This window comes from Mytilus trossulus, chromosome 14 (genome assembly GCF_036588685.1).
Source record: "Mytilus trossulus isolate FHL-02 chromosome 14, PNRI_Mtr1.1.1.hap1, whole genome shotgun sequence".
NCBI classification, from domain to species: domain Eukaryota; kingdom Metazoa; phylum Mollusca; class Bivalvia; order Mytilida; family Mytilidae; genus Mytilus; species Mytilus trossulus.
In genome coordinates, this window is record NC_086386.1 from 19,400,791 (window position 1) to 19,544,969 (window position 144,179).

Genomic DNA, 144,179 nt, shown 5'->3' on the forward strand with positions numbered 1-144,179 from the left:
TAACACTTTTTTTATTAGTATGCTGATGGAATGAATGATGTCAGAATCAATCAAAGGCTTGCAGAATATTTTGAATACTTCTGGTTATATTGAGAAAATAGGTTTGTAAGTTTAGACTCTTCGTCAACTTGAGACCACGGGATAGCAGTTCATAGAACAGACAGTTTGTCTCAGAAATTGTTTTCCCTATATATCTTAATATAACATGTTATATTAAGGTATATAAAGGGGGAAATCTGAGACAAGTGTCTATGGTTTCTAGACAGTTAAGAGTCTCCTCCCCTCAGTTAATATAAAAGAAGAAGGTGTGGTTTGATTGCCAATGAGACAACTATCCACAAAAGACCAAAATGACACAAACATTTACAACTATAGGTCACTGTACGGCCTTCAACAACGAGCAAAGCCCATACCGCGCAGTCAGCTATAAAAGGCCCCAATAAGATAATGCGGTATGGGCTTTGCTCATTGTTGAAGGCCGTACGGTGACCTATAGTTGTTAATGTTTGAGTCATTTTGGTCTTTTGTGGATAGTTGTTTCATTGGCAATCATACCACATCTTCTTTTTTATACAATATTCCCAACTTTTTGGAATTTTGGATCCTCAATGCTCTTCAACTTCGTACTCGTTTTGCTTTATAACTATTTTACATGAGCGTCACTAATGAGTCTTCTGTAGACGAAACGAACGTCTGGCGTACTAAATTATAATCCTGGTATCTTTGGTAATATAAAAAAGAAGATGTGGTATGATTGCCAATGAGACAACTATACAAAAAAGACCAAAATGACACAAACATTAACAACTATAGGTCACCGTACGGCCTTCAACAACGAGCAAAGCCCATACCACACAGTCAGCTATAAAAGGCCCCAATAAGACAATGCGGTATGGGCTTTGCTCATTGTTGAAGGCCGTACGGTGACCTATAGTTGTTAATGTTTGAGTCATTTTGGTCTTTTGTGGATAGTTGTTTCATTGGCAATCATACCACATCTTCTTTTTTATACAATATTCCCAACTTTTTGGAATTTTGGATCCTCAATGCTCTTCAACTTCGTCCTCGTTTGGCTTTATAACTATTTTGACATGAGCGTCACTAATGAGTCTTATGTAGACGAAACGAGCGTCTGGCGTACTAAATTATAATCCTGGTATCTTTGGTAAAATAAAAAAAAGAAGATGTAGTATGATTGCCAATGAGACAACTATCCAAAAAAGATCAAAATGACACAAACATTAACAGCTATAGGTAACCGTTCAGTCAGCCTTAAAAGGTCGTCATAGCAATCGATGATTTCACTATTTTACAAACTGCAGTTGTTTTTTTTTAAACTGATTAACGTTGACGAAAATGTGTTTACTGTTCATCAAAATCAGCTTGCAAAACCCGCTAACAAACACTATGCTTTATGTTTAATTTCTTCCATTAAAGTTTTTGCAAAAAGAAGCTCCACTGTTAAAGAATCTTTTGAACACTTAATTAAGGTTCTATAAATGCATGCTTAACTTGATTGATAGCAATAGAATTTTTCAGCATGATTTCAGTGGATGAGTAAGCGACAGTGTTACATTAGTTTCGACAAAGACTGAATATGTAGCATATACTTTTATAATAAGGGGTTGCCAAAATGAAATTACATTCCGAATTAAAATATAAAAAAATGCAAGAACCATAAGCAAGAAAAAATAAGCAAAGATACTAAGGAGAAGCTTACAATGTCATTTATCGAAGAAGAGCGCTTCGCTCTACAAAATACTAATCAGCGATGTTCGAATAATAAAAGTTAAAGCCTATATGAAGTACGAGGTCAAAGAGTACTAACGGCCAAAAATTCCCAAACGTTTGGTCAGAGACATATAATACAATTATTATATGTCTCTGGTTTGATCAAACAATGTTTGATTCCTGGGATGTAAAATTCTTAGTATTCGAACAATTCAAAGTTTTGTTAACATTAAAATCATTATTATAAAAAAAATGAACGATATTTCATATCAACACAGCAGAATTGGATACCTTTATCAGCAGTGGCGTCGACCCAATGGATGTGAAAAGAAGGTCACCAAATATACTTATTATTTTGTACGCCATTCAGAAGCGCGTTTCATTAGAACATAATTAGAGGAGTGTGTTGCAAATAGTGTTAATTTTAATATTATATATCCACAAGATGTACAAGCAAACGCGCATTGTCCTTAAACAGATGTAATACCCATTACATATATATATATATATACATTCATTTGTTATGTAGAAAATGCCTTAGAAGGTTTTCTGCGAGTAAAGATAAAACAACCTGTTCCAAATTAAAATTGTAGCCAACTATAAAGCCTTTTCCATGAATTAATATAATGCACTAAATAAATAAGCTAGCAACCCTACAGTAATAGGCAAAATGACTTTTCCGTCTTCAAATAATCCCTATGTCACCCCGTCTCTGCCTTCACTAGACAAGAGTGCACACGCTGAAATGTCTCGCGTTCTTTACTTATCATAGATATTATGTTGATAGACCAAATAAAAAGCTTTATTACAACTGTCACATAAACTCAACATTAACCAATAAAACAAAACATTGATCAATGAACCATGAAAATGAGGTTAAGGACAGATGAACCATGCCAGACTGACATGTACAGCTAACAATTCTTCAATACAACAAATATAGTTGACTTATTGCTTCAGAAAAACAGACCAAAACACAAGAACCTAACACTGAGCAATAAGCCGTGAAACTGAGGTCAAGGTCAAATAAAATCTGTGTAACAGACATATAGATCATAAAATATTTCCATACACCAAATATAGTTGACCTAATGAATAAAGAATTAGAAAAATAGACCAAAACTCAAAAACTTAACGTTGATCTCTGAACCATGACAATGAGGTCACGGTCAGATGACAGCTGTCAGCTAGAGATGTACACCTTACAATCATTCCACATACCAAATATAGTAGACCTATTGCATATAGTATAAGAAAAACAGACCAAAACACAAAAACTTAACTATAACCACTGAACCATGAAAATGAGGTCACGGTCAGATGACACCTGTCTGCTAGACATGTACACCTTACAATCATTCCACATACCAAATATAGTAGACCTATTGCATATAGTATAAGAAAAACAGACCAAAACACAAAAACTTAACTATAACCACTGAAACATGAAAATGAGGTCAAGGTCAGATGACACCTGCCAGTTGGACATGTACTCCTTACAGTCCTTCCATACACCAAATATAGAAGACGTATTGCTTATAGTATCTGAGTTATGGACTTGACCACCAAAACTTAACCTTGTTCACTGATCCGTGAAATGAGGTCGAGGTTAAGTGAAAACTGTCTGACGGGCACGAGGACCTTGCAAGGTACGCACATACCAAATATAGTTATCCAATTACTTATAATAAGAGAGAATTTAACATTACAAAAAATCTTAACCTTTTTTATAAGTAGTCACTGAACCATGAAAATGAGGTCAAGGACATTGGACATGTGACTGACCGAAAGTTCGTAACATGAGGCATCTATATACAAAGTATGAAACATCCAGGTCTTCTACCTTCTAAAATATAAAGCTTTTAAGAAGTTAGCTAACGCCGCCAGGTCACTATCCCTATCTTGAGCTTAACTTTTTTTCAAGTAGTAACTGAACCATGAAAATGAGGTCAAGGACATTGGCCATGTGACTGACGGAAACTTCGTAACATGAGTCATATATAAACAAAGTATGAAGCATTTAAGTCTTCCACCTACAAAAATATAAAGCTTTAAAGAAGAGAGCTAACACCGCCGCAGCCCCCGCCGCCGTAGCCGCCGCCGGATAACTATCCCTATGTCGAGCTTTCTGCAACTAAAGTCGCAGGCTCGACAATAAAAACTATCAGGCTTATTTATGCAAAAAGCAATAAACCATATACTAGTATATGCGGATCCAGGGGGCATAACCCCGTTTTTCGTTGGAAAATAATGATTATATACTATAGGGAATCACCGTTGAGCATGACAGGAGCGGGTCCCCCTTAGGTCAGACGGCAGCGCCCCCTTTTTATGAAAAGTTCTGGAACCGCTACTGTAAACGGAAAACAAATATGTATACATACAACCCATCTTGCTATACAGCTGTGAGATATGGGGTGCCTTTAATCCTATGTCGTCTAAATATAGAAATGGAATTTTTTCATTTGACCATATTTATTCTAAACTACCTGCTGAAAAACTTCATACTAAATTCTGTAAATTTATTCTTGGAGCTACAAAAAAAAGTACCAATTTTGCAGTATTAACTGAGTTGGGAAGACTACCAATATATTTTAACATGATTAAAGCAATAACTAAATACTATTACAGATTAGAAAAGTCAGACACTTACTTTCCATTGTTATATAATGCATTTATAGAATCAAAGAAATTGTATGAGTCAAAGAAACCATCATGGTATATGTCATCTGAAAAACTTCTTTCACTGATTAATAATTATCAAATATCCTCAGACATGGCTAAACCAATTGACAACAGAAAACTAAGAATTGCCATGTTAAAAGATTGGGAAAAGAATCTCAAAACTCACTCAGAAGGAAAACTTTGCACATATTTTACGTTTAAAGCAAATTTTGGCTGTGAAAAATATCTTGATATTGTTAAAAAATTTGAAGATAGACGGAGTCTAACAAGATTTCGCATATCTGCTCACCATTTACTTATAGAGCAGGCCCGTAGCCAGGAATTTCCAAAGGGGGGTTCGTTTGACTCACAAACTCGACTTTAACAGTCACAATTCGAACAGAACATCGACTTTAACAGTGCTTATTTGTTTTCAAGGGGGGGTTCGTCCGAACCCCCCGAACCCCCCCTGGCTACGGGTATGTAGAGAGAGGTAGATATAGTAATACTCCCCGACACAATAGAATATGTAAGAGATGTTGTAGTAATGAGGTCGAAGATGAAACACATTTTCTTTTTAACTGTGATAGTTTATCAGATCAAAGGAAAGACATGATAACAATGATAAATAATTCCTGCAAGAATTTTCAATATCTTGACCCTAAACAAAAACTGATATGGTTAATGAATAATGAAGATGAGAATTTATTATCAGAATTATGCATGTTCATTAAGAAATATGAAAAGTTTTAATGGGATTTATTTCCCTCTACTACTTGTAATTTGAACTTTATATTTTCTCCATAGTGAGTTCTAGAGCACCGTCCCTTGATGAATATTGTCCAGTAGCAATGTTAACCCTTGCTATTGTGCATTAGTCATGAGGAGAATCACTATTGGAGTAATCTCATGTATCTGTAGCTAGTTCTGAAGGATCCCCCCTTGGTGACCTTTGCATTGTTGTGATGAAGTCCCTCACTACTGTGCACTGGTCATGAGGAGAACTACTGCAGATTGAGATACTATATTCCCGGTTCTATTTTTGCTATTTTTTAGTTTCCGTATTTTAAAATAAACTTAATATCATCATATCCTTTTAATATTAAATCGGCCTCATTGCACTCAATGTCTCTTACTATAATTATATCCTACATTGCTCATATTATCAATTTATTATTTGTGTATTACTTATTGTGTATTTCACTAATGTTTATATAATCATTGTATTATGATGTTTTTGTATCTTGCCTGACAAGGGCCCATGATTGGAAAAATAAAATAATGTCTAATGTCTAATGTCTAATGTCATACACAACAAACAACAACCACTAAAATACTTAGCAACCTGACTTGGGACTGGCACATACCGAATGTAGAGGGGTTAACAAGTCAACTTTCTAGGATTATGACATCAACGATAAAGATTAATTAGCGAGTTTGGTATTACTAGTACCATAGGCATACAATTTGTAGGGTGCCTCTAATGCAGTAGGGTCTACATTCCAGAGCAGCTAAGATCATCCCCCAATGTTTGATTGATACATGCTGCTTCGTTTTTAGAATTTGTGTTGTGTATTTATAGACGGTTTTACTTTTTTGTCGTTATTTTTTTGTCACGACTTTGTCGGCTTCTCGTCGACATGTGATCTTTGAATGGCCACTTTGTATATGTTTCCACCTTTTTCCTCCTCTAAGTCATGATAGGGTAATTTTTTCTATACGCAAAAAATAATCTAACTTTCTAATTTATTTTGAAACGTTTTATATGTTTCAAGAATATTATTCTCTCTTCCGTTCAAATATGTTGAGGCTAGAAAAGATAAGACAAACTTTAGAAATTTTAAAAAGGAGATGACCTTTATTTGAATATTATTTGATGAAATTGCTGTTAAACATGTATAAAACCTCCACCAGCCATCCTGTGTGCGGCATCTGCTTATACTGGTCCCTTTTTTCTAATTGATACTCAAATTTGTTCATCCTCTCCACCATCGAAACAAATTAAGGGGAACCATCTAATTTTGAGATTTTTGGTCTGTGAAAAAAGGCAGCTTTAAAAAGAGGTAGTAGCCGGGCTATTTTACCGGCTTTGGTGAAATAGCTTATATATATAGCCTCTTAATTCCTTTGTAAAGAGCTCCATAAACCTCTGCTTAAACTCTTCGCATATGAATCAAACATAAAGTTTATTTCACGTTTTCATTCTGACAATGTCCAATGTCTTACGGATCATTTCCAATGCTGATGAACAATTTTTTTATTTTTTTTTATTAAATTAGACAGACAAATAGCATCGCTATTTTGCTGGAGCCTGTAAAATAACTCTGAAGAGGCTAATATGCCAAAAATAGTAAAAGGCGTTGAAAACATAATTGCAATTGACAGCGTCTTATCTACAATTACAACGGCACTGCTTACGATGAGACTATGCGCTAACATTTATTATTTGCACATTTGGCGATTTGTGTCACATCATATATACTGGTTGGCGTTTATACTCTCCTCGACCGGAAAAATATACTGATTCTTCGGCGTTTTAAAATGGTAAAGAAAAAAAGATCGCCGATAAATGTTATTGGGTCCTACTATGAACTACAGACACTTTTCATCGAACCATATGCATGGGCCATTTTTGCAAGTCATATATATAGAGAATACGATATAACAAATCGAATGCCAGCAACAATGCCAGCAACAATAAAGTCACGGCAGTGTTGTATTTGCGCCAAAAATAAAAAAAAAATGTTTTCTATTGCGTGAGAACTCCTTGTTTCTCCACAAAAAAAATATCTCATTAAACAGAGGGACAATATTTCAGAAGGGGGGGGGGGGGTATGATTTTTATTATCCTGTAACGTTGTTATTTTTTCGCGAATGCTTATTTTCATTTTTTGGACACATGCCTGTCTTTGCCAAAGATTTACTTAAAAAAAGAGGGGGTGGTTTTCTGTGTCATAAATTGTTGTTTAGGGAGCTACCAATTAGTTTTTATGGGGGGAAAGGATCCATATCTCTGTACGTCCTGCCTTTTTAATTTTTTACTTTATTCGGTCCTGCCTATTTTTTTCAAATTTCATCCTAGCCACCCCCCCCCCCCCCCCATAAAAATCAATTGGTAGCTCCCTTAGCGCACAGCGCAAGCATTTTTATTTAGTTTTTCAACGCTATCAATAAAACACTTTTTTTCATAAATCTAACACTATGAGGTGTGGAATATATCTTTTTTTAATCTGTTTGACCAATTTTTTTTTTATCAACTTGCCGCATGGGGATCAGAATATTTTTTATTTAAAAAAAAATACTTTCCCCCTTAAAAAGATAAATGTTCGTTCCCTTAGTACCTAGCCAGAAAATTCATATTCAAAATTAGATGCAGATCCAGGATTTGACTTGAAAGGGGGAACCCGGCGGGGCCCCCAAAACTAAGCAACGTTTATGTAGTGGGACATCTAAAAAGTTTAGATACCATAGCTCCTTTAGTGGGACCGGGCCCTCTACCCGGGTCCTACTAAAATGCGCCCGGGTGAAGAAAAAGCCCCCGGGGAAAAGAAAAAGCGCCAGGGGAAGAACAAATAGCGCCTGGGGGAAAAGAAAATGCGCCCGGGGAAAATGTATAGATATTTTATTAACCAGAGACAACTTTGTGTCGATAAAATAGGTTATGAACATTGATTTACATTGATTTTTTTAAAAATTTTAGACAATTAATTTGCAAATTCAGATAATAGACATTCATAATAAAGCACTATTAAAACAAGTATGATTTTTTCAAAGTTTACAATAATATATGAATACTATTTCAAAAGACAGATAATAATAGATCACAGTTTATGCGGAAGATTTATAAAATGTGAAACTTCAAAAGACATGTTTTTCAAAAACAATATTAAAATGAAAAATGTAAAAAAAAAACCTTAAATTTCACAGATAAATATTTATCTAATCAAAATTAAAAGAGTTACACATAATAAATCAGCAAATAAAGCAGTACTATACATGTACAGTAGTTAAATGAAGGGAGTAAAAAGCAGGAGTTTGGTTTAATTCAAAACTATGCATTAAATTCCTGATAAGCATATATATAGACATTAAAACAGTCAAAGTTTTAGTTTTAAATTATAAAAAGATATAAACAACACTTTCGATGTAGCATCGTACATATCCCAATTTATATTAAGGACAACACAAGCAATGATTTTTTTTAAGAAAAAAAATATTGTTATAAAATATTATTATTTTAATCCCACGGGCGCTAATTTTCCTTCCCCGGGCGCTTTTTAGTAGGACCGCTCTACCCACCAAAATCCGACACTAAAATTCCTTCTGCCCCATATCCGAGCTAATTATGACTTGCAATCCCCTTTTCAAAAAAAAAATCCCTCTCACAAGAGATTAGCTGTCTAATTCGACACTGGTGTAAATTAATTTATCACAGATCATAACTTTGAAACTCGAATTTCAAATTTCAAACATTTATATATTAATTTCGGGTAAGAAAAACAAGGGTGCTGAACAGTTTTCTGATCCCTATACATATTGATTTGACCCAGATTCTCGCCTGAAAACATCAAAAGAAATCATTCGCGAGAAATCGTGGGAAGTAATCATCGGTCCTTTGATGTGTGCCACGTGACCTTGTCAGTTTCCCCATGCGGAGTTCATCAATTTCGTGCACTTTTAGCCGAATCAGCTGATGAAGAGTGTGCGACAGGGACACACTCATAAGGTGCACACGCGTTGTCGCGAAAACAATTATTATTATGCATTATTATGTGAACAGTCCAGGAAAGAGTAACCAAAGATCACAAAAACTTTCAAGCATGGACAGTTATTTGTCCACAGTTGGCCTGTGGAGAAAACCTATTGCCCGTGATGGGTTTTGTTTGTTTCGAGCAACTTCTGAACAGGTGAGTTTACAAATGTAGTTTCTGTTGCAGAAACTGCACTTATGAAAATATTTTTTAAATTGCTATAATTTATATGATGTTTATGAATTATTATGTCTTTAATCTGCATTTTTACAGCAAGATATTTCTGTAATATGAAACGGAAAATGTAAATAATAAATCCGCTGTTTGTTATTTGTTCATTTCGCCGTTGCATTTTGTAAGATTTCATATTTATATTGTTGTTTAGCTCCTGGTATAAAGAATTCATACAGCAATAGTCTTGACATCAAGAGAGACCATAATACGTGTATCAAGAATTTATTCTATACTATGCGACCCATTCATTCCAGTGTTACTTTTTATTCCTTATTATCTGATGTCGGGAAAGACTTTTAGATAATTGTTGATATTAGGAATTCAATTATTGTTAAACAAAAAAAGTTCTCTTTTTTTTAAGATGAAAGCAATGATTTTTCGACATCAGAAAAATCATCTACAGTACATAGTTTCTTGATATTAGAAATGAGATTAATAGAAATCCGTTTTATGATATGAAATGATTGTGACTTTCTAGGATTAAAAATATTTTTTCATGTTTTCTGATATCAACAGATCAATAATTTGAATTTTAGATGTATGTATTATAAGTAGATATATAATTGTAGGAAAAGCAGTTTTTGATATAAAAAGTAAAATTTGAAATGAAGGCAGGACTTTGAGTAAAAAATAAAAAGTCATGTCAAAACTGTTCATCCTTGCCCGCCCTCTTCACCCCCAATAAAATCAAATGATAGCACACTGAGTTAAAGTTGTGGAAATATATTTTCAGGTATACATGACGCAAGCTCATTATGAAAAGCTATACAATCTATCCAAAGAGTTTTTCTACAGACTTGAAGGAATAGACCAGGATTATGTAAGTTTACATGCATGCAATAGAATTTTAATTTTGATTTTATACAATAACAGATTTATAGATTTTGATTTACATTTTCTATAACATTTTAATTTCTATTGGACACAGCTTCTATGCAATTGCATTTTTTAAAAAGAAGTTTGACAAAAATTTATTTTGATCTTGAGCAGCTTAACCTTTCATTTATTTCCTCAACAAGTTGCAATAAAACCTGATTAAAATGTTCAGCTGATTTTTACAGAGTTATCTCCCTGTAGTGTTATGTACATGTATCATCTTAATCCGAATAATGTCGGTCGTTATATTCTACTGATCTCCGTCTAATCTCTGATTGCTACATTAGCCTCGATAGGCTAGAGAGCGCAGAATTATTCGAGTTAGTATCATCTTGGAGTTCATCCTGAAATAAAATGATTCTGAGTATTCTCCCTTTATAAACCAAAGTCATTAGTCTTTCACTTGTTAAACATACATACAAAGATAAGAAAACAATTATCATATACATCTTTCCATTTCCATAAAAAGTCTTGCAAATATGTTTTATTTTTGCGTTAGAATGAGCACAATTCAATAAAAAAATTCAGACTGATCAATTGTAGGCTTTTTTTACAATGAATGGAATACTCTCAGATTATTTTTCTGACCCTATAGTGTAGATAAATGTGTGATTAAATATTTTAATTTGTTTTACTTATTACAGGTATGGACAGAATCCGATGCTATGTTTTCTTTGTCTGTTATATGCAGGTAATTATCAAAAGCCCTTACAGGAACCCCTTTAAAAAATCATCCTTCTCTTGATGTCATGAAGAAAAATATCTGTATTGTCTTTCTCTTGTTGATATGAAGGGAAAAAATCCAGATTGTCTGCAAGACGTGATTTATGCACATTATGTCCCAATTAAACTAAGATTATGACAACTAGAGGTGATTTTGGAATATGATTGGGAAATTTTTAACCACCTTTTGAAATGATCAGCATTTGACCTTGAGTTGGGCCTCGCAATGCTAGGAACAAAAACTTGCAGACAGAGTTTATAGTTGTTCAGCGAGTCACTTGCTGTTCTAAAGTTATGCCCCTTTAAAACATGAAGAATGCAAATTATTTTATTTTTATGCACCATTTATGGGCATTATGTTTTCTGGTCTGTGTGTCCGTTTGTTAGTTTGTTGTCTGTTTGTCCCTCTTCAGGTTGAAGTATTTGGTCGAGGTAGTTTTTGATGCAGTTGGGGCCAATCAATTTGAAACTTAGTATACATGTTCCCTATGATGTGATCTCGGAGATTTTGTCACATTTTCACAGTCCACTGAACATAGAAAATGATAGTGCAGATGGGGCATCCGAGTACTTGGGACACATTCTTGTTGCACTTTAAATTAAGAAAGCCTGATTTTGAATTTATCAAACTCAAATACAACAGAACTTGTCAGAAGATTATTTCATTTGACAATGTTTGAATAAAAAATATGGAAAAAAACACGCAGCACAAACAGATATGTATCATAATGATAAATCTAATTGGTCAGATTGCAACTTTTTTTTCTCTTGAAACAATGAAGTCAAATTAAATCCCTCAAACTTGTTGGAATGAAGATGGCAAAATATTGTACAGTATACAATGTAGATCCATATTAATTAATATTATTTCCATTATTCTATTTCAGACATAATTTTTTAGTATATGAAGTACCTGGATGTCCACCATATTTAGCTATAGATAATTGTTTTTCAGAAAATGTAAGTTATGATAATTATTTTGAGAATTTTTTGGCATGATTTCTATAAACTATAAACTTCTAGCATTTATAACTGGTCTAAATCTAAATCTGTGTGTCCATTTCTCAAAAGGACATCAATAAGGTCTTCAAAAGATATGATTGGCTTTAATTGCCTTGTTCATCATATAGGCAGTCTACTTCGTCTTATAGCGATGATATTAAGGTGGTACCTAACACTACAGGGAGATAACTCTGTAAAGTCAGCTAAACGTTTTAACTACGTTGTGTTGTAATAGGAATATTAAGCTTCTCAATGATCAAAATTGGTGTTTGTCAAAATGCTTTAAAACCAGTGTAATTTTTCTGACAAAACGGTTGGTTCAAAATTTTAGAATTTTTTATATTTTTGTTAAAGGGTCAAAGTAAACACTTTGACAAAATTTTATGAAAATTAAACGAGCCAAACTAATTTTAGTGCAAGTGTTGGGTACCACCTTAAGAAGTAAGTTATACAAGTTTACAATAAATATAGATGCAGGAAATTTGGTGTGAGTGCCAATGCGACCACTCTCCATTCAAATAACAATTTATTAAAGTATTCATAAACATGCTATTAAATGTGACTAAAAAAAAATCCAAAATGAAAAATAAAAATCCATTTTGATTAACATATGGTTTACATTTCACAATTGATAATCAGACGTCGTGCAAGCAGTTTCAATTGATGCAAATAGTTTTTTTTTTTTAATTTTTTTTCTTCAGGTTATGCTATGTAGAATAGATGCCACACACCTTGAAAGTGTTTTTCCAAAATCCTATGTAAAAGAATTAGCTCTATGTCAGTGTAAGTTGATTTAAAAATTAAGATACTTCTTTAAAGAGACATAAGTAACATGATAAAAACAAACATTGTTAAATCATTTATATTTCAAGTGAAATGGTGAAATAGTAATTAGCTTTTAGCAGACAATTTGGTTCAATTTTGTCAAAACAGCACACGTGAAAGTGAATTATTCACTTGCTAGTGAATATTTGACCTCATTGAATTGGTATTCCTGTGACATACAATTTAACCTCTTAGCTAGAGATGTGATGAATATGTATTCAGCTATTAAAAGAAAACAAATTTCAATCTTGAAAATAAAACAAGGTTAACTGAATTGATCCACAAAAATCAGTCTTATCTAAAACCTACAATATGCAGTGTTCTTCAGCTTTCTATACTGTGCAGGGTCTTTTGGAGTATTATCTCACAATCTCTTCTCTGAAAGGCATGTAAAACTATAAGTTAAAAATGCTGAAAAGTACAGAATTTGTCATTAATTATTCTGTTTTCATCAATACATCATAATATCAATATTGATCCTAGATTAACCATGCATTGGGGCCTAGGAAAATGATTTAGGGAGCTACCATTTGATTTTTATGGGAAGGCTAGGATGAAATTTGAAAAAAATAGGCAGGACAGGAGTTTTGAGTAAAAACAAGGCAGGATGAGACACTTGCAAAAAAAAAGTCAGGACGACAATTTAGTTAAAAAAAAAGTCGGGATAAACTAAAAAAAAAAAAGCAAACTAATATTCCCTAGCCCTGTGATTTTTGTTGTAGCAGGACAGTAATATCTGATGGAGAATTATTGAATTGTGAAAACACACTTAAAATTAGACAACAAAAAATAAAAACAGAACACTACAAAATTATATGGTATGACTTTTTCCATATATGATCTTGCTTATTAGCTTTCACTAAAGTTACTGGTGAACTTTTGTGGTTCATCTGGCAAGGTACAACATTTTTTGTAATCCATACATTTCAATCCTTTTTTAGCTGCATTTATCTGATTATATGTTCATAATTAAATGAGATTACATTTTATTCCCTTTTAGTTGCATTTACCTGATTTCATGTCCATAAAATTTCTCTAAAATTTCTAACAGTAAAAAACTTGTACAAGTGATTATCTCTCCTGGGCAAGTTGTTAAACAAGTTCATTTATATACCCAGAGGCATATAAATATGGAACCTTGACACACATGGAGGCTGTTCATCTTTATATGCCATTTGGTTATTTTTGTTTTTGAGTTGCAGTTTTCACAGGCAGAAAAAGAGGGGGAGACACCCCCCCCCCTCTTATTTGGGGAAAAAAATTGGTTGGTTGGATACTTTATCTGCATGACTAGGGCCGATGGTTGGTTAATTAGAATAAATTCTAATATCTGTGTCTATAGGGAATCACTGAAGCATGACTAGAGCTGGTCCCCTCTAAGGCAGTTAGTGGACCCTCACTTATGAAAAATTCTGGATCTGCCACTAGTCTTGAAAACATACTGCACCTCACCTTGATATTTTCATACACAAATTTAATGATAGTAAAATTTACTACAATTGATTACTGACCTAGTTTTTATGTAATAATTTTGTGATTTTATTTCCTGTTAAATAATTACACATTATGACATAGTTTTGTTTTATCTTTGATCTTAATGACATTGTTAATTAAATAATGACATTAATTATAATATTAAAAATATAATCCTGGGAAAATTTGTTCTCATTCACAATTCTCACAGTTGCTTTACTAGGGATGGGCATATTACCAGAACTTTCAGGAATTTAAAGGTCAATGTCACAGCAGTCTGATAGGCAAAGTTAGTTTTCTCATTATCTTTTAAATCATCCAGGTCATCAATACTGAAGTAAGTTTTGTTCTTGTCTCTTGGTAAAAAGGAAAAAAAAATGAAAAATTTGATTTTTTTTGACAAAAATGTTTTTACCTCTACAAGTCTTGTTCAAATTAGTGTGAGGTCAAGGTTTTGGACTTTTCTTTTCTAGGAGAGGTCAATAATTTTTTAAATTACAAAAGTCCATGACCTACCTTTATTGTCTACAATGATGTCTGTATTATACAGGACCATTGATTTCATACAGAGGGCCTTTTGCTAATAACTTTTAAGATGGACCTGGACCTTTAATTATTTAAAGCAAATTTGAGCCCCTGCATGGATGGGGTCTGATGGGGGTCCTTTAATTTTGTATTTTTCAGCCATTCATCTCTTATTTATAAATTTTGTCTGTTTTTTCACATTCTTTAAAAATGATGGCCATGTTTCTCTATTCTTTCATAATATTTAAGCACCCATTATTCCTGACATTTTTTGCCCATCATCTCTTCTAAAAATCAAATCCAGTGGTTCATGTGTTAACTAATATATATCCTTTTGGTTGAAATATATATAAGTGTTAATGTTCCCAACATATTTTGCCTTGGGTTTTATTTGTAAAGGAATGAACATGTTTCTGTGATGAGGAATACAATCTGCATGTTTTTCCATGAAAAGCCAAATGGGTCAAAATTTCAACACTTCAGTTATTTATTAAGTCCATAACATTGTTACTCAAATAAATTAAAACCAGATGCTCTGCAGGGCACAGCTTGATAGGACTACAGAAGGTCGAACCCTGAAAATTTGGAAAGTATGGACACAACCCTCATGAAAACAAAATTCTGAATTTGAGTTGAACTTTGCTGAATAGGTTCTGAAGCATACCTGAATACATGCTGAACTAATTTTTAGGGTCTGAAAAACTGCTGAACCACTTTTTTCACATTCTGAAGAAATACTGAAATCTTACTGGAATATTCAGACATGCTGAAAAAGTACTGTTTCATTTTCTGAAAAGTTCAGACTGTGCTGAAAAATTCAGACAATGCTGAACTGAAGCTGAAAATATTCTGAACTGTTCAGTGATTGCTGAACTCCTCAGACAAATTTACTGAATTATTCAAATATTGCTGAAAATGTACTGTTTCAGGATCTGAACATTTCAGGCATAGCTGAATAGTTCAGAATGTCCTTAAATGTTCAGAATTGATTCTGAAAACATTCTGAACAGTTAAATGATTGCTGAACTCCTCAGACAAACATCTGAAAATATGCTGATATTTTATTGAAATCTTCAAACAGGACTGAACTGTTCAGAAGTAACAAAAAAAATGTACTGAACAAATAAGACAGAGACTGAACTATTCAGAAGCAAATCTGAAAAATGTTGATTTTTTTTAAAACACATCAAACTGTACCAAACTGTGCAGAACAGCCCTGACACCTTTTTGAATATTGAAAATAACCCTGACACCTTTTTGAATATTGAAAATAACCCTGACACATGCTTGGGATTAAGACTTTATCGAGCTTTACTCCTAAAACAATGATGAACAGTGCATGCATGTATATGATAATGCTGTTTTCATACAAAATGTTTAAAAGTCTATTTATTTGATTACTACATAAACGGATTGTCTGGCAAACGAAATGAATTTTGTTTGAATACTGCAGTTAAATTAAAATACTTAAAATTTGCACTGTTGTAACAGATAACAACAGAAACTATTTTGTTTACTCTAAATAACATTATCAAATCAAAATCATGACACATTTTTATCACATTGATTCATCAGTCCTTTTCATAAAAGTTCGGGAATATTCCTCCAATAAACATGTGCTCAGACTCCATCAAAACAATTTTCTGGTTGATCTTTTCTAATCTCACAAGTCGTATGCCATCTTGCCTGAAATGATTGAAAGATAAAAGATACCTATATTACGGCTGTATTTTCAAAATCAGGGAAACAAGAAGAAATAAAAATGAGTCTGCCTATGAAAAAAAATGTACGAATTCATGTTGTCTGCTTTATTTTCAAATCAATGATGTTAGTAGAGTTTTGCCATGTGATTTGTTATCTAATTTGTTTTGTCTAGTTAAAGTGACCTAAGCTTAACAGTGTGCTCATTCAGGATTATGATGGTTGTTTAAAGATTTTTTGTGCTTTCAATTGTTAAGTTTCTTTGTTTGCTTAGTCTTTTGAATGTTTCCAACATCATTAAAATAAACATACTGTGTCAAAGCTTTGCTTAAAAGATCTAGCAACACAAAGTTCTACTTTCTGTTTAAAAAAATGTTGGTTATCATCTGGTTTAATAGTACACTTGAAAAATTTCAAAGCAATAAAAATAATCACAAAATCTTAACTATTGTGAGTTGCAATATTTAAAAACAAGTTATCTATTTTTAGACAACCGGTCAATTTAATCCATACATCTATGCAAAATATGCTGCAACCACTAATGATATATTTCATCAAAATAGAAATACCTTTCTTTCTCGAATATTAGAAGCCCATAGGTCTTTAAATTGGTTGTAAGATCAGCTACCAAATTCATGTCCTTCTTCACATAGCCTTTTACAAAGGCATATGCGGAACTTTCATCTATCTCAGGATCAACTACTTCTGCAAAGAAGAGAACTTCTCCATAGCAAATTTCTCCATGTTGAGCATACGATACTGTGTAGCTGTTTCTTTGTCTTACTTTACTATATTTCTGGCTATGGATCATGTGTCCCCTTACTAACGCTCTCTTAAACAATTTTATATTTCCATGATGAAATGGAAAAACAAAATTAAGTGCAGAAAACAACGATTCCTACGATGCGGTTTCTGTATCCTCACCTACTCCAACAAGATAAACACCTGGTTGTGTTTCTGTTAATAGTTTACTGAAAAGTTAAAATGTCAAAATATTATCAGGATATCAATATAGGATTAAACACCTTTTTAAAGGAATTTTTTGGTGTATTTGCATATTAGGGAATACCTTGATGATATGATTGGTCTAGAGGACTTCCGGTAGTTAATCTTGACGTTGGTTATTTTTCAATAGACGACTTTGACTGAACTTCTTTTTGTAACCAATGTAAACAAGATGGTGGCGATAACAACAATGAAAATTTATTTCACTGCACTTTATGCCATAGAGGTTAGGAGTGTGGAAAAATATATTCCTCATCTCCAATTTTAAAGAATTATAAGGATTAAATGCATTTTTGAATGAATTTATTTGTGTATAAACTGGACCAAGTCATTTACAAACATATCATAAAATGTTACATTCAAGCTTGATACAGCTCTGAATTTGGATTGTGGTTTAATAGTTGACACACATTAAGGCCAGGATTTTTTAATTTGTTGGTTTACGGATCCGCCGACCCGATTTTGTCGATTTTATTCTCGCCGACCCAACAAATGCATTATCCCTGAAAAATAATTAAAATATCCTTTTTTTATGAAATGAAATGCATTAATCACTAACAGAAGTGATGACACTTTCTGTTGTGAAAAAATGAAACTTCCAGTTTACGTTTCTAAAAATAGACAAATCAATTATTAATGACCTTGAAATGTCGTTTGCGCAAATAATTTTGCGGAACGAAACCTGTGTTTAAAACCAATTACACAATAGGTTCGTTTCCTTTATTTGTTACCAGTCCGTAAGATGCATGTTCTCATAGAAATAGACTTGTCCAAATGTGGACAGGTGGAAGTTCAAGACATCAAGTTAAAGTACTGAATTTTAACAAATCATTTGATATTTTCTTGTTTCATAGATAATAAAAAAATATCGTCCATTTGGATAAAAAAACAGGAATTCATGACAAAAGATTATTTAACCTGATATTCTCGTTTTTCCATTGGACGAGTCTATTACGTTTTTGACACGTGTGTTGAAACTTATTTTCGTACAACGTTTTTACTTTTTTCTTCTTTATCAGTTTTCGTGCTTATTATTTTTCACCAAGTTTTGATTAAAAGCTTAGTCAAAAAACTGACGTGAATCTGTTTTTCTTGTTTGTGAAATGACGATTTAATTTCGTCTTTGTCCGTGTACTACCCTTTTTTTACGGGAAATTATTAGACAATGTCATGCGATGTTTACAGCTGAGCAATAATATTTCATCAAACTAAAATTCAAGAACAATGACAAAATAGTATGACAAACATATTATTAGAAAGGTGAAATATATTTTTATTTTGCATATCAGTTTAATTTCTGTCTTGAAAGGTCTTTTTTTTTTCTTTTTTTTTCCGACCGACCGACCCGACTTTTTCATTGAGAAAATCCGTAAACCAACAAATTAAAAAACCGTGGCCTAAATAGGTTTCTGACACAAATGAATGTGGTCTAAGAATTTGATTTTTTATACGACCGCAAATTTTGAAAAAAATTTCGTCGTATATTGCTATCACGTTGGCGTCGTCGTCCGAATACTTTTAGTTTTCGCACTCTAACTTTAGTAAAAGTGAATAGAAATCTATGAAATTTTAACACAAGGTTTATGACTATAAAAGGAAGGCTGGTATTGATTTTGGGAGTTTTGGTCCCAATATTTTAGGAATTAGGGACCAAAAAGGGCCCAAATAAGCATTTTCTTGGTTTTCGCACTATAACTTTAGTTTAAGTTAATAGAAATCTATGAAATTTTGACACAAGGTTTATGACACCAGAAAGGTTGGGATTGATTTTGGGAGTTTTGGTTTCAACAGTTTAGGAATTAGGGGCCAAAAAAGGGCCCAAATAAGCATTATTCTTGGTTTTCGCACAATAACTTTAGTTAAAGTAAATAGAAATCAATGAAATTTAAACACAATGTTTATGACCACAAAAGGAAGGTTGGTATTGATTTTGGGAGTTTCGGTCCCAACAGTTTAGAAATTAGGGGCCAAAAAGGGACCCAAATAAGCATTTTTCTTGGTTTTCGCACCATAGCGTTAGTATAAGTAAATAGAAATCTATGAAATTTAAACACAAGGTTTATGACTATAAAAGGAAGGTTGGTATTGATTTGGGGAGTTTTGGTCCCAACAGTTAAGGAAAAAGGGGCCCAAAGGGTCCAAAATTAAACTTTGTTTGATTTCATCAAAATTGAATAATTGGGGTTCTTTAATATGCCGAATCTAATTGTGTATGTAGATTCTTAATTTTTGGTCCCGTTTTCAAATTGGTCTACATTAAGGTCCAAAGGGTCCAAAATTAAACTTCGTTTGATTTTGACAAAAATTGAAATCTTGGGGTTCTTTGATATGCTGAATCTTAAAATGTACTTAGATTTTTGATTATTGGCCCAGTTTTCAAGTTGGCCCAAATCGAGGTCCAAAATTAAACATTGTTTGATGTCATCAAAAATTGAATAATTGGGGTTCTTTGATATGCCAAATCTAACTGTGTATGTAGATTCTTAATTTTTGGTCCAGTTTTAAAATTGGTCTAAATTAAATTGCCAAGGGTCCAAAATTAAACTAAGTTTGATTTTAACAAAAATCTAATTCTTGGGCCTCTTTGATATGCTGAATCTAAACATGTACTTAGATTTTTGATTATGGGCCAAGTTTTCAAGTTGGTCCAAATCAGGATCTAAAATTATTATATTAAGTATTGTGCAATAGCAAGTCTTTTCAATTGCACAGTATTGTGCAATGGCAAGAAATATCTAATTTCACAATATTGTGAAATAGCAAATTTTTTTTTAATTAAGAGTTATCTTTCTTTGTCCAGTATAGTAAGCAAGAAATATCTGCAAGAATTTTTTTTAATTGGAGTTATCTTTCTTTGTCCAGAATCAACTTAAATCTTTGTTATATACAATATACAATGTATATTCACTTTTTACTACCAACTGATAAATTTAAATAATCTTTACCATTCAGTGATAACAAGCAGTTTTTTTACATCTTAATATTTTATGATGTATTTAAATGAGTAGTAATTGTTGCAAACTCCATTAGAATATTTTAATTGAAATTAGTTTTGGAATAAGGGAAAGGGGGATGTGATTAAAAAATTGGGTTCAATTTTTCTCATTTGAAATTTCATAAATAAAAGGAAAATTTCTTCAAACATTTTTTTGAGAGGATTAATATTCAACAGCATAGTGAATTGCTCTAAGAGAAAACAAAAATTTTAAGTTCATTTGAATACATTCATTCTGTGTCAGAAACCTATGCTGTGTCAACTATTTAATCACAATCCAAATTTAGAGCGGAATCCAGCTTGAATGTTGTGTCCATACTTGCCCCAACTGTTCAGGGTTCTGGTTTTAAATTGGACATATAACTTTTATGGTCAAATATCCAAAATCTAAATACATGGTTAGATTTAGCATATCAAAGAACCCCAAGAATTCAATTATTGATGAAATCAAATAAAGTTCAAATTTGAACCCTTTAGAACTCAATGTGGACCAATTTGATAAAGTGGCCCATTATTATTATAAGTATATAATTGACCAATGTAGACTTTATTTTCCTTTTGTAGTCATTAACCTTGTGTTTAATTTCCAAAGGTTTCTATATACCTATGCTAAATTTATTGTGTGAAAACCAAGAAAAATACTTGTGCCCCCTTTTTGGCCCCTAATTCCCAAGCTGTTGGGACCAAAAAAAACAAAACAATCCCAACCTTCCTTTTGTGGTTATAAACCTTGTGTTTAAATTTAATTGGTACCTTTTTACTTATACTATTACTAAAGTTATCCGAAAATCACCCTTCTTTGAGGACGACGTGATACAAATAAACAACCAAATTTAAAAAAAAAATTGCGATCATATAAAAATATGTATTAGTACGACAAAGTAAATAAACTTTTGCAACTCTACAACTATGAAGTTCAATGTTCCATACTTTCAACATGGTATATTTATGATATGTTTATTTGTAATTTGGACTTCTAAATGATGTAATATTGAGGCCTTTGGCTTGCCATGTAATATATGTACCTGTGAGGAATCTACATGTCCAGATTATTAGTATGCTTGCATGTGGTGCTTTTATAATTTTTGAAAGTATCTCTTGGAAATGATTGAATTCATAAAACTGAAATGTGAAGATATTTCATACAAAGGTAGGTTTTTTTGTTGAATTTAATTATTGTCATTAAGTTTCTGAAAAAGTATTTGGGTAAACAATTTTTTACATATTTGAGGGTAGGGGTCAGAGTTTACAGAAAGAGAATATGTAAAAGGTTAGAAAATAAAAAAAATATAAGAAAAATAACCAAAAGAACTAAAAGAAAGAAAAAGGAGAATATATCCAGCCATTTTAGAAGGGTGATTCCAAACATATGTCCCCATTTTAATGTATTGATCATCCAAAACGAAGGGGGGTTCCCACACCTCGAACCCCTGGATATGCTGCTGGAGAGTGATGAAGTATAAAGAATAGAGAATGTAAAGAATAGAGAATTATAGACTGATAACAAATAGAGAAAAATGGCATAATAAAAAAAAAAAAATAAAGAGTCAAAGGACCTCTCATCCAGACCCTCGGATATTCAGTTGTGGCCTTCTTGGTTGCTTCTCATTCATTCCTTGCAGTCTTGAACCAACAGAAAAGTATTATTAATATATCTACCTTTATATGTTCACGTTGCTTTTTTCACTTAAAAATATGTAAATGTTAATATATATTACAGCTATTGTCTATGATATATTATATCACGGTGTATACAACTTTGGTGAAGAAGAAATAAAAGAAGCCATACAAATAATAAGGGAACAAGAAGGAAAACAGAGGAAAAAGTCCTGTAGATACAGTGGAACTTCATGGTAATGTATTTTTAGCTCACCTGGGCCACAGGGCCATGTGAGCTATTTTCATCACTTGGCGTCTGTTGGCTCCGCATGTGGAGCAGGATCTGCTTACCCTTCCGGAGCACCTGAGATCACCCCTAGTTTTTGGTGGGGTTTGTGTTGTTTATTTTTTATTTTTCTATGTTATGTCATGTGTACTTTTGTTTTTCTGTTTGTCTTTTTCATTTTTAGCCATGGCGTTGTCAGTTTGTTTTAGATTTATGAGTTTGACTGTCCCTTTGGTATCTTTCGTCCCTTTTGTCTGTTGTCGTTTACTTTTTACATTTTGAACTTCTTCTAGAGAGCCACTGAATGGAATGGAACCAAATATGGCATGAATGTTCCTTATTATGTGTTGACAAGTGTTATTACTTTGTAGCCGAACTATTATCCAAGATGGCCGCAAGCAGGGGACTAAGTTTAACATAGGACCCTATAGGAAATGCATACTAATGTCTTCTTTTAGAGAACCACTCAATGGAATGAAACCAAACATGTCATAAATGGTCCTTGTGAGGTTCTGATGAAGTGTTGCTACTTTGTTGCTGATTTACTGTTCTAGATGGCCATCAGGATTAATTATTAAATGATAGGACCAATATTAAACCAAATTTGGCCTCAAACATTGTTTAAGTGAGGGCCCTCATGGGGTTTTTGATTATGTGATTACTTGGCCGTTTTTTTAATGATAATTTGATTATTAAGTCAAATATTTCATGATTATTTGATTACCTAGGACTGTATTTTTAGTGTATGATTATTTGATTACTAAAGATAAGCAAATATTTAATGATTATGTGATTATATTGGCAAAAAAATGGTGATTATGTGATTACTAGGACCCCCCCATGAGGGGCCTCTTAAGTATCTGTTATAATTTTTTCCTTTTTTTATATGATTTTAAAAACCCAAGTAGAGTTGGGTGAGCGACATAGGCTCTTGAGAGCCTCTAGTTTTACTACTAGGCAAAATTAAATCAAGTTTGGCTACTATGATTATTGTGTTATCTTGTTTAAAAATATTTGTGACGCTCCAGCCTTCTGAATACATGGCCGGCAAGCAGGGTGGAGTTCAGACTGATGCTCTTTCATGCTGGTTTTCACCAATATTTTACGTTTTTGGCTATTATCTTGTAAAACCAAGTGAAAAATGAGATCGACATTTCAAATGTTTAAAAAGCAAAAATAATCAGCAAGACAAGATAAATCTATCTTTAAAATTGTCTACAATGAGGTCCAAAGGCTAATAAAATAACCTTTGATTTTGTCCAAAAATGAATCTTAGTGTGCAATTAGATTTCTTTCTGTTAAAGTGAATTTCTGCAGAAAATCCAAGATGTGCAATATAGACAAAAAAAGGGGGGGGGGGGGATATTTTGCTTTTCAACCTTTCATTTGCATTTTAGAATACCTTTTAAAGATTTTACACGAATAGTTGTTGACATTTGAGCTGCATCGGATAGAAATCTTCCATATATACAAGTGTACATTTACATGAACCTGTATACAACTTTGGTTGATGTTAGGATCTTTCAACATGTTTGAATACGAAATAAAAAATCAACAGTTAGGCTATCCACAGTGCCCATATATTATACTAAAAAAATCTTCATTTTGTATATTTGAAATATTTGAAAAAATTTAGATATTTGAAAATGTTTCTCGTCATTCTCTTAACTTTAGATGCACTGTTTTTTTTACTCTTTTTTTAACTCTAGATCTTTACAGGTTATAAGGGAATAGATTGGAACTGCTTCTCAAAACGTAAAATTTCTTGAATTAAAAATTTATATTTTTTACTTCAGATATTTTTCTCAAGATTAAATCAATTCTCTTAACTTAAAACACAAGCTTGCAACATCTGGGATCTGTGGAGAAAATAAATTCAAAACCTGTTACCAAGAAAAAAGTATATGTAAAACTTAACATTAAAGTACAGTAAAATCTGTAGGCAGGTGTCTATTTATCATAATCATCATTTACAAAAATATTTCAAAAATAATTTTAGTTTTAAGGATTATAATGGTCAAATAATAAATCACTTGTAGGAAAGGATGAGATTTTGCTCTACCCTTTAAACCTAATCATGAACTTTTTAATTGAATAAATATGAAAAGTTCAGTTACTTCATGTTTTACAATTGTAAAAGGAGTTTGATCTAATTACGTCATTGTTTTGTAAGAGTATGTTTCTGAGTTCAGTGTGTAAAATACAGTTCTCAATTGACTTAATTTCTATGCTTCAATCAACAAACTTTTGTGCCAATATCAGGTATGCAAATGAATTCTTGCTTTTTTCAGAGTATATATTCAATTAAAATATTCCGGTCCCACCCTCTATGTTGAGTCGTCAGCAGTTTGAAAACTTTGTTATTTGTAATAGTTCACTTTTGGTCCTCTTTGTTCACCTTTTTTTTCCTTAGTTAAATCAATGATTTTTAATTTATATTGTTTTGAACAAGAAATCTTTTACTTCACTTGCAAAGATTAATTTCAGTGGTATATCAGAAACTTTCATAAGTTTTGGGGGGGGGGGGGGGGGGCACAAACTGCCTTAGAGGGCCCTAGTGATTCCCTGTATGATATAATTAACAAACTATTTCCCACATAAGGGGGGTCATGTTTGTACCTGTCCCATGACTGAAATATTGTCAGTGGTTGTCTGAATTATATTTTTTGATGATGGTGTAAAATTTAGAAAAGATTCACAAGAATAAATAATATTTATATAGAAATACTCAAATAGGAATATTTTTCAATATGAGCAATATGCTGTTTTAACTTTTTTTAAAGTTAAAATAAGTTTTAACCTGATATACTTGTAATTATTAATCTAGTACATTTTGTATTTCTGTTATCAGAAATTAAACATTAAATTTTCCATATATTTTAATCCTACCCTGGCCTGTTGTACAAATTTATCACCAGTTGATTATAAAGGCGGTATAGTTATTACATCTAATCTGGTATCCTTAATTCCTTCTTCACCCTGCAATATATATCCGTATTTATTTTCACCAATAGACTGGAATGACAGTTTTCTTTATACTTTATAAAGTTTGATGTAAATTGAAGGGGTTTTATAGAAAAAAATGATGTGATTAAATATAGAAAGCTTTCCACTATATTATAATACTTATTTCAAGATAAAATTTTAAAATGGAAGTCTGAACTAAATGTAAGTACAAAATGCATATAGATTTCTTCATTTGATGTGTAATTATGATCAAATTAAAGATTTGTTGCATAGCTTGAAGAGCCAGTTATAAATATTTCATGCATTTTAAGGACTGCCTGTATAAAAAAAGTGTTTTGCACAATATGCAATTTAGGCATAGATTATATTTTGATTTATAAAAAAAAATTATGTTTGAGTTTGTAGAACTGATATAAATCTTTGACTTTATGAGCAATTTGACACCAATAGTGAATGTTACCAAGCAGTATTTGTAGAACATGAGGTTAAGGGTACTTTTTTGAGTTTTATCCATATAATACACATTGCCTTATTTTACATAAGTCTGGAATATTGTAAACTTGATGTAAATCCATGTTTGGTATTAAAATCATTACAACATAGAAATGGATAAAAATTATTATTGCATATTTTATGTTTGGACTTTGAAGTTTCTGTAAACAATAGTTAAATAATAAGTAATTTGAAATGACTTATACGATAATAACTATTATTTGGTGAGCAACAAAGATTTAATCATTTTTATGTTTTAATGTTCATCATTTGAAAAATCTTTTAGCTTACAATTGAAAATCTTTAAATGATAACTTCTCATTGATTTGTGTAACAGTTTGTCATCTTTTGTTTCGTGGTAGATAGTAAAGGATGTCCCACGCTCGTTGGCTATTGCAACAGACGTGTTTTCTCTTCATGGATCAATCGTTTAATGACGGAGATCTGTTGATGCAGTAAGTGAGAACTAACATCTTGTCTTTACTGATTTAGGATCTGTCTTTTCGTTGTAGCAGCAGTCCAGATTCCAGTGACAGTAGCTGCGGCAGTACCGGGGAACAATCGCCAGAAAAAGCCTGCGTACTTTATAATCGTCATTCTTCTCATTCTTCGGTAAGGAGTTTTACGAGTGGTAGACACAAGAACATGATTGTTTGATTTGTACAATATTGTAATAGGATTATAAATCAGTCGGTACATAATGTAAGTTAGGATTTAAATCAATTTAACAAATAGGATTACATGTAAAAGGCAAATAAGTTATATCAATATTGTCTAAAAAGATTATATATATTTTGTTGTACAAAAAAGAAAGAGAGAATAAAAATAAAATATCTAATATTAAAAAAACTGACAGCCAGAGTCCTATGTATTAAGTTTTATAGATAAAAAAGTTGTGAACTTAACTGAACTTAACTGCCAACTGTCATAGTTTTTAAATAGCATGTTGTTCATCTGTTTATGCAAAATACTTTCTGGATAATGATTTCAATATTTGTTAGACTGAATCATTTTCTTTTGGTAATGTGGAAAAATATTAAATATATTTTGTATGCATTGGACTAGTTTCTGAAGATATACGTGAAGAATAGACCATTAATCAAACACAATAGAGTATATTTATTGATGTTCTTCTTTTTGAAATTTCCTGCTGTGTCTTTAACAGTGAGGTTAAGAGTTCATCATGCCTTAAACGTCAGTACCCGGAAGGTTCTTATTTTGAACCTTGTCATTTGATAATACATGTATTGCAGTTCCTGAGAAAAACGTAAAACATCATTGTAAAACTGAAAATTTCTTATTGAAATCTGAAAGTTACCTGCTATCATAACAAACTGATTTGAAGTGCTGTACATTTAAATGTGAGATTATGTTATGTAATTGTAAATCAAAACCATTTCTGATTTGTCAGTATTATATAGTTCTTTTATTGTTCCTTTTAAGTTCATAAGATGATTTATTCTAATCAAAACAAATTTTCAATACGTCAATGACATTATAAACAGTTTGAAAGTTAAATTGAACTGAGAAAGTTTTATAAGTTGATATAAAAATAATGTAAGCTTCTCTATTAAGCTTTAGTTTCTACAGTATAAATTCTGACGTGCATACATTACTTGTATTTATTGGAACTTAAAAAGATATGGTTCATTATTTTTCGAATGTTGTGTAAAAGTTATAGTATAGCTGTAAAATTTCTGACAAGATTACATCACTATGTGAATTGGTGGATTATAAAAAGTTGTGGCTCATATTTTTCAAATGTTGGGTAAAAGTTTAAACTTATTTTATAAATTTGGACAATATAAAAAGAAGATGTGGTATGATTGCCAATGAGACAACTCTTCAAACGAGACCAAATGACAAAAAAAATAACCACTTGAGGTCACCATACTGCCTTCAACAATGCGCTAAGCCCATACCACATAAGCATACATTACTCTGGTGAAACTTGGAGTATTAAAAGTTGACTGGCTCTTATTTTTCAATTTTTGGGCAAAATTATAAGCTGTACTCTTATATAAATTCTGACTTGCATCAAGATACATAACTTGTGAACTATTAGAACTTAAAATTTGTAGTTGCTATTTTTTAAGCATTTTGTTGTTTTAAACTGTTGTGTATTAAGCTTATGATATCCTGGACCTTATACTATAGCTGATGATCCTGGATTATATTGTGGTTTCCTGAATACTACAAAACTTTAAGTGTAGCCCATTACTGTCAATTCAGAAATTATTAAAGTCATATGAAACGAGGGAGTTATGAAAAATAATGTTTGTCCAATTCTTGAACCAATGCATGTATACATCATAAACTTAGTCCTGTGCACGATTTTATTGTTATTTTCGCAAATTTATCATATAATCGTCAATTTTTTTTCTCTCGAATATGTCTGCTCATTAAATGCCGTGTTCTGAAGCCGAGTTTTACCGATTGTCACCTTATAGTAAACAAATCACAAAAAGCATGGGTATTGAGCATGTGTTTAACATGTATAATCAGATATTTGTTTATTTCAATGACAGCTCAATGCGTTTTGTGGTCACCGGATTTTTACGAGGAGGGTTTCGCTCGGGTTACTATGCATACGGAAAATATGTCGGCGAATTGCTTCCTGGAAGCAAGCAATTACAAATAAGTAAACTTCTTCTAAATGTGGACAAATTAAAGAATTTTCCTCAGAAAAAAGTATATGTACATAAGTTGTATAATGAAAACTATCCATTTAGTTATAAAAAACATAGGCATTTTTTTTTTTAATTTGAGGTTTCGTATGACTTTAAGTACACACAAATGAAAGTTAAATAATTGCTGCATACTAAACATTACTAAATATGCCAAATTAAAAAAAATATTTTATTTTTATGATACTTATCTCCTTGCAAATTGTGTAAAATTTCTTGGAAGTCTAAAATATTCCTTTACAATTCAACTAAATATTTTTATCGTAAGAATAATTTTTCACTTAAGATTTTTTGTGAAAAAGGGCTAGTGAAGTTTAAACTGAATTTAACTTGATACGAAGGAATGAAACAAGGCATGCAAAATAAAAAAAAAAATCATTCTTTAATACAACACTATTTACACATTTGGCAATTATGTATTTAGGTTGAACATATGTAAAATTGACACAAAGCTATTAATATTCATAATTTAATAGTATTGCAACCTTATAATGAAAATACAAGATAATCATTTAACTAGAAATCTGACATTGTCATAACTAAATTAAGATAGTTGAAATACAGATAGTTTCTAGTATTAGTTTAAATAATATATTGGTCTTTTTAGAAATAAGGTCATCATTAAAGATCTATATATTCCTTAGCACAGTTCTGGCTATTCATGTATTGTTGGGTTTTTATTCAAAGAACCATATTCTGGCCGTTTGTTGACATTCAAGTTAAATATAACAATTACATTTACGATTGTTCCTCTTGAATTTAATTTACTTAAAATAGATGTGACTTTGAAAAGAACCAATATGTTACATCTGTGTTCTCTTGTCTATGAGGAGAATCTTTATATTGCCTGGTATTTTAAGTCTGTTACCCTAAATAGTCATAACCTATGAACTGATATAACACTAAATATTTCTAACTTTTTTCTTGCAATATTAAAAATGATAAAGGTCAACATGTCAATATTACTAGAGTGATCATTCGGAAATAAATAGGAAATAAAATGGAAAAAAAAAAAAGATTTTGTATACAAAATCAATAATTTATTATCTTGAATCACAGTAGCTCAAAATGAAAGAATGGGGTCATTATCCGTAATGAATACATAAAGATTAATTGATTACAATATGGTTCATTATACAAACAAATAAAATAAGGGTATTAAATTGCACATGTAAAATAATCATAAATTGGTCGCGAGTTATTTCCCTTTGTGTGATGGCACATCTGTTGTTTGATAAACAGACATTGATTTAGTTAATATCATAAAGATAGTTTGTCAACATCAATGCATGTAGAGAGGTTTCTGCTGAAGATTTATTTGTTATCAATTTCCTTTATATTTAAATTTTTAAAGATTTATAACTTTTAATATAATATTTGGACTAATTTATAGTATATATTAACAGTATGTGCATGGAGGTGCACAATTAGCCGTTTTAGAAATTAAAAGGTTTATTGGTAAAATGAATAATCTTGACTTTTGGTGAACGAACAATTACTTTTTGGCTAATAGATATTAGGTCATATTGTTCCTAAACCAATCAAAATATTTTGGTATATGCCTCACCAACAATGCATTAGATTTTTAAATGGTGAATTAAAGCTTGCATTAATTTTTATGATTTTAATTGATTAGACAATATTTTTACGACAAAAACACATTTCATATAATGAAAGCTTCAAGTTGAGGGAATATTGAAGAATGGATTGTTATTTTCAAAGGAAAGATAATCTCTAAAAGCAAATTTCATTAGTTTTAAAATAAATTAAAAAAAATTGATGCAACTCTTCATATATTTCAGGAAGATACTGGTATCTTTATAATAAAGCCCCCTGTACCATTTAGAATAGCTAAAGCCTTAGATCCACTGATATACAGGAACACGGAACTTGATATTTGGGAAGAAGATAAAAGAGGTATGTTGTTCAGGCATATTGTTGACAACAGGTGCTTGATTTTAGGACTGTTCTAAAGGATATCACACAAAAATAAATGATATTCTGATGAATGATAACTACGAAATGAAATTTTAAAACTAAATATGTTGTATCGATGTAGGACTTTTAGATAAAAGATTTTTATCAAGATAGTAGCTTTCCAAAACAGAATTTGAAAAATGAGAAAATAGGGGGGCCTAAAACAGGCCTTATGGTTACCTTGTCCTTTGATCCCAAATCATTTAATGATATCTTGTGATTTTTTTTGCATTGTTTGGTTTGTTGAAAGTTAAGCCAAATAGTACAATCTTTAAAATAATCTTTAGATAACTGTGCAGCTGTTTATATATTGTGGCCATCATTTACTTCATATGGTAATCTTTTCAAAGTCAACTTATATTAACATAGTTGATATCTTATTCCAATATACCAGTACATGGAAACATTTTTTGTCTTGTAAACCAGTACTTAAACAGAGAAACTTTTTTATTAACTTGTAAAAAATGGATAAACGTATTTTTATGCCCCACCTACTATAGGGCATTATGTTTTCTGGTCTGTGGGTTCATTTGTTTGCTTGTCTGTCTGTCCGTCCCCATGTCCTGCTTCAGGTTAACTTATTTTTGGTCAAGATAGTTTTTAATGAAGTTAAAGTTTAATCAACTTGAAATTTAGTATACATGTTCCCTATGATAAGATTTTACTAATTAATATCCTAAATTAGATTTTTGACCCCAATTTTACCGTCCATTGAGCATAGAAAATGAAAGTGTGAGTGGGGCATCCATGTACTATGGACACAATCTGGTTGTATGGAATTCCGTGTGAAAGGATTCTATCAAATTTAATGAATTTTGATATATACCACATGTCAAAAATATTTGTCTTGTGTAATTTACTGCTACATCAATTCCCACTCACAATTTCCCTTAAATCGTTAGACGCACACAGATTCCACTAATTTACCCAGTAAATAACAATATATATCCACTCGAGACGAGACGGTCAGAACTTGACAAATTTTATAACTATAGAGAAAAGAATATATATTCATACACTTGGGTGACAGCTTTTACAATATGAAAAAGTGCAAATTTGAATTAAAAAAATCTTGTTGTTAGTCACACATGAATTAGTTTTCTCAATTTGATAATCAAATTGCATCTTTTCTGAATTATAATTTGCATAACAATTATTTGACTATTTGATACATTTCATTTTAAATTTTTTTCACATGGTTTGTTGCATGTGCCCCCCAACAGCGTAATAATGGCAAATTTCTGGTGTCATAAGGATAGTTGAACACCAGCAGTTTCAAATACTGTGGATTCATTGATGATTGCATTGACTAGAGAAAAGTTTAAAGTTGGTGGATATTTAATTTGCTGAATTCTGCATACAAACTTACAGAAAATTTGTTATTTGTCAAACATATAAATTTGTGGTTAACCTAGCTGTACCCATAAAATCCATGAAAATTGGCATCGCATGAATGATAATGAATCCTCAGTAGTTAATGGTGATTACAGCAGGGGAGCATTTTCATATTAAGGATTCTTCTTGAAAACATAAAGCAAAATTTATTTCTGAATTACAATTTTCCATATGGAGGAACACCAAAGCTTACAGCTATCAAGGTCATATGCATAAAAAGAATGTCTTCCCATCTGACATGATTCAAGGTGTATGAGTACAAGTTTAAACATACTGGGTTGTCTTCAGTTTCAAGTTTCATCACAACACCCTATCATGGATTAAACCAAAATATGTGTTATGATCATTCATGCTTGAGTATTGAGTGTCTGGTAACATAAATGAATTGAGGTTTATTGATAGTGAAATTTTTACCCATTAAGACATTTAAACTTAAATGCTGATTTAGATTTTTTTTTTATCTGCTAGTAAAATTAAATCGATTTTGTAACTTATTATTAAAATTAAATGTTAATAGTATTTGCTACTATTTGATAAATTTGCCCTGTTTCGGAACTGTAAAGTTGTTCAATTTTGCTGAATTTAAATATCACCATTCCTACGTATCTACCATTTACACCAAATAAATATTTTTTGCCTTTGTTTAGAGACCGGTACAACCTTTTTCTCTTAAGACTTTTAACATGAATTCAATCATTGCTGGACATTTCTAAATGTGGTCATTTTCCCCTTTTTCATTTTTTTGTGTGGGAGAACTGGGAATACAGCACCACTTTACATATATTTACCAGTTTCATGCAGTTTTCCATGTTATAAGAATCTTCCCTTTAATATGTGATTTGAAGCTTAGTTGATGAGCTCTTTATCCTATGGTCTTACATTTCAGAAGCAAGACACAAAGCCATTGTATACTGTCCTGGTGATAGGTGTATGGTAAGTACTTTACAACATCAGAGGTTTACAACATCAGAGGGAAATTAAGGGTGGGGGAGCAGGGAACCAGCCCCACTTTTGTGGAAAAAATAGGTTGTTTATACAAGGAATCACTGAAGCATGACTGGTCCAGGTCCATTCTTAGGCAGTCAGTTGGCCCCCTCATATGAAAATTTCTGGCTACAAAAAAATGAATCTTGAGGTTAAAAAATTATACTTTTAAAAATCTAGGAATAGGTGCTGCTAGGCCTTTGAACTTTTCCAGCAGCTTTAATGGTTGTCTGCACTGAGTTATCTCGGAGGGTTTAACAACCAATTTGTTCAATATTGTATGATGATCCTTCACCCATATTGTTAAAAATTGATAATAGACTTGTCACTGCAAATTGCTAAGTTTGATTGAAGTGGTAAAAGTAATGTTATGAATGGATCATTCATTGATGTTTTACTTAAGAATTGTTTTGTAGAGTGGATAAATATAGATATAGATAAGAGACACTCCCATTGCCACAGATGTTACTGATTTACACCATACTTGTCATGTACTAAGTTTAATCAAGTCATATTGGAAACTTAAGTACATGACAAGTATGAGAGTTCAAGAAGTCAAAAAATGACCTAAATGTTCATCATGTCACATTCCGTTTATTCCATCTTATTCAGGCCAATAGTCGGGTCAGGTCTCGGAGATAAGCTTTTAAAAAGTTGGTTTAAAAGAACCTTTAGGCTCCGTGTTAAAGACAGTTCTTTGACCTATCATGGTTTTTCTTTTACAAATTGTGACTAGGATGGACAGTTGTATCTCTTTAATATAAGGAGTGGCAATCTTCCTACATGGAACAGTTAATCATAACTTATGAAAAAAAAAATTGTTCTGTAGTTAAATTCACTGAACAGAAAATGCAGTATTTTCATCGCACTTTTTTATTTCAAATTTTAAACAATGTTGGTCTTCTGGATCCTAACTACATGTATGAAATTGTAAAAGGTTGTAGATTAAAAAAAAATTAGGTCAACCAAAACAATAAATTGTTAAAATGTCTGAATATGCATCTTTTATTTAGTGAAACAAGTATATGAGATCTAGATTTGCAACTTGAAACTTAAAATGTATAGCTTTATGTTCATTTTATGCATTTACAGTTACATGCTTTACAAAGAAGATATGTTTGACACTACTCATGAATGACTGCACATTTAAAATGAAATTTGAATTTCTATAAAATGTGTATCAAATTTTTAATGCTTAATGTATTTAATGAGAATTTACGAACTATGGTACTCTTTAATGCACCAAAAGATGACAAACATATTTATTAAAAAGAACAACAAGTTTTGAGTATTTCTCTCAATTTGAAAAGAAATGTATTTCCTTGGAAACCCTGTTTGGACTTGATGCACTAGATTTGTAGAATGGGTTATAGCAAATATGTATGAACTTAATACTGGTTGAACAGACAGAAAAATGTATGCTACATTTAAATTAACACCCCACACTATGATTGTAATAGATGATCTCTATTCTTAAATCCACCCAGTTTATATTAACCTAGCTAATGATTTCTTCCTCAAAGGCTGACCTCTGGCAAAATGAGACATAATAAAGACAGGTGATGTTCAGAATTTTTGCTAATTACAGAATTAAAAAACAACAGTAAATACTGTTTGAATGATAAATAGTCTCAACTTAAATTGATGTTGGGAAGTAAAATGTAAACATTTTAATTGACATAACAGTATATCCATATATATGGGGAAAAGATTGTTCAAATTGTATTAATTTTCCATTGGCCATAAAAAAAAAATCTTTCCATTTTGTTTTCCACAGACTTGGAAATATATACCAATCACCATTTGAAATGTGCTGTACAGCTGGGTCCAAATCAGGGGCAATTATGTCAATTCATCTCTATTTCTCATGTCAAAGGACAAACATTTTGAGTTAGCACGATATAAAATCACAAATCAGTTTTGACATATTTCTGCAAACAGAATAGTTTTACATTGCTGGGATAGGATATTCCATTTTGTTGAGTTCTGAAATAGGTCAACTATATATAGTATGTATGCCTGTGGTATAATAATAAGACGGAACATGTTTGTCTGGCAGGGTTCATCTCACCTTGACCTTGGTTCATGAGAATACATTGATGTTTGTGGTTGGTTCCAGAGTTATTTAATCCTGATCAGTAAAACAGGCAAGACACTTTAGCATGTGCACTCTTGTTTTATAATATAGACAGTAAATTGCTAATTATAAAACATATATTGTTTAATTTTTTGAAAATTATTATTCAGCAAATAAAAGGTGATTGAACATAAATTTTTATTTACTAGTAACCATTCATTTAAAACAAAATTATGTAAGCTTCCAAAAAATCCATTTTGTAATTCCCTCTACTGAAATGCGGCACAATACATTTTATGTAAATGCGAATCGTATAATTAACAGAACAAACTTGTGTTATTTTAAAAAAAAATTGCTATCAAAGTTTTTAAAAAGTGACTTATATTTTTGACTTGAAACATCGACAAACTGGAAAATTTTTCATTTATTTTACATTCAAGGCTATAAAATATAGAAATTTTAAATATTTATTGAAAAATTATTTATTAAATTCAACAGATGTCCCAAATGGGACAAATTTACAATCATTCTAAAAAATTTAATGGATTTATAAAACAAAGAAATTGCTGTCAAAAGTAAAAGTTATTACATTACACTTGAAACATCAACAAAAAGGTTTTCTATACATTCAAGGCTTTTGAAAAATTATAATTTTTTAAATATTTATAAAATTCAGCAGACGTCCCAAGGTCAGGACAATTTTACATTAATGGATTAATTATTTATTAAAGTTTATGAAACCTATCATATTGGGGTAAAAAGTAGTGTGAGAAATCTTTCATCTGATAGTTGTGAATATTTAAATGCCCAAGTGAAATAGAGGGAGTTTGCCAGTCTGTAGACACGGATGGGTGAATCTTTTTGCAGAAATGCTGTGATATTGTCCGGTTGAAGGGAGTTAATGTGAACGCCCAACAACATAATTGATATTTATTTTAAATCTTATATAAATATATGCCAATGTGTGAGATATTTTTGTTTATTTATTTATGTTTGCAAGTCACGACTAGAAAAAGTATAAGTTGTTTAAAATTTCATAATCTAATCATTTATACATGTAGTGGGACCCTCTGCCCTTTTTAAATGTCATCGTGGACAGGAATTGTTGTTTTAATGGATTTTAACTCTTAGTACATGAAGCAGGTAAATAGAAATTTAGTCTTTCGTAGTTATGTCTTAGCTAATGTATATGTTAAAAATTACCATGCATTTTTTTTATAAATACTGTCATAATATTGAAAATGTATTTAATTTCTTAATATTATTGCACCAACACTTTAAAAAAGTTGTAGTATATTGTTTTTAGATCTGTCTGTCCATCTGTCCATCTGTCAGTCTGTCCGTGCATCCCATGAATATTTTTTGTTTCATCTATGTCAGACCATGATTTCTGAAATTTGGTTTCAAGGTTTTGTATGAGTAGGTCCAAGGACACAGTTGTCGCCCTTTGGTTTTCGTTGTCTACGAATATAGTCCCTAGTGTAAACAGTGTATAACTTGCATGTTTTATTTAATACACTTTCCCAATTTATTTCTTTATATAAAATGCATGAAATATTAAGTAGGGGGATGTAATTACATGTCAAAAATATTTGGGTGCTGAAACTTTATGTTAAGTAGTGAATTGGTCCAGTTCTAAAAGGTCAAATTTTATCACGTCTGAAGCTGTCAAACTGAATTTTACACCCCCTTTACACAGAATTGTCAATATTTTGAGTTAGAGCTGGTAGAAGTTTCTATAATTTTGATATTATTTGTCTCACTGGTAGTACACTACACTGTAAAAATATTTTTTAGAAAGAGCAGGTGCGATTTTTTTTAATTTGAATTTATTTTCTAAAAGAAATGCACTACGAAATCAGAGATGCAACTAATCGTCGGACCCGTCGGACCTAAGGGGCAGAATTTATGCAGGTCCGGCAAAACTTGTAGCTGTGCAGGACCTGATGGCCGGCAATATTTAAGTCCGCTTGGGTCCGCCAAAACTGAAATCCCCGTCGGCCCCGGCAGAGTATTTTGTTTATAAAATTGCGATCATCTTTAATAAAAGTAAATGTCCTGTTCCCCAGCATTTTCTAACTCCGGGAACCAGTATTTCCGCTCAGTTATAGTCTTTCGTACCTTGTCCATCTCGCCCCGAACAATTCTCCGTATTTCCATCATGTTTTTTGTTTTAGAAATTCGCTCTCTAGGAAGGAGGTCTATTAAGCATAGTTGATAAGTTCAGGAAATATGTCATGGCCGATAAAATTTGTAAGTGGGTCGAAACCCGGTAAAAGACCAAACCAGTCACCTATTCAAGTTGATAAAGCTGTAAAGACGAATGAATCTGGGAGTGATAATGATTCTGACTATGAGTCAGATTTTGAATTTGAACAGAATGAAACTACCAATGACTATCTTGTTTCCAAGTACTCTTGTGAAGAATAACTTTTAATCAGATCAATATTATGTAATGTATTATTCAATAAACTACAATTGTTATGAATCACAGGTTATTTTAAAATAATAATAATATCAACAAAATCAAAATTAACGTTTGTTCAATAGCATAATTTCATTTGATTTTTGAGTGAAAATATGGGTCTGGCAGAAATTTGATGGGTCTGGCAAAACTTGGTACCCTGTAGGCCCCATTGTCTGACAGGAAAAAAACTGTTTGCATCTCTGTGAAATAACTGTGTTCTCGGGCCAGTAGGTCAGTTTCAGATGCATCACTCAGCACTCAGCAACTTCATGTCTACGTTATACTTTTAACAGGGCAGGGGGTATCATTAGAGAGCAGTAGCTCACAGATTCACTTATCTTATTTTTATTTGATTTTTACAATCATCCTACATTACTTGCACCATAAATATATTAAATCACCAAAAATAAGAAAGATAAATGCCTATGTACAGAAAAATTGGCTGACAAGGTTTCGTATATGTTTGAACTGTTTGAATATCAGTGAGAGCCTCTAAAAATTTTGAATATCTCCTGATGACTTGTCTTTTTAACAGAAATTAAAATTCCTCTCCAAATATTACAGCTTAACCAATTGATTTCAATATAACTAAATTTTTACCCAGAAGAAATTAACCAAATTTTTTTCTCATCGTATAATCAGGAAGTCATGTACTAGTGTATTAAGTTTCATCAGAATTAATCGAGCATTTAAATTAAGCAATTTTGAAAACAAAAAATTATCTTGGATTTAAAGGCAAACAAATGCTTTTTCTGAAATTTAATAAGTTAGAATTTAAAAAGATACCGAGTAATTAGTGTCAGATTTCATATAAATGACAACAATTTTAAAGACCTATACAAAATTTCTGATATGTTGGCATGTTTTGTTGCTTAAATCATTGTTATATTTAATTGCTATAAATTTCATACTCATCCATACACATATTCTACTTAAAAGTATATTATCAGATGGTAAGCATAAACAGATACTTTCTGAATTGAAATGATGAAGGTTTGTTTACTTGTGTGAGCCTGAGCATGAAAATAATAACATTCATTGTTTATGTTTGTAGATAGTATCTGAAGAAGGAAAACAATTATATCATGGACACATACAAGAAGTGTTTGACAACAAAGCTGTGGTAGCATTTATTGAAGAATTAGGTGAAAGGTAGGCATCCCACATGTCTCGAGTCCTCTGTTTTAAAATGAAAATCTGTATTTTGCTGAGATCAGCAATACTTACTATTAAGATGAAGTATCAAATCATTTCTTGTAATAACTAAATATTTAAACATGTAATTTTAATATCTTACTAGAACACACCCGCGAAATCGCGGGTTTATACAGCTTGTGGACTGTTGTAGGATGATTTTTTTGGTAAAGGATAGTAGTATGTATGGGAAATTTCATAAAAGGTATCAACAGCCTTCTCCCCTGTTCAAAAGTCCGATAATTGTTTCCTATCTGTTACATTCAAATATTTTCGTGTGTCTGGCCTCAGACCACACTTATTCTCCTCCTTTGCTACAATGCTACATTTGATAAAAGTCAAATAAGATTAACAATTTGCACCGTTTCAAACATGAAATAAATCTAACTGCTTATATATAGACCATTTTTAGTCTAATAAAATATGCTTCTAGGACAATCCGTCAGTGTTTTTTTTCTTTTGAGAGACTCATTAAGATGTCAATGGTAGGATATGCATCATGTATAAATGACTAAGGCTTATTTCAGGGGTGGTCGGAGGGGTCCTGATCCCGAAATCCCGCGCTTAAAAACCATGAAATCCAGAGATGCAGAATTGAAAGAAATGCATATCCCGAAATCACGAAATCGAAAAATATATTCCCGGATCCAGTAAGGATCAATCCCCAAATCCCGACCTTAAAAACACACGATCCCGACGCCCCGAAAAATGCTCGCCTACTTTTAATCTCTACCTTACTTTCATTTTTGCCAAATCACTATTTTCCCTTTCAACAATAAATTTGTATGCCCCATTTATGGGCATTATGTTTTCAGGCTAGTTTGTTCGTCCGTCCGTTCGTCCGTCTGTCCGTCCGTCCGTCCATGTCTGTCCCGCTTCAGGTTAAAGTTTTTGGTCGAGGTAGTTTTAGATGAAGTTAAGCATGTTTTACTTATTTTAATATATATGCAAGTGGTATGACCCCTTAAGTAGTAAACATTTCAAAGAAAACAGTAGACAGAATCAGGGCCGACATTCTATACTAACATAAAAAGTCCCTGACAGAATACAGATAGTCTCTATATATTGAAGTAGTACAAAATGTATAATCGTAGTTTACATGTAGATAAACTCGAAAAATAATTATCTTCTCTAAGGAGGTATAATAGTTGTGGTTCTTGCGATCTAAACACCGTGATATGAAACGCGAAAAGTAATTGTTCTCTCTAAGGAGGTATAATAGTTGTGATTATTGCGATCTAAACACCATGATATGGAAAACGCTCTGAAAGGCTTATTTTTCTCTCTCCATTCTTATTATTCATCATACGATTCGTTGTACTTGTGTCAAATATTTTACTTATTTTAATATATATATATATATACAACTGGTATGACCCCTTAAATAGTAAACATTTCAAAGAAAACAATAGACAGAATACAGAGAGTCTCTATTTATTAAAGTATCATAATCGTAGTTTACATATAGATAAACGCGAAAAATAATTATTGTAAGGAGGTATAATAGTTGTGGTTCATGCGATCTAAGCCCCATACTATGGAGAATGCTCTGATTGGCTTATTTATTTCATAATTTAGTTATCTATCATACGATTGGTTGTATTTGTGCATCTTTCAAACTGGAAATCTAATCTATGACTAAAAGTTAGTCCGAAGACGGATTCTTCATATCCGGACTCCTTTTTTGTCGTTTTTCTCCCAAAATAACTCAATCTGAATAATCATAAGAATGGATGACAAATGCGACTATGCATGTTACCTATAGGACACAGAGGCATGATGACTGATTTATTGTGGAAGGAAGAGAAGCGACACCAAAAATGAGGTCTTCTCGTTTAATAGTATAGATGAGGAAGTCTGCATTGAAATTGTAGTCAACTTTCAACTTGTAGTTATTTTAATAATGTTTATGAGTTGTCTCCCATTTTGTCTTGTATTAATATTACAAACCCACTGTAGTATTCTATAGAAAGTTGATAGGCTTCATAGAGAGTATACCTTCAATGGCATTTATATTCAAGACATGTTTCAAAACTTTTGTTTCAATATGCATCTTGATCTTTTGTCTCTCTATATATGATATTGTAACCCTTGCAAAGCGGTGTGAAGCAAAGTTTGCCAGATTTGGTGTTGCAGGTTCAAAATAAAATAAACAGAAATAGCTTTTGCATTACATGTACTACTGTACGCAAGCAGGTTTAATTATGTTTTTAATAAGTTGAAGAGGAATGCATTTTATTTAGACAATTAAAATGATTATTGACTCTTTCAGCCTTTATTCTTGTTATTATGCTGGAAGTGTTTATTGACCTTTTAAGTTTAAGGAGATAATCTTGTGGTTTCTACTACATGTTGGTGTTGTTTTGAAATTGTAATAGGCCTTTCTAAATGGAGATAATCCTGTGATGTCAAATGCATCTTGTTATTGTTTTAACATTGTAATGGCCCTTTGTAAGTAGATAATCTTATATCTGTATTATGATGATTTTATTAATACCAGGACTTCCTTCTTAATTTCAGGAGAGAAGTAGATGTAGATAGACTACGTCCAGATAAATCAGCTAAAGCTAGTAAGTCACAATACTTTAGTAGTCAATTGGTGAAATAAGACATTGGAATATTATTTAGGAGTATTTAATTTTTTGTGATTTGACCATCGAAAGGTAAACTTAGATGTAATCTATTATTTTTAATTGTCATCATAATTCTATGCAACTTTTGCCCTAAATTTAAAAAAAAATAAGTTGGATAAATAAAATGCATATTGCAATTTTCAGGAATATATTATATTTCTGATTTTTATCAATTGAGATTTAATTATGTTATATGTAAACTATTATTTTATCATTGAAATTATATAAAATTAATTTCTAACAATTTTTTCCCCCAATTAAATTGCAGTTTGATAAAAAAAAATTGTACATTCTGATTTCAATCTGTAATGTTTTGTCCTTATGAATGATTATATTTCATTATTGTTATTTTTTGTTTTGAAAGCTTGTCAATTATAACTTATCACTGTTTGTATTTTAACAATTTGAAAAACTTCTATTGTGATGACTTCCCTTGAAACTACAATAGCCAGTGTGCATTTGATTGATAAAATAAAGATGAAAAGCAAAACAATTTATTTTATCTCATTTTTTTTGTAGGATCTATTATTAAACATTGGCAAAAAAGGCGGGTAAGTGTACATTACTTAAATTTTCTTTTAACTTTTTAATTATCAAAATGAATATAAATGACTTTTAGGTTTTCTGGTATACACATGCATGCTTTTGATATTATAATTTTGAAACGTATCTATCAACATATTACCAAAATTGGATTTCAGAATTTCTATACTTTTGCTCTAATTTTGTATTAAAGAGCAGGACTGATTGATTTATGTAAATATAGAGATAGAATTTTATACAAACTTAAATTTTTCATTTATTTCTATATCCCATGTTATAGTAAGCAGAAGTGAACATATTTGTACTGTTGATTTTTCGTTTTCTATCTGTATGTAGGGGATCTCTTTGGGGGGTTCCCATCTCGGATCCTGTTTACTGTTTTGTCAGATTTCTATATCCATTTACACTATGTTTGTTAGCAATTCTCATTTTTTTTTGTCAATTCCCAGGTCCCACTAGACCTCATTTCCCATTTTCAGGACACAATAATTTATAACTTTCACTTGTAATGCTTACATAAAATCGGCAATCCCACATCATGCTTGGACCCCAATAAGACCCACTATATACATTTTTGATGTCTGTGTGTATTGATGTAGCTCCTTTATATAAGCCTATATTTTATTTCATTGCATGCATGTTTTGATAGCCTTAGTTTTGTTGTTATGGATGGGTTTTATGTTTTATTGCAGATGAAAGCAATGACTGTTGAACAGAACCTCCCCCCTCGCATGACTCAGCCTGCAGCTCTCCCTCCTCCTCTTCCTCTTTCTAATGTGGTACAGAATGACAGTAAGTAGGATTGTGGTGTAGCTACTTATAAAAAGGGGGTGTGGCTGTTAGTGGAAAGTTGGACGGCAGGTAATAAAAAGGGGGCATGGCAGTTTATTACAAGGGGTCAGGCTGTTGATGGGAAGGTGGGATAGTAGTTATTTCAAAGGGACATGGGAGTTTATTTGAATGGGTGTGTGTCTATTATTGGAAAGTTTGACAGCAGTTAATAAAAAGGGGGCATGGTAGTTTATTAAAAGGGGGCCAGGCTGTTGATGGGAATGTGGGATAGTAGTTATTTCAAAGGGACATGGGTGTGTGTCTATTATTGGAAAGTTTGACAGCAGTTAATAAAAAGGGAGTCAAGCTGTTGATCAGAAGGTGTGATAGTAGTTATTTCAAAGGAACATGGGAGTTTATTTGAATGGGTGGTGTGTCTATTATTGGAAAGTTTGACAGCAGTGAATCAAATTAGGCATGGCATTTTATAGAGAAAAGGGGTGGGGAATGTGAAACAGATAGACCATTAAATAAGAAGGGGCATAGCAGTTTATAGAAAGAAGGGTTTTTTATTTTTTGGAAAGGGAATATAGAAGTCACTAAAAAAGGGCATTGTTGTTAATAGAGATAGGATGGTCTGTAATTGGAAGGCATAATATCAGTTAAATGAAATAAGCGGACTTTCTACAAGAATGAAGTAGTATGTGGTTAGTTGGACTGGTGAATTGGAATATGGTAGTAAATGAAGTTCTTTGAAAGTGAGAAATAGCAGTATTATGACTAACATGAATATGTCAGAAAACTGTTGGATCAAAGCAATAAATTAGTTTGGGTAATATAGACAATTTGTTTGAGAATTTACTTTGGTTTCCAGAACAAAAGTTTTACAGCAAAACTAGGTTTAAGCTTTTGGTTGAATTCTATTCAAATTCTTTTGACAATTCTACTAGTATCTACAAGTTGGTGGTAAGAAAATATTGTGATTAAGTACTAGTTATACAGTAAACTACCTGTCAGTACATAACTTAAGAAAGGTATTAGGGTTTTAATTGTTTTTTGAAATGAGTCCCCATTTTGTAGTTTATCATACCTTACACGCTATAGTAAATGTTTCCTATGTTAATTTCTCATTTCGGTTATGGGTAATGTCCTTTAACAGTTGCATGTTGTTTCCTCTACTATTTGAAGATTCAGTGAAAATTAAGTAAACATTTCCCGTATAATATGACATGATGCTTTTCAGAACCAGCAGTACCAGTATCTAATATGCCACCCCCACCACCAGTTACGATGGCTGTCCCAATGCAGCCCCCACCAGTCTTCCATCAACCTCCACTTATGGCATACGGTGGCCCTATGATGGACCAACCACCACATCCACATATGAATGTACCTGTGGCATGTCTTGGTATGGATGGCCAGCCACCACCGATGCCACCTCATATGATGAATGGTGGTGCTATGGTTGCCTATAATGGTGAGAACGGCATGATGGGACAAGAAAGTATGACAAATCCAGTTGTTTATGTTCCATTCATGGAAACAATTATGCCTACAGAAGTTAATGTGGATTATCCCCCTTCTGAAGATTCCAGGGGACTGGATCTCCCTCTTAATGGTAGGTATTTTATGAAGAGTGACAATACTAATAAATGATAATAGAACATTGCTGAATCTCTGTTTGGTTTAGAACAAACTAGGTACTATGGATTAATTTATTTTCATGGGTACCAATTTTATATGAATTTGGTTAAATATACTTACCATGAAATTACATTTATATTATATAGAATATGTTTGCTTTCACAACATGTTCTCATCGCAATTAACTAGGTGATTAAAAATTACATCCATGAGATGTACTCACCTACGTCATAGTTCACCTGTGTAACATACACTAGCTTTAGTTTTAATTTTTGCGTTCAAGAGAACGCATGTTTCTCGTCGGCAAGGATTCTTAACAGTTTACTGTTGAAAATCCTTATGTTTTATAAAAGACATTATTTGTTTTCGGAATATCGGTATACGATTGATTTAATGTGAATCAGAATACAGCACTTCTGCCAAGATTCTGCTATGCACGTTTTCGTCATTTTTACAGCTTACGAGTCTGGAAATACGACGACATAGAAAATGACCTTTGTTTAGCCGCCATTTTCAAACATTAAATCGGGTCCGAGGAAAGGCAGAATTTATCTGTCAAAATCGGACATGTTACGTGAGTACTACGTTTTAAAAAAAAAAAAAAATATATTTTTAAACGGATGTTTATTTCTTTTTTCAAGCTCAGCTGACCGGATTTTTCACTGCATTAGAGCAATGCTACGAAACGGGTCGAGTGTAAAGTTTGGATAAAGTCGATTGTTTACAATTTGCAATCTGTACACGAGACTGTGTAAACACATCACTATATTAAAATCAGAATAGGTATTTTGACCAGATCTGATTGTTTTTCATGTGGAAAACGTCCGTATGGGAGCGTATACCACTTTTGTCACTTGTTTACAATTTGCAGTCTGTTACGTGTACACCTGGTACACGAGACTGTGTAAACACATAACTATTGAATCAGAAGAGGTATTTTGACCAGATCTGATTATTTTAATGTGGATAACGTCCGTATGGGAGCGTATACCACTATTGTGACTAGAACCTTAATTGGTTCAATAAATTTCAATCAGAAAAGGGAATCTGCCCATTTCTGATTGTTTTATTTGGAAAACGTTTCATACAGAGAGCGTAGACCAACAGTGGTAATGTTTTAACAGTTGATAAATACATCACAATCAGAATAGGGATTTTGCCCACAACTGATGATGTTTATTTGGTTAACCTTCCATTCAGGGAACATAAACCATATTTATTGAAAATAAAACGTGCTCAATGGATCACTATAGAATTGAAATAGAATAGGGATTTTGCCCAAGTCTATTTGATTAATGTTGACATGTTTCATACAGGAAACATAGGAACTAGAACAACATGCATGATTTAGAATCTGTAAGTTGATTTCATTCTAATAAAATACAGATTTGATATCTTACATAAAATTAAATCATAACTATTTATTAATTGCACATTGATATTTATTGAGCATAGAATTGCACGTGGATGATTGTTGCAAATAAAATAAATTAGAATCAGACTAGTGAATTTAAGTACAAGTCTATCTGATTTTTCTAGACATCCTTCCACCCAGGGAAAATTATGTCTACTTTTTATTATATTTTAAAACAACACAAGCATAGCTAATATATGGTTGCACATTGTTTTTGTGATGAACCAACAGTTAAGTCAATTGACATATTTGCTCATATTGATAATATATTGAACAAGTGTCGGGAAATAGTCAAGACAGATATTAAAGACACTAAAATAATACATTGTTATCTAGTACAATACAAATGTGATTGCAGTTTAAGCATACCAATACATACTTCTTTTAAATATGTCCAGTTTAAATCAGGACAGTAATATTTTTCCAGAACAGCAAATTGCTGTAAATATTTAATTATTTTTTACTGATAAATAATTCTCCAATGCTCTAACAGACATGGAGACAGTAAGAATGGAGCACTGTTCTAAATACAGTTGATAGCTTGTGACAACTCTTTTTACTAATATTAAATTTCATGGTCAGTTTACTTATGACAAGAACAACATGAATATTATAAGTATGAACTGCTATAACCAATTGTTTGTTTTTGTCGGCAGTAAGGAAACAAAGGCTTTTATATTTTTTTATGTAAACATTAGATTGTCTATTGAATAAAGAGTTTAGGGGATGCCATGATGCATTTCACAAAGACTCATTCAAGGTAATGGCTTATATATTGATTACATAATTCAGAGTGTACATTGCCAATGCATATAATATAATATGTACTAATTCTGTTTTGTTTTGAGTACACAAAAAAGAGGTGATAACATAAGACTTAAGAGAATATCTTATCCTCACTATATGGGAATCACTGTCAAATTATACATATATGTATCTTCCAATCATGAAAGCAAAAGGAGTTTGGATGCTCTTTTAAAGATAGAAAATTATGCCTAATAATTTACATCTTAAGTTTTTTTAAGCAATGCCAACAGATGGGCAAGTTTCTGCTATAAGGATTCATTCATTGGGTCTGTTTTATTCTTAATGTGAGATTGGTAGAACCCAACAGTTTATGCAATGGCTACACATTGTTTTTCCTAGAGTTAAATATTGATTCAGAATTCTGAAGTATAGAGGACTCAAATATGCTGATTTATAGAAACAAGATTATCATTAATAAATTAGATCTTGTAAAAAAAAAAAAAAAATAAAAAAAAAAAAAAATAAGTAAAATATTGGTAAATAAATAAATAAGATTTAAGCATTGTGGATGCCGGATTTATTTAAAATACTAGACATGATCTAGGAAATAGAAGTAGTTCTCAAGATTTGAAACTATCTATTATACAGCTCTTTATATAAATTTTTTATTTAGTCAGTCTTTACGTCAGATGCAGAAAAAAAAAAGAAAAAAAAGAAGAGGTTATTTTTGGAGTAACACATGATGTACCAATATAAACATATAATATATATACTTTTCAATTGGTTCTCAAATTTTAGCACCATTGTAGAAGCAGTTAATCTAACAGCAAAATGTAGGAAAAGCAATTTATTCAAAAGACTGATTAATAGTTAGCAAATAGCTTTCAATTGTCTAAGAATAGTACATGGAAGTAAAATATAGTATGATAATTCCATGATTATATCAAATCAAATACGAGACATTTTCTTAATATTATACCTAAATATTAAAATGTCACTGTTTATTTTTGCTCATTATATGCATAAAGTTAAAAAAATCTAGTCTGGTCAAAGTCAAATTGTGTATAATCTACATGCTGGAAGGTTTTCCGAATGCATGTGATTTTAATTTCGGAATTGATGGTAATTATTCATTTTTCAATTTCCATATTACCAGCCAGAATAATATAAATATAAAGCATAGAGTTAGTATCTAATGCAAGAATATGCTACACAAAATTAAAATGTGTTTATTTTAAACAATTACTTTGAATTTTGATTCAATATTGTTTTGAAAGATGTGATTATTTAAATCACATTAATTTTGTTTTTTCCAAATCTGGGGACAAATGCAAAATTCTTCTGAGTGACTAAGTTAACCAAATGGCTGGGTTGAAGTCACAAAATACTACAAAAAGTTGTTTGGTTTATATATATTGAATCATATCAGAATGTATAGGATTCAGATGAGGTGAACCAAGACAGAAATAAAATGAGCATTTTTGATAGTGAAACCATTTCTGAAATAACTAAGAACACTTAGGATACTGCAAGTTAGTACAAGTGTTTTCCATTTTGTCAAACAAGTGTTTTTCTTTAAATACAACTATAGAACTATATTTGACAAGTTGCATTTAAGTATTTCTGATAGCGAAATAATTTCTGAAATTAATATAAACAATTGTCAAGAGCAACATACAAGAGTTGTTCATTACATGTATGTCAAATTTTTGTTTCTTTAAATTTGGAACTGTGTACATGGCAAGATATTCTAGAAAGTTAACCGCTGTGAAATGTTAATTAGAAATATCAAAACATTTTATTTTAGACAGATTTTTCATAGCTGGAGAAAATCATCTGTTAGCATTCTTTTTGGATTTATAAGGACAACAATCATGGCTTTAATTCAGCTCAACATCCAAATGTTCTGTGGAAGCAGTATATCAATGGAAACATGTATACTGAAACTTTTCCACTGATTTGTCCATTTCTGTATTTTTACACTTGAGTAGTCCAATACAAAACAAAAATATTGTTCATGGTTGAAATGGTAGACATTGTATTCAAAGGTTCTACCACTCATAGAAATTTTATCAGATTTTTAAAATTTAGTCAGTTTAGAGAATTGTCATTATACAATAGTACAAGACTTCTCTTGAAGAAAATATTTTATTCTTAATCTATAAAATATTAAAAGTAGTATATCTAGCAGAGAAGCAAATTCTCAGGGACTATAACTTTAAAAAAGTTTAAAGATTAATCCAGATTTAGCATAATCATGAAACAACTTTGATTTGAGTCTTTAATAAACTTTGATTGTATTAAGGACACCTATTTACAAAGTATATTTTTTAATTGATTATAATTCTTTAATTAAGTAGAAAAGAATTTATTTCGAAAGATATGATATTGAACAGGTTATCAAAAGACGACAGCAATCATATATTATCTGTTATTATATTAATATAGACAGAGACATATAAATTGAATTATATGTCTTTGATATAGAGAAAACAATGGAAAGTTAAAGAAAGGTAATAATGTTTCCAAATAAACTTAAGTTTCAAAGTTGAAAGTAAATGAAATTAAGGTTAGATTAGTTCTTGTCGATTTGTACAAGCAACAAGAACAACCTATTCAGAAACAAATGCTTATTTACTGTTGCATAAATATTACAACACATTTAGCTCATAATGAAGGAGCTTTAATATAATTATTTCTATACTGACCTGCAGATTATTTATTCATCAGATATAGAAAGATGGGGTATATATATATACATGTGAGTGCCATTGAGACAACTCTACATCAAGTCTATTAATTTTGCATACTTGTATTTATACAATCTGCAAAGTTTGCCATTGATACATATAGTTATGCTTGATACATATAGTTATGCTTGATACATATAGTTATGCTTGATACATATAGTTATGCTTGATACATATAGTTATGCAGCATAGCTTCATTGTATAATAAATTCAGTAATTTCGGTTTTTACTAATATCCGTATTTACAAAAATTAAATGGAGTTACATTTTAAAAAATTTCACATTATTTTTTCTATGTTGAAATTGTATGTGTGTGAGAGAATTTATCCTCCACCAAATGAAATACTGCTTGTTAATCAGTAAATATTCTATATAATATAAATGTAATTTCATGGTAAGTATATTTAACCAAATTCATATAAAATGGTAATTTTTGAAATCTCAAGAAGAGATTTTATATGAATTTATAGGGTTAAATATACTTACCACAATCCACCACCACCCCTGGAATAAATTCAGTTTTTTGTTCACTTAATTGAAATTATTCAATTAAAAGACAAATTAAAACTAAAGCTAGTGTATGTTACACAGGTGAACTATGACGTAGGTGAGTACATCTCATGGATGTAATTTTTAATCACCTAGTTAATTGCGATGAGAACATGTTGTGAAAGCAAACATATTCTATATAATATAAATGTAATTTCATGGTAAGTATATTTAACCCTATAAATTCATATAAAATCTCTTCTTGAGATTTCAAAAATTACCATTTTCATCGAATAACACTTGCAAGTTCATGGAATTTCATTTTTATGGTTATGTTGATTGCATTAAAGCCTTTAGAAATTTTGTCCTTTGTTGAACATTTAATTTCATTGTTCACCTATGCCATGAAATCAACCAAAAATTGGTTCTGTCCGTGACTTTATCATATTCAACACTTTTTAACTGCTTATAAAGAAAGATTACAGTATAAAACTTGCCTCTATTGTCACTTCCTAACAAATGAACACTTTAAATAAGTAATTTATAGAATTCTGTTTTCTTTTTCAGATATCAACACACTAAGATTCTTCTTTAACCTTGGTGTCAGTGTAAGTATTCATTTTTCTCACAAACGTAAGAAATTCTATTGGCAAATATATTGTAGTAGCTTTACATGATAGAAATGTGGTGTGATGGCATAAGCCTTTTATTCATAGGATCATACCCGATTGATTATGTGTCTAATAACAAAGATTAATAATAGCAATGGTTTATGAATATGTGCAAGCCATGAGATATTTACACATTTCACAATGGGTAGATGGTAAAGTTAAACTAAAAGTGAAACTTATCTGATTGTGATTGTTTCAATGGAATAAATTACAAACTTTTCTGACAATGAAAAACATTTTGGGACAATTCAGTTGTAGCTGACTTAGTACTTAAATAGAGAGCAAGTTTAGAATTTGAAAACATGTGAATTGTTGCAGTGGCAATCATGCCACATCTTGCGACTTTTATACCTAGGCTACTCTGAATGTTAAAAAAAACACTAGTACAATTATTTAGTAGTACACAGTAGTATACATTGTTTTCATACAGTTGAAATGAGAACTTAAACAAAATGCAGAGTATTTTTGCTCTAAATTGTTAAATTATTGACTTCTAAATATATCTATACAGTGGCGGATGCAGGAATTTTCGAAAGGGGGGGTGCAGGGGGGGGGGGTGCAAAATTATCCCGATTCAAATGCATTGATCGGCCAAAATAAAGGGGGGGTGCGGACCCCCGGAACCCCCCCTCTGGATCCGCCACTGCTATATATATGACATGTGTAAGGGAATATAAATGTGAAACAACCAACCAACCAAAACCAGTTCAACAATGAACTGTTGTCTATATAATGCCATGCTCAAACTATAAAAGTTTTGTTTGTTATAGCTATTACTAGAAAAATAAACACTTCTTTTTATTGGATGATTTAAGATTTCAATAATCAAATGAGTATACTGAATGTGCATGAAATATTTGCCACTGGACATTAAGTAACAACAATCAATCAATCTTAGAAAATATTTCGATCAATTGTGATGGATTAATTACAGAGTTGAAAGGTCAAATGCAATGTATAATCAAATGAGAAGTATTAATTATAGAAGTGTTTTTCATTTCAGCATTACAGAACTGTTAGTCTTCTGAGTCACTCCATGGCTGCTAGTCACAATGGAATCACACAGGGTCAGTCTCCGATAGTTTTATGTCAGTCTGCCCCGGTAACAAAATATAAAACTAGTCCTAGTAATGGAGTTGATTATGCTCCCGTCTTTTCAACTTTCATACAACCAACGACACATAGTCCTGACAATGGTAATGAAAATGATGATAGAAGTAGTAACATATCGAATGATAGCGGGTGTGAGGCAAACAAGAATGATAGTGAACAAGATAATGTCAAAAACAACGAGGGTAGCATGAGTGAGAGAAATGGTAATAGTTCAGATATGTCAATATCTGATTCTGTCAACACTCCTCCTCCGGAGATAGATACATCGTCAGATCATGGTTATAAGACTGTTAAACGTAGAAAATATTTTATGTATAAAAATCTGAAACTTATCAAGCCTATCAAAGAAATACCAAACAAATATCTTGATTTGTTGAAATATTTAAGTCTTGAAAAATCAAGGTGTGAAGGTGAACCAATCATTTTGGCACCCCAGAATATACCTCAACCTGTTAATGTTGGGAACATGGCACACAATCAGATGCCTCTGTCACAGTGTAATTCATGTAATGTCAACTTGAACCCCACGGCACAAAGTTTTGTTCCAGGGAAAGTTCCAAGTGGCATGGTAATATCAAATTTACCAAATAGTTGTAGTAGTCAAGGCAACAATAGTACAATTAACAGTAAGAATAGCATGCCACCACCCTCTTCTCCTTCTGTGCACAATGCATGTTCTAGTCATACTCGCCTGCCTAATATGCCTAAACCATATGTATCGCCACATAACATTAGCTTTTCACATTTTCATACCATTCCCTTTCCAGCAGGTCAATGAAGATCACCAAGATTTAATGTTAGAAGCGTCAATCACACAGGTGCTGGGTCTCCGCCTCATTTTCAGATGTTGGTGACGGAAGAATAAAAGAAAATGACATTTTGTATTTTGGTGCTTGACAAATGTTCATGCATTAACAAACATTCATCAAAATCAGAAATCCAAATAACAAATGAACTTATTCTAGTCATATGAATGTTTACTTCTCAGACAATTGTTGCCATGGTGATGGGTTTTTGTTCTTTGGTTGTGGATGTAAACTTTTTCTATATATATGTAATATCTGCACATATGTTTCTTCTATGAATACTAAATTATCATACAGCAGACTTTGTAATTTAAATGTTGATGGATTCAATAATCAAATATCAGAAATGAGGGGACCATTCTTTGGTAGAGAAACTTGTTAAAACATTTCACTAAAGTGCCTTAAAATTTAATCAGATCATTTCATCAGATCTTTAGAAACAGCTGGTGAGTTAAATGATAAAAGAAAAATTTGAAATTGGGTGTCACCTTTTTAAAGGGGGATTAGTAAAGAAATAACCAATTTTAGAATTTTTTCCATTAAAAAAACCTTTTTGTTTCAGATGCTCTTCAATTTCTATTGAGATTTCCACAACAAAATCTGAGTTCAGAAAAGTCTGATATGGGGCACTAATTAATGATTTATAATTGAACTGTCTGCTGTAACATAATGTATATAACTTTCACTGTTTGTATCACTGGACTATGTTGCATATCATTTACAATTGGCAGCAATATTATAACTTTTTTGTACTTTAAATACTTAGTTTTATAACAATCAACATTAGATATGCACATTTGAATGGAAAATTTAATTTTAAAAGCCAAATAGTTACCTTTTAACAACAAATGACTTTCAAAAACAAATGTTTTCATCAATTAAAAGTCCTATAGTAAATGTTCATAAGAGTCACAGTGCTTGTTTGTAATACACCATACTCTCAAGTCCTGTTTGATCATAAATTTTTGTGATTTATAAGGATAACTCAAATTTATTAGCAGTAGAAACATTGACCGGTTTGATTTTAAAATTTCACCCTTTTTTTTTTTATCATTTAGAAAGTATACAGTTAAGAATATCACTTTTTTTGTCAACACAAAATGTTGATTCCTAAAAAGTTAGTTGTCCTTGTTACATTGCTGTCATTTTATATTTATTGCTTCTTACATCCTACTCTAACCCTACCGTATATCATGCTCGCATTATTATTTTAAACATTAATTCATACTCATATATTTTCATACTAAAAACAGGTACATTTTTGCCTTTCTGCTTGGTTATAGGTAAAACTGGAGAAAATGTAATTTCTCAATTTTTTAAACACATTTGAATTTCAGATACATTTTTGCCTTTCTGCTTGTTTGCAGGTAAAACTTGAGAAAATGCTATTTCTTAATTTGTTTTTAAAAAGACGTGTTTCAGTTTTCATTTATCTTTTAAGAGGTTTAGCCCTTTTAAATTACATATATGCCATTTATAAATTTTACAGACATTTTACAAAACTTACGAATTTAATCAGCTAATATTATACCAGATTTTACTGATATGATATCAATTGTATTTTATCAGCATTGAGCATAATAATATCATGAAAACCACAGTTTTAGTTTGTCTAGGAAGTTTTATATTAGTGCTACAGTGTTAATTTCATGTAAATATATGTATGAAGTGTGTATAGTTGTTGAAGTGTGAAAGTTAAAGATATTAAGTTTGATTTATCATACAAAATGTATACTGAGACATTCCCTTATCATTCAAAATGTATACTGAGACATTCCAATATTAAATGTGTCGAGTTAGAAATGTCTAAATTCATAGAACGTTTGGTTTTACAAAGTGTTCAAAATACCTTTACTTTCTTATATTTAAGCAAGGTGATATGAATAAGATTCCAACAGATTTTGTTTTTATTAAACTGGTTTTCTAAAAGCACAGGTTATATTGCAGGAGATTATTGACTTAATCTTCTGCTATATTCTGCGTGTTTTTGCGTATGAAATAACTGTTACTATTTGTGTTGGCATTTTTTGTGTAAAGCAGTTTAAAAATAGTAAAAAGTGGTGATTCAAAAAAAAAAATAATTCAACTCTTACCACAGAAGAAGCAATCGAAAATATATGCCAAAATTTTTTTGAGATAAACTTACATTTTAGTTATAGATAAGTCATAGAAATATTCAGTATTTTTACAGTCATTAAAATATTTAGTATTTTCATGAAACAGTTAGAAGAGACATTTTCATGTTGTAATCTTATTTGACATCTGAATGTGATTTTTGTCTTTTTTTATGATGACAGTTTTAGAAGCAAGAGTTATCTTTCAAATACCAACAATTATTTAAAGTTTGTGATTATGTAATCTTAACAAAGTTAAATCTCTATTTTTTTTTAGATTGTTAGCTTTACTAAAAGATTTAACTGTTAAGGTGGTACCTAACAATGCACGGAGATAACTCTGTAAAGTCAGCCAAACGTTTTAATTACATTGTGTTGTAAAAGAAATATTAAGCTTTTCAATGATCAAAATTGGTGGTTGCCAAAAGTTATTTAACCAGTGTAATTTTTGTAACAAAACGGTTGGTTCAAAATTTTTATATTTTTGTTAAATTGTCAAAGTAAATACTTTTGACAAAATTTTATGAAAATTAAACGAGCCAAATTAATTTCAGTGAAAGTGTCGGGTACCACCTTAAGCAAAACATAAGTTTATTTTGATGAAATAGTAATTTAAAAGTGTTCAGCACTGGATAAATGGCATCAAACACAAATCTTGTATTTCTTTAGTTCTTGATGTTTTCATTTGACAACACAGAAAATTAATGTTATAAATCTTGTGTATACCAACTTCAAATATAATATACATAAGTGTTCTAAGAACACATATCTCCTTATTTTTATAGTCTTCTGTTCTGAAAAGATTGAGATTTGATTCAGAATTAAAATATCTGATGTATGTAAGTGTAATATATGTGTAAAGAAATCTTTTTTTCTAGTAGATTTAGAAAGTTAATAGTTTACCTCACTCTTAGGCATACAATTTTTGCTCATGTGGATTAAGTGAAACAAAACAATGTTTTGTATATTGTGAATGGACTTTATTTTATATGTTAATTTCATACGTAAATTCTGTGAGAATGTAGATAGAATAAAAAGAATATTTTAAATTTATAAAAACCTCTTGATATTATTATAATTAAAACAAATAAAGATAAAATACAAGTCATTTGATAATCTATTGATGAGTTCCATTAACTGTAAAAGATTATAAATACTATTCTGATGCAAGAAATACTAAATTCAAGTCCAGGTGAAAGAAATAGATATTTTGGGGTGTAAGAAATGGTTTTGTTGTATGTGAAAGAAATATTTATTTTGATGTGTAAGAAATGGTTCTGATTAAGTAAAAGAAATAGTTCTGTTTGGGTGTAAGAAATATTTATATTGAAGTGTAAGAAATTGTTCTGTTGAAGCGAAAGAAAGTTTTGTTCAGAAGAAAGAAATTGTTTTGTTTAGGTGAAAGAAATGAATGATTTTTTGAGTAATTGTCTCATTAAATGCATGTGAGCAAAAATTGCATGTTATTGTTTTGTGATAATACAATAATTCTATTAGATAGTGAATCTAGGATTTAACTCTTTTAGATACATTTAGATACATTAAATTCAAAGCATTTGCTGAATCTTTCCAAAATGATTTGCTAGACAATCAAGTTTTAAAGAAAATGAATTTTCAATAAACAAAAGCAAGTTTATGTCAATGAGATTGCATTTCAAAAAAAGGCTCCTAGTCTTTAAGGATACCCTTTATCAAAGATACATTGTAAGGACTTTCAAAAACTCCGCTTTGTAAAATGATTTGTTGACACAAATAATTTTTTCAATTAAACAGTTGTGTACTTACTGATAAATTAATTGTTAAATTATGAATAAAATTGTTGGTCTTGAATGTCTATATAAAAGTGGACAAAAAGAAATGAAAAGTCTTTATTTTCAACACGATTAATCAAATTATAATCAAACTTACAAGACGCCTAAACAATCTGTGATAGCACCTTGATTAAATGAAAACCATAGCAGTGTTAAAAAGAGTTAAATCCTAGACAATTTATATACAAAGTGTACTATATTTATACAACTTTCGCCATTCCTGCAATGAAGAAGATGATTGTTTATATTATGATTCCTAATGATCTGTTTGTTAGAGTTATTATTGTCATGTCGACATACATGTTTTAATCATTTTGAATCATTTAATTTTTTATTCCATTTAACATCAATAAAACATTCATTATAATTGTGTCTTTATCATGCTCCTTTATCATGCTCCTTCTAGACATTATGTTTTCCTGTCTGTCCATCTGTCCTACTTCAGGTTGAAGTTTTTGTTGAGAAAAGAGGTATTTGGAGAATATTGAGCTAGCAACCCAACAACAAAGATTACCCCCAAAAACAACCTTCCGGCCTTCAACAACAGACAAGTCACAGGTGTCTTTTATTGCATGTTGTAGTAGTATGGAAGAGTTGTAGGGCGTTGATCATGCATACCTGCCAAGTTTTAAAACTGCCCATGGGGGTTTTGCGTGCAAGATGGCTGTCATACACTTAAACAAAATTGAAGGGGGCCTTCAAATACCGTGTTATGTTGGTTTTTTTGGCTTTTTCATACTTTTATACATGTAAGTCTTAATTCATTGTTAAATTGATTGTTTTGTTAAAATTTTGTACATAACTGCTCTTTAAAAATTTCAATTTGGGAGCCTCCATGGGAGAAATCCCCCGCAAATAGTGACAGTTGGCAGGTATGGCGTTGATTGACATTTATGTAATAGAAACTGTTCAAATTGAGAGAACTGACCAAACTTGCTCTAGGGTATCCACAGTCAAATCATAAATGATAGTAGTGCTAGTTCAAAAAGAAGTCTGTCTTATAATTTAAAAATAAGGTGATGTGGTTATATTGCAAATGAGAGGAGTAGTATCAATAAAGACCAAGGAACAAAGATATGAATAAACACAGGTGACCATAAGTACTTCAACAAAATGCAAAGTATGTATTACAAGCAGCGAACAGCCTCCCTGGATGACAAAATGTGAAAAAGAAAACCATTGGCCTGATTTACCAGTATACAAAAATGAACCAAAAAACAACCTTGTGTAGCAAACACCAATCTATAAGGATTCAGGCTCCTGTCTTGGGACATGCATGTTAGGGTTTTAATAATTTGTATACACTCAACTCTTCTCATATTAAACTGGCACATATGCATAGCATTAGACCTTAAAAGTGAAATAACAGAAATAATGAACTCTTTGGAAAATTCAAAACAGAAAGTCCTTGCAACAAATGACAAAATCAAAAGCTCAAACACATGGAACCAATGGTTAACGACAGTCATATTCCTGACTTGGTACAGGCATTGAAAAAGGTGGATCAAACTATGTTTAGTAGCTATCTAAACCTCTCATTTGTATGACAGTCACTTAAAATTCCATTATGTTGACAATACTGTTTGCAAATCAAATCGACATTATAGGTAAAAATGTCAACTAGAGTGCACACGCTGAAATGTCTCGCCTTCTTTACTACAATCCATGATTGATATTATGTTGATTGTCTCACATTGAAATTTTACTACAACTATCACATAAAATGAACATGATCAAAGAAAATGAGGTCACAGTCATGTAAACCAAAGGATAAATATATGTACACCTTACAATCAGCCTATACACTAAATATAATTGACCTATTGGATATAGTTTTCAAGAAACAGACTTGACCAAGAAAATTAAACATGACCAATCAACTATCATAGTCTCTGAAAATGAGGTCAAGGTCAGATGAACCATACTAGGCAGACAAGTACAGCTTGCAATCCTTCCAAACAACACATATAGTTGATATATTGCTTATAGTTTAGGAAAAAGACCAAAACACAAAAACCTACTACTGAGCAATAAACTGAAAATGAGGTCAAGGTCAAATAAATAATGGAAGACTGACATATACATCATACACCAAATATAGTTGACCTATTGCATATAGTATTAGAAAAAAAGACCCAAAACTTTACTTTGACCACTGAACCATGAAAATGAGATCAAGGTCAGATGACAGCTGCTAGTTGGACATGTACACATCACAATCATTGCATACAACAAATATAGTAGACCTATTGCATACAGTATAGAAAATCAGACTAAAACACAGAAACTTAAAAAACTATAACCAATGAACAATGAAAATGAGGTCAAGGTCAGAAGACACCTGCCCGTTGGACATTTACACCTTACAATCCTTCCATACACCCTATTACTTAAAGTATCTGAGATATGGACTTAACCACCAAAACTTGAATTTGTTCACTGATCTATGAAATGAGATGGAGGTCAGGTGAAAACTGTCTGACCAGCATAGGGACCTTGCAAGGTATGCACATACCAAATATATTTTTCCTATAACTCACCATAAGAGAGAAATAAACATTACAAAATTCTTTACTTGTTTGCCAGTTGTCCCTGACCCATGAGAATAAGGATCAGGACAATGAACATGTGACAGAAGGAAACATTGTAACATAAGGCATATATATACAAAATATAAAGCATCCAGGTGTTCCACCTTCTAAAACATAAATCTTTTAAGAAGTAAGCTAACGCTGCAGTTGTTGCCACTGTGACCACCAGATCAATATCCCTATGTTTTACTTCTTGCGACAAAAGGAGTAAGTTCGGTAAGGGCCATATTTGGCCCCAATTATAAAGTTCATAGTTACAAGACAATAAATGTTTTTAGTTGCCTTAAAGACATGTTAGAAAGTTAAACAGAACTGTGTTTGTCAAAGTTTAATTCTAACACGTTGATTTTTACATCCAAAAAAGGTCAAGATAAGGGATTTTGGTGAAATTTGACAAAATCAGCTAGATTTCAACCAAATAAAGGACCAGGAAACATAGAGCGCAGGCGTCGACAAGCTTAAGATTCAAATAAGACATGTGAAATGTCTCCACAAACATTATTTTAAAAGATCGTTGTTGTCAACGTATGCGCTCTATGTTTCCTGTCCAATAATCTATGGAAATTCACCCATTTTTATTGATTTTTACTTGAAAAATCAATATGAGTACAACTTGTGACGTCATAATGAAATGCAGAAATGTAAAATTTTCAACAAAATGGTTTATATCCTAGCTAGTCCATGTATTAGCTATAATTTATCGTGATATTGGTCGATAAATCCAAATTTGAAATTTACACTAAAAAAGGGGGCCATTTTAGGACCTTATCGAACATACTCCTTTGCAGGCTTGACAAAAATTGGGGTACAACAGTCTCTAAACGAAATTGCACAACAAATTTTAAATTGAAACCTCAAGTCTTTGAAATAAAGTTCATCTGAGTATTGAGCAGAACCTCGTAAACTTATGTTGACTAATGAACCAAGAAAATGGGGTCATGATCAGGATTGCAAGACTAACACAGTCTCCTTACAATCATTCTACACACCAAATTTATAAACATATACTAAAATTCTGTACTACCCCTACCTACATTTTGAGCCATCCTAAGAATTCAATTATAACCCCTACCATGTGTTTTTATACTGGTAACATTCCCTTTTTTTGTCTCTATGAAATGAATCCTATAAATCAAATCTGGGAACCAGTATTTAAACAAAAAAAATTATCTATGAACATTTTATATCTTCCCAAAAGAAACGTAGCTTGTGAAACAGCTGTGATTACAAAGTATTGTGCAATCATCAGATTCCGAGTTTCTCTATTTTTGGGACACCTTTACATGTTTGATTGTGATTTGCTTAAAGTCAAGTGGCATGTACTTAGTGCATATTTAGGAAAAGTAATTTGTTTGACAATCCTTTACAAATCAACCAATTGTAAAGCAAAATGAACCTGATGTTCAGTAGATGTTGTTTGTTGATGTGATTCATAAGTGTTCATTTTTGTTTCTTGTTTTTTATATAGATTAGACAGTTATTTTTCTGGTTTGAATGGTTTAACACTAGTCATTTTTGGGTCCCATTATAGATTGCTGTTTCGTCTGAGGGACAACCACCGTTTTGAAGACTGTACTTAAAACTATAATTGTTTTTCTTTTACAAATTGTGACTTGGATGGAGAGTTGTCTCATTGTCACTCATACCACATCTTCTTTAACCTACTAACTAAGTTACTATACTAGATTTTTATACCCCTAAATTGACAACACTTATACTAGATTTGTATACCCCTAAAATGACATCACTTATACTAGATTTATATTCTGCTAAATTGACAACACTTATACTAGATTTTTATACCCCTAAATTGACAACACTTATACTAGATTTGTATTCTGCTAAATTGACAACACTTCTACTAGATTTTTATACCCCTAAATTGACAACACTTATACTAGATTTTTATACCCCTAAATTGACAACACTTATACTAGATTTGTATTCTGCTAAATTGACAACACTTATACTAGATTTTTATACCCCTAAATTGACAACACTTATACTAGATTTGTATTCTGCTAAATTGACAACACTTCTACTAGATTTTTATACAGTAAATTGACAACACTTATACTAGATTTTTATACCTCTAAATTGACAACACTTAAACTAGATTTTTATACCCCTAAATTGACAACACATATACTAGATTTTTATACCACTAAATTGACAACACTTATACTAGATTTTTATACCACTAAATTGACAACACTTATACCAGATTTTTATACCACTAAATTGACAACACTTATACCAGATTTTTATATCACTAAATTGACAACACTTATACCAGATTTGTATACCACTAAATTGACAACACTTATACCAGATTTGTATACCCCTAAAATGACAACACTTATACTAGATTTGTATACCCCTAAAATGACAACACTTATACTAGATTTGTATACCCCTAAAATGACAACACTTATACTAGATTTTACACCCCTAAAATGACAACACTTATACTAGATTTTACACCCCTAAAATGACAACACTTATACTAGATTTGTATACCCCTAAAATGACAACACTTATACTAGATTTGTATACCCCTAAAATGACAACACTTATACTAGATTTGTATACCCCTAAAATGACAACACTTATACTAGATTTGTATACCCCTAAAATGACAACACTTATCTACACTTTTATACATTAAATTGACAACACTTTACTAGGTTTTTGTAACCTATGAGTATGATTTCAAGTATAAAGCTGGAAATATTACATCGCTGTATAAGAAAACATTTATGTATGAAGCAACAAACAACTGTATAATAAAAACATTTTATTTTAAAATACCAATATTTTTCTTTAATTCAAAAGTAAAATGGTCAGTATGTCCAGTGTTTATGGTGATAACATAAATTACATATCACATTTTAATAATTTGCATAAACTTAAATGACAAATGTAAGTAGACACAATAGATATAATAAAGTAACACTCCATCAACACGTCCCTGAAATCTGGTACCCATTATCCAATAATTGTATACTGTTACAGCTGATTTCCTAATGCATGTAAAGCAAGACATTGGTTGCTTTGTTTGTATTATTGTTTATACAAGCTTTGTAATTAGGATTACCATTTTTAAACAACATCTATAGGCATAGCTTAACCTGTATATATTATATTTAAATTAGATTTGAATTTATTCCTATTACAATTATACAGTATACAAACAAAGCAAGCAATTTAACCAATTTAAGCAAAAAAAAAAAAAAAAAAGCAATTTAAGTCGCGCTTTACATGCATTAGGAAATTAGCTTTAATGGAAATCTGATTTTCATATAATTTTATAGGATATATGGGTAGGAACCTGTATGTTTGCAGATTATTACTAGAACTGATACAAGTCGAAATACATAATGTTACAATAAATTGACAAACTATGTATAATGCACACCCTAATATTACATGTTATACTTTTTTAAATGAAGTTGTTTTTACCCAACTAACCCCTTTTTTCTATCTGATCTGAGTTAATGAAATAAATGAAATAATTAGTTCATGAAAATATTAGAGAGTTAAATAAACAAAATTATTTTGCTTCCTGAATTATGAAAACCTGATAAGGTTTTGATTTTTGATTCACAAAAAAAAAATGACATATCAATCAACCTAGACTTAAAAATAAACATATGATCTATATATAAATTTACAAGATGTTATTTCATACGATCAAAAACCAGCATACCCTTCAAATTTAAATATTGATTTATTTAATTCAAAATATAACAATTATCAAAAATTAGTGAGTTATCTCCCCTTTTCATAAAATGCTATTGTAAGATTTGAATTATTTATATGCAATTAACTAGAGAATAAAAAAAAACTATGTCACCAAACAAATCTAATCTTATTAAAAAGTTGTAAAAGTGATGATCCCTCAGGTTGAAGATGTCAACAAGGGATACAGTTCTATTTGAAAATTTCATAAATAAAAGAAGTTGATCAAAATTACATGGTAAATGATCATACCGACTAGTATCTAGACATGACTGGATGAGTTACATCTACAGTATAACATTTGTACTTATGAACAATTATACAAAATTAAAAGCATGGAATTTATTGCATTAATTGGTCCCACAGAAACAGATAATGTTATATCAAATGTAATATTAAATAAATTTACTGTGATTAAGTCATACTATGGGTTTCATGTTGGATTGAAAATTTGTAAAGTTTGTTGAACAGTTCTGAGAAAAATTCAAATTTAAAATATTTTGATAATCCATAAAAATTCTTTTATGAGAAACACTAACTCTCAATTGTAAAATGATTTCGGTACAGAACTGCAGATTGAATTGTTATGTGTCTGTTCAACATTAAATAAAATTTGTCTCAAATATCCGTAATAGTGGTTACCAATACTGTGGATTCAAAATTATTTGTTGGATACCAATTTCCGTGGATTTAATGGGTACAGCTGAAACACAGAATTAAATGTTTAGCAAATGTCAAATTTTCTATAGTTGTGTATGCAAACTTCCGCAAAACCAAGAAACTAAATATTCACAAAAATGTGATTTTTCCTTCATCCACGAAAATTGGTACCCCCAAAAATAAATGAATCCTCAGTAGTATGCAATTCAAGCCTAAACTCTCACATCACAAAGTTGAATAAAAGTATTTAGCAGAAGCCACAATAAGACATGAACACATTAAAAATTGTCAAAGATAGAAATGAGCAAACCTCAGTGGAATGTATAAGATGGACACTCAAAATATTTGACGAAATTAGTTTTTATTAATCTTGCTTCCTATAATGGCAAATGTACAACATTTAACTGATGATGAACAAGTTACTGTGTCTAAAATGTCTAGGTAAGTGATATATGCAATTAGTGATGGCATCATGCCGTTAGGCTTATACAGTGCTAACACCAATATCTAAACTATCTGAATTGATATGTAGTGACCTGTTTTTCAAAGAATTGGAAAACAGACAAAGCTTATAAATGAACTTATGTTACAACTCATACCTTTTGAGCTGTTGACCAACTATGAGGTTATTCTGTTAAGTTGTTTCTGACAAAAATGGGAAGAAAACATATTTCCTGGATGAATTGAGGGTCAAATGATATGATTGCAAATTAATTATATCTCACAGACACATAATTGAAAGGCTTCAACATTACTTGCTTTTTATTTATATAAAATAAGAATGATATTATCTAAAGCTAAACAAAGGAGATGTGGTATGATTGCCAATGAGACAACTAATTACCAGTACCTGATACCAAATGTATGTAAAGCTAAACAAAGGAGATGTGGTATGATTGACAATGAGACAATTATCTACTAGATGTATGTAAGGCTTTATAAAGGAGATGTGGTACAATTACCAATGAGACAACTATCTACTTGTACCAGAAACCAAATAAAATTAAGAATAGAAATAGGGGAGGTGTCAAAGAGACAACAAGCCATCCAAAGAGCAGAAAACAGCCCAAGGTCACCAATGAATCTTCAACACAACAAGAAAATCCCTCACATGGAGGTGGGCTTCAACTTCAAGTGTATGTAACATCAAAGGTCACCTGTAACTAAACGTAATCTGTTTTGACTGTAATAGCGATCACACATGCAATGCAGAGTTTTCATTTCATGTTACCAAATCAATATTTTAATATTGTTGTACAACTATCTATCAAATATAGCTCAACAAAACAGCACTTTATCAGTTAAAATCTAAATAACTGTGGATTCATTTATTATTTGTTAGTTATCAATTTTCGTGGGTACAGGTAAACTATGAATTAAAATGTTCATCTTATTACAATTTTTTCTATAAGATTGTATGCACTTTAGAAAAAACATGAAATTAAGTATTCATGAAGATGCATTTGCCTAAATCTATGAAAAAGTAGCGAAAATATTAAAACAGATTCTTCCTCATTGAGGTAATAAAAAGAAAGAATAATTTTAGATTAGAGGAACTATCTATCTATACACAAATGTTTATAGCATCATTGCTTTAAATTCAACAACTATACAAATACAAGAAGAATCTTAAGTGTTTGATTGTCAAACGAAAAGTCAGGTCATGGATTATCAACTTGAACACAAATTACGATTATTATGCGACACAATAGCCAAAATTTGTCAGTTCTACAAATTTCCCTTACTGAGCAGGAGTTCCATACGGCACCCCAGAAAAAACACAATTATACCTTACAGTTTATACGCACAGGGTCGGAACCAGCCATTTTAAAAAGTGAGGATCCTAACCCAGGATAAACAGATAAAGGAGGGGGTTCCAACCACATGTCCCCATTCAAATGCATTGATCATCCAAAAAAATAGGAGGGTTCCAACATGCACAGTTGCAAGTTTTATGCACAATACATTGTTTAAACAAGGGCCCCAGATAGCTTCAAATGGTTTGTATTGTAAAAAAGAGTTGTGCAATTTGAGAACTTATCTGGATGGGAATAAAAGCGATTAGGTGTATTCCAAGGGGTTGCCATATGGAAGCGTCTTCAATAACTGTAATTAAAATTACATTCCCTAAATAATTTTCATTTCTGAAATCTAGAACAACAAAACTTCTTGAACTTTATATTCATTATTTAATTACTATTTCTGTTCTACTTCTTGTATCAATCATTCTTGAAAGAGATTAATTTTCAAGCAAATTTTGCATAATGAGCAAAAGGTAGAAAATGTTTAAAATTATTTAAATGATCAGAGCTTTTATGGTTCTTCTTATCTGAATATAAACCTATAACTATGTCAGTGGTAAATTTTCTATATATATACTTATTATTCTATAATGGGACTTTTGATTTAGCATTTCACAACTGCTTCAATGCTGAATTGTAAATTAACGATCAGAACAAATGGATTTTTTTACTTGTAAAGTTTAATATTTGTAGAAACAGCATAAAATGGATAGCTATATACTTGTTATTGAAAAATTCATGATTTCTTTAAAAGATTATCATAGAATTATAAATGCATTTCTTCATAAGAGGAAATCTTTAGCAAAATTCTCACATATAAATGACACATGAATGTATAATATTGTTTACAAATATAGGTGGGATTTTTTTTAAAACTAAATGGATAAGATGCATAATCACACTGTTATAGAATATATATATAAAACAATTGTGTGAATAATTCAATGAAACTAAAATATTACCTGTCGTAAACTTTCACACCCTCACAATAAATACACATTTTACATTATAACATATAAATATATCTTTCATTTAACAAATATATACAGCAAATTTATAACAACTCACACATACACACAACTATAGCACTAAATGAAATATGTAAGCTATGTTTCTATTGGTTAAATATATGATAGAGATCACATGATACCTGCACAAGAAACATTTGGTTAATCATATGACACATCACATGATACAAATAAATTAAATAAAATTATAAACTAATCACAAAAACCCAAATCACTGGTTTGATAATATTACAGAACATTAAATATGCCACTAACACAATTAATGGCTGGATTCCTGATATGATTTGCATAACAAAATATGTCTACAATTCTTCTTCTCATAGTACGTTCCTCCTCTCTTGGAGCACCCAAGATACAGGGTCATGAAAAGTCAAACCCCTTTATTAATCAAAACAAAAATTATCTTCTCTGCCTATTTTTTTGGTTCTTTTCACTCTTTCTTTCACTGTTCATACTTGTAATTTGAAGCTCCCATTTATTATGTTTATATTGTAAAAACTGAAAATGTGAATTTTATTCAATAAAGAGATTTTTTTTTTATTTTCAAGTAAATCTGATGCTCATTTTTATTTTCACAGCATATTATCCTTGGACAATACTCTTTACAATAGTTATAAAATGGTGTAAATGATAAAGAATTCAACAGTTTACAATTAAAAGCTACAGTTTGTCTACATTAAAACTCATATAGAAGTACTGGGAATTATTGCTTTCCCTGGTGGTGAAAACAATTGCTGCTGAATATCCTATGTTAAATATTTCACAAATTTCTAGACACGACTATATTTATAGTAAAATGATATTTTTAATATATTCTGATTTATTTATTCTAAAAACTACAAGAATTGTGAATACCTCTTTTACATAATGTCAAAATAATTACTAAATGTACGCATAACATGAGCGACAGTGATAAGTTGAGTTTGTATGCATTAAATGAATAGAGATGATTTGTTTAATTTGTCTGTATCTTTGATGTTTTGATTTCAGATTCATATTTTATTATGCTGCTTATAATTATGACTATTGTAATTCCTATCACTATTAACAAAATATGTAGGAATGAATTAATGCCCTAAAATATCAGAAACCTATTTTTTGCAAATATTTTACGTATTTTTTTTTATCTTTCTAAAGCCTAAATACAAATTACTGCACAGATGTTTTTTGACTGCAGACACATGCACTTGTTTATTTCATTAAGCTTTTAAATGACTGCTATTATCCTCCCCCTTAAGTATATTCACAAATTGCTTTAGCTTGAAAAATAATTCAAATTCCATTTCTTTTCTGGAATAAAATCAACCCTGAAAGGTTAGACCGTATTGATTTTGTCCTCTTTTGCTTAGCAATAGTTAATATTTTCATAATTTGATATATACAGTTATAAAATTCATAAACATGAAAACTTCATATCACAACTTTTGGTTGATTGTTTACTGCTAAAAAATTATCTTGCAATATCCAACAATTGCAAAAGATAACTTTTTATATTTCTAATTCATAAAACTATTTTACAACTTAAAAATCTGAATCACAATTTAATTAAACTTTTAACAATATTCACAACAGCACACACAAGCTTAAAGCTTCTCTCCCATACCTATGTTTTTATCACTTTATATATGACATATGATGCATGTCCTAATAGTATACATCTTTCATGATTTAACACAGTGAAACAGGTTAAGAAATCATGAAATGGTTAAAAATAAATGTACAAAATAAACAAAAAGAAACTGAAAGACATGGCATCAATGGATTTGTGTGAAGAAGTTATCACATTTCTGTATGTTCATAACCAGAATTTACGTGAGACTTTCCATTTCTGAATGTCACATCACCGTTCCTCTGTCTCGTATGATTAGAGTCTGGGATGTTATTGGTAAGACCATTAATATCGTTTGTATCTTTGTCAATGATATCAGGACTAGTACTACAACTTGCCACATTTCCGTCCTTTTCGTTCAGAGATCTTTCTTCCATTTCTCTCAGGTGTATCATTTCCTGCTCCTTCTCCCACAATTGAGCACGCACAATCTCATCTGGATTTATCGTCCTATGTAACACTCGAACTACAAATCTGTTAAAGACAAAATTAGTATAAATCAGCCATTAAAACATAAGCTTAAGATTGAGATGAAAAAAATGTAGGAAGTCTTATAACACTTTTAAAGAGACTCGACCAAACTAACGATTAATATTGGTTTACTTTCATTTGTAATCTTAAATACAAAAGAAGTGATAACTTTGTTAATGTATGTTCTTGACACTGGAAAATATTGTGCTGGCTTTATTTTTTGATAATTTCAGGATAAAAATAAAATTTGGAAAATATATCCTCGATTTAATTTGAAGAGAGGTTATACTATTTCTGTCTTCACATTAGGGTGATTATACTATTTCTATCTCCACATTAGAGTGGTTATACTATTTCAATCTTCACATTAGAGAGGTCATCCTATTTCTATCTTCCCATTAGAGTGGTTATACTATTTCTATGTTCACATTAGAGTGGTTATACTATTTCTATCTCCACATTAGGGTGGTTATACTATTTCTATCTTCACATTAGAGAGGTAATCCTATTTCTATCTTCCCATTAGAGTGGTTATACTATTTCAATCTTCACTTAAGAGTGGTTATACTATTTCTATCTTCACTTTAGAGTGGTTATACTATTTCTATGTTCACATTAGAGTGGTTATACTATTTTTATCTCCACATTAGAGAGGTAATCCGATGTCTATCTTCTCATTAGAGTGGTTATACTATTTCAATCTTCACTTAAGAGTGGTTATACTATTTCTATCTTCACTTAAGAGTGGTTATACTTTTTCTATCTTCACTTTAGAGTGGTTATACTATTTCTATGTTCACATTAGAGTGGTTATACTATTTCAATCTTCACATTAGAGAGGTAATCCTATTTCTATCTTCCCATTAGAGTGGTTATACTATTTCAATCTTCACATTAGAGAGGTAATCCTATTTCTATGTTCACATTAGAGTGGTTATACTATTTCTATGTCCACATTATAGTGGTTATACTATTTCTATGTTCACATTAGAGTGGTTATACTATTCCTATGTTCACTTTAGATTGGTTATACTATTTCAATCATCACTTTAGAAGTTATACTATTTCTATCTTCACATTAAAGAGGTTATACTATTTCTATCTCCACATTAGAGAGGTACTTACCTTGGTAATAGACATGTCAACAAAGTTAAGAGGACAGTGATGAAATGGATGGGTTGTGTCATTGTGTTCTGCATCACCCAGTATGGATTAGACGGATGATCAAATGAAAACCAGATGGCATTGATGACAATAGCAAATAACCAATATACCAAGAAACTTAAAATAGTGATAAGCCACTGAGGCCAAATCTGAAATAAAAATATTGTTGTATTATAATATATCGAATTCTGAGAAATTTCTGCTATTAATGTCATTTTCAAAGCATTTGCTTTCAAAAAGTTAGTTTTTTTTAATTATTTTTTTATCCTTAAAATACATGTATATAATGTACAAAAATAATATTAAAAGTCACAGTTTTACAGCACCAAGCATGCAGTTTGAAAATTTGAGTTTTTTCAGTTTCACTAGAATCATAATCGTTTTCTTAATCCAATACAAATGCCTGTTTTTAAATTAATGGTAAAGTTCTTCTTGTTCTTTTAATCGAAACTTAAAGTTATGGAAGCAAATTTTACGAGTTTCTAAAATGTTCAGTTACAGCTTTAGGAAAAATTTCATTACATTACTTAATATTAAAGAATTAAATGTTTCCTATTGTAATTCTATTGGGGTATACATTGACTGAAGCAGATATTTACACTAAAAATTTGTGCACCTTCAATGCTTTTACAAATCTATCAAATGTGTGCACCTTCTTTCATGCTTTTACAAATCTATCAAATGTGTGCACCTTCAATGCTTTTACAACTCTATCAAATGTGTGCACCCTTCAATGCTTTTACAACTCTATCAAATGTGTGCACCTTCAATGCTTTTACAACTCTATCAAATGTGTGCACCTTCAATGCTTTTACAACTCTATCAAATGTGTGCACCTTCAATGCTTTTACAACTCTATCAAATGTGTGAACCTTCAATGCTTTTACAACTCTATCAAATGTGTGCACCTTCAATGCTTTTACAACTCTATCAAATGTGTGCACCATCAATGCTTTTACAACTCTATCAAATGTGTGCACCTTCAATGCTTTTACAAATCTATCAAATGTGTGCACCTTCAGTGCTTTTACAACTCTATCAAATGTGTGCACCTTCAATGCTTTTACAACTCTATCAAATGTGTGCTCCTTCAATGATTTTACAACTCTATCAAATGTGTGCACCTTCAATGCTTTTACAAATCTATCAAATGTGTGCACCTTCAATGCTTTTACAACTCTATCAAATGTGTGCACCTTCAATGATTTTACAACTCTATCAAATGTATGCACCTTCAATTCTTTTACAAATTTATCAAATGTGTGCACCTTCAATGCTTTTACAAATCTATCAAATGTGTGCACCTTCAATGCTTTTACAACTCTATCAAATGTGTGCACCTTCAATGATTTTACAACTCTATCAAATGTGTGCACCTTCAATGCTTTTACAACTCTATCAAATGTGTGCACCTTCAATGCTTTTACAACTCTATCAAATGTGTGCACCTTCAATGCTTTTACAACTCTATCAAATGTGTGCACCTTCAATGATTTTACAGCTCTATCAAATGTATGCACCTTCAATGCTTTTACAAATCTATCAAATGTGTGCACCTTCAATGCTTTTACAAATCTATCAAATGTGTGCACCTTCAATGCTTTTACAACTCTATCAAATGTGTGCACCTTCAATGATTTTATAACTCTATCAAATGTGTGCACCTTCAATGATTTTACAAATCTATCAAATGTGTGCACCTTCAATGCTTTTACAACTCTATCAAATGTGTGCACCTTCAATGCTTTTACAAATCTATCAAATGTGTGCACCTTCAATGATTTTACAAATCTATCAAATGTGTGCACCTTCAATGCTTTTACAACTCTATCAAATGTGTGCACCTTCAATGCTTTTACAACTCTATCAAATGTGTGCACCTTCAATGCTTTTACAAATCTATCAAATGTGTGAACCTTCAATGCTTTTACAACTCTATCAAAATACAGAAAGGTGATTCCATTCTTATAACAACATCTGTATGCTGTAACCATGAAATTACTAGTAAACGTATGCCACATTGTGGCTTGTGCTGTCATGGATGTTGGATTTTTTTGGAAAATAAAATCTAACTTTAACATGCTTCTCCAATATTGTCAGCCAATCATATGTATGAATTCTTGTAAAACATAGTTATGTAATCTTGTCATATTTTAATTCAAAATTAGACAATGTGTACTTACCCATGAGAAAGTTTCCACAGCATTATGGAATAATATGATTAATACAAGTCCTACAGTTTGTGTAGTACCAAACTCCCACACACCTGCTACAGAATCAGTATACACCTGTTAATTAGAACAAAATTATGTTCACATGTATTTCATATAGCATGTACAGGGTTTTCATTTAATTAAGAATTTCAATGATGAACACACATTGTAAACATTTCAATTGATTTTGAAAGACTGTAGTTTGGAAGAAGCAAACCTTGAAGTTTGATAATGGAATTGAATTATTATCTCTAACATTTGGAATATTTTCTTACATCTGTCTTACAAATGTCTGACTAACTTTGACAAAAATGAATGCCAAAAGTACTGCCAGCATTATACCCAATTTATGACAATACATAACCATTACAGCTGTGGAAAGATTTACAGAACTTTAAATACTATTAAAACTTACCAAATAATTCAAATAAAATAAAATTGCACTTTGGTACAGAGAATCAAAAGCTGCCACAAAGAAAGATTTTCTGGTATACATCTATAAGAAAGGAAATTTATATTCTAAAACATGTATATATTTTATTGATTTGGTATTTACATTGTGTCATTAGATCAAGTTTATTCGTTATTTATTCACTTGTGTAAATATGTCTTTTGATTGAGTTAAGCCATTTTAATTGATATTTGATAGTGTTTCTTTGTATGTTGTTAACTTGTGATGTTACAATATTGTTTTAGATAAGGGTGAAGGTTGGTACCTATTCAAACATTTAAACACACTGCATTTGTTTGCACCTGTCCTAAGTCAGTTAACATTTTATATACATTGTGACTTGGTTGGAGAGTTGTCTCATAGACATTGGCAATCATATCACATCTTTTTATTGTTACCTACTAACGATTTTAATTCATTTGTTAGATCAACCATATGTAAAATGAATGGGTCAATACCAAATATAAGATCACTCGTCCACTGCATCAAATAGATTATCTTATACCAAATTATTTCGGAACTAATTTGGAAAAAATAATCATACACCATAATATTAGTCTTTAAAACATGAAAAAGAAAGATGTAAACGATATTTTCATCAAAGCTTGGAGACAGAGAATGTTTATAAGCCTTATATTACAAGTGAATCTATGAACGTCTGCCCTATAAAAGTATACAGTAAACAGGAAGTTGTTAAGTGATGAATCTGTAAACACATCACATGGTAAAGCTGACTTATATAAACCATAAACCCAAATTTCAGAAATCCTGAATTGTAATTCTTGAGAATAATGTGACAAAAATCTTCAATTTAGTTATCATGTGTAAAATGATACAAGTGTTCAGTAAACAGGATTATTTAAACCCTGAAACCAAATTTCAGAAATTCTTAATTTGTAGTTTTCGAGAAATATGCAACAAAAATATTCATGGGACGGATCGACAGAAGGCTTTATGGATAGATGGACAGACAGTTAAAACAGTATACCCCCATTTTTTATAGTGGGGTATGATTATAACTTACTTGATCCTCTGAACCCATTTTATAAATAGTAGGAAATTGCAGCAGTGTTTCAGCAGATAAATCCCTATCTAATATTCCATTGATAATTGGAGGTAATGATGTATATAACACATGCTGGAACATCAGGTGTATACTGTCAAACTGTACTGCTCCCGACCAACCAGCATATAACTGGTACCAAAATATGCAGAACACAGTCACCTGAAAATGAAAGTAGAAAGTGAAACTAAAAGTGTAATGCACAAATTCACTTCAAATATAACTGATTCTAAAATATGCAGACCACAGTCACCTGAAAATGAAAGTAGAAAATGAAATTTAAAGTGTATTGCACAAATCCAATTCAAATTTAACTTATTTTAAAATTTTAAAATATGCAGAACACAGTCACAAGAAAAAGAAGCGGAAAATTAACCTACAAGTGTATTTTTCAAATATACTGGTCACACTTAACTAAGAGATGACTGTAAGGTTGTAAACAAAACAGTTATGTTCACCGGGTTTAATCAAAATAATTAAATTAGACTTACCAAGCTTTTATAAAACATAAACGCAGAGAATCTTGATAGTCTAGTGTAGCACCAATGACCATGTACCAATAATAACTTTTGAAGGAAACAAAATCTTGATATTGCAAAGTCAGATGCCATGACAGCCTGCATTCCTTCCTGTCCTGATATACCCACTCCTACGTCTGCTGTCTGTATCATACTCACGTCATTAGCTCCGTCACCTGCAATATACCAGTTACAGTTATAAACAAGAGAACATGACAAAATATAGCTGAAATTTCTTTAGCCCCTTTTTCCTCTGTTATATGTGAAACATTGTTCATAAAATTTGAAAGAAGTAGAAGTTGCACACAAGTTGTAGGAAGTATCTTCTCACTTGTTATAATATTGAAGTAAAATAAACAAAAGAACCAGAGAAAATTGTAACGGATATTTCTTTAGCTCTTTTCAACTCCAATATTTGAAAGAAACTTTTTCATAAAATTTGAAAGAAGTATAAGTTACTCACAAATTGTAGGAAGTATATCCCAACTTATGATATTGACGTAAAAGTCCTTCCTTTTGGTTAATGATAATACAAAGGAATTGACTGCCTGATTATTTTTTACACAATACAATTTAACATAAAAGAACAACAATATCTGTATTTATACATAGTAAATAACAGGCATTATACTACTTCAATCAAGAAATCAACTTGAAATCCCTCCAATATTTAAACCTATCCATTTAGGTAATAACTATTATCTTCTAGTGGTTTTATACAGACCAACCCAAGGCTTAAAGTGAAATATTTTGAATCTTACCTATTGCTAGTGACAGTTTTTTCAGATTGTCCATAACTAACTTGACAACCAATCCTTTCTGTATGGGGGTGGCTCTGCAGCAGACAACAGATTTACACATCTGTGTCAACCTCAGAAACTTTTTCTCAAGTGTTTTCTCCAAACAGAAAGCAAGTGTTTTTCCATCTACTACCAAAGCATATTCCATTTTTTGAGTGACACCTCTAAGAGATTTTGTAGACCCCATTCTCCTCCTTGCACTGGAGGGTCTTGGTTGCTTTTTGTCTTTTTCTATCTCTCCTAATTCATGGTCTAAAAATGCTTCTGTTTCTTCCTGTAAATAAATGAAATTTTAGCAAAGTACTTAGTAAAATTCTACAAATATAAATATTTAAAAAATTATATAAGAAGTTAACATATGACAACTTTCGTGGTTTCCAAAGCACTTGCTATTTGGTTTCATACCTTGTCCAAATTGTGTATTGCTGAGACAGACAACAAATGAGAGTTTGCCATTTCAACATAATTAAGACAAATTATTTGAGATTTGGACATTCTTTTTTACTAGAGTTTTTGCCTTGCACAGGCTCACTTTGTAATTACTTGTCAGAACTGTATTGTGAATAGGCCAAACTTAAATAAAATCAAAACATTTTTTAGTTATTGTCCAACAACTGGATAATTACCCCCTTTTTAATTAATAAAAACCTATAACTCAGAAACTAAAACAAAAGGAAGCTCACAACAATAGATATGAAGTTTTATTCAAATTGGTTGAAGTGTTTATGAGTTAATGTCTGACATGTTGACAACAGACTGACAGACTGAACACAGTATACTATAATTTGTCCTGTAAATGGGCATACAAAAAGTAAGTAAATATCAAATAATTACCTTATCATTAGCATTTAATTTGATCATCAGCTGATCCTCATCAAACAGTTGTGAAGAGTGAGCTATTTCTATTGCTGTTTCCTGAAACAATATCAACAAATTACTTATCTTAAATATTGTTATACAGATTGCAAGACATTACAATAAGGGGAGATAACAAATTGATTATTTAAAATCTGGTAATACAGATGCCAAGTCATCACAAGAGTGCACACACTGAAATGTCTCTCCTTCTTTACTAATCATTGATATTATGTTGAAAGACCTAAAGGTAAAGCTTTATTACAACTGTCACATAAACTCAACATTAATCAAGAAAATGAAACATTGATCATTGAACCATGAAAATGAGGTCAAGGTTAGATGAACCATACCAGGTAGACATGTACAGCTAACAATTCTTCAATGCAACAAATATAGTTGAATTATTGCTTATAAATTAAGAAACAGACCAAAACACAAACACTTAACACTTAGCAATGGACCATGAAAATGAGGTCAAGGTCAAATAAAACCTGCGTAACAGACATATAGATCATGAAATATTTCCATACACCTTATATAGTTGAACTTATGCCAAAAGTATTAGCAAAAATAGACCATAACTCAAAAACTTAACTTTGACCACTGAACCATGAAAATGAGGTCAAGGTCAGATGACACCTGTCAGCTAGACATGTACACCTTACAATCATTCCATGCACCAAATGTAGTAGACCTATTGGATATAGTATAAGAAAAACAGACCAAAACACAAAAACTGAACTATAATCACTGAACCATGAAAATGAGGTCAAGGTCAGATGACACCTGCCAGTTGGACATGTACACCTTACAGTCCATCCATACACTGAATATACAAGACCTATTGCTTATAGTATCTGAGATATGGACTTGACCACCAAAACTTAACCTTGTTCACTGATCCATGAAATGAGGTGGAGGTCAAGTGAAAACTATCTGACGTGCATGAGGACATTGCAAGGTACGCACATACCAAATATAGTTATCCAATTACTTATAATAAGAGAAAATTTAACATTACAAAAAATCTTAACTTTTTCTCAAGTAGTCACTGAACCATGAAAATGAGTTCAAGGACATTGGTCATGTGACTGACGGAAAGTTCGTAACATGAGGCATCCATATACAAAGTATGAAGCATCCAGGTCTTCTACCTTCTAAAATATAAAGCTTTTTAGAAGTGAGCTAACACCGCCACTGTAGCCGCCGGATCACTATCCCTATGTCAAGCTTTCTGCAACAAAAGTTGCAGGCTCGACAATAATAAGGGGAGATAACAAATTGATTATCTAAAATCCCATTATACAGATTTCAAGACTTTCAAAAAGGGAAGTTTTTTTAGTTATATTCAGTGGCTTCATAACTATAATTGGGATACTAATTAGATATAGATGAACCAAAATTTAAAATATGTCAACCAAGAACACATTTTCTATAGACTTGTATGCAGTTTTGTGCATTACCAAATACTCAAATATAACTCATATCCCAATTTTGTCATTCTCAATAAAACATAGTAAAAACTTCTGAATTTACAGTGAACATATGTAAAAGGGATTATTGTTTAAATTTGTAACTGCTTATAAGTTAATACCTTGTTTAGTTTCTAATGCTCACCTGTTTATCTCCTGTTAGAACCCAGACATTAATGCCTGCTTCCCTGAGCTTTTTTATTGTCTCTGGTACCCCATCTTGTAGCTTGTCTTCTATACCAGTTGCACCTATGTTGTAAATAATTTAATTTTACTGAATATGTTTCTTTATTTCACACACTGTCCCTATTCCTTACTATTTTACTAATATTAAGGATATATGTATATATATGTATTATATTTTAATGTGCGTATTGTTATGCGTTTACTTTTCTACATTGGCTAGAGGTATAGGGGGAGGGTTGAGATCTCACAAACATGTTTAACCCTGCCGCATTTTTGCGCCTGTCCCAAGTCAGGAGCCTCTGGCCTTTGTTAGTCTTGTATTATTTTAATTTTAGTTTGTTGTGTACAATTTGGAACTAAGTATGGCATTCAATATCACTGAACTAGTATATATTTGTTTAGGGGCCAGCTGAAGGACGCCTTCAGGTGCGGGAATTTCTCGCTACATTGAAGACCTGTTGGTGACCTTCTGCTATTGTTTTTTTTATTTGGTCGGGTTGTTGTCTCTTTAACACATTCACCATTTCCATTCTCAATTTTATATATATATATAACTCTCACATTGCCACAAATATTGTCTGTCTGATGTCAGTTCATACCAGATTAAACAAATGTACAGTAATTGTAGTTTGTTGATGTGGTTCATAAGTGTTTCTCGTTTTAATTTTTTTACATAGTATGTATAGATTAGACCATTTGTTTTCCTGTTTGAATCTTTTAACACTCGTCATTTTTGAGACCCTTTATAGCTTGCTATGAGAGTTGTCGTATTGGCACATCTTCTTATATCTATTTGTTTTCTCCCCATTTTTTTCAGATATTTTCCTCTGTGCTGATACCTTGATATAAACTTAACTACTATATAAATACCCTTTCTATTGCAAGAAAACTTCCAATATATTCAAAAGCTAAATCTATGTCACTTGATATTGCCATCAATTCTACTCCCAATTTTGTACTCCATTAAGAAGCTTCCTTTTTTTCAAAATAATTTACTCAATTAATTAATACTAAACCCTACATTACGACAAACATTATAAACCTACCTAATAATTCAAAATCTTTCTCTATATCACAGGCTACGTCCATAATTTTCTGTTCCCGATCTTGCATTGCTGCTTCTGCTTCTAAGAACTTTTTCTTCCAGCGTTTGTATTCTTTTTTATGCAATATCTATAAAAACCAGAGTATAATAGAAAGTTTTCTAATGGTGAAACACAAGAATAATGCAAAAATGAAACTGAACAAAAAGATTTGTCATTTGCAAATTGCCAAATCAAATCTCTGTGAAATACCCCTTTACAGTATCAAATTCTCTACTTTCAAGAGAAACAATTGAGATTTTAAATGTATTTAATATCAGCTATAAAAACATGTATTTTGTTTATTGTACATTAGAAATATTTTGGTTTGATGTAAATAATCTGTGGATAAACATGATAAATGAGATCAAAGTTTTACAATTCCTTTCTATATATACCTAATTTACATGTGAATCTGCTGACAAAAGATGAGACCTTTATGACCTTATATTGATTTGAGTCATTTTGCAATTACATTTCAAAATAAATCAGCTTTTGATCAAATGGCCAAAGGAAGATAACTCCATGTTTAAAGAATACTTTAACAATGACATCAATGATATTTTTAGAAGATATAAGATTCCTGTACCGTGCACTAATTATGATATTTTGAAAAGTATAACATCATTTTGTAACATGAATATTTGATCATATATTTCATTGATAAATTTTTGGAAATGTTCATGGATAGGATGTATAGAAATGTATGTGCCTATTATAAGGTAGATATTGATATCAAGCCAGTACTTGAGTTTTGATTGCTTTTTAAACAATCTTTGCCCAAAATTAATGAATCTCAACTCTGTAGGAAAGGTTAGGGCAACACTCTTCAATTTAACAACAAAATATTCAGAATTTTTTAAATGCATTATTTTTAATGGTTTAATGGCAATTATTCCCCAAATATCTAAATGGGTTCTAAAAATCAAGGTCAAATTTTATTAAAGTTTTATTTGCTTTGACTGTTGGAATGATATCTTGAAATAGCAATAATTTCTCTCTCAATTTTGTCCATTATTCAACGATCTCAGTAAAATGCATGTAAACTCTTCTCCGAGTACTTATGAAAATTATGTTACAAAGTTTAAAACCTAAAGTTTTGTCTATGACTTTAAAGTCAGTCTGATGATGGAAACAATACCTGGACACCTTTATTTTAGTTTTTCTCCCAAATTAACCCAAACTGAATAGTCATAAGAATGGATGACAAATGTGACTATGCATGGTACCCATAGGACACAGAGGCATGATAATTAATTTGTTGCAGAAGGAAGAGAATCAACACACAAAATGAGGTCTTCACATTTAATAGTATAGATAATCAAATTTCTAGTGTGTTTTACTAGCAAAGACAAATATATAATATTAGCATAAACACTCTCTATGGTAATAACTATAGAATATCAAACATTCTAATAAAAAAAATCTAAATACTGTGGATTCAGTTATTTTCTTTTGATATCAATTTTCGTGGATCAAGGAAAAATAGTACTTTAATTGATATTTGAATACATGGTTTTGACAAAGTATGCACACAAGCTTATAGAAAATTTGTACTTTATACAACTAAAAATTAGTGATTTCACTTTGGTCACCAAATTAACCAAATCCACAGTAATCTATAATTAATACTAGTCTAACTCACTCTTTTAGCCATACATAATGTACGTAAGCCTTGTAAAGCATAGTTATATAAGTGATCTTCCGTGTCCTCTACAATCTTTTTATACTCCTCGTTTTCTGCAAATGGAGGGAAAAATAGAGCAAAAGCCAAATAAAAGACTTACTCTTTTTGCCAGGACTAAGGTACGCAGTCCTTGAACGGCATAGTTATATATGTGTTTTTCAGTCTCTTCCAGAACCTTTTTATGTGGTTCTATTTCTATAAACATATAGAGGTGTTAAACAAGAAAACTAAGAATACAAATATAAATTAACAAAACTGGTGAAGTTCATTGCATCATTTTTCACCCCTCTAGATGCTAAGTATTTACAGAGTAACAAAATGTCTTTTTACTATGCATACTTTTTGAAATCTCAATTATTCAAATAACTATAGCAACAGTTTTGACTTATCATTATTTTGTTGGTATAAAATTTGAATAATCACCAACCATTCAAAAGGGTATGTGAAGCAGAATAATTTAACACAAAATAGGCCTTGTGATAACTTATGAAAAATATCTAGAAAATTTAGGAGAAGGTTGTATAAACTTCTTTATAAAATTGTTTAATTAAAAGCATGAATCATGAAAGTCTAAGATTAACTTCAATTGTAAATAAAAATAAGAATAAGCATCCAAAAATAATTGAACAAACAAAATTCAGAGTTTACAAAATGTTCATTTTCTCCCCCTCCAAAAAAACAAAACCAACTTTCTCTATCTGACAGTTACATGGTGAAGGATGGTGTATACCTTTATATTTTTTATCAAGAACACTGAGAACTTGTGAATCTGCTCCTTTGGTTAATAGAATGATTTCTTTGGTTATTGGATGTTTGACGATCACAGACATACGTTTCCTTGTAGAATCAAACGAAAGGATATGTAATAAATCAAACTCTACTTCGGCACCTTCTCCTGAAATTAAATATTATTAAAATTTTAGATATATTATAACAATGATTTGCAAATACTTTTTACTCATATCAACTTGATTTCATCTAAATTATAAATATACAATTATCTAATAGCAATGACAATTATAAAAGAAAGACTGAAAAACATATAGGGGAAACAACTCTGTTTGATAATGAATAATAACTTTTTCAACTTCTTATAGTAAAATTTAAGATTTTTAGACATACTTATAAAAGTTCGCAAGTTAGAACTGAGTAAAATATTATTAGAACAAGATGTTCTCTACATAAGTACAATCTAAATTTAAGCATATTTACTGTTAATATAGGGTTGAATTCAAAAATGTTTTTCACAGCAAACATCGTTATATTTTTTTCCATTTTTAGTTTTTTATTTATGACGAAGAGAGGATGCTACAGATCTTAAAGCAACTATTAAAATGTGTCTTTTAATTAACTGTACTATACCTGGAAGATGAACGGTAACTTTTCCATGAGATCGTTTTTTGAGACAACATCCATATGTAGCTGCAGCTCGGACCAGTGCCAATTCATCAGGACTTTCAGCTTCAAATCTAATCTTAGCCATATCTGAATAAACAGATCCAGCAATACTGCCTTCTGATGGGGTACGAAGTGGGGATTCTCTGCCACCGCTACCACCATTGGCAAAAGACCAAGAATCTGTTAGTTTTGGTGGATGAATTGGTTTTTTCAAAAAGTCTACAGTATTACTGATAGTATTTATAGGAGGTAGATGTGGGTTATTCCCATTGCCATTTCGTTTACCATTTAACTTCGATAAACGTTTTTCTTGTTTTTCTTCTTCAGGTGATAAATGTACAATTCCACTTTCATCCATCTGAAATAGAAACAAATACCTCTGATTTAATTTAAATATCTCACTAAGATGACTTGGATTGATGATTTTACGATTAGTATTTAATTGACACGTTTTAACTCATAAACAAAGACAAACATTAGATATTATCAATACAGGAGGTGGATTGATTTACTTTGCTGAATATAGTGCTTTATAAAGTTTACACTTATTACTTATAGGTAAATTTCTCAGAAATATAACTCCTTAATATAAAAATTCCTTCTTATACAATGTCCTACAAGAATAAGGTCCATAAATAACTTTGAACATTTGGAACTCCACTCAACCTCATTAAACTTTGTAGAAGTAATTTTTATCATTTGTATTGTAAGGTTTACTGCAAAAAAAAAATGGCAAACATTTGTGAATGGACCCCAAAGTAAGAATAGAGTCCCTGCTTAAACTTATCTAATGATGGAAGAACAGACAGAGTTGTACCCCTTACTGGCTTCAAGAAAAAAAGTATGGAAATATGTTCAATGTATCAATTAACTCAAAATGGACTATAAATGTCCTACACTTTTTTACATTTGGTTTTCTCAGAACTGTCTTGGTAAAGCTACTCAGAATATATGTAACCAAGCCATCAAACAATGATTGACAACTTATAAGATACTCTTCAAAGTGGCAAAGAAGTTTGAAATACATTACTCTTATGCTCTTGAAATAGAACTTGCTGAAATTTTTTCTAAAATCTTGCCATTTGATGCAAATTTAACCTAGCCTAATATTGCAAATGTGCACTTATAAGTTTGGTATTGAGCAGTGCAAATGGGTAATTTATTGTGTGTTGACTATAAAGTCAGGACTGATAGCTAAAATCAAATGTTTAAATTTCTGCAATAATTACAAATAAAACAAGAATATACTTTAGTAAATCATTAACATTAAGAGAGAGTCCTCAAAGCATTAGGATCTGTTCTTGTTATAGCATTAAAACTATTTGGCATCTAGGAAGCTTATACCTTAAATGTGTCTAATGTTGACAAATTGAACATGTGTAGAGTAATATATTTTCAAAAAGAAAAGCAATGATACATTCAGTTATCTTTTATAGAAGAAAAATGATAAATTTATTCTTTCCTTTAAAAAAATATTATATATACCATGCACTTAGACAACAAAAACTATTTGTTTGTATGAAAAAAGTATTTAGTTTTGTGGTATTTATGTTAAAGTAACTTAAATTGTATTGAGAATACGCAAATAAAAAATGAAAAGGTACAAGCTTAAACCAGATCCTCTGCAAATTTGAAAAATTTGGAAAAACAGCATGGAGTTAAAAGAATAAAGATACATAAAATATAGACTTAACCCTTCCTTTTAAATACACATTAGAGGTCAAACCTAATACACATAATGGGTCAAGTTTTTTACCATTTTTTAAAAGTACCAGTAGGCTTATAGAGTACCTTTACCAAGCATTTCTATCATCTAGCTAATCCTTTTATGCAGGACCATTTCCTAGTTTATATTGAGTAAATATTGCCCTATACAACTCTAAACTAAGATATATATGAAGTATTTATCATTTGTATTTTCCTAGGTGTGTCGTTATTTAACTTATTTCAATTTTCATGATTTTATAAGATCTTAAAAATTGAAGGCTTTAATTGAAGAATTTTATAAAGAATTTGCTTCAAGTTGACATTTGGTATCACTTTGGACAAAATATTCATGCATATATCCAATGACACTAACACCACAACAAAATATTCAGGGACACATTTTATACTCATAAGATCAACTTTTGTTTCCACATTTAGTTTTTTTCAAAACAACAAATTTGCATTCCTACAACTTGACTTCGACACACAATAAATTATAAGCGTTTGTTTAATTAGGTACATATGTTTTGACAATAAGTATTACCATTTCCAAATGGATGTCTTCCTGAAAACAATGTATAGATGATAATCACACTGCAGTCTAGTTACTACATGTCAAGGCTGTCCTGTTATAGCTAATTTCCTAATGTGTGTGGAGTAAGATTTTGGTTGGGTTGCTTGCTTTATTTGTATAAATGTTAGATGAAGCATTGAAGTTAAGATTGACGTCTGCATACAATATAGACAGGCATAGTTAAACCTTATATTTACATTTGATTTATTGTTGGCCCATTTATAATTGTACAATATACAAATAAAACAAGCAAGCTAACCAAAGTCTTATTCTACATGCATTAGGAAATTAGCTCTAAAATATACAGGAAACAAGTTAATGCCATTCTTTTTTTATTCCTTATGTATAAATGGATAAGTTTGTAAATTTTTGTTTCAAAGGACAAAAATTAAACAAAACCCCTAAAAAATCTGAGACAGTTATCTCTGACATTGTTAGAATGACAATCTGATGTTCAATATATGTTTTAATAGAACAGCCTTTATGTGTATGGTATGATATAAATATGATATATATGGGAAAAAAATTATTTGATTCTACTAAATAAAACTGTACTTAGAACATGATATATTCACAACAGGTAATAAATGACTTTGTTTCACATAACAAATTCAATGAGGAATTTTCAGAGAATCAACCTCAAAAGTGAAGGTAAAGAAATGAAGTACAAAACATGGCAACAATAAATGTAAAATCCAAAAAATCAGCCATTTAAATAGAACTGAATTCATTAAAACTGGTTCATAATCAACCAAAATATTCCAATTTTACCAAGACAGATGCACGCTCGCTGAAGCTAGTTTAAAATATAACCTTTACTTTTTAGGGCATTGTAAATATTTTTTACATTTTAATATTTACATGCTAATTAGTGTGTTAAAATAACATTGTTAGGCAATTTATAACCAACCAAAATATTTATACTCCATTTTCTTTTTTTTTTGAATAGGCAGATGAGAATAAATGAGATTGAAAATTTTGGCACAAAGAGGAAAAAAAATCCTTTTCAATTGAATGAATGTTTTTGTTGTTCTTCCCAACAATGAAACTGATGACTAGGACAAACAATCAAACCATCTTTTTGGACTGAAATGTATGAATAGGTGGTAAAATCTTCAAAATAATGGACCCTTAAGAATGAATGAACAATGAAAGCTATGAAAAGAGATTGTCCACTTACAATGTATGTCAGAAAGTTTTAAACAGAATCTTAAGCCAAAACCTCCCTAATCTAGCATCTAGTATCAAACTCGGTTTTGTAGCAGGCCACATATTTTGGCTACTTTAAGTTAACTTTGGTATATTAAAAACAGAAAAATTCCATGTGAAATGATATTTTCTCACTTTATTTCTAATTTCGGAATGTTTAAGTATGGCAATGAATTATGTGACAATTACGTTTTAATTGATTTTAAATAATATTAACTACATGAATGATCTAATTCTGATTATAGAAGACGTAGTATGAATCTAATACAAATACAAATAAACACAGTGGTTAGTATTACAAGTGAGAAAGTGAAACACCTTTATAATAGCAAAGATTCTAATAGGTAATTTTCTACATGAATGATTACTCATCCATTTGTAAAATCCTATTACTTACTAGCAAGATGTAAAGACGACACACTTTTTAACAAAACAGTTCACTTAAATAGGAAGCTAGTAAGCCAATTACAAATAACACACAGTTAAAACTATTAACAAAGAACTATCTATGTGAGAAAAAGATAAACAAACTGTATCCCTGTCAAGTGATTGACTGGTACCTACCAAATCTTCATGAGCATGAGTTGTTACAACAACAGTATTACAAATGGCCATCAGCAGGAAGAAATCTTGTATTTTCTGACTTTTCTGATATTCCATCTCGTTATAATTAGTTGATCTTCCACCACTGCTGTCAACAGTTACTTCTACATTAGTCAAACTCCGCAAACTCATTGTCATTACTTCTCGGAATAATCCTGGCTCTATTTTTAGATTTTCCATAGTCTATAAAAGAATTAAATATTTTTTTATCATGAATACAGTTTGGACTAATTTTGTAATACAGTATGTTTCAGTTTAAAAAAAATTTAATGGGCAAGTATTTCAAGACGACCCGTGTTTTATATATGTAGTCATTATATAATATAAGCAAAATTATGCATGTTTTATTAAAGGCACTCAAAATAGAATTCCTCTGAAATTTTTTAAAATTTTAACATCTTGAAGATGAATCTGTATAACATTTGATTAAATTATGTCTAAGCATTTTTAAGGAAGTGTGACAAAGGTTATCACATTGTGCCAACTCAGCAAATCACTACAACTTGGATATTAGTTTTTAAAGTTACAGTGTTAAGAAATTATCTTTTAAAACAAGAAAACTAATTAAATGATGAGTGACACTCAATCAAAGCAAAACAAAGCAGTTTAATTGTATTACAAGTACCATAAGCCACTCCCTTACTTGTAACAATTGAACGTCCTCAAATTTACAAAATTTAAACCCTCTAGCAAACTGTTAAAGACATTAAATTACTTTTAAAGTAAAACTTGTTATTTTTACATAAATCAAATGTAACAAGAATATGCCTAGTACATGAGTTAATTATCAGTGTTGTTCAGTCACAAGTTAAATATTTTTGGATATCTGAATTCTTTGATTAGTTATTCCTTTTATTACATTGCCACAATGGGATTTTTAGAGGAATTAAAGAAGAAAATGTAAGGAACTATATATTTTTTTACACATTTACAGTTGCTTTGATGCGACATATTGACCATGCCTATTGTTGTATAACGTCAGAGGAGTGAGACAACTGAATTTATTTCATATGTGAAATATTGGCTCTTATTTCACTGTGAAATCACTGTAATTCATTACAAGCAATGTAATCATAGTTCTAAACAAAGCCTGTATAAATGTCAGATAATATATGCACTTACTGAGCTTGATTTACTAATATTAGTTCCTATAGAATATCTGCTGTCTGTTTCACTGTCGTCTATATTCTCGTCAAATTCTAGAAATAAATAATATATTAAATTTAATTGTTGTTTAATATAACCATTTAATGTTAATATTCTGGAAGCAGTTAAAAGATATTGGTAGCTTTTAAACCAAATACATGTATACTACAATTCAAAACTAATACTTTCTCAATATTAGGAAATAGTCAGTAAAATGTTATAATTTGTTTTCCAGACCAATGATTATAATATATTTTAGATTGCCATATTAATCAATTCATCATAGTACTCCAATGCCTTATCCAATCAGGTGAAATCTAAAGAATCATTGTAAGACTTTGTGTGATTTAATCACCGTAATGTAATTATGACAGTTGGATACATCTTTATGTAGTTAAAAGAATGTAGGTTAAGTATGACTTAAGAACATATATGTCTATGATATAAGATAATTTTTTAGATGATTTCTCAACAATACCCAATAAACAGTGTTCTTAAAATATTGTTATTATAAAAAAGAAGATGTGGTATGATTGCCAATGAGACAACTGTCCACAAGAGACCAAAATGACACAGACATTAACAACTACAGGTCACCATTTGGCCTTCAACAATGAGCAAAGACAAGACCGCATAGTCAGCTATAGAAGGCCCCAATAAGACAAAGTAAAATTATTCAAACGAGAAAACTAATGGCCTTATTTATATAAAAAAAAAATGAACAAAAAACAAATATGTAACACATAAACAAACAACAACCACTGAATTACAGGCTCATGACTTGGACAGGCACATACATAAATAATGTGGTGGGGTTAAATTGATTGTTACACAAATTGATTCTAAGAAAAAATATACTATACAAACCTGGAGCGTGTGGATAATCAGTCCCCCATATTGTACATGATTTGAATTCCATCTCATTCTCTGTTAATGTCCCAGTTTTATCAGAGAATATATATTCAATCTGTCCGAGATCTTCCGTAATGTTTAAAGCTCGACACTCCATTCTTTTATCACATTTCTCGTAATATAAATCCAGATCATAGTTAATAAAGAAAACTTGTCCTAGTTTGACCAGTTCTATTGACACATATAAGGCTAATGGAATCACAGTCTGAAATAAACAGAAAATCATTCTGAAAAGCTTCTGAGAAAATATGTGGAATGGGAGAATAGTTTATCTGATTTACCATCATTTTCTAGCAGCCTTTGGATTATAAAATATACATTCATGATTTTGACAGTTGGTTATTGGTACTTTGTTTTCAGATTCTAATCTATTCAGATTTCGATGTAGAAGCTGTGATTGCTATGTGCAAGGGGTTCATTTTCTAACTCAGAACAAATAGTTTCTATCTCTTTAATCCAAATTTTTAGTTTGTTAAAGGGTGTTGCAGAGTGGTGTTAGAAGTTCAAGTACTGTTGTACTAGCTGGTCAATTCTGAAGATGCCAATTTAAATCTTGCAATGTATGAGCCTTCATGATGAGAAGTAAATGAAAAAAAAGCTTTGGACGCAACAAAATCATAAGTTGTTGTTTTCAATTTTATTCAATTTCAAATTAGCTATTAATATTTTCATTCATTTGTTTTCTTGAATTAAGGAATTTTTTTTTTTTAAATATCGGCCAATAAAATGCTACAACTCAAAATCAGAAGAAATATTACTAAAACATTACAACACCAGCAAAAAATGTTTATCAAACTAATAATTAGATTTGAAAATCCCATTGTTAACGAATGTCCACATATATAGTTTAAATGATAATAATGTTTTCATAATAAGTCAAAACGCAAAAATATCAAATCAGCAAAAACCTTGCAGTCTTTGTACTTCAATATTCTTTTAACATTTTTTTTAATCACCTTGTTTTAAATGTTTCAACGTAAATTTCATTATCTTTAAGATTCATAGAATCAAATTTCATTTCATCTTATAGCTAATACATAACTGATATTGATTTTTCTGAAATTGGATATTACATGAAATATATGAAATAAAGATAACCTTTTGTTTTATTTGGTTATACACCTTTTTCATACCTTTAATGAATAATGATTTTAAAATGACTTTTTAAAAAAATGCATTGATTCAGTTTACTTTCTAACAAATAAATGTAAAATTGTGTATAAAATAACCTGGTCAGCATGGGCAACTGTATGTTTATAGATGAATTATTTGTGAAAGCACATATGTTACAACATTGTGGTATGGTAGACCTTCACATCATAATGAAAATTCAGAATTCCTTATATCTTTGATGCCTTTGGTCACAATATTTTTTCAATAATTTGTTTTTGTTTGGAAATTTATTTGATGAATAGTAATGCATCTATTCAGAACTAAGGATACTTCAAACATTCTACTGCAATTAACTTAATATATTAGAAATTTTAATTATAGAACCTAGAATAAAATACACTGAGAATTTAAAGAGTCAATCAGTATAGGATGAAGGAGGGAGAGTATGTCTGTTTATTACACCCCTTCCCTTTATATAGTTGAAAGGAGTTGACAGTATGTACCTGGAATAATATAATGTAGGTAAAAAATACAACAAATCCCTGGAAATACGGATTGTACCATTCCTCACTCTCAAACGGGATAAAAGGGACTATGGTACTGTCTTCAAAGGCTCCTAACCATACTGCACTCACTGAAAAGGAAAAAAAGAATTTGATATTTTTAACCTTGATGTTAGCTATTAAATACAGAGGATTGTCATTCCTGTGATATCAATTTTCTTATATTTCATTAGTACAGGTAAACCACAAATTTAAATGTTCAGTGATGTACAATTTTTTTGTATGCAGAATTTTGTAATATCAGGAAATAAAGCATCCACTTAAATTCATTTTTTCCTTATTTCAAAAAATTGCAATTGATACCCACGAAAATAAATGAACTCACAGTAATTAAACCATGAAATTATGGGTGAAGTATATAAAGATAAAACTAGTATTAATAATAATATATTAAAAAAGTATTTAAAATGTGAGTGTAACTTTTAACCAATATTCTTATTAGATAACTATATGAAGAAATTGTTTTGTATTGCAACATATATGACATATATATTTAGAAGAGTTCATACTGAATCAATGTGACAATGCTAATGGTCATGTTCAATTTTGATTCATCTCTTCTTTTGATAAAAATAATGTACTTCAGGTAAAAAAATAAAAAAACATGGAGATAAAAATCAAAAGTAAAGCGATGATGTGAAGTTCATACAGTGACCTATATAGTTGTTAACCTCTTTGTAATTTGGTCTCTGGTGGAGATTTGTCTCATTGACAATCATACCACATCATTCTATTTTTATAAGCTAGGTAATAGCAGTATAAACTAACAAAGTAAGCTAATCTTATATTAAATGTCATCATGGTCATAGGATTTTTTTCAATTATCTTTGGTTAACATGACTATATCTCATTTCTACCCTTTACCTTTGATCTAATAACAGTTTATATTTCTAATAATGAACAAAATATACACTCTCTTAAGTATCTTATTACTGATAAAATACCAGTATAATCTTTCCTTCATTAAAAAGCATTACTGTAAATAATGATCATACATAAAAAGTTAGATTAAAATGGTATTCTTTCTTGCACCCACATGACATATATATCATATTTATATCATCTATAAATAACTGTAATCTTTTTTAACACTATCTGTGTCATTGGTATAATTATATTTTTTTTACCAGTATATAGTTTTTTTTTATAGTTTTTTAAAATAAGTAATGTCTTTTTTTCCATTACCAAAGATTTCATGTATTGATAAACCTTCAAATAAATTAACAAAAATACCAATACTGTAATAGACTCCATTCAACTGAAGACAGAATTAGGTCGCAGTGACAGCACTACAGCCATTCTCATAAGATACTTAAAATTCAATTGCCTTTGTAAAACTTCAACAATTTTCATTTGAGTAGCCAAAATATTTTTAGACATAGAAAATATATAAAGTAACTTACTGATTGCAGAAAGAAAACACATCAGCAATAACAAAACAACACAGTAAATAACATCACGGTTTATACGTCTCTCTAACTTGCTACGCTTATATCGTGGAGATCTGTTATTCAACATTGCTTTCGTTTCATGACCTGAAAAATACATTGAAAATGAAATACTTCTGAAATCTAAAACTAATACTAATCCAAATCCAGATATATCTATCATATAAGCCAACATGGAAACAAAAAATATGGTCATTGAGTAAACTTCATCAAATTGTATTGAATTTTTGCCTGATAAAATGATTGCTTTGTGAAGTTAGTTTTTACTTAAACTAAGGTTAACTTTAAATATAATTTCAGTCATAGCTTACACAGTATTTTTGTCTTGATTGTATATAGATATAAGAAGATGTGGTATGAGTGCCAATGAGACAACTCTCCATCAAAGTCACACTTTGTGAATGTGAACCATTCAAAGTACGGTCTTCAACGCAGAGCCTTGTCTAACAACGAACAGCAAGCTATAAAGGACCCCAAAATTAAACATGTGTAAAACCATTTAAAACAGAAAACCAACAGTCTAATCTGTATTAATTTAGGTCTGTTTGTAATGTTAGCAATATTGCCTATAATGTTTTGAGGTGAAAAATGTTATTTTGCATATTATTGTTTAGACATTTTAAGACAAAATAACTAGTTTTTAAGCATTGGTGGCAGAAAGTGTATGACAAATATAATAAAATACACAAAACTAAAACACGCCAAATATAATAAAATACACAAAAATAAAACATGCCAAATATATTTAAAATACACAAAAATAAAGCGTTGGAGTTTCATCAGTTCAATGAAATCTGATCTAATAACTAAAGGTAAAAAGAGAACATTATCTAACTTGGTAATTTAATTCTATTAAAAATGAGAAAAACATTTTATTTAATGACATTTTCAATAACAAATCTCTAAGGCCATAGTTTTCTCATTTATTTTACATTAGTCATGTGGAGCCTTTTATAGCTTTTTTTATTTGACAAAGAGTTTTACTCATTGTTGAAGGTCACAGAGTGAACTTGAGTTGTTCACTGCTATGTCATTTGTTCTCATATAGTGAGTTGTTTTGCTAGCAATCATATATATAACACATCTTCTGACTTATATAATATAAGAAGAAATGTTCAGTATGATAAAAGAAAAGATAATATTTCTGCAGTTTCTGTAAGAGACTGTTAAAGCATTTATAATGAATTTTAACATTAAATTGTTACCTCCATACACAACCATTCCCTCTATAAAATCTGTGTTTCTGATAGTACATCCTCGCAGTAACAGATTGTCTTTATTCAATGGTACTTTTTTCTTTCTATCTGGTCCATGTTTACTGTTAATTAATGAAAAAATAATGTCAAAGAAAAACCCAGAAATGATACAAATATTTTGTAAATCTTGTGTTTTTTATTCATATATATGTTTATAACCACCATAATTGTTCATAAACTATTGGAATGTAACATTTTGTCATGCAAGTAAGAACCCTGTTAAATTCTGCATTTTTTTGTATTGAAAAAAACTGAAGCAGTTTGCCAAAGTCTATATTGTTAGTTTTTCTTATCAGCATAATTTGATTAAAGGAAATTCTAATTAACTGACAGTTTACAAGAAATTTCAATAAGTTTAAAATATATGATAACCACAATAACACACTTCTTTGTGTTTAAAAAAGAATATAAAAGTCAAGACAATAACATATCATTAGACCATTTATTTTTTCTATAAATATTTTAAAACACCAAACTGAACTATTGAATAATTACATAATATAATGGTAGTACCTTTGCATTAGATATTCATTACTGATCTTATATTGTATTGTACTTAGTATCATTCTATTAAAATTTAAAATCCTGTGATAATGGTAGATTTATTTACAATATTTATTGTTTATTGTTGTCTGTGTTAAATCATTACATATACCCAGTATCTGAAAATTGATCCAACCCCACAGGCTAAACTGACAATAATTCAATACTGATCTTATCTTAGTACATGTATACACGTAACAGATGGGGTATGGTGTGTAAAATTTCTGAACAGGAAGGAAAATAGGTTATATTACAGTTTATCATAGTACAATTGTACCTTGCGTGTCTTTCACAAAGAAATTTATACGTCTTTGACCTTAAGTATACTGAACTGTTAAGGACTTACAATTGATTAAAGTCGTTAAATTTTGGTGAAACAGGATCAGGTTCTAAATCATACCAAAGTAATATTTACTACGTTTTAATTACAGTAAATTTTGTTTTCACAATTTGAGTGACTTAATCTATAAACCAATTAGGTGTAGTCCAAATAATTATGACATCTTGCAAGGTTATTTTATTTTTTCTGGGAGGAAGGTGTCCAAGAAAAAAATAAAAAATATGCTTGCAATGTTATAATTGTATGATTGTTTGGACTAGATTAGGTGAAACAGGAATTTGAAAATTTATATAAAATGTGACGGTGATTGTCATTTTAATTCTATCAACGAATGAAACATGACTATATGCATTCCCCAAGTTAGAATTAGGGCACAAACATTCAAGCAGAGAAGAATTTCATCATCTCTAGAATGACCCTTTTAAGAGAGTGAAGAACACACACGTTATTTCTTGTTTTAGGTTTTATGAATGCAGTCAAGTTGTGTGTACATACACACTTAATCCTATAATACATATATAATACATAAATAGGTTCAAGGTTAATCTGATTATACAAATCTTATTGTTCAGACCAGCATTACAACAATTCAGACGTTACTACACTGTTACATCACATACTTATAATTATGTATGTACATGTATGACATGGCGATTGAAAGTAGTGAAGTATGGATACATGAATTATTAAAATTATATTACAAAAAAAAACCCAAGTATCTCTATAGATCGAAGATTCTAAAGGAAGTAGGGGACTGGTTGATAATCCATCAATTTATTTTCTCTTATAGTACATTGTAAATTCTTTTTTTTAAATTTTTATGCATTTCAACTTACATATAACCTGTGAATTTGTATATTTCTGCATTGGGTAAATCACATTCTACTTCATAGCAAAACTTTTCTGGTTTAAATTTGTCCTGAAAAAGAAACAGCTAAATTAGTAAAATTATAACTACAAATGTATAAGTAGACAAAGTCATGTACGTCTATAAAATATTTTTACTGGCATTTTAGCCCAATAAGAAGTGCCTGCACTTACGACTGAACTAGTGGTCTTCGCATAGGCTTTTTTAAACATTACAGTATTGTGGTGCTTTATTGTTTTTATGTGATGGTATGTATATACTATAATCATTTTCTTATAGGTTGTGTCATGGACTTGATTCTATATTTTCTAGAATGGTGAGGACACAGAATGAACTTGACCTACTTTCACTGATTTCCCTAATGTTTGACAAACCTTCCTGATATGGTTTTAAGTTTCTGACATGCGACTTCAGGTTTTGGACCCTTTTTGACTAATAACTAATAAACCTGATTTACTACCATTAATGGATTTTAAATTATCATCATCCTTACATGTGTACATGCAAGATTTCCTTTGTCATTGATTGTAATCTCTTAAACTGTCAAAGGTGTGACTATAAACGAAATAAAGTATTTTAACTATTAGGTCTCAGGTAACTGCCTCAGTGTTATAGATAGTTATTTCAATGTAAATTACCTGAAATATAATCTACTAATACCTGGACCAAGTAATGTTATTGATTAATTGCAATAAGTTGAATCCCTCACAAACTCAGAATATACCAAGAATCGTTATTTGAATTCATTTGTGAATCTTATACAAGTTTATTTTATATGAAAGGAAATAATATCTTAAATAAGACTGATGACAAATGATTAATGGACATTAAAAATTCAATGTCTTACTATAAAAGAAAAACACAAGGTTTCATATAAGAATGATAATAATTTGGTAATTTTTTTAACCCCCCCCCCCCCCCCCCCAATTTTAAGTCTTCTTTTCTTCTTTGAGTATACAATAAACCATCAAGCATGCTGTTGATTATATTTATTGTTCCATGTGTGGCCTATTTACCAAAATTATCCTGTTTATTGAGCTTAAAATTTTCCAATTGCAATGACATATTATCAATGAGACATCAGGCATGTTTGCTTATTTAATATTTTTGGAACTCTGACAAACTTTAGGTTTGAATTGTAAACCAAGCGGACTTTAAATTGTAAGGTTCATTTTCTAAAAACCTTGTATGTTGTTTTGTTGTTTTTATTGTCTACAAATATCTTGACCTATAATTTTTTCCAATTTTAAAATGCATAAATCGTGACAGAATTAGTTGATTAAGAAGATTTGTTAAAGTTGAATTCAATGCATATCACATGTATCAATTAACAAAATGTTTAGAATTATTTGGGGGATTTCATTCAATCTATACAAGGGGGAAATATATGGGCATTTATGTTTGCATAAACATTCTAAGATCTACACTAATATACACTAACAGTAAACATGATTTAATTCAGTAAATTTTTTGTGCTTCCTTCTATCTTTATAATCCAAGAAAAATAAATATCTTAACAAGTTTATGTATATGTACTTGTAGGCATTTCAAAAGAAAATTACATAAGTTTACATAAGAACCGTTTGTTTCACTTTTCACACATTTATGCAAAATTTTAAGGAATTTTGGTCTTTAACACTCTTCAACTTCGTACTTTATTTGGCCTTTTTACCTTTTTTAATTGGAGCGTCACTGATTAGTCTTTTGTAGAAGAAACACCCATCTTCAGTAAAATACAAAATTTAATCCTGGTATCTACATGTATGATGAGTTTATTTATGTTTATATTCAGGAGTCAGCATCAAACAGTGTATAGCCTAGGAGCTAGTTCATGGGTGGACATCAAAACTAGGATATTTCTTTGTGTATCTGACATTGTTTATACAACATTTGCATTGCAGTGAAGGAAGTGTAGATACAAATGGACTCTCCACCCTTTTGAGGAAGTGCAAATAATTCTACTTAAATAACATAATTTTAACGGATAGCAACATAAATTAAAACCAGGACATACTTTAAATCAGTTATTTTTCAGTCAAGGATAAAATATTATTTAAACTTCATAAAATTGTTAAGAAAACTTCAAAATATGATTTAAATTCATGCTAAGCCTTTTTTCCAAATAAATTGTTTATATACATGTTATATATACATTGTAATATGGTAGTTTTAATATATAGGGCGTTAGTATAAGGTGTACTGAACAAATATCAAATAGGAGTGGACTTTACAAGTATACATTAATATATATAATATATTACACATTTAAATGGAATCTTAGCTTTACCTTTCAGGGTCAGAAATTGGAACTTTAATTTAGATATATGGTCTAAAGAGGAATTAATGTACCAAAAATGGACATGTCAAAGACATTTTCCTTTTATACCTATATCCCGTTTGATTTGATCAGGACTTTTTGTCATATTTATATGAATCACTCTTGCATGAAATATAGGTAAACCACACACAAACTGAACCTGGTTATTTTAACGTAAGATGTACATGTAAGACAAGTTAAGCAAGTGTTTGAATTGACTTCTGTAGTTATTTTAGAAACATTTACAAATAAAAATGTATATCCGTACAAAACTAGCATTCCCTTTATATCAAAATTATACCAATCTTAACAAAAACCTTGTTGTTTTAAAGATGTATACTTTGAAAGATATTTCCCTTTGTCAGATTTTTTAAGTAATTGTTCACTTGTGTAAAAAAAAATACATTTCAGACAGTCACTTATGGAAAGTATAAAAGTGTTACCCAACAAGACTGATTGGTATACATGTATAGCCCATACATACTTTAACTCATTTTGTTTTTCAGTTTCAATTTTTCATAATATGATTTTTTATCCTCTTATGAGCAATTGCAAATACTATCATGACTTTAAATGTTCATAACCTGATAACTACATTGAACTATATATGGTAAAAGTGATCTAAATATGTTTAGTGTGAGGATTTTCATATATAATATATTGTATCAATTACATCCAATTAAATATATTTTAGAATGATTTAGACTAATTCTTTTTGATAAACTTTTGAAATATATCAATGATTTCAAACAATTATTTAATACATGTATACATGTATGTCATATATTCCAATGTTTCATCCTCACATGATTTCAATTTTATACTAAATAAACAATCGACACCAATGTCACATGACCTGTCTTTGTACTACCTACTAGCAATATATTTATAATTCAATAATGTAAAATTAAGTCAACAAAACTGTTTTGAGGGCAGTCAATTTAATATCAATAACAAAAAGAAAAATGTTCCTTGGCATACTTGTATTTTAATAATCAATTTTGTCTGGTTGACAAAATGGCTACCTGTCTGTTTGTCTTTTTATTTTTGAGCAATGACGTTGTCAGTTTATTTTCAATATATGAGTTTGACTGTCTCTCTGGTATCTTTCGCTCCTTTGTTATAAAAGTGAAACTACATATGATTGCCCCAAAAGATTTATCACCAAAATAAATAAACAAATAAAAAACAATATATAATTATTACATCTCAGGTAATATTCTCAGACCCAAAAGACCAAAAGTATTCTTCACAAAACTTTATGTGTAGGGAAAATGATGAAAATCAATAGGTAAAAAAGTCAGTCTAAAAAACAGTATTAACGTAATAAAATAATTCAAATATAATTCAGTATTTTATGACTATGTACATGATGTACATGATGTATGAACTTTTCAAAAAAAGACTTGAATCACCAAAAAAAAATCCAAAAAAATCATTTGAAATACTGTCATTTGAATTTACTACATGTATCTAAGGTAAACCACATCAGGAAAAGGTCAATAAGCAGCTGAAGAATTTCCTTATTTGTTTTTTGTACACTTGTAAAACATTGACTCACATTGTATAAAACACTTAATGTTTAAGTATGGGAATTAAAATATAAAACATGAAATCACATCTCTTATATACTTCCTACATGCACTACATGTGTCAGGGGGGTTATTTTTGACTATTGTAGATTCTAGCCTTTAATCTGACATCAGAGTATTTTTAGTTTCATAGAAGTTTCTGAGGTTTGTGATTGAAAACAGTGGAATTAAATCCATAAGATAATCTAACTCTGAAACCTGTTCAAAGTTTGTGATCTGGTTGTGAGAACTGATAGAATTAGGTTTTAATTTACAAACATCTTAGACCTTTTTTGTCAGTTCTTTGTTAACAAAAAATCAGTCAAAAAGACCAACATGTTTCATCATGATAACTTATTTGAAGAACAATTTTGATAAGTATTGTCCATCATTCACTTCAAGGGAAGAGGTATGATAAGACTACTTCTGACACTTGAATTTGAAAATCACAAAGTATCATAAATCAATACAATAAAACTTTTGAAGTATTTACAAGCCATTTGTACGTCACACATAAGTCATAATACACATGATACATGTACATGCACTTTCCCTCACATATAAGCAATTAGCATTAAAACACCTTGTCAAAATCAAATTGGTCCCATTTTGATATATCATAATCACCTAGCAATTATTAGAATGCAGCTTCAAATTCAAAACAAGACCAATACTGGGTCTGGACCCGCATCAGTGCATGCAATTGATTGAGATAACATGTATACCTAACTATAACCAGGGGTGGATCCAGCAATTTTTTAAAGGGGGAATGGGGGGAGGGGGTCCCAACCCAAGATAAAGGCGAGGTTCCAACCATATGTCCCCATTCAAATACATTGATCTTCCAAGAAAAAGGGGAGTGGGTTTAAACCCCCCTCTGGATCCGCCTCTGCATTACTGATTATTCCAGACCAAATATTCAATTCATTCACAGATGACATATTAAAATCATTCAATTGCTATTTTGTTTGCTATACTCATCATTATCAAGCCTCAGACCAAATATTAATTCATTCCCTTTCTTAGAAGATAAGGAATCTTTGACAATTTTTTTTAAGTTGATGTGATCGAAAATCCATGGTTACTTATTTTAATTCAAAAGTTCAACTTATCAGTGGGATTGACAAGTTTAACAGACACACACACACGTCAGAAAACCTGTGCCATCCAACTATTGTAGGACAGGAATACCACATTTTGAAAAGATCAGTGAATTTCCCATTCAAGCAATTTCAAGGACCAAATACTAATACTTCTTTTCATGGTTTAATTTTTTGGTTAGAAATAGAAGTGTACATGTATATTTGATTTCTAGATTGAAGGTTTCTGAGTCTTATAAATTATATTTATGCTTCATTCTGATCTGATGAGTCAAGGCATTTTAAATGATTGTTTTGCTTGTTATTGCAGCCTTCACGATAAACTTTTGAATCCACAAGCCTGATTTTTAGTTGGATTCTGTTGGTTTGTTAAAAAGAATTTTACAAGCCTGAAAGCAATTTGACAAGCAAATGCTGTAGGACATGTGGTTAAGCGTGAAGACTGTGAATCTTGTGTTTTGCATATATTTGTTATTGTTGATTATTTTAGCATAAATCCACCAATGTGTTTGCTTGTTTGAAATTTTTATCTTTTGTTAAATGGTTGCAATCACAAATATATATTTAAAATTCTGATTGATATATAATATATATATATATATTACAAATGCACTTCTTGATCCCTATCAACTCCCTTCATGTCTTTTTTATTAAAGTTTACTTTTAATTACTTTTTGTTTGTTAGCAACTTAGAATACATTTATACACATCTATTAAAGATCCTGAAATATGTATGACATTTATATATAACTAAAATCAATACCAATCTATTAGATCATACAAAAATATTATCATTTACTTTTTAATGGTTCTTGTCCAAAAGCTACATTTCATGTCCTGATTAAACAAATATTAATTGTCTCATATACCTGATATTTGTTCAGCTCTATGTCCTACTTCTTGACCCCTGTTATTATACAATTACCTGATAATCAATGCCTTCTACTACTTGTCTTTGCTTCAGATTTGTCTCTCCGTCTAAATTACTGGTTTCTACATGACACAGACCAGCTCGATCACTGCTGTGTAATAATAATATGTCAGCTGGTATGATTTCATCACATGATAAATGTACAATATCTCCGGCATAAATATCTTTCCATTCTGTTTTTACATATCGTTCATCCCCATCACTAAAACAAGAAAATATATAATGAAAAACATTTAGATATTATATATGTATATACATTTGTAGTTCTAATCAAATGTAATAAAGTAATGATGTACCACTTCTTATACAATGTACAAATGTATATATTTGTTAGCCTTTTTCAGCATGTTCAGGATTTAAATAATACTACTGTAATTATGTGAGTTCTTTAGGAATGTTATGCAATAGGCACATTTTTTACATTTATATAATGCAATACTCTTAAAAGTCTTGAACGTTTCATTCATGTTTTAGTTACTTGAACATGTATTTTAATCTTTCCTACATGTAAATATTGATCGAACTAAACATCTATCATGTCTATACAGACAACATGGACAATATTAAATAAAATTAAACATGCACTCATCATGCTCATAATCATGATCATATTCTTTATAATTTCATGCCAGCAGTGATTATAGTATGGACATCAGTGACAACACAACAACAACAACAAAAACAAGACTTTTTCTGTGAAACATGTTATTGTATTTGTGTATAAACACATGAAACGTGAAATTAAGAACTATCACCAGCAGCCATGTCACATCTGACATTGAATCACTCTGCAAATGATTTTTTAGAACAGACAGTGTTAATACATATACCTGAATTTATGTACCCAAGCTGACCTTGATTTCAAAAATTAATAAATAATTTTATCATTAAATGTATTGCCAGGTTTTAATTAACATGATTAATGTGAGTTACATGTAATTTGAAAAAATATAAGTCTGTGCTCTCCCGAGAATTTTCAAATAGCACCAGGGAAATTAACATACAATGTAAATGTAGCACTGGCTTTCCAAATTTATAGCACCATGGCTCCTATAGTTGTACATTCTATGTTGAAATTCTCCAAAATAGTACCATGGTAGAAAATATAATAACAGGGAACAACACTTACAACAGTGCTTTTAAAACCCTGGGGAGAACACTGTGACATGACTGTAAGCATTGGATACATTTAGTTTTTCTTGTAATCACAATAATTTACATGTAGGGGTACTACATGCATGTACATGTATGATTATCTCTCTCATTTTTGTCTATTCTTCAAAAATTGCAATGCATTGTAATAAATCTGAATAAACAAGATAATTTTATACATTGTATATGTGCACACAAGAATTTCTGACATTTTCATGATATAATGATTATGTACATGTACAATGTATATACATAATTGTATGTTTGTTTTTAATTAGAATTATGCCGTTTGATTATGATAACAATTATAACAACTACAATGTTTACATGTATATATTTCTTAAAATGTAACATGCTTTACTCATATTGCTTCTCATGCTTATCATGCTTATGATGTCTTTATACTTAATCTGTTGCCAGTGTGAATGTAATGATTGATACATGTATATCGGTCTTGGTGATTGATTGATAAGTGGTTAGCACCACTTTCAGCACTTTTCCTTGGCTACATTGGTAATTATAATCTGAGACTACTATATGTGTACATGTTATAGTAGTCTCAGTTATAATGTACATTTATATTGGTGAGGAAGCAAGAGCGCCAGGAGAAATTTAGTGCATGTTCAAAAATTGGCATTATACCACTGTCCCAGGTTAGGGGGAGGGTTGGGATCCCGCTAACATGTTTAACCCCGCCACATTATGTATATATGTGCCTGTCCCAAGTCAGGAGCCTGTAATTCAGTGGTTGTCGTTTGTTTACATGATACATATTTGTTTTTCGTTCATTTTTTTTACCTAAATAAGGTCGTTAGTTTTCTCGTTTAAATTGTTTTACAACAAATAGAAGTTTTTAACGACCTTGACTGGCTGTGCAGCCCTTGCACGGTCGGTGTTGTTTAACATTGTCTTATCTGGGCCTTTTATAGCTGACTATGCGCTATAGGCTTTGCTCTTTGATGAAGGCCGTTCAGTGATTTATAGTTATATAATATTTGTGGCATTCTGGTCTTTTGTGGATAGTTGTCTCATTAGCAATCATACCACATCTTCTTTTTTATATGGATATATATACAAGTACTATTATGTTTGACAACGGCTATAATACGTAAATCTATGGACCAATACAGATTGCCAGAAATGATGATGGATCCTACCCGTAGCTAATCCAGCTAAAAATCTGTGAATTTGTGATCTTCATGTAGGTACATGTATAAGCCTCAGGACTTATAAATGTACCCTTATTAAGCATTAAAACAGTTCAGGACCCTGGCCATCATAATTATTGTAAAATACAGTGGCAGTTTATAATTAGAGAAATTCATATCAATCTGAATCAAGTACAAAAATAAGTAAAAAATGTAATTAATAACCAAAAAGAATACACCAGTCTGAAGTGTTTTTTTTTATCAATTTATGAATGTGTTACACCTGTAGACATACATGTGTAGGGTCTATCAGCATAGACAATGTCATTGATTTGAACATTTGGTTCTCACTATGACTTTATAATATAAGCATGAATTGAAATGTTGACTATTTGAAGTTGTACAAAGTAACATGTACACTATTCGAAATTGTGAAATCTGTGACAAAAACTAAAAAAATTTATACATGTATGACCTCACCTAGAATGATGTTTGTAGACTCTACAAGTTTTATGGTTTATACATTTATCAGACTTGTATCTCCTGAAATCTTCATATGCATCTTTAATAGCAGTCACTAGTAAAACAAATATCACTGGAATCATAGCTATTTCTTTTCCAAATGCCGCAACTTGAGGTACCCAGTTCAAACATACCACAAATATGAAATACAAATTAGCGAATCGATGAAACTGTTCAAACAAATTCTTTGGTATAAAAGTTATTATTGAGTACTTTGTAGTCCTAATTCTATTTGATTTGAATGTCCTATTTGGGTGACCCTTTGCATTAGGGGCCAAGTCAGGTGGTTGAGTATGATTTGGTGTGACAGTGCGTGTCTTTGGTCCAGATTTGTTAGTCTTGTCGAAAAAGTTTCCCATTCTGACTCTTATAGTGCTGAATAAATCGTTTTGTTGTTTTTGTTATACTGTTATCAGTACAGTATCACTAGTTTCCGGTTATACTTATACCTTGCCAACACGTGAAAATATTATGAAAACACATTTCAAGAATAATCACAATAAACTAAATCAAATTCATCCTTTTCAAATATAAAAATTCCACAATCAAACTAATTTCCAATACAATTTACAATCTATTCATATGTTAACGTGCAGTTTTGCAATCCTTTTCAACCATGACCTGGAATGAAGGTAAAACCAATTCCGTCGTTCTATCATCTATGTCATGGTTTACAATACCGACATGGTTGACTTAATAATCAGTTGAAGACAACCATAACCTTAACGTTCGGGTGGACATCACCCAGGGTAACTTCCAAACACATGTCCCAAACTGGAATGCATTTTTTAATCGATTTTTACAACTCTTTTGTGTACATACACAACTACGTCACCACAACATAGATACCAGTCATAACGGCGAGATCGATTGGTCAAAGGTATACTAACGAGCCAATTAAAACGAAGTTGACAACAGGTGCTTGTTCAATCACGTGATTTCATGTTGAGCACATGATCTCAAAATGACAGACCAGTCTCAGAGGGAGTGTCTTTTGTTTTTAGGAAAACTTGACTCTAAGCAGACCAAACGTGTACGCTAAGCAAAAATAGAATTATACTCCACATATATGTCAACGTTTATTTATTCTATTGAACGATAGTTCCCCTGGAAATTTTGCTGTTCGTGTTGGAACACATTTCTGAACTATTTTATAAACTATTTTACTATACTTCTTCTTAAGTACATACATGTACACCTTATCGCTATTTGTCCGCCACTAAGGTTCCTGTAAATTATTACGTCAGAAAACAAAATATCTGATGCCACAACGGAAAAGTGCATGATTGTTGTATGCGTCAAAAGGTCAAGCAGCCAGGATTAGGTTATGGTGTATTCTTCTTCCTGCTTACCAGTCGAACTCTATTAAAGTGTTATTGACTCGGGTGCATCTCAAACTATACCAATACTAGTCCAAAAAATAATGACTCATAAAACAGGCTATTTTTTTAGTTTTTGTTGTCACAAACAACAAGTAAGATCACATAATTATTTGGGCTTTTTCTAGATCTTTTATTCCGTAAAGAACAAATACTGTTATTTTTGTTCTAATAGGAAGAATATTACAGAATATTTTCAACCCTGGGAACCCTCACCCTGGATCAGCTACTGTATATAGAAATAATTATAAATACATGTACCTATAATTCTTTTATTCAAAACTTTGATAGAACATTTAGGAAAAATGCATATGTATAATGGACCTAAACAACCTAAATGTCATAAGGCAGAACAGTTTCATGGCCTATTTGTATCGAAACAATCCATGATCATTAATAATCTCCCAAACTAGAAAAATACAATAAAAATAAATTCTTCACAATCATAATCATGATAATACAAAATCTGTTTCAATTGCAAAGTGCATTGGAACCTCTCTACAATCTGATTTGAAATGGTCTAAAGAGTACTCAATCATTAAACAGTTAAGTTAATAATAGGGAATCCACTGTGTCCAAGGGGTTACTAATATCGCTTTATCTAAATTCATTATATCTGCAATGGAACACAAATAAAATCTACATGTATCTTGTAATTGTCAAAATAAAAGCATGTGTTCGTTTTCTTTGTAACTTGATTATTAATTTATTTATTTAATCTTAGTTATCATAAGCATTTGCGAAAACTTAGTTGAATAATTTGACAAATGAATTGTCTATTTTTAGATAGTATTCTCCTGTCTGATTTGTTGATCTCTCTGTACAAGTGATATAAGCGATCTTAATCCGGATATCTCTCAGGGGTTAGAACCGTATTGGATTATAATATAACAGAAAAAAGCCTGAGGGTTATGCAATTACATGCATTTGATTATAATTGCTAATATAAAATGGCATCCAGCTATAAAAACTATAACAGTTTTGAATGATGGTGTAAGACAATTTAACAATGGCGCAGGTCATTTGACGATGGGGCAAGACATTTGAACAATGGAGGGGGGCCATCGTTACACAGGCCATGGAGATCCCTGATGCAGAATTGGCATTCATCTTAAAATCATCTTGGACTTAATCTATGTATTTTATTAGGAAAATAATATTGATGTCACTCCTTAAGAAAATGCATTGGGAAAACACACCTTTGTATATATTTTTTTTTATCTATATACCAGATACATACAGGATATTTACATGTTTACAATAGAAAGTAGTCACTTAGAGTGGGGTGCTCATTTTTACCACATCTTTTCATGTTTTCTACAGTTTATGTTCAGGTCTAAATGTTTTTGAAGTATACTGATATTTCTATATGAAGATAACTTCAAACGCAAAATATTCTTAAGCTTGAAAACGTGTTTGTTTAAATATAATCATCTGAAAAGTAAGATTAAAGGTTGTTTGAAATTTTCTAATTTTTTGTCAATGGGGGACACATAATCGCCGTTTTTACATATATTTTTAAAACCAAAAAAACGCAGCTTTAAACAACATTGATTAAATCAATTTCATTTTAGATGAATAGCAGACATTTCAAAGGTGTTAAAAGAACTGAAATTTGGGGCATTCAGACAAAGAATTACTAAGAAATACTTTTTTTAATTTGTGTATTTTCTTCATGAGATTGGCCGAAAATCGTTGTCCATTTTTCGGTACTTTTCAGTAGGTGCCGCAATTTTGTCTCAGTTTTAAAAAAATAATCGTATTTGTTATATAATATCATTTACTGGTATATGTCTTTCATTTCAGCCATCCCTTGAAGTTTTTACACCTCAAAATCATAAAACGGCGAAATTGTGTCCCCTGCAAATATGGGCACCCCACTCTACATATCATCCCAATAATTATACAAAATTTGAAAAAAAATGATAGACCTTGGAAAGTATGTACTACACATTTGCTCTTTAAGCAATTGCTGTTACTAGTAATGCAACATGATACCAAAATGTTCAAAGTACAAATTTTAATTCATTTTCTGCTATGAAAAATTTCCAATGTTTTTATTATAAATTCCTTTAGAACAAGTTCAGTGAAAGACAATGGTTTACTGGTGAAGTTTCAAAGTATGATATTAATTCAGATTGAATCCACAGTATTTCTTTATCTTTCAAGAGTATAAATGATCAGAATAAAAAATTTAAAAAAATAGTCTGAACATTTAACATGTTTAACTATCATACAATGTACATGTATACCAATTTACATGATTTAACTTCTTGATCAAAGCATTTTAAAGATTGTTTTTTTATATTTATAGGTCCTTCACAGCATTGTTGATGGTATATGTAAACTTGGGCGAGCAATCTATCAAGAGTATGGAGAAGTGTTTACACTTCCAGAGTGGTGGAATTTGTCTGATGCCTATACAGGACTTGTAAAACAGATTGTTAAAGAAGATACTACAAAGGATCAGGTCAGAAACCCTACTGGACAAATAAATATTAATCATAAACTTATCGGTTTAAGTTTTAGATTCACCATATGAATTGTATTCAATAAAGTAAAGGAAGGTAGTCTTTTTAAAAGCATAAAAATATAGTATATATACCAATACACATAATTAACAGCGCCTGGTGATGTTTCATAGCCTGATCGGTTTCGGTCCTATATTGCCTATATTGCCTATTGAAGGTAGTTTTTTTACTTGATTGAAAAAAAAATGTTCTGAAGAAAAAAAACACAATATTTAAAAAAAAAACCCAACCCAACAACGATCATTATCCTTTATTTCATTTGCTGTGAAAAGACCTGCACATTTTTTAAATAGGATTTACAGATATTTTCAGTTAAGATTAATATGCAATATATATAAATTTATTCATTGAAGGTTAGCTAAAAAAAATCTTCATGAGATTAAGATCATGTTAACCAAATATTCAAGAGAAAATCTGATTATTAATTGACTTATTTCTATTTTCAATATTTTAAAATCTTTGTATTTAATAAAACTAGATCTCTTTACTGGCAAAATAGCGTTTTTTTGCTGAAAATGCATGGAATCTTTTTCACTGTACCATCCAGTCTTATATTATCTACCCTTGAATGCTGATTTTCCTTTTGTTACTATTACAATGAAGTGATATGGATCCACAAGATGGTTCAAAATGAAGACAGAATGTACAAAAGTATTGAATTATCCTTTATGGCAGATTCTGTAGGAGATAAAAAGAGATCACAAAGCTTTCAAATTTTAGAGTTTAAGTGAAACTGATGAAATAAATCCAGAAAAGTGCTTTGAAATCACCAAACTTACTGAGTTTCGTATTCATTTTAAATCTTGAGATTTCTACATGATGATGATATTGATATATTTAGAAAAAAATAATTTTCATATGCATCCTTTGTAGATATTGGAGATATTGTCAGATTTACCTGATGGACATAAACAGATAGTGTTAGACGTGCTAAGTGTACGGAGAGATGATGTACGACAGTCATTAAAAACAGAAACCAGTTCTATATCAGATGCAGTTCTCACTGACTTTGACTGGCAGGTTAAGGTTAGAAAACTTGAACTTTTTGAAATTAAGAAAGTGTCTTAAAATGAGTATATAAATAAGAAGACATGCGATTATGTCGTTTGAAGTTCAAGTCAAAGTCAGTTAAAAGAGCATTTTGTAAAAATAAAAAACTTTACTTCTATAGTATAGGATTCTTTTACACATTTGTTGGGACCCTTACAAGAATAAAAGGATTTTTCGTCTACAATACAAAGTTTTAAAAAGTTTGCAAACATTTTAAAGTATCATAGGATTAAACCAAATAAATATGATAAAAAAAAATCATATTTTGGCTTCTTTCACGTACTACATTGATTTTGACCTGTACATTCTTTTAGTTGGTTTGCTGTCTTACAAGGCCTATATATTTGTATTTGTAGTTGGCCTTATCAAGTGATAAGATAGCCTCTGTCCAAGAACCCATTACATCATTAGACTTAGATGTCCAAAGTCAACAAGGCCAGAAAATACATTCCATAGAGTTAAACAGAGAAGATCTTAAAAAGTTAATCACAAGTTTAGAAGGTGCAAATAAGGTAAATACAATACAAATATGCTAGGATGCTGCGAAAACAAATATGCTAGAATACTGTAGTTTCATTATCATTTGTTGGAAGCAAATTTCTATTGATTTCATTGCCAAAGGTGAACCACAAATAAAATGTTCAACAAAATATAGATTTTCTATAGGCTAGTATATATATGCAGACTTTTGTATAACTAGGAACTAAAATATTCTCAAAAGTACAAATCTTCCTCTATCCACAAAAATGAGTACCCATGAAAATAAATGACTGCACAGTAGTACTTAAAGTTGCCTTATTTAAATCCTGCGATTTCTAGTTTTACAGTTGTTTGATTTTGACATTCCATGATGATCAAATTTACCTCAGGGAAAATGTTTGTATGTTAATCATAGAATTACTGAAAAGAAGCCCCTTACATAAATTTCCTTGTACACAGTATTTTTATTCCTCTTTCTGTAGATATTAACAAGAGCTGTAAAATAAATATTCTTTATTTTTATTTCAAAATCCTATCAGTAAGATTTTTCATAAGATAATTTTTGTTTGTTTGTCTAGCTGTTTATAATCCTAATTAAATAGAAAAACTTAGTGTTATCTGTAGTTTAAGAATAGGCCTTGTAATCTTCATGCTTTATTTTAGGAAAAGTGTATTTGTTAGCTAACAAAAACTTTTATAGACGTAAATTTTTATGGTATATATAGAATAAATTTGTAATAGGTAGTTTTGTTGCATGTGGAATATCAAGACAGGCCCGTTAGGGCGAGTTTAGATATTCCACATGATATAGTCCGTATCAAAAACGAAACAACCTATTATTCTGTTTATCAGTAATTATGACGTCACACAATGTATTGCCTATTATTTTCAGTGATACAGCCAGTAAGTTGATACTCAGTATCAACAATATTAGGCAGTAAGATCAAATGGAAAACATACGAATTACCGATAAACTATAATCCCTCCCGTTGTATGTCCAACAAGACACTTTGTACAATAACTCACATATTTTGAAAACAAATTCTCATCAACAAAAGGACTTAACAAAAGAAAGCTTTTGATTTTCTATGTTTTTCATTCCAGAGATATGAGATGTCTATTATTCTTGGAAATTTTTTGGACATTTTGCACATATATATGTTATATGCTTTGATTGATTTTCTCAAAACTGTTGTTTAGATTAATACTAGGCTACTCCTTTTTGATTTTAAACAATTTGTAATACCAGAGTTATGGGTCTTTTACAGTCAAATTTTATTTTCCAAATATTGTACCATAACTTGAGTATATTTGCAGTGATTTACTAAAAACTTAACACAATTGATGAAAGTGAAGACAGTAACATACCTTTTGATTGGTCATTCCAGAGTTTTGGGACTACTACCATAAGATTTTTCGGAAAAGTTTGACAAGTCTTACAAGAATGCTATGATGAAATTACTACAAACTTTAGACCATTTTTTTGATAAGGGATTTTAAAATTTTCTGGTTTGTCTTTTCAGAGTTATTAGACTTTTTAAGAGTCATATATATTTTTTAAAAGTACAATACTTTAAGTCTATGTCTTAGTCTCATGCAAAATTCATTCCAGAATCTTTTACTAATTTCTGATAAGATGCCTTCTAAATACATTGTACTCTATTTTATTCTGAGAAAATTTCAATATGCCAAAGATAAGTGCACCATGTCAGCTCTTGGATATAGGCTTATTTGTTATAACTGACAAACTAACGAAGGGGATAAAATTGTAATGTTGTCCTAGTTGATCAGGAAACCTTTACAACATACTTTGTTTTTGTTTTTGTTTTTGTCAGCACAATACAGATTTTATTTTATAAAGTGATGAACCTATATACTGGTAAAATAATCCAATTTCGAACCAAAAAGTTTTAATAAACTAGGACTAGTCATTTAGATTAATTTTAATTTAAAGCTGAGGTCATTGAGACCTGACTTTTCCTTTAAACTTATCCAAGGTTTCAGTTGTCCATTTTAAAATTGTTATTTGTATTGTCAATCTCAATGTACAGGAAATGGTGTATCCAATCTGTCTTTATGAATAATATAAAAAAAAAAGGAAACCAATTGATAAACAAATGCTGACAAAAAAAATGAGATGTGGTATAATTGCCAACTAGACAAGTATCAACTAAAGTTCAAATGAAGTAGATGATATAAATTTATACAAGCAACTGTACAGACTTAAACAATGAGAAAAATCATGCTGTATGGTCAGTTGTAAATAGTCCCAACATGCAAAATATGAAAGAATTCTATTGAGTAAACTGACAGCCTAGTTTTAGTATAAACAAAGTCCATATATGTAAAGGATTTAAGAATTTTAGGACAGAACAAGCCATTCAAATTGTTTTCATCATAAGCTACTGCATTAGAATGTAAAGTCCAGTCTTAATCATGGCATTATTATTTTATTTTAGGTTGTTCAACAGTTAAAGAGCTGATGTAAGCTAACAGTGATGATACTTAATGATGAAAGATGATTTCCTGCTACGAGTAACAGTGCAATTTTATGACATACTGATAGGGACCATATGGTTTTATATCCTAAAATGACAGTTGTATGATTAGTTTGATTTTTACATAAAAAAATGTAGTATATACTTAAGAGATTGGTAATATTATTCATGTGTATTACCTGAAATAAATAAAGAGATAGACTACTTTTAAGCTTATGTTTTGATTAGAAAATATAGTCTAATCTTAAGCATTTTATATAAATAGAACTCTATTTAATGGTATCTTGAAAAGCCCTTGTACTCAGACATATGAATAATGGAAAACAAATATGTGGAAACTGGGACATAAGTTGCTGAATACAAGTGGAAGAAACAGAAAGGTATGAAGGCTTTTTGTGTTTGATCAAGGTTAATTTTGTATGGACTGCAGAAGCTAAATGAACAATAAAAAAAGGGGAAGGAAGATAGCAAATTACAATGAAAAAGAATGAGCAGAAGACAACCACAAAACTAATGAAGAAAATAAATGAACAATAGCCCCCAAAACAGAAAACTAAAGTTTGAGCCAAACAACCAGAAGTTGAACTCAGTAACTTTCTTATAAACTGCAACTCTTTTTCAAAGAAATTGTAGTAAAATGAAAGCCCTGGAAAAGATGAAACATATTGTTAACTTTGAGATACAATCCTCTTAATCAAGCACATCTGAAATGTCTCTTAACAGAAATTGAGTTTCACAAAGGAAGTTCTCAACATAATCTCAGTGTCAAAGAAAACTTAATTTAAAACCATTTTTTTTATAAAAATTAAACTGGATAGATGAGATCAAGTAGCTACCAAACTTTGAATTATACAGTGAAAGATGTGATCTGTATAGCAAAATGTGGAGTTCAAAAAGTCCATCAAATAAACTGATATATTGTTATTGAAAACATCATCATTAATTATGTTAATTTTAGAGAGCATTTTGTATCCATCAAAAGGATTATTCATTAGGCATGGTTTATCCATTTCCAAAACAACAATAATTATACCTACATGAAAATTGAATTTTCTCTAAACTTTGAGAATTGCCTTGTAAACTGCTGTCAACGCCATCCATTGTTTAATTATGCAGAAATGTGATGTACTTCGTCCATATTGAGACATTTTCTCAGCTTGTATCCACTGACATCATCACAATCACGTGACCGGTATTTAATTAAAAATCAAAGATAACGACAAGTGCTGGATTGTTTGACCATAAAAAGTCTGTTTAATGAGGTTTTGACAAGAAATATAAATTAAAATATGTTTTTTTTACCAATATATATTTATTAATTGAAAAAAAAATTAAAAAAATTGTGTCACGTCTCCTTTAATGATTCAAAAGAAGGACTAACTTCTTGAAATTTACAATATGAAATCCTTGTGTTAAGGGGGTGTATTATACTATTTTGTTTTACTGCACTAGATGCACATTTCAACAATTGATATTTTATTGTGTGTCTTTTTATGTGGTGATGCTACAATTTTATATCAGGTTAGGGTGAAGATTGGTGCTTGTTAAAACATTTAAGCCCACTACATTAACTTGCACCTGTTCTAAGCCAGGAACCTGTTGTTAAGTGATTGTTGTTTATTGATGTGGTTCATAATTGTTGGTTATATAGATTATACCTTTGGTTTTCCTGTTTGAATGATTTTACACTAGTTATGTTTGGAGCCCATTATAGCTTGCTGTTTGATGTAAGTCAAAGCCCTATGTTGAAGGCTGCACTTGGACCTACAAATTTTTCCTTGTACAAATTGTGACTTGGATGGAGAGTTGCATATTGGCGGTCTAGCCACATCTTCTTATATCTATGTACTTTTAAAATGTGTAACTAAACCACATAAATAATGTGAAGATAAGGTAAACTCTGTATACAGAAAGGTACATAATAAAAATCCCTTAACACTCATAGTAATGAAAAGATCACCTTTTTATATACTCCAACTACACTTGGAAAAAAGGATATGGTGTATCCATCCTTTACACAAAATCAGTTTGTTCATAGAATAAATGCTTTATTATTGCTATTCTTTATCTTTGAAAGTCAAAGTGAGGCCTTCAACACAGAGAAAATTCTCTCAACTCACTTCAAGCTGGGGATAGCCCATAACATCAGTTAGAGCGGAATTCTTTGCAAACTGATGGTCATGACACAACTGTTCCTTTCGTCATTGTGTTATTTTGCTATCATGGTCGATTCTTTTCTTTATGTGCTTTGTCTATATGCCATTTTGTTTTTCTTTGTTGACAGATTTAGATATAGAAAGATGTGGTATGAGTGCCTATGAGACAACTCTCCATCCAAAATAACAATTTATAAAAGTAAACCATTATAGATCAAGGTACAGCCTTCAACACGGAGCTTTGGCTCACACCGAACAGCAAGCTATAAAGGGCCCAAACATTAGTAATGTAAAACCTATCACACGGGTAAACCAATGGTCTAATCTATATAAAAACGGGAAACGAGAAACGTGTAAGAACTTCTTAAACAGACGACAACTACTGTACATCATATTTCTGACTTAGAACAGGTGCAAACATTTGCAGCGGAATTAAACATTTTAATGGTACCAAACCATGGTTTTCATATTGATTAAGATTTTAATACAACGTTGTCTGCTGTACCTCTATTTTTGACATTTTACCGATTTGGTTTGTTTGTTTCGTTCACATGTTTGAGTATGGTATTGCTATGTAATAAGGAAATATCCGTATTCGTTGGAGTTTGGTATTTTTGTTGTGTTACTTTTTATGGAATTTCAACCGATGATAAAGAACTGGATATTACTTCAGTTATTACCAAACTTACATAAATGTACTATTAAGTTATTAACAGCGTTTTATTGCTGGGATATTTAATGTTCCATGAAACCCGGATCAAAATAATTAACTTTGATCGTATCAGCACAAAACCTCTACTTCCCAAGTTTTTGTCGAGCCTGCGACTTTAGTTACAGAAAGCCCGATGTAGGGATAGTGATCTGGCGACGGCGGCGTTAACTAACTTCTTAAAAGTTTTATATTCTAGAAGGTGGAAGAACTGGATGCCTCAAACTTTGAATATAGATGCCTTATATTACGAAGTTTTAGTCTGTCACATGACCAATGTCCTTGAAATCATTTTCATGGTTCAGTGACTACTTCGGAAAAGTTTTTTTGTAATGTTGATTTCTTTCTTATTTTGAATAAATAAGATAACTATATTTGGTATGTGCCTATCTTGCAAGGTTCTTATGCCCATCAGTTTTGACTTGACCTTGACCTCAGTTCATGGATCAGTGAACAATGTTAAGTTTTGGTGGTCAAGTTGATACTATTAGGAATAGGTCTAGTATGTTTGGTGTATGGAAGGATTGTAGAGTGAACATGTCCAACTGGTAGGTGTCATCTTATCTTGACATCATTTTTATTGTTCAGTGGTTATAGTTAAGCTTATGTGTTGGTCTGTTTTTCGTATACTGTATTCAATAGGTCTACTTTATTTGGTGTATAGAAGGATTTTAAGGTGCATGTCCAATTGGCAGATGGCACATATAACCTTGACCTCATTTTCATGGTTAAGTAGTCAAGGTTAAGTTTTTGAGATTTTGTCTTTTTTTTCTAATACTATTGTCAATAGGTCAACTTTGTTTCGAGTATGGAAATATTTTATGATGTACATTTAGTCTCGCAGTTTTTTTTTTACCTTGACCAAATTTCCACAGTTCATTGCTCAGTGTTTTTGTGTTTAAGTTTTTCTTAAGCTATAAGTAATAGATCAAATATATTTGTTGTATAGAAGGATTGTAAGCTGTACATGTCTGCCTTACATGTTTCGTCTGATCTTGATCTCATTTTCATGGGTCAATGGTCAATGTTTTTTATTAAGTCTGTTTCTAAGAAACTATAACATTCTCCCCTCAGACATGCATCTCTTGGTATACAAGGACCTCCTCCTCTCAGACATTCATCCATTATACGAAGAATTTTTCTCAGATATGCATCTATCATTATATAACGACCTTCTCTCTGACATGCCTACAAAACTATACGACCTCCTCCTCTCCGACATGCATCCAATGTTATATAGAACCTTCTCCTCTCAGACATGCATCCATCACTATATAAGAACCTTCTCCTCTCCCACATGAATCCAATATTATGATAAGGACCTTGTTCTCTCCGACATGCATCCAATATTATATAAGTACCTTCTCCTCTCAGACATGCATCAATCACTATATAAGAACCTTCTCCTCTCCCACATGCATCCAATATTATGATAAGGACCTTGTCCTCTCCTACATGCATCCAATATTATATAAGGACCTTCTCTACTCAGACATGCATCTGTTGTTATGTAAGGACCTTCTCCCCTCAGACATGCATCCATTGGTAAATAAGGACTTTCTCATCTCCAAAACTCATCCGTCCTTATATAAGCACCTCCTCTCAGACATGTATACATCCATGCTTATATAAGTACCTTCTCCTCTTAGACATGTATCGATTACTATACGAGGAACTTCTCTCTAACATGCATCCATCATATAAGTAATTTTTCCTCTCAGATATACACATTTCATTATATCTAAGCACTTCCTTCTCTCAGACACACAAATTTCATTATATAAGGACCTTCTCCTCTCAGACATACATATTGCATTAGATGAGCACCTTCTCCTCTCAGATTTGTACGCATTCATCATTATATAAGGACATTATCCTCTCAGACATACATTTTTCATTATATAAACATCTTCTCCTCTCAGACATGCATCAATTACTATACGAGGAACTTCTCTTTAACATTCATCCATCATATAAGTAATTTCTCCTCTCAGACATACATATTTCATTATATATAAGCACCTCCTTCCCCAGAAACACAAATTTCATTATATAAGGACCTTATCCTCTCAGATATTCATATTTCATTATATAAACACCTTCTCCTCTCAGACATACATTTTTCATTATATAAGACCGCCTCCTCTCAGACATACATTTGCATTTGTTAAGCACCTTCCCCTCTCAGACACACATATTTCATTATATAAGGACCTTATCCTCTCAATCCTACATCTTTCATTATATAAGCACCTTCTCCTCTTAGATATTTACGCATCCATCATTATATAAGGACCTTATCCTTTTAGACATTCATATTTCATTATATATACACCTTCTCCTCTCAGACATACATATTTTATTATATAAACACCTTCTCATATCAGGCAGACATTTCATTATATATAAGCACCTTATCCTCTCAGACATTCATATTTCATTATATAAGTACATCTCTCAGACTTGCATCAATTACTATAAGAGGAATTTCTCTCTAACACTCATCCATCATAAAAGTAATTTCTTCTCTCAGACATACATATTTCATTATATATAAGCACCTCCTCCTCTCAGATATTTATATTTCATTATTTAAGAAACTTATCCTGTCAGACATACATATTTCATTATATATAAGCTCCTCCTCCTCTCAGACATACATATTTCATTATGTATAAGCACCTTCTTCTCTCAGATATCTATGCATTCATTATTATATAAGGCCCTTATCCTCCCAGACATACATCTTTCAATATATAAGCACCTTCTCCTCTCAGACATACATATTTCATTATATATAAGCTCCTCCTCCTCTCAGACATACATATTTCATTATATATAAGCACCTCCTCCTCTCAGATATTTATATTTCATTATTTAAGAAACTTATCCTGTCAGACATACATATTTCATTATATATAAGCTCCTCCTCCTCTCAGACATACATATTTCATTATGTATAAGCACCTTCTTCTCTCAGATATCTATGCATTCATTATTATATAAGGCCCTTATCCTCCCAGACATACATATTTCATTATATAAGCACCTTCTCCTCTCAGACATGCATCAATCACATGACGAGGAACTTCTCTCTAACTTGCATCCATCATATAAGTAATTTCTCCTCTCAGACATACATATTTCATTATATATAAGCTCCTCCTCCTTTCAGACATACATATTGCATTTGTTAAGCACCTTCTTTTCTATGGTATTCATATTTCATTATATAAACACCTTATCCTCCCAGACATACATATTTCATTATATAAGCACCTTCTCCTCTCAGACATGCATCAATCACATGACGAGGAACTTCTCTCTAACTTGCATCCATCATATAAGTAATTTCTCCTCTCAGACATACATATTTCATTATATATAAGCTCCTCCTCCTTTCAGACATACATATTGCATTTGTTAAGCACCTTCTTTTCTATGTTATTCATATTTCATTATATAAGGACATTATCCTCTCAGACATACATCTTTCATTATATAAACACCTCCTCCTCTCAATCACACATATTGCATTAGTTAAGCACCTTCTGATCCATGGTATTCATACTTCATTATATAAGTACCTTCTCCTCTCAGACATACATATTTCATTATATATAAGCACCTTCTTCTCTCAGATATCTATGCATTCATCATTATATAAGCACATTCTCTCTCCTCTCAGACATACATATTTCATTATATAAGCACCTTCTCTCTCCTCTCAGACATACATATTTCATTATATATAAGCAACTTCTCCTCTCAGATATTTAATGCATACATCATTATATAGGGACCTTATCCTCTAAGATCTTCATATTTCATTATATATAAGCACATTCTCCTTTCAGACATACATATTTCATTATATATAAGCACCTTCTCTCTCCTTTCAGACATTCATATTTCATTATATATAAGCACCTTCTCTCTCCTTTCAGACATTCATATATCATTATATATAAGCACATTCTCTCTCCTTTCAGACATACATATTTCATTATATATAAGCACCTTCTCTCTCCTTTCAGACATTCATATTTCATTATATATAAGCACCTTCTCCTCTCGTATATGTTCGCATCTATCATTATATAAGGACCTTATCCTCTCAGACCTTCATATTTCATTATATATAAGCACATTCTCCTTTCAGACATTCATATTTCATTATATATAAGCACCTTCTTCTCTCAGATATGTACGCATCTATCATTATATAAGGACCTTATCCTCTCAGACATTCATATTTCATTTTATAAGCACCTTCTCTTTTTCTCAAACATGCATCAATTACTATAAGAGGAACTTCTCTCTAACTTTCATCCATCATATAAGTAATTTTTCCTCTCAGACATTCATATTTTATTATACATAACGTCAGTGGGCTTCTAAATTGTCGATATGACTTTTTTGACTAAAATACTTTTTGACACCAATGGTCTTGGTGGGAGAAAATCTATGGAATTACAAAATAGCATACAGTTAGACCAATCAAAATGTGTGAATTAAGGCATATTACAAAATTGCCAATGTCAGTTTTTTGTAAATAGATATAGGAAGATGTGATGTGAGTGCCAATGAGACAACTCTCCATCCAAATAACAATTTAAAAAGTAAACCAGTAAGATTGCTTCCAAAATGTTGTATGAAAACTTGAAAATCGTTGTAGAATGGCTTTGGGAAAAAAAATAATTGTACATTTCTTTATTTCTGTGAAAATAATTTGAGTTCTTGGATAATCCAGAAATGTCAACAGTTTTTATTTCACTGCTATTTACAAAATTTTTCAAGTTCACATACGACATTCTGAAAGTATGCATTTTGCCAAAATTTCCAAAGCCTGTTTGTGAGATATGTTTTTCTTGAAAATTTGTAATTTACAACATTTTAGAAACCCAGTGACGATAAGCATCTTCTCCTCTCAGACATACATATTGCAATTTAGATAAGCACATTCTCCTCTCAGACATACATATTTCATTAGATAAGCACCTTCTCCTCTCAGACAAACATATTTCATTATATAAACACCTTCTCCTCTCAGACATACATATTTCATTTTATATAAGCACCTTCTCCTCTCAGACACACATATTTCATTATATATAAGCACCTTCTCCTCTCAGACACATATATTTCATTATATATAAGCACCTTCTCCTCTCAGACATACATATTGCATTAGATAAGCACCTTCTCCTCTCAGATATGTACGCATCCACTATTATAAAAGGACCTTATCATCTCAGACATATAATTTCATTATATAAACACCTTCTCCTCTCAGACATAAATATTTTATTATACAAACACCTTCTCCTCTCAGACATATTTATTTTATTAGATAAGCACCTTCTCCTCTCAGACATGCATCAATTACTATACGAGGAACTTCTCTTTAACATGCATCCATCATATAAGTAATTATCCACTCAGACATACATATTTCAAATACATTTTGATATTGTTTTGATGTTCAGTGTTCCGAGTTGGCAAAGAAGTGCTTATTTAAGATTATCTGCTTTACAACTCCCATTGTGAATTTCTGTTTTCCAAAAGTTAATATATGCTGAGTATTTTGGAACCACAGGGCCTTTCCCTGTCAGATTCTTTTTTCACCATGAATTTAAAGATGGTAATAGTTGATTTGATAGGATGTTTAAGTACTGAGGGTTATCATCCGTCTGTCTTATGCCCTAAAATTGACAACTACAGTAATATAATATGAAGGTGAATCTACAAATGTTATGAATATATTATATTAAGTATAAATGACTATACTTCAACTTGAAAACATTATGCATCTTGAATTAAAATTTTTCAATTCAAAATCTGTGATTGTTGAATAATTTGGGGAACAGTTCGTGTTGTTTATTCTTTAGTTTTCTATGTTGTGTCATGTGTACTATTGTTTTTCTGTTTGTCTCTTTCATTTTGAGCCATGGCGTTGTCAGTTTGTTTTAGATATATGAGATTGACTGTCCTTTGGTATCTTTCGTCCCTCTCTCATACTACATCATGGCTCGGAAGTTTTGATTCTAGGTACTGACATCGTCTTACTTTCATGTTATAGTGTTCTTTTTATTTGTATTTGTATATTTTCACCCTCATTATCTATTCAGTTCTTTTTGGTAATATACATCGCACCTTTGAGATATTGTGCTATAGTCATTTTTTGTATTTTTGTTTTAACGTTTTAGAACTTATGCACTTTGTCTAGTATTTAAAAGTGTATAAAAGTACTTTTATTTTTCTTTGTTCACATAATTATCTGTTTGTTTTATAGTAATTAAGAATATTGTTGACAATATAACGAAAGTCTATGCGCCTGTCATACAAGTGAGAGGTTGAGCTATTCAAAAACCAGGTTTAGTCCCCATTTACTAAATACGTAAATGCATGTACCAAGTCAGAAATATGAGCGGTGTTTTCTATATTCGTTTGATGTGTTTGAGCTTTTTCTTTTTTTTTCTTTTATAAAGGCTTTCCAGTTTGAATATTCCTTGCAGTTCAGTACTTTTGTTATTTTACTTTTCATCCTTGTCAGAAGATATTCCGGTATCTACAACTAAGCTATGATAAGACAAGTAAACCCATCATATATACCAGGCCTTGAAGGCATAAAAATTTGCTCAGTGCTCGGAGCACAAAAATCATGCTCGAAACATAAAATCCAGCAATTTGATTGGTTGACTTTCGAGTCTGAGTACAAAAATCATGCTCGAAAGTTTTATGACCGTGGGGCCAGGCTGAACATTTTGTACGCCAGATTACCGTTTCGTCTACACACCTTTCGTTGAAGAAGCTCCTTTAATATTTTGATATTTTAAGATTTGTTCAATCAGCGTAAAATGGCGTTTAGATAAAAATGTAATGAAAACAAAAACCGATCTATAGACAAAACAAACAGTCCCTATTCATAGGGTATAATCTTCATGACAACTGTCATGTTCCAGACTTGGTACAGGCATTTTCTTAGGTACAAAATGGTGGATAAAACCCGGGTTAAAGCTAGCTCAACCTCCCACTCGATGACAGTCACATAAAATCCAATTATATTGACAACGATGTGTGAACAAAACAAACAGACACAAAGGTACACATTTAAAAAAAGGGGACAAAACTTAATCACTATAAAGACAAACACTTCTGTCAACAAAGAAAAATAAAAGTCATAATAACAAAGCACATTAGCAAAAACAAAAGACAAGAGTACCAAACATAGAGTTAACCTTTCAACAATTAAGTGTACATCTTATCATGACGTTTATATTTGACTTTTATACAAAATTGGCTTTATAGGCAAAACTTACTATTGCTCTCTTTCATGATGTATACTTCCACAGTTATTATTTAAAGGGGCACCAGATACGAGATACATAAATAATATGATTTTTTTGTTCAATCATTAATGAACCTAGAAAAATCCAAATGCACGGGACTGATATCTTTTTATATCTTTTTATATGTTTTTCCCCTGATATGGCAATTTGAGGTCAACTCGACAGCTAATACGATGGCGTCTAGATTAAAATACACACGAAACAAAGCTACAATTTATCAAGCTAATGCCCGATATATTGTTTATTTTAGACTTTTTATACTTTGGATAAATGTTTTACATTGTTATATTTCAAATATGAGAATTTGAGTCAAATCGGTGAACATGAATTTGACAGCTAGTGCCCCTTTAAGACTACAAAAAAAATTCGTATCCGTCTATTACTTTAGTTTATAAATACCAAAAAATACTTTTCATTATCATCGTTTGTCATAACTGTCATTATCAAATTGACCTTTTTTCCTAAAAAAGATATTATCTAATTAAAAAAGCCAAAACGAAAATTTGGTTTTATTTATTATTATCGTTTTCATATACAAATTTAAAATGATAAATTTCGTCTCCATCAGTTCGCATATCTACATGTTACTGATCAACATGACTCCAGGCTTAAGGTGGGAGGGTATATATACTAAAAATGAGCTTCATGCAAATTTATCGAGTAAGATTTCAAAGTTTTGGTGTAATGGTGTATCATCCCCCTACTCATTAACGGATGAGATATCAGTAGTTTCCTCCGGTCCTTCTGTCATCACGTGTCCGACCTCTTGCGTTTTCTTGTCAGTTCTTTTCCGGCTAGCTCCGTTCTTCTTTTGGGGGATATATTCGTTCTGCACTCTCTGTTCTCCTGTGCTGCTGGTCGTTCTTCTCTTCTTTACATGGCCCTTGATGGCGATCCTATGGCATTTATGTTGTTTGGTATCTTTTCCTTTTCTTTTGAATAGTTTAACTGTTTGTGTAACACCTGCTTTCTGGTCGACGGCAAATTAACCAGTGCCTGATACGGGAATTCCAAAATTCTAATGCAAGCTGATACGGGAATTCCAAAATTGTGAGTCAAGCTGCAAGCGCCGTCTATGGCCATGTCAAATATGGCAATGAGCTACAGGCTGCAACACGCACGCACCCACACAAATATTTGATTGAATTAAACCAGATTTGAAAAGATAAAAAATTTATAATCTCAATTATTATGACAGATTGTTTAAAAAAAAAATCACAACTGTAACGGCACGTTTTCTGGTACAATTTAGAATTTATGTCAATGGAAGCTTATTGTAGGATTTTTTTCTTTTCAATTTGACAGTCAACTACAAATAAATGTAGCATGCGATGCGTAACAGTTTTAGAAGAAGTTTAGAAATAATAATGACATCTCAAATATGAATTTAACACAACAATGCATTTATAACAAGGATGCAATATTTATAATTACAACTATGAAAAGTCTATAGAGCAAACAATTTTGAATTTCAAACACATTGAAAACTTGTTTATCAATACATGCAGGATAAAGTAATTTTCTATTTCAAACAAAAAAAGAGTAAAACTTCTTTAGATTTATGTTCATGCCAGCAAAATCTGTAACAACATAATTGTGTTTTCCCGTGTTTCGTTTCAGTATAGCGGGAAAATATTGTATTGACGGGCACAGGTCGTGTAAAAATATAATAGGGTCATACATAGTAACCAATGGATATACTTTCCGGTAGTGTGGGACCACTTTCTAGCTGTCGTGCAACGAGTAAACACTCAACTTTCTATCTATTGAGCATGACGGGATGTCGGCAAACTAAGACTTTGGTTTATATTTGCCACGAGTATGTAGTTAATACAGAGTGCTATACCGTTTAAAAAAATAAACGACTATTACACATTAAGCAGTTAAATCTAGATTGAATTTTAGGAAAGTCTGAAATCAGTTTTAAATTTTAGTTATCTTCAACTTATATATTATTTTCATCATTTTATGAAGAACGTAACATCTTAAAACTTCCATGCTTGCATATCTTTCGACTTTTATTTTTGGCGTTTATGATAATAGTTATCAAAAGTACCAGGATTATAATTTTATACGCCAGACGCGCGTTTCGTCTACATAAGACTCATCAGTGACGCTCAGATCAAAATAGTTAAAAAGCCAAACAAATACAAAGTTGAAGAGCATTGAGGACCAAAAATTCCAAAAAGTTGTACCAAATACGGCTAAGGTAATCTACTCCTGGGGTAAGAAAATCCTTAGTTTTTCGAATAATTCAAAGTTTTATAAACAGAAAATTTATAAAAATGACCATATAATTGATATTCATGTCAACACCGAAGTGCTGACTACTGGGCTGGTGATACCCTCGGGGACGAAACGTCCACCAGCAGTTAAGTTAAGATAAGTTTTGTTTCTGATCTTTCTGTTTACTAATTTACTAAATAAATGTATGGATATCGGAGCATTTTAGGTATCTCGTTAAACACCACAAGAATTCACGTCTTAACACATATACAAAAACTATATAATTCGTTTTGTTCTTGAAATGAATAAATAAATCCTTTTTAGTTTGTTACCCGGATTGTTTTTTTCTCAATCGATTTATGAATTTCGAACAGCGGTATACTACTGTTGCCTTTATTCATTTATGTGTTTTTAACTGTTTTATTTTATATAATCATTGACTGTTTTATGTTAAACATAATATACATTGTATAGAGAATAATTGAGAGTCAAAAGTAAAATAACAATAGTTTTAAACTCCCTGCAAAATTAAAAACGGAATTTCCGTAATCAAATCCCAAATTCAAAAGCTCCAACACATCAAACGAATGTTTAACAACTGTCAGCTTCCTGAATTGGAACAGGCATTTTCGTATGTAGAAATTGTGGATTAAATCTGATTTCATAGATAGGTTAACCTTTTATTTGTATGACAGTCGCATAAAATTCAATTATATTGACAATGATGAATGAACAAAACAACAAGCAGTAACGTGTCGTTATCATTGTGTTGGGAAAAAGAATGTAGAACAGCATTGTTTATTGGTATTTATTGAAATTTTATTTGCAAAATGTCACGTACAATGCACCAGTGACAAATATAAGGAAGAAAAAGGTGCTTTACTAAAATTTTCGTATTTTCTTTATTTACCTTATGTTACGGTTAACGATTAGTTCCTTACTTTTTGCTAAATATTAAGAAGAAATCAAGTGTGATTACCAATAGGATAACTGTTCTCAAGAGACCAGCTTACGTATAATTTAACACCTTGCGCCTTCAACAATGATAAAATCAACATCGTTATGTAAGCTATACAAAAAGTCCAAAATGAAAAATGATAGACAATCAAAACAAGAAAACTATCGACCGGATTTATGTACAGTACCCTAAATGTAAAAACAATTAATGATACACAACTACAAATGATAACCACTGAGCTACAGACTTCCCACTTGAGACAGGCACAAATACGAATGTGGTGGTGTTAAAATGCTTGCTGGCGCCAAAACCGTCCCCAAACTTAGAACTTTTGTTGTAGCAAAACAACTTGAAAACAAACAATGCAAATCAGTTAAAAGGGCTTCACTCATCAGATCGATAGGCATCACACACAAAACACTAACACAAATGTCTCAAGGGAGTTATCTAAGAGTACTTGCAAATATAAGATATAATTACGAAATAATGTATCTCAGACTAAAAAGATTTTTAATCTTATATCAAATCTTAATTATTGAATGCTAATAGAAATGAACTTGTCTGATTAGAAAATTTAACAAAACATTCCCAGTTTTTTCTTTTTTTTCTCACAATGACTTTATACCTCCAAGAGTCTGAAAAGGTCATGTTGGTCACATATGAGATTTAATACAATGTTGGGACAATTTGTCTTATAGTATGTTATGTGTTTTGTTTGACGATGATGTACAAATATTTGCATCAAAGCAGTTTGCTGGTGGACGTTTCGTCTCCGAGGGTATCACCAGCCCAGTAGTCAACACTTCGGTGTTTACATGAATATCAATTATATGGTCATTTTTATAAATTTCCTGTATACAAAACTTTGAATTTTTCGAAAAACTAAGGATTTTCTTAGCCCAGGCATAGATAACCTTAGCCGTATTTGGCACAACTTTTTGGAATTTTGGATCCTTAATGCTCTTTAACTTTGTACTTGTTTGGCTTTATAACATTTTGATATGAACGTTACTGATGAGTCTTATGTAGACGAAACGCGCGTCTGGCGTACTAAATTATAATCCTGGTACCTTTGATAACTATTTACAGATCGATTTAAATAAGAAAAAAAAAGATAGAAAAAATTACTGTGGACAGAACGGTTCTTACGTATATATGTTTTGTTATAATGTCTATTGTACCATAACGTTGGTTACAAAGCCGGATATACATAATGAAAGTTAGACATTTACATTTATCAGTTCTTGATAAATGTAAGACAAAGAATATAATTTACAATTGTAAATACTGAATGCTATAGTATACCTCAAAGGTAATTCTAAGTTCTGTTTAGAGGGCAAAGTAATTATAACAAGTATTCATTTAGTTGGGCAGAAATATGTGCAAAAATCTCTTTGCATAACTTGTGGAAAAATAAAGAATCAATAAGAAGGTTATTTGAATCTGCGTTAGAAAAAATTAAAAAAAACCCAACCAAACGTACCGAACTTTGGGGAAATTCAAAAAGGAGAGTCCGTAATCAAATAGCAAAATCAAAAAAAGTAAAATCACAAAAATTTTGAACTCCGAGGAAAATTCAATCGGAAAGTCCCTATTCACATGGCAAAATCAAATAACAAAACACATCAACGAATAGACAACTGCCATATTCCTGACTTGGTACAGGCATTTTTAAATGTAGAAAATAATGGATTGAACTTGGTTTTATAGCGCTAAACCTCTCACTTGTACAAGCGCAAACTTACCAAAAGAATTGATAACAACTGACATATTCCTGAGTCGGTACATACATTTTCTTAATGAGAAAACGATGGTTTTATAGCTAGCTAAACCTCTAATTCGTATGACAGTCACATTAGAATCGACTGTATTGACAACGATATGTAAACTAAACAAAGACATTATAAGTAAAAATGTCAAAATTGGGGTACAACAGTCAACATTGTGTTATAATCGCTATAAAAAAATAACCAGATGTATTACAAAGAAACACAAAAAAGCATATGTTTTTTTTTAATCAAAGAGGGATTTTTTGGCTTAAGTTATATTGATATCGACATTATTATTATCCCATATAACCGGAATTTGATTCAATTACGTTTCATTAAACTCTATTTAAGTTTATATCTATAAAATAAGAATGTGTTAATCTAAAAGTGGAGCAAAATAGTTCCTTGTCTACAAATTATCAGGTTCTAGTCATGACTATTTAAATATTGGATAGCATTAATCATAATAAATTGTAATTTCACGTGTAAATAAACTCATCATAAATACCAGGATTGAAACTTTGTATTTGCAACAGTCACGCGTTTCGTCTACAAAAGACTCATCAGTGACGCTCAAATTAAAAAATATAAAACAGGCCAAATAGAGTACGAAGAAGACGAGCTTTGAGGACCAAAAATTCCTGAAAGATTTGCCAAATACAGTTAAGGTAATCTACTCCAGGAGTAGAAAAGCCTTAGTATCTCAAAATTTCAAAACTTAATTTATTAACTATATCAATTTCAATGAAAACTCATGTCAACACAAAAGTGCTGACTACTGAGCTGGTGATTCAGTATGTACATAGAAGATCGAAGTAAATTAACAAAACAGTAAAAGATAAAAATTCAGATTATGTCGACCAGACGTTTAGATCCAAAATATTTTCTTTCAATAGATGTAAAAGGAGCCGTTTATACTGATAATATCAATGTAATGAAATAAAATCCTGGTTCAAAGAACAGTTTTGAACTCAAGTGCCTAGAAGAGAACTATGATCAGTTGTAGAATATATCAATAACCAAACTAAAACTATCTTTTAAGGGGCACTAGCTACGAGATATATAGAAAAATATAGAGTATGATTTATTTTTTGTTCAATCATTAATGAAAGTGAAATAGTGAAATAATGAAATTCGCTTTAAGTAGCAAGAATGGTTAAACGTTGTCAAATTAAACTTATGTGATAACATTGATAATGAATTATTCACTTGCAAGTAAATAATTCGACCTCTTTGAATCTGTATTCATGTGATCTTCAATTTTCACCTTAGCTAGCGATGGATAACGCATGCATTGTGCGTGTTCTGTTATTTAAAGGAAAAGAATGTCAACATTCAAAGTGAAACAAAGGTAAATCATTTGATTGACTGATTCGATCCACAAAAAAATTTCTATAAAATGAAATTAATCAGACCTAGAAAAATCCAATAGCACGAGTTCGTTTTCTATTTATATCTATATTTATGTTTATATCGTTAATATGATCATCAGAGGTCTTCGAATGTCAACTCGATAGTTAATTAGATGGCGTCAAGACTAAACTACACACAAAAAAGAAGCTACATTTTATCGAGCCTATGCCCTGTAAATGTTTTACATAGTTATAAGTCAAATATGAGAATTTGAGTCAAATCTGTGAACACGAATTTGACAGCTAGTGCCCTTTTAAACGAAGACGATTGTTTCACAAAACAGTTATAAACGACCTGGATCATTTGAAATAATCCTGGTATAGACTGGTGACCTTATCGAATACTTACTTGAAGATGTGTCTTCTCCTCTTTGAATTTATGATCGCGACAATAACCACCATTGAATAGTCTAAGTGGATGGTGGAATGAATACAATATATCGACTTTTATTATATGAATCAAAGAGTTTAATATCTAACTACGTTTTCAATGCCAGAAAGAAGGGATAACGAACGTAGAAAACACAATTTATCAGTTGGGAGTATCAATGTATGATTTAACTGAAAATAACAAATACAAAAATCAAAAGATTGAATGTAGGAATATTACAGATTTTCATTAAAATAATTAAGGTTAAGTATCCAAAGGTAGTAGCTGATGCACAAAATGTTTGTTGAAAATCTAATACTCTTATATATTATTTTTTTCCATCATTTTGATAATATTATGATGAATTCTAACATGCTTAGGGGGGTTAAATATGAACCAATAAAACATATTTATGAAAAACAATCATCTGTACTGGCTGCTATAACATGACCCAGTTTGATTTTCCTGTTAAATGTAGCCTATGGCCAATTGTGATATTGAAGTAGGATCAATATTTTGCTTATATTCCTAATATTCATGGGTAGAGGATGATAGACAAATTTATTATACTGATAATTTGTTACATAGGTCTATGCTTTCGATCGTGTTAAATATTCAGAGCCGTCAGTTTGTCTATATTTTGTTATATTTTTTTATAATTGTGACATTATTGAACGGGAATTTACACCTTACTAGTCCTGACAATGAGTAACATGCCGTGTGACAGTAGGCACATATTCTGCTAACACATCTTGAGTAGAAGATGGGGCAAAAGATACCAGAGTGACTTTCAAACTCATAAGTCGAAAATAATTTGTCAACGTCATGGTTAAACAAAAAAAAGAACAAACTATATTATACAAAACACAACATGTATAGAAAACTTAAGACTAACAACAAGAGCTCCACCAAAATCGTTTTGAAGATTACATTTATTTATTTAAGGTAAAACTCTATCCTCTAGCACAATGGATTTAGTTAAAAATATTTCACTGGCTCTATTGATTTTGGTTGAAGAAACATGTTCATTTTCAATTGGTGCCTTTAACATCCAAATATTAGGAAAAAGAAGGCCGAAAATGTTGAGGTTATGGAAAATATCGTTAAAGTAAGTAGACAATCCAGTTTCTGTTACTGCGTCTCTAATTTTAAGCTGAATTTTGTTTTCTGACGCTTTGATTATTTGTTTAAATAACTTTGGTTCGTGTGATGACTTACAGATGAAAACACAAAACTTATATTTTGATATCTTCTGAGACACAATTATACAGTTAACTTAAATGTATAAGAACTATTATATCAAAATCACAAAACCCTTCGTTATTATTTTGGTAATCCAACAGCTCAAGTGCAAAGTTATAAACAGAGACGAAATAAAAAAAATAAACAACTTTAAGGAAAATAGAAAGAAACGAATCTGGAAAATCATTTAAAACCCCAAATCATTAGACAACTATTATGAAAAAGTTCATCATTGCTTAATAATCTCAAATTTTGTGTTTTACAGCATAGCAGCTTATTTATTAACAAGAAACTAAATTATAATTTACAATGAATTGCACAAACTGAAATTTGAATAAAAATGTCATTCTTTAAAAAAAAATGTCGGGTACCAAGTCAGGAATATGGTCATTGTTATATTATAGTTCGTTTCTGTGTGTGTTACATTTTAACGTTGTGTTTCTTTTGTGTCGTTTGTTTCCTCTTATATTTGAGTGTGAATTCACATTATTATAAGACGTGTCACGGTAATTTTCTATCCCAAATTCAGTTTTGATGTTATATTTGTTATTTTCTTCGGATTTTGTTTAATGCTTTGTTCGTGTCTGTATTTGTTGTGTCGTCATTCTCCTCTTATATATAATGCGTTTCCCTCGGTTTGGGTTTGTGACCCGGATTTATTTTTTTCTATTGATTTATGAGTTTTGAACATCGGTATTCTACTGTTGCCTTTATTCATAACATATACAAACTAAATATTTTGGATAACGGATGTTCTTCAATGCTACATTTAACATCAATGAAATCGACACTCAACAAGTTTACTTATGTACAACATATAAGTTGAACAATTAGATGTTTATGACTCTCAACTCACGACTTTGCGTTCTATCAACAGAGCATTTGTCTAATCTAATTATCAAACGATTACGTCACACTCGATATTTTGACATATTTGCCTCGGCATTGATTATCATTGCCAGTTATTGGTGACTAGCAAGAGATGTGTTTCATGTGTCGTGTCAATACATCCGGTTTCGCTTTGTTTGGAGTTAAAGCGATTACCTCATTTTGTTCTCTTGGTTTATACATTCAACAAGGATTTTAATGTTTCGAACACTTTTCAACTAATGTTTCTCTTATCAAAATCAACATTGAAACTGCAATACTGTATAACAATTGTTTCAGCGCTGAAAAACTTTTAGATTTGATGGATATATGAAAAATTGTTTCAAAACCTTTTAAGTAGATTTCAGAAGATGGTATGAGTGTTAATGAGACAACTCTCCATCTAAGAAGTATATTACTTAGAACCCTTCAAAATCCTTTAGGTTTCTTTGTTTTTTATTGTGACAATTGAGTTGGACTGGTACAGGAGGTGAAATAACCACTATTTTCTCACCTGTAGTCCACTTTGAGTATGCATCACAAACGACATAACCTACCGAACATAAATGCCACAGTGCAATCGTTATATATGATTACAGATACTTCAATGTTATGATATTGTACTTATTCAAGAAATCAGAGACAGGTCGGAGACTTCCATTGAATTACTTCATAATCAATTAAACAAGTACGTATACATAAATATATATTCCCATTGTTATGAAAAAAAACCCACAGTTGTTACATATCCATTGTTTGAAAACATAATTTTAGCTAGACCTTATATCCGAAATCATAAACTGTAAATATTTCATACAATTCGATTAAACAGGTCTTTGGTTGAAAGGCAACAAACAAGTTAATATGTATGCTGATTTTTTTAAGCCAAGGGAACATGAGTTGGAACCAAACGTAAAATAGCATTTTTTTTTAATACAAAGTATATTGCCATCTATGACAAGGTATGTGCCGGGATGTATAAGTACCCGGTTACGTCCACTTGTATTTTTGTCCATCTGATGAGTTAGGCCTTTTTCAACTGAGTTTTATAGTTCGTTCTTATGTTGTACTGTTATACCACTTTCCCAGGTTAGGGGGAAGGTTGGGATCCCGCTAACATGTTTAACCCTGCCACATTATTTATGTATGTGCCTGTCCCAAGTCAGGAGCCTGTTATTCAGTGGTTGTCGTTTGTTTATGTGTTACATATTTGTTTTTCGTTAATTGTTTTACATAAATAAGGCCGTTAGTTTTCTCGTTTGAATTGTTTTACATTGTCTTATCGGGGCATTTTATAGCTGAATATGTGGTATGGGATTTGCTCATTGTTGAAGGCCGTACGGTGACCTATAGTTGTTTATGTCTGTGTCAATTTGGTCTTTTGTGTATAGTTGTCTCATTGGCAATCATACCACATCTTCTTTTTTATATTGTACGATTCGCTCGTGTATGTAACAACGTATTATATTTTAGCTAGAGAAATTTATCTTTTACTGAAAAGTTATTACAACAGGGTTTTCGATATCACAAACTAGTCAAAACGTTTACTTAATTTTATCATCGGTATAAGGAAATAATTCGTAATATAACTCCAAATGCAGAAATCTTATACGTTCACATCCAATCTTTTATGGTAATATTTTTTACAAATCACAAAAATGTCAGTATTCACCTCATAAGCTTACAAAACCTTTAAACATATTTATTCAAAAGGGATATAGTTACGATACTGTTGTCATGTCATTAAAGATTACATATTTTGGCTTTAATATTGATTCACTTATAGGGTCTTTGCATCGGAACTAACACATTTTTCTACAAACCAATCGTTGGCATGACACGGGTTATATTCTTCTCATATATTTTATGTTAGTATGATACTAAACCCCTAAAGGGATGGATTGTGCTGATATTCATATGATGAAGACATAATCTTTCAATCAGTTTAACTGAGGTCTGGAGCTGGCATGTCAGTAAACTGCTAGTAGTCTGTTGTTAGTTATGTATTATTGTCATTTTATTTATTTTCTTTTGTTACATCTTCTGACATCGGACTCGGACTTCTCTTGAATTGAATTTTAATGGGCGTATTGTTATGCGTTTTTTTCTACATTGACTAGAGGTATAGGAAGAGGGTTGAGATCTCAATAACATGTTTAACCTCGCCGCAATTTTGCGCCTGTCCCAAGTCAGGAGCCTTTGGCCTTTGTTAGTCTTGTTTGATTTTTAATTTTAGTATCTTGTGCATAATTTGGAGTTTAGTATGACGTCCATTATCACTGTACTAGTATTCATTTTTTAAAGGGACCAGCTGAAGGACGCCTCCAGATGCGGGAGTTTCTCGCTACATTGAAGATCCATTGGTGGCCTCCGGTTGTTGTTTGCTGTATGGTCGGGTTGTTGTCGCTCTGACAAATTTCCCATTTTCTTTCTCAATTTTACCTAATGATAACCAGAAGAAGCCATTTGCTGTACTGATGTTATTTAAAACTTCCTGGAACCAAATATTGTTGGAATCAGTTGGAAGTAATCAGATAATACTGGACATGAAATTGTGTAAACCGAAAGAAACCGCTTATATCTTTGTTTCAAAGAAAAAGATATGAAAACCATTTACTGAATCAGCATAAAAAAACTGTTATTTGACACCGAGAGTAACTTTGAATAAACCGGAAGTTGCTAATTATCGTGGTGATGTTGAAAATAAAGATATTTGCCCCCTTATCTCGAATAATCGTCTACTGAATCTTGTAGTTGTGATTCTATTGATAATATAAGCCTTACGATATATCGGACCGTATGAAAACACAGAGAAGAGTTGATAACAATGTTGAAATCAGCAGTAGTAATGTGGTCAGCCGGGCTATTTATCCATTACGAGCAAGAATAAAAACAGTCAGTATTGAGATCATGCAACAAGTATTTGTAATGATAAACTATTTTTATCGCAACATGTGAGATACAAGTATAAAAATTGATAGATAATCGATCATAAGCGTTCTGCAAAAAATGACATTGATTGATTGGTTTTATCGAGCCGGGGTAAATATTAAAATTTTATGAAAATACCAATGATAAAATAACTAATTTTAAAATATGCAAATTTTATTATAATACATGTACCAATGATAAAATAACGAAACTAATGTGTACAACTATTAGACATGTTACGAAAAGGTATATTCTCGACGCTGAGGTTGACAAATTACACTTTAAATTGGGGGACGGTGTCAAAACATTGATTATAGATAAAAATTAGATCATGTGCGTCTTGATGAATTCAAATCACAGTTATATAGAACATCATTATGTAACATCCTAATATTATGACAATTGCTTTTGTGATATTGATGGCTATCATACGACATGAAAGGTGTCCGCGTGCAAAAGTGGGTGGGCTAGAAAAAGGGGGGCTGAGAGTTATACAAGTTCATTCGATTCTAGATTGATAATATATGCATAGTAAGCCAGTTAGATAATAGTTTTATTGTTGTATTACAGTTCCTGAAAAAAATCAATCTATCGCTGTACTAATCCCGAATTAAGGTCTTCAGTCTGATTGATTTATTCTCTCTGGTGTCTCCATCAGCTTCCAATGACTCTGAAAGTTTTGAAGCGCCTTTATCGTGTTCGACATATACCCGCCACTCTGATAAACGTAAATTATGTTTTTTACATTTTTTTCTTTCTGCTAGTGGTTTAGCTCTTAGTTGACGCCTTTTTCAAATCTAACCCAAGCCCCCTCCCTCTCCCTGAAAAAAAAATCTGGTACGTCCGTAGAGTAGTAATAGGTACACATCTATTAAAACGCCATTATAATTTTTTTAGAAAACCCCTAGCATCGTTAGCTTAAATAGAGGAAAGACCCATCGGTCTTCGGTGTTAATTTTTTTTATTGTCATTTTCTTATGAAACGGTTGGCGAATTTCAACAACACTTTCCAGGAATTTATAAAATACAAAATATCTGCATAAGGTGTTGTTAATGTGTATATATGTAATGCTTTTGAAACTCTGCAGGAATGTTCAACTGGTGAGTAGTGAGTCATATTTTACACAAACCTCTTATCGTTCTGAACAGGCATTAAATATTTGCCACTGGACTTTATGCAAACAATAGTCAATCAGTCACAAAAACCTTATGAAGAAAATACAAATTGAGCTGAAACTGTTCAAATTAGGACAAAGTTGGAAAGAAATAAAGAAAGAAAATACATGCCCTCGAAGCTATGTGACCGGGAGTAAAAATTTTCTAAACTAGAATGCAATATGTTTCAAGTTAAAATTGTAAAAAAATCATGTTTATGTGTTTTAAAACAGACTCCGTTAGATAAAAATTCAGGTGGCAAATAACTGGATCAAAATACATACACTTCTTTGTGTGCTTTTCATAACTATATGAAAATGACCGGTATATATATATTTACGAGCAGGTATAAAGCAGATTATAATTCTTAAGATTATGTGCAAGGTCTATCATATTTGCAAGGGCTCGCCGAAATATTTACACAGGTAATCTCTTTTGTGTTTTGACACAGTTCCTACATTTAAAGTGTAATTTGTGAACCTCGGCGTCGTGAATATACCTTTTCGTAACATGTCTATTACTATGACTGAGCGAACTGCTTGAAGAAACATAACGAACAAATGAACCAGGATTATTAGATATATAAATTGTCTAAATATCTTAATGAGCTATAGTCTTAATAGATAAGCCGAAGAATAACAAACATCTACATCTATACTTTTACACTAATTTTTGCTCAGCAAAAAAAGGTTAGTAAATTAATATTTGCTGTCACAATATACTCTACTCAGTCAAATCATTATCACAAAACCTGGTGATTTAGGCTATCTTGTGTATAATGAATGTTTTGAACACTAATAACTAATAATAATTACTAATTGAATAATATTTCGTTTTAAAACAAGCATTTAATTGTCAGAGATATCTGGGAAGTTTTCAATTTAAATAGGGGGCTATTGATAAATTAGGGTATATCCATCTTAACATTAATGGGACATTTAAGTGTGATTGACTAATGAAGTGGGGAACGAAGTCTTAACCTAATGTCGATTTGGCTACCAATGTAACTTATTGATTGGGCGGGAGAAAGTAGTGGGTGTTTTAGTATAGAGTAGAGAAAAGTTTGAAAAAAAACACGACTGAAATCTATTAAGTAATTTAAGTTTTAAACTTTAGATATTAGTCTACGCGCCCTTATTAGTTCATCGAAGTTTCACACATCAAACTTGTTCGTCCACTAGAATATTATTTAGTTCTTTTTCCGTTTTTTTTTGTAGACCTTTGTTTGAACAAGTGGGATGCTGAAACTGATGTATGAACATTATTTCTTGATGATTTTTCATATTGTTGACAATAATTGTGTCTATAAAATAAAACTGGTAGCAGTCTTTGTTGTTTTTTAATATAGAATAAGAAACAATTGTTCGAATTAGCGTTGCGAGTGAGACTATGTTATGTATAATACTAATAGTTGTATATAATTACTATATTATTATATACCATAAACGATATCCTTAGAATATTAAAGGTCATCATGATATTTCTGATATGAAGGAAGAAAGTATTCTTCTGGATTATTAAATTTGATGCCAACATTATTAGCAAACATTTTATCTGAATCTGGACTTCCTTCTTGACCATTTGCGTCACCAACATATACTGCATCGAACTTTTCAATTGAACTGAATTGGTTTAAAGAACGTCTGTAATATTCCCACATTCCAACATCCGGTTTTCGGTATTTGTTATCTTGTGTAGCAGCTAAAGCATACATTGGTACTCCAATCTTAGAAATTATGTTCTCTATTTTTGTCATCCATTCTTCTTTATTTTGCAAACCTAACCCAATTTCTTTCTGGTTACTCATAATAACATTGTTGATACCCTCGATTCGATTCTTGAACAGTCGATCGGTTATTTCAGGAAACTTTAACTCCCAGTCATTTTTATCTATAGGGAAGTCGTTTCCAGATTTCGTTGTAATCAGAGTTCCGTCTAAATCAAATGCTGCAAGATTCAAACTAGATTTGAGGCCTTTGGATTCGTAATATAAAAGTCCATCCGTTTTTTCTGTCCACCATCCACTCAGACGGTTCAGCGGAGGGTATTGTCGTGATCGTCTAGTTCCATCAGCAGAATACACATCTTCAAGTAAGTATCCGGCAAGTTCATGATACCAATCTATTCCGGGATTACTTTTTAATGATCCAGTTCGTACATAAAAAGATGATTTTCCATAGTTTGTAGACACAATTTTCTTTGTTGAAACATAGTTTTTAAGTGGTAAATTTAGTTCTGGTTCCGAAAAAATCAGTTCTCTAGCATCGTTGTTCATATATTTTAGAATTGAACATATTTCCTCCTCACAATTAAGTTTAAAACATTTTTTGGAACCAGGATTATTTCCTTTATCTCCGTTATAATAACCAACAGATTTCCACAGATCATTAGGATTCACATTTTCAAATGCCCTACACCATACTATAAAAACATAAGATGATTCTTTATGATTTGGTTCAGATTCTACATTAATAGAGGGAGTTTCTTCACGGTTAAACTTTGGGAAGCCTTCTGTAGAACATTTATTATAGTCAATATTCAAGTTAAGTGTTACTTCAATGACTTTATCTGCAATATCCCTTACATTCGAATAATCATTGCAAACAAGTGACCACCGGTAAATAATAGCAGAAGTTGACTTTCCCGTTGATATCCATTCGCTCAAGACTTTAGTGTCTTTACAGGTCGTGTATGATTGGACAGCACTAATATCCGGGTCATCCAGTTTAGTCGATTCAACTTGAATTGATAAGTCTTGACGTATCGCAACTTTAACGTACTTTAAATACTGAAATTTGAGCATATCCGCAAGTTTTTCACCCAATGCATAGAGGGTTGCAGCAGGGTTTCCATCGGTTTGTGTGGCAAACGCTGAAGCATCACATACTCTCAATTTAGACACTCCCCTCACTTGTAAAAATGCATCTGCACATTCAGGCATTTTACACGTACCTACAGGATGCAATGCTGAAACAAACATTCCCCTCATCCACGCATCAAGTTCTTCATCCGTATCAATTTCTTTACCTGGTGCAACTTCATCAACAATTAAAGAACGTAGCTCTTCTCGAACATCATCACCAAAAAACATTTCTCGTAACATTCTAATTTGGTCTTTGAATAGTTTGGACACTTGTTCGAACTCTTTTGTAGGTATACCATCTTCAGTGTATGTCCATCCATAATCCAATTTTGGTTTGTCGAAAATGTTGGCTGTTATAGCATTAATTGAGCCTCGGAATTCTGGCCACTGATCGATAATACGAATTATTCCTTCGTTTAAATCTTCTGAATCAACGGTATCATCTTCATCTCCAGAGAAACCATATTCCTTTAAATCACTTTGACCAGTTGTTGGAGCGGTACACAGTGATCCTGTTACGTCAAAACGTTTGGAATTTCCTATCACATATATCTGAATGTCAGACATATTTTGCACCGGCCGAGTTAAATTTGATCTCAAATGCAAAATCCATGAAAAAGAACCATTAATACTGGATAATGTTCTTGTATCATAAATTTTACCATCAATATTTACTGTTGGTATTTTACTGTCTGGACCAGTGCAACATAAATCATCTGAATCAGGTGAGAGCTTGAGTATATATGGAACGGAGATATGATCCCATAAATGCTGTCCAACGTGTTGATTGTCAGCGACTAAATCAACTTTAATCTTCTTCAAAAGTTTTTTGGGACCAATACCACTAACCTGAAGCAAATGAGGGGTATCAAAAGACCCTCCTCCAACAATAACCTCTTTCTGGGCGTAGAATGTTAAAATTTTCTCACTATCTTCATTCAAACATAGGACCCCTATTGCCTTTGTATTTTGAAACAAAATTTTCGTTACAGTTGTAGATGTAAAGACTTGAAGGTTATCTCGGTTCTGTCTTCGTTCATAATAACCAGAAAAACTGCTACCTCGAGCCGTCTGTGACGCTCGGTTATTCCGCGCCTCCGGTGTAGGAACAAAATTGTCTTTTCCAACTTTTTCCGTCCTCATTTTGAATTGTTGAAAAACACTACAGCTTATTCTATCTTCCAAATGACCGTTGTAGTTATGAGCATAACCACCCCATGGCATGCTGGTCTTTTGGCAAAGATATTTCATTTCCCTTGCAAATTTCTGGAATGCCTCCTCCATCTGTGTATTTACTTGCATTGCACCTCCTTTACCATGCCATTTCTTGCAATCTTCTTCTGATATCCCAGTAACATCTTTTGAGTCATAATAACAATAATGATCCTCCATCTTCTTATAATAATGGGTCAAATTGTCATGTTTCCATCCATCTGGCCACAAATCAAGAACAGCAGGACTAGCTCTTCTATTTATAGCTCCATAAACGCGAGATGTTCCACCACGACCACGAAATCTTGGGATATATATATTTCGTCCGTCGTTGTTAGTATTTTTATTATTTTCCATTGTCTTTAGAACAGGAGAAGTTATCCACATTGGATCATGAGGAGTAGTAAACTTGTAACTGTTGGTAAACCACCCATCCATTCTCGATTCCATAGGGCCACGTTCTAAAATGCAAACTTTCCAATATGGGACATCTGCTAATAAACTGCCCAGAGTTAAGCTGGCTGTTCCGGCCCCAATTATAACAAAATCACAAGTAATGGTGTCTGATTGAGTCTGATATGTGTTTCTAAAATAGAATAATATGAACCCTAACAAAATTATATATAGATAAATTTCGATAAAAATTTGATGTCAGTTGATTCATATAAATGATTAATTACATTGTCAATCGAAATAATGTAAAGATATAGATACCTCTGTTTTCTTGCTCTGTGACGGATATCATTTTTGAGTTGATTTAATTTTGAACCTTATCTATGTTTTCGTTTTTTGCAAACTACTTAGTAAAAAATATCCACAAACTATACGACTAATTTTAACCCGTACTCCCGGGAACAAAACTAATTGAAACATAAGAATACATACTAGTAACTGCTATATTTTAAACAAGTTTAACAACTACTATAAGGTTCACATGTATAAATTTGAAGGGACAAAAAAAAACAATAAACCACGGGGTCTCTTATTTTATTTTATACCGCGGTATCATATTTTTTTCGAATTGTCCTCCACTTAAAAAATCATGGTTTCGCCATTTCAAATATTTATATATTTGTGTGTGTTTGTTTGTGTGTGTGGGTGTGTTGGTGTGTGTGTGTGTGTGTGTGTGTGTGTGTGTATGTGAGTGTGTGACAACTGTTCTGAATACAAAATATACATGTTTTAACAGAAATACCTGCAAAAGATGACTAGTACTAATAGAATACATTCAGGTATCAAGAATTTCAAACCAGCCATTTTCCTAAAAATAGAAATAATCTTTCAACTAGGTCGATAGTGGTTTTTTATTAACCTGTTATGTCTGTTTTGTTCACACATCAGTGAAAAATATAATGGATTTGATGCGACTGTAATACATGTGAGAGGTTTAGAGCTAAAAAAAAACCAGGTTCAATCCACTATTTTCTACATTTGAAAATGCCTGTCCATTCGATCGATGTGTTTTATCATTTGATTTTGCCATTTGAGTAGAGACTTTTCGTTTTTCTTTGTCCTCGGAATTCAGAATTGTTGTGATTTTACTTTTTACATGTTTGAAATGTGAAAAAAAACTTTCATAAGAATATATAATCTCGTAATATGATTATCTTAAGCCATAACTAGACAAGAATGATATTATCTTAAATATATACAAAAAATAAACTTTAATGAAATCAAATGAAAAGCGTTGGATCTTATAAAAGGCTACACGTTTGTACTGACACGATCTGAAATTTCAGAAACATGAATATGACATGTATAACTAGAAAACAAAGTAATATTTGTTCAATATTTAAATAATTATGACAAGTACCTGATAATTTGTAGACAAAAAAGAATGTGAACCCCCCCTCCAGATTTTCAGTCCTGTTTTTATAATTATGTACATAAACATTGAATCACATTCCGGTTGTATGGGATGTACAAATCCGTTAAGAGATGCAAAAAACTTCAGTCGATGTACAATATTCATTATAGTTGTCAATATTATTTTCGGTGTTAATTCAAAAACAAATCATGTAAATTTTGAATTAAATTCCTGAAAGTCATTGTAAATGAAAATATCCATAACTTTCAATAGAGAGTATACGTAAAACTATGTTTATAATTATACATATAAAGTGTAACTGTTACGGGCTTTATCAAACGGATAAATTTTCTGCGTCCGAAGGGCTTCTCTGGAGTAACCTTCATCTTGATTTAAACCTAGACATCTTAAACCAAGAATGTGTAAGAAAAAACATATTTCCAATATTTCCAAATGAAAGACAAAATCAATTGTTGAAAACTACCCTTCTTCAAACAATCCTTTAGCCTGCGAATACTTAACTTATTAACTCAAAATCTAATCTACAAATAAAAAGTAAAAGGACAAATATGAAATAGTTTTTATTATTTTCTGGGAGCCAGCTAAAGCCCACCTCCGAGTGCGGAATTATCTCACTCCGTTGAAGACTCATTTGTAGTCATTTGCTATTTTCCGCCTTTTGATCTGTTTGTTGTTTCTTTGAAAAAATCCCCTTTTCCATGTTTAATTCTACCTAAACCAAAACAATCCTCTGTGTCTATAGTATCGATATGTTTATGATTTTTACATATAACTGTTTCTGATAGAAATGTTTGTGATCTCAAAGCATAAGTATTGAAACACTACGAATCGCTATTACTGTCAATATTTGATAAACAATCTTTATGAATATGCACTCATAATCTCTTATACGCGTTACTTCCTATTTAAATCTAAAACAACCGTAAGTAATAAATATATGACAGGTGCTAATGCTCGAAAAAAGTAAATGCTCAAAATTTTAAAACAATCTTGTCAATTTAAATGTCATTATTAATGTAAAAAAGTAAAATTTACTTATTTCAAAACAATATTGATAAACGCGAACACTGCAAAACACACACGAATAATTCCATGCATTAATAAGTTTGTTCTACCTGTGCTAACCTTGCTTGTTTGCGCTCTCATTTACTATATTCTTCCGATTTTATTTAAATTATTTATACGTACTAGTCATCGATGATTATTCGTACTCCCTTTTTAAATTGCATAACGTCGTATCGAATACGAATTGTATATCACGACGACACTGAATAACGCAATACGGGATAGTGCTGTGTTTTAAGGGCATATAATACAGTTACAGGGGAGGTAACGACGTTGCTAACGTAAATTGTTATTTTCGCGACGTCAAACTATGACTTATCGGGAAAAGATACAGTTTTCGACTGTTTTTTATCATTCAAACTTATCTTACTTGAAAACGAGTTCATGGACCCGTCTTTTTTTTAAATGCCATTCGGTTTGATTACGCGAGAAGATTATGTGTGCCAATACTCATGAAAACGTAAATAGTGCAACTTTTTTAAATTTGATAAATATACAGCAAAAAATTCTGTTTTATATTTTACATTTATGAATATTTGACAAATATGAGTTATTTCTGAATAAAACATTTATAAATTTTTCGGATACATATAACATACAGAAATTACAAATTATTTAACAAAAAACAATTTGTGTTTATCTTTTAAAACAAAAAAGTTATGTCTTTCTTTCGAAAGGGGAAATAAGGCCACAAATCCGAATTTTTACCAAATATACAAAATTTCGACCTTATTTTACTCAAAAAGTAGCATATGAAGGTATATTTTTTATTACATATTTAATTTAATCAGGTAAAAAATAGTCTATATGGAAGTTTTTATCAAAATGAAAATACGGGATCAAAACTGTACCGTATGCCCTTTTAAAAGACAAACTAACGCATGATTACATACAATTTAATCCATCGTATTTGTACGACCAGGTAATTAAGTTTTTATTTTTTTTTAAATTGTAAACATATTTCATAAAAAATCACCTTTTTCATAAACACTTAGTTGACCAGGGAAGCGACTAAGGGGGTCTCGATTTTTACAGTCTCATTTGTCGGGATAAATCAAATGAGAAAAAAAACCTCCAATTATAAATTATTAACATCTATCTTTATAAATAGCACCTGTCCTTGTACAAAGTAATTACTATCGATCTTTATATTTATACCTCACATCATATATAGTTATATGAATAAAGTATTCATTCTATCTGTACTTTTTCTAACAAGAGCAACCTGTATTTATTACGCAGTTTCAAATTGTATAGCACACCAAGCTGTTCATTTGTTATGTTAATTTCTATAACATTAAATTTCTGATCTAGTGATCTTTAACCACGTCCCTGTGACAAGTTGATTCAAGATTCAAGATTCTTTATTTCTCTAACACCATACAGTAACATTGGTACAAAAAGTTTATCAAAAGTAATAGAGCATAACACAAACACACATGACAAGATGAGATAAAAATATGAAATAGAATAGAATAAACAGTATAGTAGCGAAGAGTGGTGATTAATAAGGAAGACTCACTTGAAAAGTTATAACCCTGATAAATTTGCACAGCTTTTTCAACTTATTTTTTTAATTTTTAACTGAATCAGTTGATTGATTAAATTCTTTCAGTTGTCTAGCTGTCACGTGATAAAGCAATACACATTCACCTTCACATACATGCTGACCGTGCATGTTTCAGTTGACATTTATAAGTTGACTTTCACTAATATTAAATATTATCAAACATATTCACATGATGTATTATGATTGTCCCGGTAGATATGCGCATTATGAGAAATATGAATTTCAATTATACCTTTCAAACATCATGGTTTCACAGTCGAAAATGCACTTGATACACAGCAGTTGCTCACATCAGAGTTGACAAATATTTGTTGTCTCACCATGAAGTAGGCGTACGTTTTTTGGGAACATAATTCTTGATCTTTTATAACCAGCAAACGCCAAATACTGGTAAGGCGGATATAGACTTCACAAGACCATTCTCGTAATAAAATGTAAAAATCTACTTTGTCCAAACCATAAACAGTTGGACCATCAGTGGAACCTAAAAAAATGCGCAGGAAAAATGGGACACAAATCTATATTCAAACTGGGTGAAGATGTAGTCACCAAAAAGACTTACGGCTTGGAATTAATTGTGATCCTTTGTAACAGACTGGTTTGGGTGAGCTATGCATGAATTCTGAGCGCATCAATACTAACCATATCTATATATACTAATAAGCACTTTTCGAGTTAGTCACTGGTCAATATAGATATCAGGAAGGGCGGACGATGAAAGTCGCCGTTGCAGGAACTTGTAATTTTATTTATTTTTGTAGTCATGTTTAAATGTTTTAATTAAAGCAAAGATATTTGAGTATTTCAAATATAGAAGTCGGTTTGGCTTGAAGGCTGCATTTTGGTATATTAGTAAATTTCAGAATATAACTGTTGTTTCTGGTGACTTAGTCTTCACCCAGTTTGGCGATAGATTGGTGTCCCATTCATCCTGCGACATATGCCTATTTGTGTTTCTATGTTACACAATTGGTTTTCGTTTATAGCGATTAAGATTATAACACAATGTTGACTGTTGTACTCCTATTTTTGACATTTTTACTTATTATGTCTTTGTTTTGTTCACACATCGTTGATAATACAATGGAATTTAATGCGACTGTCATGCGAGTTAGAGATTTAGCTTGCTATAAAATCCTCGTTTTCTACTTAAGAAATATAGTCAGGAATATGACAGTTGTTATCCATCCGTTTGATGAGTTTGCGCTCTTGATTTTGACATTTGATTACGGACTGCCCGTTTTGAATTTCCTCAAATTTTAATTTGTTTGTTATTTTACTTTTTCCAGCGCTGACTCAAATAACTTTCTTATTAATTCTCTATTTTTTCCTGAAGTTATTCAGCGAGATATTTACACGTATTTCTGCCCAACTTAATGCATACTTGTTATAACAGCTTTTCCCTCTAAACAGAACATAAAATTACCTTTGAGGTGTACTATAGCATCCAGAATTAACATTTGTAAATTGTATTCTTTGTCGAACATTTATCAAGAACTGATCAAATTAAATGTATTACTTTCAATATGTATATCCGTTCTTGTATAATGAAATGCAACCAAGTATACCGATTGATAGTACATTGAGAACATTCTGGTGTGACACAGGTGACTGAACTGAACTGAACTGAATGTACTATGTTACTAGGAACGTAAAAACAAGAATTTGTATAGTTTACAAATCTTTGGTCAAAGAATAAAATAAATGGTTTGTGAATTTCAAATAAATGTGTCGAAATAGTATACTACAGCAACATAATTATCTTGTACCGCATTATGAAAAATATAAGGATAAAACAAAATAAAATACATGTGCCGCTTTTATACGGATGATTAAGGAACCACTTTTAATTTCTTCCAATGTCGTAGTTACTTATGATAAGGATCTCATAATACTGATCCATTACACTAATTACAATAATTGATGCTGGGTGGCACATTCCTTTTTTAGTGTGTTCATGCTATAAATCGAACACACATAACGTTACACAGTAGCTAAGCGTTTGGTCATTCAAAAATTACGTATCATAAACGGAGCAAGTTGTCCCTGAAATAAAGTAACAAACAAAAAACAATAATCGTATCATTTGTACACGTGAATGAAGACGTAGTATGCAATGTTTTATCATTATCACTACGAAATTCAAATGAATTTATTGAAGGCATGTTTGTGTAAAACGGATTGAAATGTTACATCGACGAAGATTTTTTTTTCTTTTGCATGTATGGAACTAAAAAAATAAATAAAGACTTGTGAGAAATATCGTAGTTTATAAGGAACAATATAAATGTACTGTTTTCGATTTTAATTAGATGAAAACTAACCTTTTAATTTTATACCGTAAGAATGGTGATTTGCATAACATTGTTGAACTATCCGTCAGAGTGACGTGTAGTATACATGCGTATTCAAAATGAAATACAAAATCATACATAGATAAGATAAACTAATAAACGAAATATTAAGAACTTATTAATAAGGATGACTGAATGCATGTACAAGAAGGGACTCACCTTTTTATCAATACATCTAAATGAATAAACACGCTTCCAAAAGCTGATTGTTTTCTATGTAACTATTTAAATATTTACGGTATATAATTT

General features: G+C 31.1%; 5 protein-coding genes across 12 annotated transcripts; 2 read left to right on the top strand and 3 right to left on the bottom strand.

Moving 5' to 3' along the window:
* Positions 1–9,014: 9,014 nt before the first annotated feature.
* On the top strand, positions 9,015–56,501 carry LOC134697183 (putative bifunctional UDP-N-acetylglucosamine transferase and deubiquitinase ALG13). 6 transcript variants are annotated; one of them, XM_063559275.1, is made up of 17 exons: positions 9,016–9,302; positions 10,114–10,200; positions 10,901–10,947; positions 11,867–11,939; positions 12,683–12,764; positions 22,226–22,358; positions 26,362–26,461; positions 30,339–30,453; positions 32,795–32,841; positions 38,491–38,588; positions 41,151–41,200; positions 41,783–41,814; positions 42,499–42,598; positions 43,821–44,195; positions 50,189–50,229; positions 51,296–51,359; positions 52,774–56,501. In XM_063559275.1, the coding sequence occupies exons 1-17, from the start codon at positions 9,156–9,158 to the stop codon at positions 52,842–52,844; spliced, it is 1,662 nt and encodes a 553-aa protein (XP_063415345.1). In that variant the 5' UTR covers positions 9,016–9,155; the 3' UTR covers positions 52,845–56,501. The 6 variants fall into 6 exon arrangements, with proteins under 6 accessions (XP_063415343.1, XP_063415345.1, XP_063415341.1 ...); XM_063559276.1 differs by having other exon boundaries at positions 9,017–9,302; positions 52,173–56,501; XM_063559277.1 differs by having other exon boundaries at positions 9,017–9,302; positions 52,176–56,501.
* On the bottom strand, positions 16,064–17,470 carry LOC134697150 (uncharacterized). Its single transcript, XM_063559215.1, has 2 exons — positions 17,075–17,470; positions 16,064–16,490 (listed from the first exon to the last, which is right to left on the bottom strand). Exons 1-2 carry the CDS (start codon positions 17,314–17,316, stop codon positions 16,376–16,378), a joined length of 357 nt encoding a protein of 118 aa, XP_063415285.1. The 5' UTR covers positions 17,317–17,470; the 3' UTR covers positions 16,064–16,375.
* A 9,479-nt stretch (positions 56,502–65,980) lies between the features above and the next one.
* On the bottom strand, positions 65,981–102,809 carry LOC134695797 (phospholipid-transporting ATPase VD-like). Of its 3 annotated transcripts, none has more exons than XM_063557207.1 (23): positions 101,912–102,809; positions 99,962–99,985; positions 99,126–99,333; positions 93,181–93,263; positions 91,411–91,523; positions 90,161–90,292; positions 88,698–88,828; positions 87,037–87,286; positions 86,146–86,222; positions 84,985–85,206; positions 80,895–81,288; positions 80,263–80,427; positions 79,633–79,727; positions 77,810–77,936; positions 76,723–76,826; positions 75,082–75,162; positions 74,209–74,521; positions 73,421–73,623; positions 72,891–73,091; positions 71,831–71,911; positions 71,386–71,490; positions 69,164–69,351; positions 65,981–68,041 (listed from the first exon to the last, which is right to left on the bottom strand). In XM_063557207.1, exons 1-23 carry the CDS (start codon positions 102,310–102,312, stop codon positions 67,738–67,740), a joined length of 4,002 nt encoding a protein of 1,333 aa, XP_063413277.1. In that variant the 5' UTR covers positions 102,313–102,809; the 3' UTR covers positions 65,981–67,737. The 3 variants fall into 3 exon arrangements, with proteins under 3 accessions (XP_063413277.1, XP_063413276.1, XP_063413278.1); XM_063557206.1 differs by lacking the exon at positions 79,633–79,727 and adding an exon at positions 79,491–79,585 and having other exon boundaries at positions 101,912–102,808; XM_063557208.1 differs by lacking the exons at positions 79,633–79,727; positions 99,962–99,985 and adding an exon at positions 79,491–79,585 and having other exon boundaries at positions 101,912–102,807.
* Positions 102,810–102,847: 38 nt separating this feature from the next.
* Positions 102,848–110,055, top strand: LOC134695798 (COMM domain-containing protein 8-like). Its single transcript, XM_063557210.1, has 5 exons — positions 102,848–102,986; positions 105,647–105,802; positions 106,737–106,889; positions 107,270–107,425; positions 109,853–110,055. The coding sequence occupies exons 1-5, from the start codon at positions 102,918–102,920 to the stop codon at positions 109,874–109,876; spliced, it is 558 nt and encodes a 185-aa protein (XP_063413280.1). The 5' UTR covers positions 102,848–102,917; the 3' UTR covers positions 109,877–110,055.
* A 24,437-nt stretch (positions 110,056–134,492) lies between these two features.
* On the bottom strand, positions 134,493–138,360 carry LOC134696352 (uncharacterized). Its single transcript, XM_063558081.1, has 2 exons — positions 138,309–138,360; positions 134,493–137,699 (listed from the first exon to the last, which is right to left on the bottom strand). The coding sequence occupies exon 2, from the start codon at positions 137,561–137,563 to the stop codon at positions 134,501–134,503; it is 3,063 nt and encodes a 1,020-aa protein (XP_063414151.1). The 5' UTR covers positions 137,564–137,699; positions 138,309–138,360; the 3' UTR covers positions 134,493–134,500.
* Positions 138,361–144,179: the final 5,819 nt, after the last annotated feature.

What these genes read in the sequence shown, in the direction of transcription:
- LOC134697183 (XM_063559271.1), top strand. Translation starts at nt 9,156, where the DNA reads ATGCATTATTATGTGAACAGTCCAGGAAAGAGTAACCAAAGATCACAA. An exon ending in ATAATTGTTTTTCAGAAAAT is followed by an intron (nt 11,940 to 12,682) that starts GTAAGTTATGAT and finishes TTTTTTCTTCAG; the next exon opens with GTTATGCTATGTAGAATAGA. An exon ending in TTGGGAAGAAGATAAAAGAG is followed by an intron (nt 30,454 to 32,794) that starts GTATGTTGTTCA and finishes CTTACATTTCAG; the next exon opens with AAGCAAGACACAAAGCCATT.
- LOC134696352 (XM_063558081.1), bottom strand. Translation starts at nt 137,563, where the DNA reads ATGGAATCGAGAATGGATGGGTGGTTTACCAACAGTTACAAGTTTACT.
- LOC134695797 (XM_063557207.1), bottom strand. Translation starts at nt 102,312, where the DNA reads ATGGGAAACTTTTTCGACAAGACTAACAAATCTGGACCAAAGACACGC. An exon ending in ATATTAGTAAATCAAGCTCA is followed by an intron (nt 85,207 to 86,145) that starts GTAAGTGCATAT and finishes ATTCTTTTATAG; the next exon opens with ACTATGGAAAATCTAAAAAT. An exon ending in AATTAAATGCTAATGATAAG is followed by an intron (nt 74,522 to 75,081) that starts GTAATTATTTGA and finishes ATTTATTTACAG; the next exon opens with GAAGAAACAGAAGCATTTTT.
- LOC134695798 (XM_063557210.1), top strand. Translation starts at nt 102,918, where the DNA reads ATGACAGACCAGTCTCAGAGGGAGTGTCTTTTGTTTTTAGGAAAACTT. An exon ending in ACTCTAAGCAGACCAAACGT is followed by an intron (nt 102,987 to 105,646) that starts GTACGCTAAGCA and finishes TTATATTTATAG; the next exon opens with GTCCTTCACAGCATTGTTGA. An exon ending in AAGATACTACAAAGGATCAG is followed by an intron (nt 105,803 to 106,736) that starts GTCAGAAACCCT and finishes CATCCTTTGTAG; the next exon opens with ATATTGGAGATATTGTCAGA.
- LOC134697150 (XM_063559215.1), bottom strand. Translation starts at nt 17,316, where the DNA reads ATGATCCATAGCCAGAAATATAGTAAAGTAAGACAAAGAAACAGCTAC. An exon ending in CTAATATTCGAGAAAGAAAG is followed by an intron (nt 16,491 to 17,074) that starts GTATTTCTATTT and finishes CAATCATTTCAG; the next exon opens with GCAAGATGGCATACGACTTG.